The sequence below is a fragment of the Phaseolus vulgaris genome, chromosome 8 (assembly GCF_000499845.2).
Source record: "Phaseolus vulgaris cultivar G19833 chromosome 8, P. vulgaris v2.0, whole genome shotgun sequence".
Taxonomy (NCBI): domain Eukaryota; kingdom Viridiplantae; phylum Streptophyta; class Magnoliopsida; order Fabales; family Fabaceae; genus Phaseolus; species Phaseolus vulgaris.
Window position 1 is genome coordinate 54116098 of NC_023752.2, and position 144179 is coordinate 54260276.

Here is a 144179-nt window from a genome sequence, read left to right on the forward strand (position 1 = left end):
CATTACCTCTATAATTTTCTTAGGGTTGTTAAACCGTGTAAAAGTGTATGTTAGTTCTTTTGTGTAGTTTTGTCATTATCTACTAACTCAAAAATAAAAGGTGGAGTATTCATCTTAATTTGAACTAACATCTTTTTTTCATTTTATTTATTCATTTATTTTAGTTACCTCATTTTTTAAAACATCATTTATCTCTTTTAATTCTAATGAAATAAAGTATATATTGACAATCATAATCTTTATTCCCTTTGAATATGACGTTTTAGAAATTAATTTTTTAATTGAAATATTTAATGATAAAATATGGTTTTTATTGAGAATTTTAAAAATAATAGAAATTTATAAAAGCAATTTAATAATTTTAAATTTCACTTAAAAATTTTAAACTTTCTATATTTTTTTTCTCTCTCTTAAATTATCTTTCTATTCGTTTTCTTTCTTTAGTCCTCCTTCGCAAATTACCTTTAAATTCCCTAAGAAAATAATCATAACCAACATGTTACTAATGATTCCATTAAGGACACATTTTGAATATAATTAAAGTTTGTGTTAACACTCATTCAATGAAAGGGGTAACCTCAGGGCAATTAAATAACACATATCGATGTGCTTGAGTTCTTTGCATGTGTTATTGTCCTTCAACAACGCATCAAAGTTTGTATTTCCTTCACCATGCAACATATCATCTTGAGTACCCTCATCAATGTCATCATCGTAATGCCCCACAAACCCAAATGCATCGTTCGACATGTCTTTCATTGGATTACGAGATTCTATGAAATCTTCAATGACATGCGCATTTGTAACAACCACAAACTCATTTTCACTTAGTCCTTCACCGTGCATATACCAAGTTTGGTAGTTTTGAGGAAAAGTGCTACATGTTAAGTGTTCTTGAACTACATCCTGTTTGCCACTTATTGAAACCACACTTTGAACATGAACACTTTATGACAACACCATTAGCATGTCCAAAAGCAAATTCCAAAAATTCATTCAAATCATTTGCATATTCAATGGTGTTTCGTGGTTTAGAAATCCAACTTTTATCAACTGGCATGACTACAAAACAAAACACCATAACAAAAAATTACTTATATAAATGCGTTAACTATATGAAATAGTTAATCGGAACCTACATTTACCAAACTGACTTTTGGTAAATTTTATGAATCATACAAACAAAAATTTAATTTTGCAAGTACTTGAATCATACAAGCAATTAGTACCCTTGAAAATAGATCTGGATGTTTGAACATAAAATTAGATCAAAACCAATTTGCAAATTTCATAATTTCTGAATCATTCTATAAATAATCATTATCAAATAGAGAACATGTTGATCATGCAAACAGTTTTTCAAGATTTCAGCAACACTAACCACTGTAGCAATAGTTGGACAAAAAAAAACAAATAAAAAAAATTAGAGTAGAAAGTTAAACAAAGAGCAAACATTACAATAATAAAAGAACCATTACACCAATCAAGTTTTGTTGTCATGTTATGATTATTATCATACTTAATAATATGATTATTAATATTAATATAATTAATAATATAAAAATTATTAACATTATTCATATATTTAATATCATTAATATTATTATTCAAATTAATAACATTTTTAATTCTTATAATAATGTTATTAAATATTAATATTATTAAATATTATTAATATTAGTAATATCATTAATATTATTATTATTATTCAAATTAATAACATTATTAATTATTACAATAATTTATTAAATAACATTAAATATTAATATTATTAAATATTATTAAATATTAATATTATTAAATATTAATATTACTAAATATTATTAATATTATTAAATATTATTAATATTATTAATGTTATTAAATATTATTAATATTATTAAATATTATTAATATTATTAAATATTATTAATATTATTAATATTATTAAATATTATTAATATTATTAAATATGATTAATATTATTAAATATTATTAATATTATTAATATTCAAATTATTATTGTTATAATTATTATTAAATTTCATTAAGATTATTATTATTCAAATTAATAACATTATTAATTATTACAATAATTTTATTAAATATTATTAAATGTTCTTAATATTATTAATTTCATTAATATTATTAATTTCATTATTATTATTGTTATTATTATTATTATTATTATTATTATTATTATTATTATTATTATTATGATAATAGTTGGTAGGTAATAGAGATCTGTGGGTACTAGTATTAGTTCGTATGTAATAAAGATTCGTGGGTAATAGTTGGTAGATAATAAATATCTATGGGTAATAATTCGTAGGTAATAGAGATTTGTGGCTAATAGGTTGAAGGTAATAGAGATGTGTGGGTAATAACTGGTAGGTAATAAGATATGTGGGTAAAAGTTGGTAGGTAATAAAATCTGTGGGTAATAGTTGGTAAGTAATGCTGAATTTACCTACATATTCAGATATGTGGGTAATATTCGTAGGTAATGTTGCTCGTGGGTAATATTCGTAAGTAATGCTGAATTTACCTACAGATTTAGATCCGTGGGTAAAAATCCATAGGTAATACTGATTTTTTTTTTAATGGATTACAATGAGAGTGAAGGTGAGGGTTTACGAAATGGGGTTGAGAAGGGAACGATTACGGTGAGAGTGAGGGTTTAGAGGTTCAATGAATGAGGAATGTGAAGACTGAAAAAGGATGAGGGTGAGAGTGAGGGTTCAGAGGTTTAGTGAATGAGTAATGTGAAGACTGAAAGAGGTATATTTTCGAAGACTGAAAGATGGGAATATGAAAAAAAAATTGGAAAAAGATGAAGGTTACGGAGAGAATGAAATGCGGGAGAAATTTTATTTCGAAGGATAATTATGGCGATTCTTCATGTCACATTTCGAATGAACATTATGGTACCTACAAAGTTGTCGTATTATACAGTTAATTGTGGCGATTTTTAATATAAATTGAATATTGACCCTAAATGTACGGACAAAAAAGTAATTATACATTTTTTAAATATTTTAAGAGATTTTATTTTAAATTGAGTACTTAAATTAAGCATTTTAGTTTAAGTTTTCTTCTGAACTACACCAGTTCTATAAAACGTGTTTCTTAATTTTTTTTTTATATATCACCAAATTTTAAATATTGAACAATCTTCATTTCATTAATTATATTGATACTATATGAATCCAAAAGATAAAGATTCTCATAATAAAAAAACACAGAAAAATGAAAAATATAAAAAATTTCACAAAAAAAGTTCAATTATAGAAATGTGGTTCTCTTTGTATTGTTGTAAGAGACTCATTTATATAGAAAATTATATTTCAGGTTGGGTGATAGAGCTATAGATGAGTCCATATGGGTGTGAGATATATGTTCATAAAACATTGCAAAATAAAAATAAAAAAATCAACTATTAGTTTAGTCTACATGGATAAAAGAAACATATTTATGTAAAAAATTACACCAAATGTTATACAAAATGCTTGCATTTCTATCTACACGAGTGGGGAAAGAAGTTAATATAAAGAAATTAGACTAGACTACAAGAGTATGACAAAATTCACGTTGGTGTGAGAATTTCACTTATGAAAAAAATATTTTATATAAGATTCAACTATACAGTGTGCATTTTCATGGGTGTGATTCATATAAAAAAATTGCTCTTCTAATTAATAAAACTTCAATTTTTACCTTAATAAATGATTTACAAGAGTGTAGATGTTTTTTTTAGTGTTGTTGGGAGATATTTTGGGATGGATGCTAAATTCTTTGATTGTGTTTGGTGAAATACTTAAATGAAGTTATATTTTAGCTTTGTAAGTCTTAAGTGTGATTCCATTGAGGTGAGAAGATTTCTAATGAGTTAGGAGTGAGAAAAATAAAAGTACATTTATAGTTGGATCCAAACATAAATTAATATTAAAAAAATAATTACTATACATAAATTAATATTAAAAAAATAATGTTGGATATCTTATTATATAATTTTAAAAGTTCTCCTTTTTTATAATAAAAGATATAAATAATTAAACGTTTCTTCCTAGTTTTCGAAATAAAATATATTTAGGATCCTTAGTTTTAGACATAAAATATATTTAGGATTATTGCATGAAGGAATCAATAGTAAAAATATGTATAATTAAATATCCAGTGAGTGAAGTATACATAATGAAAATGTTATAAGATAAAAATAATTATGTGTATTAATTATTGCAGTTTTAATATGAATATAGAAGCTTAAGAATATTGAGATGTCAAGGTAAAAAGAGGGACACAAGCCATTTTAGTTACCAGAATATTGAAGCTAGTGAATGTGAAATGATACCATTCACCTAACTAATGGACGTGGGAGACCAAACAAGTTTTCTCCAAATGACATGAGTCAATTTGTAGAGTTACATAGTATTTGTAGAGTTATAAAAGCAAAATTTTATGTATGATACAAACAATGAAATCACAACAACAAAAGAATAATAAAGGTATAATTACTTTTTTTCCCCTTACATTTAGGATCAATATTCAATATACTACCGTGGTCATTAAAAAATTCAATTTGATCTTAATATTTTTAAAAATGTCTTTAAGTTGACCCCTTTTGTTAACTTTGGACTAACAACATTAGGTATTTTTGACATGGCATAGATAAATGCAAACATAGATTGTGATTTGTTGTACATGTAAGGCTTTCTCCTCCTCAACTATTCCTTCACCCCACCGTCTCCCATATGTGCTTCCTTTTTCAACTCGCCTCCATGCTTCGCTTCCTCACTTCCGTCGAGGCCGCACTGGTTGTTTATGGGGGCATTACAAAAAAAATGTGTATGTGGTAGCGATTATAATATGAAAGTTATTAAAAAATGCCACAATTATCTGTATAATACGACAGTTTCATAAATATCATAATTATTTTCTGAAATGTGACATTTAGAACCACCATAATTATTGTTCGAAATAAACACTCTACTGCAATTCATTCCTTCCATATAATTCCACATAATTCTCAAAATTTATTTCCTAAAACCTTTGAAATCTATCTTATCTTCGAAACCCTCTCTTCTTCTCTCTGCCACTCACTGTCTTTTCCCTGCCACTCTCTACTTTCTATCTGCCACATCCACCATCTTCTCTCCGCAATTCACTGTCGTCTCTCCGCCACTCACCATTTTCTCTCTGCCACATCCCTAACGTGGAACCCGTTTTCTCGCTCTTGTTTCACTCTCCACTCTCCATCATCTCTGCAAGTCCCCCATTCGCTTCCTACATTTCCCACACTTCCTCAAATTTTTAATTTCCTAAAACCCTATTCTCATATTCATTCCTTGATTCCCTAAAATTTCCGAAAATCCTTTGAAAACCTATTCCTAAAATCATTTGTTTCTTTGTCTTTCCCAATCTCCAATTCTTCGTCGTTTAACCTAGCCATCACTTGCACCTTCACCGCAACCCATTTTTCGTCAACCTCATCCGTACCATTCCTTTTTTTGCCAAAAATAAATATTTTTTAAAGAGGGACTAGCTTGGGCCTTAAAAGAGTAAACCCTAAATCTCATTTTCTTTTCTTATACACTCTCTCCATTGGCGTCACAGAAAGAAAAGAGAAGATAATGAAGTTCAAACCTAGGGTTTCCACTAATCGGCGCAAGAGTGGCAAGGCACATTTCACGACACCGTCAAAGACCCTGACACCCCCGATGACCTCAAATTGGTGCATTTGCATTTTCAATTTGTTTGATATTTTGGTGAAATCTCATTTTTGCGTTGAGATTTTTATGGAATTTCCTTCCCTCTCTATGAAGACTGAAGAAAAGTTTGTTTTCAAGCCCAATGATCTTACCTCCAACAACAAGCTCGATGTGGAGTTCAGATTTATAAAGAGTATTTTTTAACTTTTTGTTTTCATATTTTCTTTCCTTAAACCGGTTGTTTATATGAACTTTTTTTAAAATTTCTGGAAGTTATTGACCTCTGAAAGTTATTGAATTCACAATATCTCAGTAGTTTCATTGATACATCATATACATTACTTTTGATTGTCATTTTTTTGTTATGCTAGAAAAATATTTAGGTTATAAACACACTAAAGAGGGATCAGGCTTACCCTCAGGAGTAGGAAACATTTCATCACAAGAACAAGATGCATTTGTGCAACTTCTCATAACTCATGTGCCTGCATCATCTAGGATCAATTCCACGTATTCATTTACTTATTTCTATTTAAACTTCTTTTGTATTTTCACATTTTGTCCAATGACTTAACTCAACTGATTTTGAAAACAATTGTCTATATGTAACAAAATTTCAATGTATAGAATAATTGTACGTGGATAGTAATGATTAACCGCGCAAACCAAAGGTTCATATTATTATATTATAATCATGACTTGATGTTTAGTTAATTACCTAACTATGAGGACCACACTTATTTATGACTCTCACATGACTGGTTGGTTGTAGTTAGTTATGATTTTTTCCTTATATTAGAATGTATTGTTTAGATAATTCAAATGAATTATGCATAAGTTAGTACTTATAACTAATATGTCAATTCTTGCTTCCTATTATTTAAATATCTCAAAGTTTCATGAATTCTTAAAGTTAGAAAATGAAATTGGAAATATTATGACACAAGAAGCTGCAAGCATTGCGGACCAGTTTACATTTTGTCTATCATTATTCATGATCGTAAAAAAAGGACCAACTTTTGTTCTAAATAGCTGGATGTCTTAGTGCATGTATTTTACTTTATGAGCTTATCTTTCAAGAATTTGAGGAGAATTTAACTTGTGCATGTATTTCATATTTTATCCTTAGGGCTTCTTTAACTTTTTTTTGTTATTCTTGAGTTGCCACATCATGTAGCTTATCATGAAGGTGTGCCGAAACATTTTTCTAATTACTAGACGTGCCACAACGTTTTGCTTCATTTATTTTTAAAAAATTGGAAATTCATTTTGAACATATTTTTATTTATTCAGGCACCGAATGTTGGAAGTTGTGTTCTATCACCAAACCTGGATATTATGGGATCAAGTGGAGGCACCAAGATAAATTAGGACTATAGGACTTCACTTGTAATATGTTCACATATGAAACAATTGATACTTTGACAATTTAATTTACTTGTAGTTTGGATGAGTAGTTTAACATTATCAACTTTGTTCTTTCCATGAATGAATGAAGTCATCTTTTGATTATTATATTTATCAATTTTAATTATATTACTAAATTTAATTATATTATGTTTATGCTATGATTTAATTATATTATGAAATTTAATTGTGTATTAAAAGTTAATTATAATATGAAATTAAATTATATTATGAATTTAAATTATAAAAAATAATTGAATAAATGATTAAAAATTATAAAAATAAAAATAAATATTTAATACTTGAATTACGACAGTTGTAATAGTTATTATAAACATCATACTATACCGTATTAAGTGGGTTTTAAAACTGTTGTTATTTACACTGAAATTGATTTACCCAGTTTCAAAATTATGACATTTATAACTGACAAAAATTCCACGCTTAAATCGTCACTTTTTACAATGTACTATATGACGTCTGCTACTGTGGTTCGCAATTGACCGCCACATTATACTTTGTGGTGTTCAGATCGGTGGCGATTTGCGGTACCACCACACACGTATATTGTGACGGTTATAAACACCACTTTATACGAAAATAACCGCCACCACATATAAGTTTTTTTTGTAGTGGTGGAACACTATTGTTGGGCCTATCGTGGCAGCACCTTCGTTGTCATTATTTTTGGAGAAATTGTTTCTAGTCCTTTCCTAGATCCTTTTATCAAGGCACACATTTCAAAATTTATCTTCACAGAACCATGATTGTTTACTATTAACATTGCCTTTGATGCATTAACTACTAGCTATGCCTATATAGTAAGTATGCATTTTACTTAAAGTATATGTTTTCTAATTCTGGGCACAGGATATAACTTCCCTTCATCACCTAAGAATCTTGTTCTTGTTGTGGGGACACATGTGCAGATAGATAAATGGTCTTTTGATGGCAAACTAAGTAATCTTAGTTGTCGACAAAAAAATGGTCTTTTGTTGTTATCTGCACCATTTTTTCTCTCAACCCTTTTTCACCAATTATTTTACTTAATAAGAAATCAAGAAATGGGTTGCAAGATCTGAACATAAGAAAAAACAACTTTAACCATAAAAAAGGAGCAACTTTGTCCATTCGAAAAAGATAAATTTTGTCATAATTGAGGGAAAAAAATACTTACAAACTAAATTGATAGGATAAAATTCAATGAAATTTAAATTTATAGAACTTTATCCTAGACAAAAATATATTGTTGTAACTTTAAAATCTATTTTCAGACATCTGCATGAAGAATATAAGAAAAAAAATTAAGTCAGAATTGATGATACAAGAGTATGCTACTGGTTTTGGTTTAGTTTGTTTGAAACATTGATCATAATGAAAGAAATTATGTTTGTGTCAATTAACAAGAAAGAGAGTTGGAATTGTAGGCTTGAAAAAAAAAGGTTAGAAGTGACACATAAGCTTGAGGCCTTTGATTGTATGGTATCATACAACTCAAGGAAGTAGAAACCCTTTGTTCCATACCCTTTCTATTCTAGTGTTGTTGACCTTTCCACTAACAACAACATGCATGTTTTGCGTTGTGCCCTGAATGGCCAAACGAGGCACATGATCAACAGAGAAGTGATGGAGGCACTGGGAAAAGGAGGGGTTATTGTGAATGTGGCAAGATGGGCTGTGATAGATGAAAAACAATTGTTAAGGTGTTTGATGGAAGGGGAAATTGGAGGTGTTGGTTTGGATGTGTTTGAGAATGAGTCTCTTCTTTCTCAACTCTTCTTCATAAGAAATCAAGAAATGGGTTGCAAGATCTAACAAAAAGTTTATGAGATGGGAAAGGTAGAATGTAGGGAGCAGAGGCTTTGATGGTGAGGTGGGTGAGGTTCCTAAGGTGGGGGTAGACGACGGAGATGTTGCAGAGGCTCTTAACGAAGGTGAGGAAGCTAAGCATGGAGGTGAGTTGGGGAGGGAAGCACGCAGGGGAGATAGTGAGGTGAAGGAGGAGGAGACCTACATGTACAACAAATCACAATCCACGTTTGCACTTATTTGTGCTATATCAAAAACACTTAACGGTATTAGTCCAAAGTTAACATAATGGACTAACTTAAATACATTTTAAAAAATGTTAGGACCAAATTGAATTTTTGAATAACCATGGTAGTAAATTGAATATTGCCCTAAATGTAGGGACCAAAAAGGTAATTATATGAAGAATAAATATTGAAATAATTGTGTGGAAGCTTCATCTAAACAACTTTTTTTTTATGGTTCATTATCAATGTTACTTATTATTTAGACTTCTCAGTGTTGGTACAAAATATTCTTCAATACTCAAATCAGTATCCGATATTCGATGGTTAAGGACAATAAATGTTATTAATTGCTTACCTTGATTTGACATTGATAAGTTTATTTATGAAGATGTATTGAGTCCTCGTATCGGTGAGTTGAACCTTGATTATCACGAATATCTCAATTAATCCCTATATTAATTTGACATAAAAAACAATATATTATATATATTGTTGAAGAATATTTTCGAGTACCGCCACACACATATATTGCGATGGTTATAAACGCCACTTTATACGAAAATAACCGCCACCACATATAAGTTTTTTTGTAGTGGGGTGGAACACTGTTGTTGGCAGTGCACGTTATTCAAATTAATGTTATTATTGTGTGGGCTAATGCCACCATGGGGATCTCTTCTAGGGTGCATAGAAGAAGGAAAGTTCAAGCAAGCAAATTGTGTCGGCCGAAGGAGCGAATGGTTATGGGAGCGTAGATGCAGATGGGTATCATGGGTTGGTAGAAGAGAAACAATTTGTGTGATCCTCTCGTAAGGCCTAACCTTACTTGTGGGCCTATCGTATCCTAAGGTGGGAGAGGTAGACGACGAAGATGTTGCAGAGGCTCTTGACAGAGGTGAGGAAGCAAAGCATGGAGGCGAGTTGGGGAGGGAAACACGTGGGGGAGACAGTGGGGTGAAGGGGCAGTTGAGGAGGAGGAGACCTATGTGTACAAAAAGTCACAATCCATGTTTGCACTTATTTGTGCCATGTCAGAAGCACTTAACGCTGTCCAAAGTTAACAGAAGGGACCAACTTAAATACATTTAAAAAAACGTTAGGACCAAATTGAATTTTTTAATAACCATGGTGGTAAATTGAATATTGGCCCTAAATGTAGGGACCAAAAATATTATTATACGAATAATAAATATTGAAATAATTGTGTGGAAGCTTCATCTAAACAACTTTTTTTTGTGGTTCGTTATCAATGTTACTTGTTATTTAGACTTCTTGGTGTTGGTACAAAATATTCTTCAAGACTCAAATTAGTATCCGATATTCGATGGCTAAGGACAATAAATGTTATTAATTGCTTACCTTGATTTGACATTGATAAGTTTATTTATGGAGATGTATTGAGTCCTCGTATTGGTGAGTCGAGCCTGGATTATCAGAAATATATCAGTTAATCCCTATATTAATTTGACATCTCCTGTTAAATCCATGTTTAAGCGACCTCTCTCTTGCATGTATGAGATATTGTTGGTCATACCTAAACTATCTCCATTATATCCAAAAAAACAATATATTATATATATATATATATATATATATATTCTTGAAGAATATTTTCTAGTACCCTTATTAGAAAAGACAAATTATAATTAGAATAAAGAAAGAATATATAATTATCCTTTTGTCCCTATATTAAGGGTTAATAGTCAATTTACTATAGTTTGATCCTAAGGTTTTTTAAAAAAAGTATATAATTTGGTCCCTTGTGTTAAATTTTAATCAAGGATGCTAACTGGTGATTACGTGACATGCAGAATCACAATTTTATGCATAATGTCTCCACATCTAATTTTTATGCATAATGTCTCCACATCTAATCCATAGTATATTCTAACATCCTTCTCCTTTCTCACTCCATTCTCCCCATTAGAACCCTAACCCTTCTCAATCTTCTTCCTCATACTTCTCTGTAGTGCTTCTTTTCCAACTGGTTCTCGTGCAAGACCACCTCCAAGTTCATATATGGTTTTCGAAATTGAACCACACAAAACATTTATTTACATTAAATATAATAAAAATAACAATAATAATCATGGCACTGTGATTTGACATTTGAACCAAATCCTATGTTAGCGAGGAAGAAGATATGGAAGTAGAAGAGTCACAAATGTTTGTTGCTCATGAGGTTGACTCTGATTATGAGTTTGAAGCAGTTCTTCTTCAATTTCAGTGTACAATAAATTCCTGCTCAAGCTTGCCAAGCCCAATTATGGTTTCAATCCACCGTCAACTACCCTCCATCCTGTCTGTTTAACCTTCTCTTTCTTTCTTTCTTTCATTCCTCTTCTTAGATGTCCGTTGTTCGCTAATAACTATTTTTTATTTATTTCAGCTTTTGTGGCAAAGCTAGTGGTGAGAGAGGACGAATCAGAGTGTTTGGAACGTGCAACCGTTTATGGTGCCAAGCCTAATAATGTTTCGTTGGAGATTGAATTTTTCCACACCTTTTTTAGGTTTATTCTCAACCAATGTGAGAGGTTTTAAGATGTTGAGGTCGATTATTTAGGATTTGGAGTCAAATTCAAAAATGGAGAATTGAATTTCAAGTTCGAAATTGTGAAATAAGAAAAGACAAATGTGTTCAAATACATTCTAACATGTGTGCATTAACGTCGTTCATGTCAATCTTAAAAAAAATATCAAATTACATATTTTTTTAACAAATTTAAGACAATTTTTTTTTTTAAATCACATAAATTGTGGCTATTAATCCCTAATTGTGATTGGGTAGTTACAGCAGCAAGAGCCGTTGGAATTTTATATAAGGACAAAAAGGTTTAACCGTAAAAAAAAGAAAAAAGAAGGATGCACAAATGGCATATTGAGATTTGTTCTAAACTTGTTTTTCAAAACTTTGACACCAAGTTTGTGAGCAAGTTTTCCATGATAATTTTTTACTTAAAATGGAAAAAATCGACCGTTATATCATGATAAATGGTACGTTTGTAAATGACCTTCCAACTTAAATTGTAGAAATTCAGTGCCAATAAAAGATAAAGAGAGAGAAAATGGGTGGAAAAGGTAATTTTTGTGTGGAATTAATGAAATAGGAAAATTCATAATGTACCTATGTGAAAAAAAAGGAGTAGCGAGACACGTGGCATGGGCATGATGGTCATTAAATGAAATTATTATGATATAAACTTTCTTTTCCTTTTCTTTTTCTTTCTCTCCATTTTCTTCCAAACCAAACCCTCACGGTTCCTCTCCTCCTCCTTCTTCCTCCTGGCGATCCGATCCGGCTGAGAACGCTCCTTTGGCCTCTGCAAAATTAGCTGCATGAGCTGGTTTGGGAAGCTCCGTTTATTCGCCAATTTCAATTCCTTTCACTTCATCACTTCTCTTTTAATTTTTACCCTCCATTTTTCACCCCAATCCCCTTTTTCTCTGTTCAATTCCAACGCTAAAACCAATTTCCATCGTAATTTCCTCATACCGTCTCACTATGGACTCCCCATTCAAGAGTAATCATCAATTACGCAGAGGTTTCTTAATTCTTCATCATCATGCTGTTTTTTCAATTTTTTTAAATATATTTTTTGTGCTTTTGTTTGTTTATCGTGTCTGCAGTTCCAGTTTAATTTGATTTCGTTTTGTAGATATAACTGCATTTGCATGGAATTTGCTTTACAATACAGTAATAATGTGTTTTAACCAAATTCATGTTATAGAATGAAAGGGTAAATGTTAACGCGTGCATGCGGAGTTTGAACTTTCTAGTAGATCTAGGTTTAGGCTGGTATGGTTGGGTCTAGCAATTGAACATTCAAAATTTATCTTGTATTTTTTGGCGGAATAAGATTGAAATCTTAGGGTTGTAGATGACTAATATTTTTGGTGGGTTTTACTCTCAATTGCAAGGTTTTAGATTGTGGTTGTAGGCACGGTTTCGTCGCGTTCCTTGATGTTGTGGGAAGTTGCAGATAATACAGAAAACCGCTATTGTGCGGTGGAAATCTTGGTTGTGCACTGTTTTTCAGACAAAACCTGGCTTAAGTGCTTACAAATAAAGATTATGATCCTGATGGTGTTTTTAGTGCTGAATATTGAGTGCGATTGGGAAAGGGAAACAATGGGTTGGGTCTTCCCACCGAATTATAAACGCAGAAAGTCAAACTGAGCATTGCTTGTGTCAACCTTGTGCATCTGAGAATTATCTTTTTTTTTTCTTTCTGAAGTTTGCATCTATTTCTTTGTATATGCTAAAATGGACTTAGATCTCCCCTCCTTCCTTGTAGGCCTTTGCTGTGCAAATGTTGAAAAACAGCAGGGGAGGTCCCCTTCTGTTATTGTCATAGGAGGTGGCATGGCTGGGATTGCTGCTGCACGTGCACTTCATGATGCTTCATTTCAGGTATTCAGGCAAATAAAATATTTCACTATCTGGCATAAAAGTTTTAGTATGTTGGACTTGCTTGCTACTCTAATACTCAATTATTGATATGTTATCCAAGTCGTGCTTGTGGCTACCTGCATGATCCGTGTCTCTGATTTGCTGCATGGATTGCAACTAATAAAAATTAATTCTTCTGTGTGAACCTCGTTCTGCATCCCTCAGAAGTTTAAAGTTAATTGCAATCTATTTCATTGGAAAAATGTTAAACTGGTCTATCACTGTGTTATGTTGTGGCTCATTTTTGAGACGACATCTAGGTAAGGTTGCTTACATGAAAACTTTTTGTAATTCCTTGGAAACTATCCTGGTTACCAGGATACCGGGATAAATTCACTTGGATACGAATTGGATTTTTTTGTACATTGGTAAAAAAAAACCTGCAGAATTGTAGAAAATTAAAAATTCCAGAAAGTGACAAGAACAAGCAAGCATATATTTAGCAAATGAAGGGAGGCAACCTGTCCTTTTTTTTTTTTTTTAATTTTTCCCTCTTGATCATACACACTTTTTTACTTGTTATACCTTTCTGTCAGGTTGTTCTTTTAGAATCTAGGGAAAGACTTGGTGGCCGAATTCACACTGATTACTCATTTGGCTTTCCTGTTGACCTGGGTGCATCATGGTAATGCTCACACTCATTGCTCTCCTTTTTCTTTTTGCACATTGACAAGAATGTGGCATTTCTCCCTTTACCAGTATTAAAAGTGGCAGACAATGATTCAGGTTGCATGGAGTTTGCAAGGAGAATCCACTTGCTCCATTGATTGGGAAGCTGGGACTACCTCTTTACCGTACAAGTGAGGATAATTCTGTCCTTTATGACCATGATTTGGAAAGGTAAAATTTTATCTTTTATATTTAAATGATAAACTATCCATTTCTGCTTTATTTCCATGATTAATTGACAACTGTAGAGTATGTTTCGATTTATCCTCTGCTTATACCGAATAGTAGACATTACGGAATACAATCAACTTCTTGCAGCTATGCACTTTTTGATATGGATGGCAATCAAGTTCCCCAGGAGTTGGTAGCAAAAATTGGTGAAACATTTGAAGTGATTTTAGAAGAGGCAAGTCAGTTTATCTGATATATTGAATTTTCATTATTGGAAAAACAAATTTTCTGGAATACATTGCTTTTCTGATTCATTCTATCAATGATTCCACTTATTAAGAGCATCAACTCTAAAGATTGACCCTGTTTAATGCAGACAAACAAAGTAAGAGATGAATTCAGTGAAGACATGTCCATACTTCGTGCACTTAAAATTGTTTTTGAAAGAAAACCGGAATTGAGGTCATTGTTGGCATATGCCATTCTTTAATTGCCATTTTTTTTATTTTCTTGAAGCACAAGTAATGTATAATTTAACTTTCTCTGTTTGATGCAGGTTGGAAGGGCTTTCCCACAAAGTGCTGCAGTGGTATTTGTGCAGATTGGAGGGCTGGTTTGCTGCAGATGCTGATGCCATATCACTGAAATGTTGGGATCAGGTAATTTGACAAAACCCAGTTCGAGATGTTTGGGTTCCGTTATCTATATGTTCATTTCATGGCTGATGCTATTGAAATTTGAATTGCACGACAAATCATTGATTGGTGGGGGGCTGAAGTGAAATGAGAAACTTTTTCCTTTTCAGCCGTCTATTGTAGTTATATATATATATATATATGCTTGTAGTTCTAGAATAAAATGTTGGTTGTAAAATTTAAAACCCAGAATTATGCCCTAAAGGTTTGAGTTTGAGGTTAAATTACAAGGTGTGCCATTTACACTTGTTTTGTAAAGTATATTAGATTAAAGGATGCATTACGAGATGGATAAGTGGCTTCATATGGTGATCCTAGTCACATGTTGCCAGTTAACTGTTAATTATCACACGCATCAAACTTTTTGGTCTGTAACTTGTTCTTCCCTTTTTATCTGCATACAGGAAGTATTGCTACCTGGTGGTCATGGTCTTATGGTCAGGGGTTACCAGCCTGTTATAAATACCCTAGCTAAGGGTCTTGACATTCGCCTTGGACACAGGTATATAATATTAGTTTGAAGTTAGGTTTTGGAAATCTGTGACCCCAGTTATGTTCCTTAACTAAATTTAATGCATTGATAATACATCTTCTCAGGGTAACAAAAATAGTTAGGCAACATAATGAAGTAAAGGTGACAGTGGAAAATGGGAAAACACTTGTTGCAGACGCCGCTATTGTTGCTGTGCCGCTTGGGGTGCTGAAGTCAAAGAGCATACATTTTGAGCCAAAGCTACCAGACTGGAAAGAAGCTGCCATTTCTGATATTGGAGTTGGGATTGAAAATAAAATAATTTTACACTTTAAAAATGTTTTTTGGCCAAATGTGGAATTTTTAGGAGTAGTTGCAGAGACATCATATGGATGCAGCTACTTTCTTAATCTGCACAAGGCCACGGGTCGTCCTGTCCTTGTTTACATGCCTGCTGGGCAGCTGGCCAAAGACATTGAGAAAATGTCTGATGAAGCAGCTGCTAACTTCGCTTTCATGCAGCTCAAAAAGATCCTTCCAGATGCTTCTTCACCGGTAACCTTGATAATTCTAATGTTTTATATTACGTTTTTACTGTGCAAGAAAAATAAAAGCTACATACAATCCATATTTATTTAGGTGGCGGACTCTTGAGTTTTATTCATTGTAGTTCCTAAACTAATATTCTGACAATTTTCAAATACGGTTAAATTGAATTCTTGACTACCGGTTGGTGTTTCTGAGATGTAATTTGTTTGAATTATGCAGATTCAGTATCTTGTGTCTCGATGGGGTACTGATATTAATACGTTAGGTTCCTATAGCTACGATGCAGTTGGAAAACCACATGATCTGTATGAGAGGCTACGGGTCCCTGTAGATAATTTATTCTTTGCGGGGGAAGCAACAAGTATGCTGTATACGGGGTCTGTGCATGGTGCATTCTCTACTGGAATGATGGCTGCTGAGGACTGCAGAATGCGTGTCCTGGAGCGATATGGGGAGCTAGATTTGTTCCAGCCGGTATTGGGAGAGGACGCTTCAGTCATACCACTCCAGATCTCGCGTTTGTAATCTCAGAAGGCATTATACACCCCCCTTCTGCGTGCCATCTGTTGTCAAATGCTGTGTTCAACTCTTGATGTATACCTGGGAGGTGCCGTGACTCCTAGAGTTTGATAAATCTCATGAATGCGCAGAAATGAATTATTAATTTGGAAAGACATGCGCCAACATATAGTTGTAGTCGTATGTATTGCTGACACATTGCAGCTTGCTTTGCTGTCTTAAAGCTCTATTCTTTTTAGGACTTATTTTATCGTAGTAGAATCTCACACAATCATTGAGTAGACCAGTAGGATATCCCATGATTATCAAACTTGCAAGTTAATTCGATAACTCTTCTGAGTTTAGGTTTTCACTCACCCTTTCCATGTTAACTTGGAAGCAAACTCGAGTTTGGAGCAAATTCGGTAGAATCAAAAGCAAACTCAGGTTTATAGAATCGGAAGCTAACTTGATGAACTTGCAAGTCTGCAGCTAAGTTGGCGAGTTCATAGGGTATTTTTTATAACCCAAAACGATTGATCTTATTGCTTGCGTAAGGGTTCACATTAAGGTTACGTTCATGGTTGCCAATCTCTGTTCGTTGTTGTCGTCTCTCTCTGTTCGTTGTCGTCAGTTTGTGTTTGTGGTTTCGTTCGTCTTTGTTCGTGGTTGTGTTAGTGGTCGTCAGTCTCAATCGTTTGCATTGCTGTCACCACTGAGTGGTCGTCTGTGTTTTGCGTGGTTAGAAAACACCACCAAGAAGGATACAAACGTTTCAAGCAAATAACCAATTAATATGGTTTTTTGATAGGGACTTTGTTCTTTCCTTCTGCAGATTTTCTTTTAATTGAAAATGGTTGGGGGAGGTCCGATTAACGCAGACAATTGCATACATATTTTGCATAGTAGGCAGAGATTTAGATTTTTTTTTTTAGTTTTATAATATTTCGTTTTTTAAATTCATGTCTTTTTTAAGGTATGTGTGGATCAAATTTAACTTTAAAAAACTTATGTTTTATAATATTTGTGTGAAATTATTTATTTGGGATAATTTTGAAGTTATATGATTCTCATTTATTATTAAATATAGTTATTTTAATATTATTGACTTATTTATTTTAATTAATTGTATTATTAAAATATTATTTATTAGAAGTAAACTTTTACGAGTTGAATTTATAGAGTTTCCACGGATTTACTTAAATTCTTGAGTTTAAGTTTAAGTTTTATTAGGTTCTCGTACTAGATTATGTATTGAAGTTTATTACTTATATAAATGTTATTTTTTTTTATTTAGATGTATTTGATCAAAGAATCTAAACATTAATTGTTTGTATATATATAATCATTTTTTTTTCAAACACTATGCCATCTAATATATTTTTATTATGACTGATCTACTTTTTTTTATCTCAATATTTTAATTAAATTATGACAAGTATTACTAAGTTATTGATTTACTTAAAAAAAAAATATTTTTTACTTAAAAAAAATATTTTTTGAATTAAGACGATGTAGCATCTTTACACATAATAATTTTAATCAATGCATTTATTTATTAAATGACGCGAGATGTTTTTTTGTGTTAAAAAATATAATAATAATAGTAATTTATCCACATTTTCATGACTAGTAACTCTCCCAGTCTGATAAATTATAAAGTAAATGGTTGGTCTAAGGATATTTTTAATCGTCAGCTTTAAATTATACAAAAAAAGGTATCTCACATATTGGTAACGTTCAGGTGGTGGTCGCCTTTATAGCTCAATATAGGTCCCAGTAAAAGTAAAAATGATAAAATCAATTATTTTTACATTATATAAAAACAATTTATGCACATAATTAAATTTAGTAATCTATTTAGGAGCTTAACAAAACATCCTTCTAACCATAAGAAGTTGACAAAATTAATAACCAAGTTATATACGCAAGCAATTTTTCATACAGTAAAATACCACAAAGCGTTATTTTGGACAAAATATGCTGTATTTGCTAACTAAATATTCCCTTGCTCTTTAATTGATATATATGTTCAATATAAAGTTATATGTGCTACCATCAATTAATGAATTTTGGCTGAATTTAAACAAATATTTTCATAAGTATTTGCACGTGAATAAAAAATTAGTTAAATGTCTTCTATAATTTAAAGTCAATTTATACACTTTTTTATAAAGCTCTTTCATAAAAAAATTCCAAAATTTTAAATTGATATGCGTAAATTGATTTTAATTTATTAAAAACTTAAATTATATTATTTTTATCTTACATGTACTTATAAAAAAGAAGAAGGTAGTTAACTATAAGTGTGCATATTTTAGAGACACAAGCTGTAGTTTTTAATGTTCTAAACCTTTCGAAGACTAATTGAACGCACTAAACATGAAGGTGACGAAAAGCAAGAAAATAATTGAAAGAAATGGACAAAATAACATAGGCCTATGCTTTATTAATTCTTCAGTGGCATTATCAATTATTAGGATAGAGATGAAAAAAAAATTGGAATCTGAGAATGTGAAGCAATGGTTGGTACTCTACAATCATGCCCCACATGGCGTGTACACAAATATAAATAACTTTTGGTAACTAAAATTCCAAATTTTCCATTAACCAACCAAATTTTTTATCCAAACAAAAGTCAGGTTACTGCAAACTCATGTTTATTTAACATTGCTTTTATAAAATCTTGTTGATTCAAGATCAATTCTACAAACACATCTAAACACAAACTGTATCACATACTTGTGCTGACAGTGAAATTTGGGTTTCATTATTACATATTAGATTCTCAAAATTAGGAGAAGATTGATAGAGAGAACAAAGTCATCAACAACATCCTTTTGGTACCCCTACACCAGATTCCCATTCAAATGAGATGCATTCCTACCAAGCCATGAAGAAAAAAGATGAATGCCTATGAGTCAGTAACCAGTTCATCTAAGGTGTCATTTTCTGCTGCTCTCTTGATGCGAACAACAGCCTTTTCAACCTGAAAAGAATTAAGATTTGGTTCACATCTTTTCTCATGTGACAAGCAATAATGTAGTGTAACACATAAGATGTTACTAGTGTGAAGTTTTGATTACCTCTGCTTGCCAATTTGTTCTGGCAGTCAGAACTATTAGAGTTGCTGTCTGTATAAGAACTCCAAGGATCATTCCCCACCAAATACCCTATAAAAATTACAAATACATTGCATGAAATTTATTCTTCACAAACTTAAGAAGTGAGAGTTGGATGAATCAGTGACAGAAGTGTTCCAAACTTACATCAACTCCTAAAGAAGTTTTAAAGCCAAGAACACATCCAACAGTAAGACCAACAAAATAGTAAGAACCCAAGTTTACATAAGCCACTACTGCTTGCCATCCACTTCCAATTGCCACCCCTGAAATTTTCCAAGAAAAATTAACCATAGGAGGAATAAACCTAAGTTGGTGTCTATGCTTGTGTACCTTTTATGGCTTTATTACCTGAAAGTATTGGTTGAATGCCATTGAGGAAAACAGAAATGGCAAGCAAGGGAGTCAAGTGAGACACAGCCTCAATGACTTCAGAGTCAGAAGTGAAAAGTTTGCTCAAAACAACCCGGAATATCAAAATAATCGAACAGAAAATCACACTAATGAGTATGCTGGTTCCACTCACTACGAAGACAGAAAATTTTGCTATCCTTGGATGGGATGCTCCTAATTCATTGCTCACTCGGATACTGCAATCATGGATCATACCATTAGCAAACTTTTGACAGTTTTTGGAATGAAAAACACATTGTTTTGTTGCTAACCTGGCTGCTGTACTGAGGCCCAACATAAATTGCATGTCCCAGTTCAAGTAGTTCATACTGAAAGCACATTAAGATAGAGGTTATGGTTAGGCACAAAACCAGAAAAGATATTCCATGACTATCTATTAACATACCAAATTGAAATTGAGTCCAGTGAGATTGTGGGATTGGAGAGGAGTCCTGATATAAGCACCAGTCCCTGGCTGTACCATATCTCCAAACTACATTAAGATACCTTTTTTAGATTAGATTAGTAGAACAAATTTATGTAAATAATCATGTATCTATGCAGAGTAACACTATGTTGGGATAGAAGTTGAAAGGTATTTGGAGAATTTTAGTTATGTATAAAATAAAGAATGAAGATTTTAATGCTGAGAGTAAAAATACTTTAGTTTCTTTAACTGAAATCTACACATGTACTAGATAGTTCATACACTAACTTCTAAAGTGATTTTACTTATTTTAAAGCTACTTTCTCAATTTCTGTTAAAGTGTCCTTTAAGATTATTTTAGACAAACTAAAACATAATAAGTTTTCTTGAGTTTAATAAAATATTTATAAGATTTTTTTAATCTTTTTCATTTTTATATCACGATAAATATATAAATGAAAGTTAATTGAAAAGTAAGAGCATAAATGATAAAAAAAAGTAATCAGTATTGTTTTCAACTTTAAAAACCAGAGATATAGAGTTAAAAGTAATAGAAGGAGTACTTTAGAAGTTATGGCCACCTTAATTTTCATTTGGTCAACAATTGTAAATGGTGTATAGAAATTAAAACTCATTTATGTATAAAAGAATGTATGTAAAAGTTAAAACTAGGGAGAGATTGACATACAGTCATAGAATCATACCATAGCATGACAGCAGAAGAAACTGTGAGCTTGAAATAAGGCCACATTCCACTGAAGGCTTTTAAACTGAAGCCAGTCCAGGTTTCCTTGCATGTTGGGCTAAATATGATGTAGAGGCCAATCAAAAAGGCAAGAAGCCACCAAGAAAAACTGAGACTAAGGGCTGCCCCTAGAAGACCATAGTCCAAAACATAGACAACTATCCATGTGAGAAGAATGTGAAAAAGGAACACCCCAACTGACATATATGCAAGAGGATTCACAATGTTCTGCGCTTGGAGGAACCTCTGCATTGGACAGCTTATAGTAAATGCATAGAGTTGGGGAATAAGTCCCCGGGAAAACACTTGGCCTTTGTCTGCTATGCTATCTGACTGTCCTATGGCTTTCAGAAAATCCCCAGAAAACCAATACAGAAATGAAAGAATCACTGCTGCTCCAATGTGTAAGATCACTGCTCTTTGCAATATGATGCTCATTGCTCCAAGCTTTTTTGCCCCATATGCTTGCCCACACACAGTTTGCACTGCACTTGCCATCCCCAACTGTTTAAGCAAAATATATGCAATCATAAAAAATATGCATATAATTGAAAAGGCAATTAATAATAGTATCATACATACTCTTACTCTGCAATACACTTTATATAGTTTAAAACTACACAAACATGAGTGAAGTTTGTTAAATAAAAAGTAAGAAGAAAAAATGATGTTGTTCTATTGTTACGTCCAACTTCAATTCTGATCAGAGAATAATGTCAATAACAGTTATGAAATTGCATCTAATTTTGTACCAGTAAAAAAAATATGTTCACAAAAGTGTGTCAAGTAGTGCTCATACCATAATACCATAAGCAAGACCCTGAATACCAACACTGGCTAGAGATGCCCCAGCAAGCTCTAGAGACCCCAAATGCCCAGTGAACATCAAGGTCACAAAACTTAGCATATAATTGAAAATGGACACAACAATAGAAGACCCAGAGAGGAGCCAGAGGAGCCTTGACTCCCACAGAACAAGCTTTGACCACCATTTCAACGCAATAGGCCTATCTCCTAAGAATTCTTCAATGGCCTCAGATGACAAATTTTGAATCTGTGTGTTTGAGTCAAGCCTCACTAGTAACGGTTGGTGCTCCAAAGTGTCATTAAAGTCCACGGAGCCCATGGTTATTATGTGCACTACTGTACAAATCACAACTAGTTGGAGTGCATGGAGTGAGGCATTGCAAATAAGAAGTTATATATGCATGTGGAAAAGTGGAATATTTGTTCCACCAAAGATTATGCAGCTAACCTTCCACAGTGTTTTGTGTTGCAGTTGTATCCACGTGCTCTTTTACATGGACAAGTAGATAATGCTAGCATATGGTATCTCTATATTTGTACTTAAAAAGATGAATCTTTATATTGTCACCTTTGATAAATAATTAGATGGCTCTCTCGAGTGTACCAATAAAAAACAAATTTCTACCCTTTTGAAAGATAGGTAAGCTGGCACTTTATTAATATGTACACAATACAAAAAATGTGATCTTTTCAAAATGAGAAGAACTGACCTTCCGCCATGAAGCAGCTGAAAGTCTTCAATGGACTGTTAGAGTAAAAAGAAGTGAAAGGAAAGAGAGAGTGAAAAAGAAAAAAATGGTTAACAAAGTCATTCCATTTTCATCCATTTTTCTCTTCAAAATGGTATGAATTAAAGATACTTTTTTTACTTCCTTTTCACCTCATAATTAGATGGGATGCTATAAAGTTTTTGCTTACAGCATCATTGCATTATAAATATTATATATATATATATATATATTAAAGTTACTAACTTTTACAAGAAATATCTTAAGAAATTATATTTAATATTTTTTAATTTATTAATAGTATACAAACTTTCACTTTAATAATGTATATTTAATGTGGGTTGTTTTTGGAGGGGGGTTTTAAGGTCCTGTCTTTTTCCTTTAAAAGGAAAATTTGAGTGTATTGCAATAATGTTTGTATTGCCAACATGTAGATGCATGAATCATACATTATCTGAGTAATTGTTTGTGCATTTGTTGCCATTGTTATCAATAAAAATAAATATTGTGTTAACATTGGTGTAAGACATTTACAGAATTTATTATTTTAATTCATTAACTTACTTCCATCATTATGACACAGTAACAAAAAATATTTTAAAATTTTAATGTTTTTCTCAAGTATAAGAATTTTCCCTCATTCATTTTGGATAGAGAATTAAAATATATTTTTAGGGGTTTAATTTTTCATGTGTTGTTATTTGTAAGTGCTAAAAGTTTGTGCTATTAATGTCAATAAAACTTTTATACTATTAATCAATAACAATATTTTATACAAATTTGAAAATAATTGTTATAAAATTTCTAATATTTTTTTTATATAACAACACTTGATTAAATGATAATATATAAACTTTCATATTAGCAATATATCTTCATTATTTTTCTATTTAAGTTATTCGCAAAAAAAATTAAGAAATATTTTCTTACATAATTTGAAAGTAGTTTTAGCAGTAAAATTTATTAAATGTGAAATATAGTTTTCAAACATAATTATTAACAATACAATAATATATATTCTCTATATCCCAAAATTTATTTCTTCTCATTTTTAATAATATAAAAAACTTGTATTAAGGAAAAGGTAATTGTTATACGGATTAAATGTGCTTTTAATTTTATAAAAATGAGTAAATTTTAATTATGGTTCGTTTAATTTGTTTTAATAGTTTTCGTTCCTTCATAAATTATTATTTTTTATCCCTACTATTTTATAAGATTAGTTAACGTGTTAAATAAAAGGTTAAATGATTATTTCAAGTTATATGTACTAATTTTATGATATAATGTCAGCGTATAACACTTAAAAAAATTCTTAAAATCTGAAAAAATAAATATTAAGTATTAAAAATAGCTATTTGAAATTTTAGAGGAATGATAATCAACGACAAATATTTAAAATTCACATATTTTATAATAATTAAAAACATTAATTTTAAAATTTCTCGGAATGTAAAACAAAGAGAAAAATTTATAAAATCTAAAATTAAAACTTGTTAATTTTAAAGAAATTAAAAACATATTTCAACCTTGATATTATTGCAGCAATATTTTATAATAATTTTATTACTCAAATCTCTTGATCCATAAAAGTAGTAATTTTCTTGTTATATAATTATATTAACGTAAATCCAGCCAGAAATATTTTTTCAAAATCAAGTAAACTTGTTCCAATATGTTAAACTTGTCTGCAGACATCTAAAAATTTCTCGTGAGTGATTAATTTTTCTTTAACCATTTGTACATGTAAGATTACTTTACTTAATGATGGTCAATACTATATTTATAAACTAATTATTGTCCAACATATAAAATTGATTTTACTATTAAATATACAATTAGTTTTTTTATATTATCACATGATTCAACAATTGAATCTACAAATTGCACATTTCATATTCCAGGTAAATATAGAAAACTTATTCATGTAGTAAATATAGAAAATTTAATGATGTTTTTATACCAGCTTGAAGTTTTTTAAAACATTTCTAATATATGATTATGATTTATAATTATATAAATATTAACAATATAAGATTCAAAATATCTTAAAGTCATTAAGAACATCTGACACTTACATGATTATCTGCTCATGTATATAGTACAATCATCGTAATTCAAACACAACAAGAAAAGAAGGGTAAGCTAATGAAAATAAAATTTTATAGTATACACAATTAAATCAAAAGAGAAAACCAAATTAAATGGATCAATTTCTTAATTATTCAATTTTCTTCAAATTCCAACATAAAACAATCACATAGACCTCACATGGATCTACACATTCAGGATATTCTTAGTCTATGTGACTTAGATCACCAGTAAGCTCGGAGATCTGTGTTGCCACATATGCACCAATACTTAATACATAAACAAACACCAGTCCATACATTATCCCAAATATATGAATTTAATTTCATATCACTTTCATCATACAATATCATTCAAAATGCAATCCATAACATTCAAAAGTCCTATTTTAACAACATAAAGAAGCAACACTTAAATACTAAATTATCAAAATCTAAGATTTCTACAAGTTTAAACGGTATGTAAACAAAAACATCTCTGCAAAATAAATTGAATAATGGACCATGTCCTCTCCACATCCAAATCTTCTAGCTTAGGATACTATAAAAAAAGTAAAGTTAGTTTCTCTTACCTTAATTGTTTGTTTTCCAAGCAATCTCTAGAATTTTAGCCTCTCAGTCTCGATAAGCTTTAAAATATAAGGGTATAATGCAAGTTACCAAAACATAACAGAAATTCAGTATATAATAGAATAAGTTGAGATAATTACTTTTTTCAGCTGATCCCACTAAGATTGATGATTAAATCATAGAAAAAAAATAGAGAATAAAGAATCTTTAGGATAAAGAAAATAAAAAATCTTTAAAGACATTTTAGAGTAAAATAAACTTACTCTGTTTAAAAATCTGATTGGATAGAGATGTTGCTTAACTCGTGAAATCTTTATTTGGGATAAGAAAGTTTAAACATATCTTCCAATTCATAAAAAAATTTGGTATGTATCTTAAATTTTAGTATTAAACTTACTTATCGTTCTTAATTAAGTAAAACAACGGTTAAATCTATATATTACAAAAAAAGAACCTTAATTTTAAACCAAAATTTCAACATAAATCTATTTCAGCCATTAAAATAACATATGAAATAAGGATGGATTAAAATCAAACTAACTATAGCATATTTAGATAAAAAAAAATATAAAAGGCAATTAATTTTTAAAAAATAATTTATTGTACAATATGTTTTGAATAAAAAATTTCAAAAGAAAATGAAATTCTAACATTCCAGAAAAGTAAACATAATTACTTAAAATTGAAAATTGAAAATATATTCTAAAATAAAAAAATGATATTTTTATATTCATAAATTTTTTTATTAATGTTAATAAAGTTATTTTTATATTTAAATTATTAAAATTATTTTACTATTGTTATTACTGTTAATTATTATTATTTTCATTCAATATAAATAAAGTATTAGAAATATTTATTTTTCATAAATGTTAATTAGATTATTTTTATTAAAATTGTTTTAATAATGTCTTTAGTGACGTAAAACTCTTTTTTTTTTTCTTAATTATAAAGTTCAGTTCTTCTTTAATATAATCTTACACTTTCCCACACCTCAGAAAGGTAATAAAATGTATAATAAATTTCAATCAGTTTTAATATTTAAAAAATGACTTATTCTTAATTATACGAGCCACGAATACTTTATTAAAAAAATAAAATTTAATAAATTTATATTGTCTTGACTAAATAAAATATTTAAAATAAAATCATGTAAAATTTAAATATCTAACAAAATGTGAAATTTCCTATAAGATAAGAGAAATCCCTTCAGTTATATGTTCTATATGTTTAACATAAACATTCATGGTTGCTGCAAGAGGTCAACCAGCTTCACTATAAATATAATGACAAGAAATTTACAAGTTTACAGCTAAAAAAAGAAATTATGTACAAAATTTCGGAAACAAGAACATGGGCATACAAGCCAAGTTGAAGGCTCTCAAAAATATTGAATCAACGCCATATCTAATCTTCCATAACCGGTCCATCTACAAAACTTCTCCAAGAGCGTTGTCAATTACATCAATTGGCTCGGAAATCCTATTTTCAATCATGTTAAAACTACTGATAAATTTTTTACTTGTTATATACATCAGATAGCAATTTCTGTTGATCTTTACGCAGCCCAGAGAACCACTTCCTCAAAGTTTCAGCGTTGTCAGAAATAGATTTAGAATAAGCTGAAAGATTGATGTTGGTGTGAAAAAGGGATTCAAAATCAAGAGGTAGAAGGCCAAACAGAGCACTGGCAGTGGCAAATTGAAGAGAAAGGTCTGCTTTCACGGAAGAGGTGCGACAAAAATAAGTACACAAATAACATCTCAAGTTCCCAACACCTTGATCTTCAAATCCACCAACATCAACTCCAGTCCTGAAATTTACATTTATCACTGTTAGAACACAAACAATAATTATGTGAAAGAATCCTTCTTTGTTGAAACAAATACCATCAAATCATATCATATTTTAATGTCGAATATCAAGAGAAATCACTTATTTGTGTATCTTACGCCTAAGGGTGCTACCCCGAAATTGGGATTTAGTGTTCAGAAATAAAAAAAAATCATTATTTCCTTTAAGACAACTCTAAATGATCTTAATTGTAAGTAATAAGCCATGCATATATCCTCTCAATTTCTCACTCTCATGAAACATAAATATATCCTCTATTCGTACAAACATACGTTTCACATTATGCATGAGTGATTGGTAACAATAACAATATCAACGTGACCAATTTACCTTCCAAGCTGACCTAGAAGAACAATTATACGAATAGCAAAGTTCTCCTCTACACATGAGTCGAGTATATTCAGCAGCTGAGGAACAAGTTTCATACCAACCCAGTGCCAGCTCTGTATTAGGAAAAGAAAACATGAAATCAGGATTGATTATGATGAAATCACCTAAACAATGAGAAGTCGAGAACAGTATAGCTCTCAACCACGCAAAAACTCAGGCCTTGGCAAGAAGCCACTTATTTCAGCAAATGATAGTGAATAACACGAGTGACATCACATTCAAGAAACATTTTCATGGTCAATTTCACATTGTATAATTCTATTAATTTCAGTATGAGATCAATTCTAAAGAAAAGACTGTCACTAATTTTTGGAAGGTGAATTACTCCATAAATTTAGAACTTGATAAAAAAGAAATTATAGATCACGGTCAATAATGAGAATAATACCATTTTGTTTGCTACCAGTTCCACCAGAGACAGGACATTACTCAGGCAACAACAGTCGACAGTTTTAAGGGTGTCAGGTTGAGTTGCAGAAATCAGGCATTTTTTTGAACAGGGCACATCATAGTTCTTGTCAATTGCACATTGAACTTCCATGAACCCAGATTCTGACAAATCCACTCGTTTTATCTCTTCCAAGAGCAAGCATGCAACTGCATCAATGGATTCAGCACCTTCCAAGAATGGGCATTTAGCATTCATACACAATTCAGCATGCAGTTGATTTATTGAAGGAAGACAGACAGTAGCAACAGATAGTCTCCCATTCTCAAGAAACATAATTATAGACTTCAAAACAGTCACCGTTAAACCAAAATTATCCTTGTTAAAAAACTTCTCTCCACCCAGATAAGAAAAAATATGGAGAATAGTCAACACCATCAAAGAATCCAACTTGCATGATCGAAGAATATGATAAGAAGCATCACAGATAAATCCAACATAATCAGTTGCAGCACATACTGATGCTAATATAATACTTGCTGCCACCAATTGTTCACTTGAAGCTGCATCAGATGATATCTCATTAACACAATTCACAAAATCAGTGGCTCTCAAATCAGAAGACAGAGTTTCAGCATCTACTCTATTGTTTACTATAATTTTTCCCTGTATAAGAAAATCTTCAATGAGGCCAAGCAGCTCATGCAAAGAATAATTCTCTACAAACAGGATTCTTGTCTCTGCATCAGTCATAACTGAGGAAAAAGATGTGAACTTTCGTCAAATTAAATTCAAGTTCAATGAAGTGCAAATAACATAATATTATATAGAATCAAAAACATTATTTTAATGTTGAGCAAATGGAAGTTGATCATGAAATAGATTAGAAAACCTGTGCAGATATGTTCAGAATAAGATCGCACGCAGTGGAATGATTTCCCATCCCAGAGTCTCCCAAATGTCTCTGTTGTCGTCATGGAAAAATTGAACAGCATAAGTGTTAACAGCACTGAAACCCTCTCCCTGAGAAATTAAAAAAGTAATAATAATAAAATTAATATCAACACCACCATTAGTCTACCTGATTAGTTTGTTTCAACAAGGAAAGCAAAATACTGAAACAAAATGTATGGAAGGTGTTCAACAGCATTGACCTCATACTATCAAAAAGAGCATGAGACACTTACTTCTGTGTGAGCTTTTCTTCCATTTTAAGTGCAGTTAATATGTTATTAACCGCCCAGCCTCTTTGAGTAGCCAAATTGCACTGAGCTATACAACTTTTTGTAGCAGTAAATATCCTTGATATGATATTACTATCCTCAACATTTGAAAAGAGAACACAAAATTCAGGAAGTTTGTTGTTTAAAGATCTTATTCCATCCTCCACCGGAAAAGCACTCCTTGAATTTTCTGTAGTGTGCACAAGTGAATTACAAGAAACTCCACAATCATCATATTTTTGTGCACTAGAAATGAATTCAACATTAATTACATCAGAGGGAGGTGAAATGAACAGGTCTGCTCTTGAACTCAACACGTTGTCTGGGAGTGATTTATGTAGAGAGGGAATCGTCAAATTATCCTCTTCAAATATTTCATGAAACTCAATGTCAGGAAGAGATGGAGACAAGGGAAGATCCATTGCTTTTCTATAGCATTCCTCACTGAAAGCATTTTCTAATTCTAATAATTTCATATAACTTTCATCAGGCACTTTATCAAAATTAATTATGGAATCGAAACTATTTGCAACATCACATATTCTCTCCCCACATGCTTGAGTGGTTTCTAAAGTACGTGGAGCAGGGCAGGAAGTCTGTCTACAGACATTTGCATCATCATAGACCTCACTGTTGGTCTCTGTCGTTGCTTTCTTCTCATCCCTGTTAATCCAAGATATCATGTCCACTTTTTCCCTTCGAGATTTCTTTCTCTTCTTGTGGGCCCTTTTATTCTCTTCCTGTAAATTATTAGGATTATGAAGTGCCACTTTCCCTCCTAAGCATTTGCCAAGTTTTCTATACAACAAACCATGAAAATCAGAGAGTTTCTCAGAAGACAAATTTGCAATATATTCAACTGTATCATGCATTCTTTTCCTCTTCCTGTGCTGCACATCAACAGATTTATCAGATGGGTTGCACATGTTTTGTTTAGCATTAAAGATCTCCTGAGTCAATTGTGCTGAAGCAGTAACTGGAAAAATGCTTGCATCCTGTGAGCCCATCAACTGTCCATCAGAAAAAGATTCTGTACTGGAATTTATAGCAGAACTCTGTAACTTTGTTTGGTTGGATCCTCTAACCAGAGGCTCCAATTTAGAACCAATACCTGTGATAGATTCAGAGCAATTTCCACCAGGAGTGAGGTGTGGAGTGCTATTCTGCATGTTCTTCCTCAATGGATCACTTGCATCCATCATTGTGCAGCAAGGCTTCAGAACCTCATTGTCAAATTGGCTAAGAATCTCAGACAAATTTAGCTTGCCAATTTGTCTAATGACATTTAAATTCTGCATGTCTAGTATATTCTCATACTGCAAAAGATGAAAATAGTTACGTCGTGCGTATACAACAAAAACATGAAGTAAAAAGAGAGCCAACAAAAGAAATTTAAAACAAATCCCTAATTATATGAATTCAGACATGTAACCAAGTACCATCTAACTACTAAACAATTATTTCGTTCTGATATATAATATAACAACCCAAATAATTATGTATTGCTTTCAGGGATACTGAAAATTTCCCAAAGTTAACTAATCTTTTGGTGCTACTGTTATATGATCATAAAACCAAAGATTGCAATAATTCAGGGGACAACAACCAATAAGTTCATAACCAATTGTCCATAACATAAGTAGTCTCACTTTAATCTGCATATGAGAGTAATCCAGGACGAAATCATTGGCTTCAAAAGTGTGCATGATTTCAACCAGGAGATGAGATAAAAAATGGCAAAATAGAAAAAATACTCAAATATTATACATAACCGTAAACAATCTGTCCGTGAAACCAACCTTTGTTTGGTCATGCTTACTTCCAGCAACAGGTGAAAAGGATGCATCAAGCATATCAACGCGGTGTAGAAATTGAATGAAATCAACCTTTAGACGGCCTAATTCGTTCCGCAAAATGTCATACCGACTTGCTTCTAACTTATATTTTTGCCTTGTATGCTTTGCTCGTAGCTTTTCCAGCTTAAGTTTATTTTTCAAAAGCTTCATTTTTGTACTTTCAGCTTTAACCTTGTTGTCAGCAGCCATTTCAACAGGCTTTGTCAAGGATGAGAGTTCATGGATCTTCTGTTTGAAATCCTCAATTGTCTGCTTATCCTCTTCTAACTGCTGAGACATCTGAACAGCAAGGCATTTCTCTTTCATGAACTTGTTCCAGTTATCCTCAGCAAGTGCCTTCTGCTCCTCTAGTTTAACCATCTCAGCATCTGCACACCTTTTTTCCTTGTCAACCTTTTGTTTTTCTACCTCTAACTTTTCATTTGCTCTTGCCATTGCTGAATCAGCCTTTCTTTTTTCTGCTAATAGTTTGTTCTTATCAGCTTCAAACTTTTTGGTTGCCTCTTTAAACATAGATATCTCCGACACCAACTTTGTTTTTGCTTCATTAACCTGTTTCTCCAATTGACCAATTTGAATCCTATACTTCTCCCCCTCAACTCTGGCAATCTCCCCCTTTTCAGCAGCCTTCTTCTTCTCCTCTTCTAGTAACTTGCAAGCAGCAGAAGCTTTCTTCCTCTCAGAATCGGCCATTCTCTTCTTCTCCTCTAGAAGCTCCTTCAATCTACAGGTTTCTTTTTCCTTTTCAGCAACCTTATTTTTCTCTTCTCCAAGTAGCTTGCAAACTTCATTGTCTTTCTTCCTCTCAGAATCAGTCCTTCTTTTCTTCTCCTCTAGAAGCTCCCTCAATCTACCTATTTCCTTTTCCTTTTCAGCAACCTTATTCTTCTCTTCTACAAGTAACTTGCAAACTTCATTGTCTTTCTTCCTCTCAGAATCATCCCTTCTCTTCTCTGACTCTATAAGCTCCTTCAATCTGCTAATCTCCTTTTCCTTTTCAGCAACCTTCTTCTCCTCTTCTCCAAGTAACTTGCAAACTTCATTGTCTTTCTTCCTCTCAAAATCATCCCTTCTCTTCTCTGCCTCCATAAGCTCCTTCAATCTACTAATCTCCTTTTCCTTTTCAAAAACTTTATTCTTCTCTTCTTCAAGTAACTTGCAAACTTCATTGTCTTTCTTCCTCTCAGAATCATCCCTTCTCTTCTCTGCCTCAATAAACTCATTCAATCTACTAATTTCCTTTTCCTTTTCAGCAACCTTATTCTTCTCTTCTCCAAGTAACTTCCAAACTTCATTGTCTTTCTTCCTCTCAGAATCATCCCTTCTCTTCTCTGACTCTATAAGCTCCTTCAATCTACTAATCTCCTTTTCCTTTTCAGCAACCTTCTTCTTCTCTTCTCCAAGTAACTTGCAAACATCATTGTCTTTCTTCCTCTCAGAATCATCCCTTCTCTTCTCTGCCTCGATAAGCTCCTTCAATCTACTAATCTCCTTTTCCTTTTCAAAAACCTTATTCTTCTCTTCTCCAAGTAACTTCCGTACTTCAGCATCTTTATTCCTCTCAGAATCAGCGCTCCTCTTTTCTGTCTCTATAAGCTCCTTCAGTCTACTGATTTCATTTTCCTTTTCAGCAGCTTTCTTCTTCTCTTCTCCTACCAACTTGCACGCTTCAGCAGCTTTCTTACTCTCTGAATTAACCCTCCTCTTCTCCACATCTAAAAGCCCTTTCAACCTACCGATTTCCTTTTCCTTTTCAGCAGCCTTAGTCTTCTCATCTTCTAGCAATTTGCAAGCTTCGGCAGCTTTCTTCATCTCAGAATCAGCCCTTCCATTTTCCACCTCAAGCAGCTCCTTCAATCTACTAATTTCCTTTTCCCTATCAGCTTGTAAGGTCCCATTCTCATCCCCACGGCCGCTGCACCCCTGCTGTGTTTTGGGAGTATCAATCTGAGGCTCAAAGCTGGAACTTTCACTCCCTAAGGATACCCTAGCAGCAGTAAATTCCCCCAATTTATCCCCTCTTTCCACTTTGACCCCACATGCTGCAGAGAATAACATCACATACATTACTAGCATATTCAACATTCCCTCAAATAAACTAAACTGATAGCATATGCATACTCCGAACATAACCAGATAATGCCTTATACCCCAAATCTTAGAAATTTAACATATTACTTACCGTTGGTACTGCGGGACTGGATTTCGTTGATTTTGATTTCAAGAACCTTGACGGCTTGTCGCAGAGCATTGCGCGATTCCTGCACCTTCGAGTATTTCTTCTTCCACTGCGTATAAAGAGAAAAAAAAGATACATGGTTAAAATCGAAAGCGTAGCAAAATAAATGGAGGTGTGAAGGGAAGAGGTACTACGTGGTCACAACAGGGATTTTTGGAATCGGATTTCAGTGTCTGATCTCGATTCATAGACAATGTCATCTTCGCAATGCAGTAAAATGAAACGAACGACACTAAGAGCCGGTGACGGTGGTGACGGTGGTTGTGGCGGTGAAGTAAACCCTAAACCCCATAGCCGAGAGTTTGCACAGCTTCAATATTGAATCTGGAGAGTTTAATTCACCCTTATTAATGTGAATTCTTCGGTTGCAATTAAAAATACAAGAAAAAACAAATAATACAGAAATTCACATTTAAATCTTAATAAACAAGAAACAAAAATATTCATTCATTTTGGCCATTGGACAAAAAAGGAATAAAAAAATATTCTAGAAAATAAATTACAAAATCGAATCATTTTTATTCTTCTTTTCTATTAAAATAGGTCATACTATTTTGTAAGTCTAATAAAATATGCTTAATATGTCAATTTTAATTTATTTTGTAAAAATATTATCATAAGATGAATTTTTTTCATCCATAGAAACCAGCACACGTCTGATTATAAATGTATTTATAATAATAACTCACATTTTTTTTTCAATTAACTGAACTATTATCTAATTACTATATTAGCCATATTTTTTAAAATTTATTTGGTGAAATGGTTGTGACTAGATAAATATCATATATTAATTAATAATATAATGAGGAAATTGGATTGTTTGTTTGATATATGTATTGATTATAATGATTAAAATTTGTAAAAGTTGTACCAAATAAGATGCATTTGAATAAATGCTATTTGTGAAATAAAATGCATTCAGAAGAGTTTATATAATTAATTTACTAGGAGGGTGAAGCAATTCCAAAAAATATCTCCAAAAGTATTTATTCTTGGTTAAGTAAGTATTAATTGATCCATGATTAGCTAGTTTATGAATTATGTTTTTGGTAAAATTAAGTATTAGATAAGTTATTTCATGTAAATTGTAATTGAAATTGGTAAATGAAATTTTGATAATTTAATTTTATATTAATAAGTGAGTTTAAAAATAATTTATCCAAAAAAAAAGTTGAATGTTGAATCATAGAATACAGAGAGAAGGTTGAGAATGTGGAGACAACGTTGGCATTAGCATGCTTCTACGCTGTTGCTGTTGCTGCTTTCCATTGAAGACGAAGGTGTTGCTGTCACTGTCACTGTCACTGTCACCACTCTCCAACAACACTCGCCTCTTCTCTTCTGCGGCTTCTTCAACTGCAGCCATCACAATCACACCTTCAATCTTGAAACAATGCAACTCTCTAACCCAGGTAAAAGTGTGGCATCAGCAGAGCATCGTGCAGGGCCTTCTGCATTTGGTCACGGACCTAATCGGCGCATACATGGCCTGCAATTCAACTGCCACCGCCATTCTGCTTCTAGAGCGCCTCCCTCCATCGCCGTCTTCCGTTTTCTGGTGGAACCAACTCATAAGACGCGCCCTTCACCTCGGAACTCCTCGCAAAGTTTTCGCTCTCTTCCGGCGGATGAAGTCACTGGGGTGGACCCCTGACCACTATACCTACCCTTTTCTCTTCAAAGGTTGTTCCTTTCTTTCCCTCGGTGCTTCCCTCCATGCTACCGTCGCACGATCTGGCTTTGCTTCCAATGTGTTCGTTTGCAATGCGCTGGTCTCCATGTATGGGAAGTGTGGAGCCCTCAGCCACGCACACCAGGTGTTCGATGATTTGTGTCAGTGGGGTATTCAGGACTTGGTGTCGTGGAATTCTATTGTGTCTGCTTATATGGGGGCCTCCGATGCAAAGACTTCACTTTTATTGTTTCGTAAAATGACTAGACTGAATTTGATGTCCCCGGACGTGATCAGCCTCGTTAACATACTTCCTGCTTGTGCTTCCCTGGCTGCCTTGCTGCATGGCAGAGAGGTTCATGGGTTTGCTATCAGAAGTGGGTTGGTGGATGATGTTTTTGTGGGAAATGCTGTGGTTGATATGTATGCTAAGTGTGGGGAGGTGGAGGAGGCCAATAAGGTTTTCCAGAGGATGGTGTTTAAAGATGTTGTTTCTTGGAACGCCATGGTGACTGGCTATTCTCAAGCTGGCAGATTGGAACATGCTCTTTCTTTGTTTGAGAGGATGCGGGAGGAAGACATTGAGCTAGATGTTGTGACTTGGACAGCTGTTATCACAGGGTATGCGCAGCGAGGACAGGGTTGTGAAGCTTTGGATGTGTTTAGGCAGATGTGCAGTTGTGGTTCTCGTCCGAATGTGGTCACTCTCGTCTCGTTACTTTCAGCTTGTGCCTCTGTTGGGGCATTGCTCCATGGGAAAGAAACTCATTGCTATGCCATCAAATCTATTCTCAGCTTAGATGGACCTGATCCTGGGGATGATGATTTGAAGGTGATTAATGGTCTAATTGACATGTATGCTAAATGCCAAAGCACAGAGGTGGCTAGAAAAATGTTTGATTCAGTATCTTCAAAAGATAGAGACGTGGTTACCTGGACTGTGATGATTGGTGGGTATGCCCAACATGGTGATGCCAATCATGCTCTACAGCTTTTCTCCGAAATGTTTTATAAGTATATAAAGCCTAATGATTTCACTTTATCATGTGCCCTTGTGGCCTGTGCTCGTTTGTCAGCATTGAGGTTTGGAAGGCAAATCCATGCTTATGTGTTGCGCAATTGCTATGGGTCTGTTGTGCTGTTTGTGGCAAATTGTCTTATAGACATGTATTCCAAATGTGGAGATGTGGATACCGCTCAGATTGTTTTTGACAACATGCCACACAGAAATGCTGTCTCTTGGACGTCTTTAATGACTGGATACGGCATGCATGGACGTGGTGAAGATGCTGTCCAGGTTTTTGATGAGATGAGGAAAGTGTCTCTAGTGCCTGATGGCATAACCTTTCTTGTTTTGCTTTATGCTTGTAGTCATTCGGGAATGGTGGATCAGGGTACTGATTTCTTTAATAGAATGAGGAAGGAATTTGGGGTAGATCCTGGACCGGAGCATTATGCTTGCATGGTTGATCTCTGGGGTCGCGCTGGTCGGTTAGGAGAAGCTATGAAGCTCATTGATGAAATGCCTGTGGAACCAACCCCAGTAGTGTGGGTGGCCTTGCTCAGTGCTTGTCGGTTACATTCGAATGTGGAAGTTGGGGAACTTGCGGCAAAGCGTTTGTTAGAATTGGAATCAGGGAATGATGGGTCATACACTTTGCTTTCAAACATATACGCCAATGCCAGTCGCTGGAAAGACGTAGCTAGGATCAGATATATGATGAAACGTAGTGGAATCAAGAAAAGACCTGGTTGCAGCTGGGTGGAAGGAAGGAAAGGCGTTGCAACCTTTTTTGTTGGAGACAGATCTCACTCACAGTCTCAACAGATATATGAAACACTTGCAGACTTGATTCACCGCATTAAAGCCATTGGTTATGTTCCTCAGACAAGTTTTGCTCTCCATGATGTTGATGATGAAGAAAAGGGTGACCTGCTTTCTGAACATAGTGAGAAGTTGGCTCTTGCCTATGGCATTCTAACATTACCACCAGCTGCACCCATTCGAATCACCAAGAATTTACGCATCTGTGGTGATTGCCACTCTGCCATAACCTACATATCCAAGATTATTGAACATGAGATCATCCTGAGAGATTCAAGTCGCTTCCATCATTTCAGAAATGGATCCTGCTCATGTAAAGGCTACTGGTGACAAAGAAATCAACCCATTCCATTTAATTTATGACATTTTTGCTACGAGAGAGGTAATTTTATTATTTTACTATACTAATGAGAAATGTACAATGGTCCTTTATGTAATTAGAAGGAAACTATTAGAATCAACCTAACAGTAGAAAAATTTAGTAATTTATATGAATTCTTACATCCTAATTTTATGATTACACAGAAAAATCTTTGTATATATATATATATATATCTTTTTTCTAAGATAATAACCGTAGCCTTTGTGATTGGGATTTATTGTTTAATAGAATATATCAGGGTTGTGTATTGCGATGGAAAATTTGATGTGAAGTGAAATATAAAAATATAAAAAAATCAAAGAAACTAATTTTGCTATAAGGAATATGAAATTCTAGAAAAATTCATATAAAGAGTTAAACTAAAATATATAAGAATAAATGGAGAAACACGAAATCATAACTGATTTCTGTAGTGTAAATGCAATGTGTAAGATTATTTTCATTCCAATAAACATTGGAACTCATTGTCTGGAATTGATAGTGCGTATATTAACGTGAAAATTATGGATTTTATAGGTTTTTAAGGGGACATTGCCTCTTAAAAGTGACCAGTCTATCATTGTAATATGTGTTGAAACAAATAAAGAACATTGAAGCACATGAAAAAGGGGAAAATATAAATACTCGAACTAAAAACTATGCGTGTAGTCTTTTTAAAGGAGAAACTATAATTACGTTAAAATCAACATTTTTAGAGAAGTATAGTAAATTATTGATTAACCTATGCCTGAAATGCAAAAATACTGCAATTTAAATTTGACAACTCCAAAAAAAATCATTTGAAATGTCCTTTAATACAATAAGAAATATTACTTAATAAATTATTTGTTCATAAGAAATATTCTATTAAAAGTTTGTTATTTTTACCTTTTAGAACTCAAGTTGACGAAAACTTGTTTGCCATACTCTCAAGAAAATGGAACAAGAACTAAACTCCCAAATTTCGATTGCAAGAACTAAATAACAGATAATAAATAATAATTTATATAAGCAACTTTTAGAATTTATTGAAATGCAGCCATGTGTTTAGTGGTGTATCTAGTTTCTAGATATGTTTTTTCCTATTCTCTTCCCTTTTAAAACATTGCACCACATATTTTAGTTTATCAACCCAGGAATCAAATTACTAGTGGTGAGTCCTCTTGAGCACGTTCTTCTCATTTATCACTAATACTACAACTATTGATCATGATGACTTGAGTGGACTCATCTACATTCACAAAAGTACTCACTTTACCGTAATCTTCATCTTATTTACCATTTTCTTAGCTACCACTAAGTTGTTTCCTTATTTTCCTTTATTTTTTTGTTTGTTTTTTATTATTCTTAAATGTGTGACAAAAGCACTTAATCATCTTTGGATAATGACAAACCATGATTACTAAAATGCAGTTTCTTGAGCATAACAAAATATATGAATTAGTTCCTCTTTCGCCCAGGAAGAAAACATTTGGTTATCTGTCATTAAAGTTGGACCTACAATGAAGTTGATAATCTCAAAACTCAATTGGTGGCTAAAAGATATACTTAAATATGTGTTTAACTACAGTTATACTCTTTTTTCGATGGCCAAAATGACTATTAACAGGCTTTTCCTTGCCATGGTTAACCATTGGCCCCTTCATCAGTAAGATATTAAAATGTTTTTCTTCGTGGAGATCTAAAAAAGGAAGTCTTCATAACCCAGGAGGAGTCTGGTTTAATTTGTAAGTTATACTATTTTTTAATGTTCTCAAGCAATCTCCACATTGTTCAATCTTTTAGTAAGGCAGATAATTTGTTTTCTATTGTCACATCTGTGTACTTAATAATGTATATTGATGATATAATCATTACAGAAAATGATGCTGCTAAAATATCTCAAGTTAAAAGAACACATACAATCATTTTCAGGCCAAGTATCATCAAAGTCTTACATATTTTTTTGGGAATAGAAATAGTTTTTTCAAAAGAAGGAGTTGTAATCTCTCAAATGAAGTATATGCTCTTAACATTCTAAAAGATATGGGTACAATTAATTGTAAACCAGTGGATTGTCCTATGAATTAGTATCAGAAATTAATGGCAAGAACAAGGAGAAACTTTCTTTGATCCAAAAAGTTATGGAAGATTAGTTGAAAAACTTATTTATCTTACCACTAGACAAGATGTGTCTTTTGTACTTTTTGTGGTGAGTAGACAAGATGTGTCTTTTGTACTTTTTGTGGTGAGTTAGTTTATGCATAATCCTTGTATTGATCATTGAAATGTTGTCATCATATTCTAAGATATCTCAAAAAGACTCCAAGATAATAATTATATTATGAAAATAAAGGAAATACCCAAATCTCTAAATATTATAATGTTGATTGGGTTGATTCTCCTATTCGCAAATGTTCTACTACAAGATATTGTATTTTCTTTGGAAAAAATATTATCTAGTGAAGTTAAGTATAGGATAATTTCTCTAGTCAGCTTATATGGGTAAAACATTTCCTTCAAAGAATTATTTTTTTTCTAAAATTCACCCGATGAAGATGTATTGTAACAAAAAAGTTCTTGTCCAAAGAAATCTGCAGAGATTGTCTGATCAAATGATAAACGTACATATATTCACAAAATTCTTGAGAGGACCTCGGATTGAATTTATTTGTTCTAAGTTTGGCATATATAATTTGTATGCTCTAGCTTGAAGGGGAATGTTCGAATAAGTTGTCTCAAGTAGAATTCATTGAAAAGTTGTTGTGTACTTTGTGCATATATACCTTTTCCTATTCTCTTCTCTTCTCTTCCTTTTCATATATTGTTTCTGATATCCCCAAAGTTATTGTAAAAGCTAATATAAATATGAGAATATAAGAGAGGGAAAATGACTCAATTCCTTATTCTTTTGTATTTTTCTCAAGTGCAACTAACCATTACATAAACAAGGTCACCTATCATAATTTACAGTCATTTGCTGTTGATCTGTATCAAGACTTAGCAAAATCACTACATCTCAACCATTAATGTGAAGTATAATAATGCTGGACCAATGTATACATAAGAAACTTGTAACAAAAAATGGTGCCACCACAAATTTTCAACTAACATTCCTTACATAGGAGAATGTCCTAGTGTAGTGAAAAGACCTCATTGATGCCATGCCATTTCTGGAACTTCTCGACTCTTGTTGACTAGCATAATTATCACAAGAGTTGCTAGAGGTAGAAAGTGTGTGACCTGGGCATAAGTAGAAGGACTAACACCGTTCCCAATTTGCTGCTCTTCTAGTGGAGAGTATTTTTATGTACCACACATTGTTCACAAGCCCCCTGCAAAATTATCAAATGTAAATGATTTTCGGTGCAGAATCAGGAATCAGCTAAATCTAAATTGAAGTACAAAACTTTTAGGCAGGAACCAGCTCATTAATTGATTAAATGTTGATCGAAGTGAAAACATAAAGTAACAATTTAAGCAATTTTCGTGAGCCAAATCATTCCTTGGTTTTGCTATAAACAACTGTCAAACGTGATATGGATAAGGATCTTCAGAAGTAGTGGAAGAGCTAGAGAGGATAATTTGTATATGATTAACAGCTATATACTCAACCTTTGTAATGATTCTTAACACAGTTTTCATATTATTCATGCAAAACAAAAAATTAGACCGACTAAGGTTGACTAAAATTTAAAAATTACAACAGTAATGCTACGTTGAAGACTTGAAACAAATTTGACCAAACAAGCAAAGAAGCCAAGCCAACCAAATAAGGATGTGACGGTATGCAACAAGACAGAAGTAGAAATAGCACAGCCAACTTATTCATGTTATAATGTAATTAAATTACTGCTTAGAAACCTATGCCCTGCTTCCAATGCTATTCCAACTAATGTTTTGCCTGATAAAATGAAAGATCACTGATTTGAGTATATCAAATATGCAAAGACCATCAGAGCTGTTATTCTTTACCAGTAATTATGTGCAGCAGCATAAAGTGGACAAAAAAATGTAGACACAGGGACCACAAATAAATTATATAAAAAAAATTCACTCAAACAAACCTTGAAATGTGAGCAAATTTCCATTCATTATCATGAACATCTCTGGCTATTAGTTCTCTAGGCAGGAGGCTGCCGTGTGTAATCCTGAGAAACAAATTAAAGAAACATATAACAGACAATATCACTATGTGAATATGACTTACAAGAGGAAGGGAAGACTTTTTTCAGCTGCTCTTCGAGGAAAAGAAAATCCTCCATGAGTACTGGTATTGCTTGCTGGGATTGCTCAATTCAGCAGGCAGAAGATACACCACCTTTTGCTCTTGCAGCAAAATAAATAATGTCAAGATGTGATACAAAAATTAAAAATAAAATAGAACAAGGTGGCAAATAATAGAAAAGTACAGGACTTAGTGGTTGCAGTCATTTGCACATGTGCTTCTCTTGCTTCAGCATCAAGATGCATGCTTTAAAGGTTCAAAATGCAAGCCCATAAATATGTTCCAGATGCAGATCTAAACTTAAGTTCTGAACTATTTTTTTATCCTTACGTGCATGGTCACATTGTGAAGCTAACAGATAAGTTGCCGTGGCAAGTTAGGGTAAATAGGAATATGTGCATCTACTTCCCTGTTGGTTGAAGTGGCAACCTGTAAAATCAATATCTACATTTGTCAAATTACTAAAAAAACAAATGTAAATGAAATACACAAGAAACAATCAATTATTTGGAAATTCTGATTGCAATAATAGTTTAGATAAAAATAACCATTAGGCTGGAATCCCCTTGGAAAAAAATATAAACTAAAATTAATCATGATGATACACCAAAGAGTTCTCTATTTGTCTGTCACTCTAACTTTTAGCATAGCAATTATTATTAGGCTCAGACACGCCTTTTAAATGGCGTGTCCGTGTCGGACACACGTATCGTATTGGTGAAGTGTCCAATTCAAAAAATATTTGTTAAATTTCTGACAATTTTAGCACGATTCTAACATAATTTTAAAAAGTAGAAATACATTAGTTTTCTAAAATATCAAACTTATTGTATAAATTTTTAATATGATTATAAAAATAATAAACAAATCTTTTTGAATCAGCCATGGAAAACATCTTTCCGTTAAAAAAAAAAAATCTGAAACATACTTGTACACATAAATCTTTATTGTCAATTTATATAATTCATAATTATATAATATATAGATTCGACAAGTCCGTATCCATGTCGTATCAGTGTCCGTGTCAATGTTTATGCTACATAGATTATACAAGAGATTCATACCATGATTATCAGGCTGACCAAGGTTCAGACTTTCTAGAGTTGAAACCATAATGTCAAATTCTATTTAAAATTCAAGAAAATGCTCCTCACTTCAAATCAAGCAATACCACATCCATTACAAGGGACTTCACTTATGTTTAGAGTGGTAGCAACAACAACATAAAGCATAAATCAAAGGATTAATGGAGCATATTTTATTTTTTCTTTACTTAATTAGCCCATCCTCTCTCCTTCCAGGCTCAACGACTTAAACATTAATCCATGAAGTCTGCTAACATGGAACTTACAGCTTACAGCCTCGCACACTCAGATTATAAGCATATACTAAATGAGGTACTAATTTTCTGTACTTGTGCTTTTCGTGAGCATAGCATCTGCCCCAAAATATCCTCAAAATGCTACAAAATTAAGGATAGTTCAATAAAATCCAACTTACAGATACAAGCAGCATTACTGACCTGCTCATTGTGACCTTGGGGAAGGTAGACTACTACACGACTTCTAACAGGAGGCAGAAAAAACCAGAGGGCCAGCACATACATGCCAAGGTTTCAGAATTCAAACAATTTTTTCTCTCCTAAAAATCATCTAATACACATGAAGTAAATTTCACACAAGTCAAGAGGGCCTATAGTCCAGTCTACAGGTGGCACATCAGTAATCAGCACATTAAATCCACAGTATATTTACCAATCAAAATAACATATCCTGATCCAAACTCCAACCACACAAACAAGCAGGCAAACAGAATAACCACAAATAAATAGAAAAACAACTCAACCTTAGTCACCTCAAACTTAAAATCATAAACAGGTAAACAGAATAACCACCCATAAATAGTTTTGACAAATGCTGGTTTACCATAATAAATGCATGTTTGCTTGTATATTGACTCATGTACTACTACATCATGAAATTAAAAGTTAGCCTGCAACATGAAAATGAAAAGTGAACATAAGGACATTAAATGTTATGCTTCCATATATAAAATTCTACACTACACACGGTACATCTCAATCAAAAGTTGAAAGGAGCTTACCTTTAGATATACAAGCATGACTTGTACTTTAATTTCCACGTTACAAATCAAAAGACAATGCTGTGAAAGTTGGCAGCTGTCTCTCTTGTTTGTCGAGGACTTGAGTATGTAGATGAGCATCATCACTTCTCATTATTCAAATGTACTTCTGAATGAAAAATTTGGCTTGAAGACTCAAGTGTGGTAGGTTAGCATTGTGAAATTCAGTATCATAACAATAGGTATCTACTGGAAGCTCAAATATCTTTGCAAGTTAGAACTAAGCAGAGGGTCATGAATGATCACTTTCCAAAGATATTATCTTCTAATCAACAGCTGGTAACCTGGTCCCTCGATGAAGAGAAGTCACAGTTGGGAGCCTTTTCTTGAGTATCTTTTTATCTCTAATACCATCATATAGTAGTTCGTAAGTGTGATAAGTTATGTGACCCTTTTTCAACAAAACTTCTACAAGTATCTTAGGCGCTGCTACCACCTTTTTATCAGCTTCAAAAATTGTATTTACAGTGTTTGGAACGATGCCCTTTCGTATCATACAGTGGATGATACTAACTGCTTCTGGAACCTTGTCCTTTGCACACAGACAATTTAAAACCCGTCCAAATGTTGTCAATGATGGTATAAACCCCTTTTCTATATTTTCCAAAAGAAACTTGAATCCTTGAGAAATATTTCCTATTTTGCAAAAGCCATCTATGAAAACCCGATAAGTGTAGTTGTCTGGGTCACAGCCATTGCCCTTCATCTTAGAAAAGAGTTTCATGGCCATATTCATATTGAGTTGTTCAGAAAATGCACTGATTATGATGTTATATGTTGCTGTTGTATGACAAACATCATATTGTTTTTCCATCCTTCTAAATAACCGGTAAGCACCATCAAGATCCCCAATCTTACAGAACCCAGTGATCAATGTGCCAAAACTAACAACATCAGATTTCAAACCCTTGCTTTTTATTTCCCCAAGCAAATCTACAGCTTCAATAACTTTCTTAGTTTTACAAAGGCTCTCTATAATAATGTTGTACGTAACTATATTTGGAGCACATCCCTTCTCCTCCATTGCCTTGAAAATCTCCATTACTTCTTCAGATTTTCCAGCCTTGCAAAGCCCATTCAGCAAAGTGTTGTATGTGATAACATCGGGAGTCATACCCAGACTCCACATTCTATTTACTACCACAGTTGCACTTTCTAACTTCATCTGTTTACAATAGCCATCAATCAAAGTATTATACGTAAACATGTCCGGTACGCACCCTTTGGCAATAGCATCATCTACAAGATGATTAGCATCAGACACACAACCCATTTTGCACAAGCCATTTATAACTAAATTATAAGTCCATATATTGGGTTGACAACCATTTTCAGCCATCTCATTCATCAATTGCAAAGCTGGCAAAATAAGACCCTGCTGAGACAACCCTTTAATCAAGGTATTGTATACAACAATGCTCGGCCTCAAACCTTTTCTGAGTCCATCCTTAAAGACCGCCATAGCTTGATCAGGGTCACCATCCCGGCAAAACCCATTAATTAAGGAACAATAAGTAAACTCATCAGGTTTAAAACCCTTAAAAATTGCATCCTTCAGTACCCTATTCGCACATTGCACCATCCCCTTCTTGCAGTATCCATCAATAATACTATTATAGGTAAAACCATCAGGCTCCAATCCATCATTCACCATTTTCCGCAAGTAATCCTCAGCCTCAACAACCCACGAATTCCTACACAGACCACATATCAATATATTATAAGTGACGACATCAAGACTCAATCCCTCCCGCAACACACTATCCAACAACCTAACAGCACCGTCAAGAGCACCTTCCCTACAAAGCCCTTGAACAAAAATATTAAAGGTGAACAAATTGGGACAAACCCCCCTCTTCAAAACCTTGCCGAGAAGCTTCTCACTTTCAGAAACAATACCCTTTTTGCACAGCACATGCACAAGCTTATTAAACGTGACAACATCGGGACACAAACACCGCGCAAGCATTTCATCAAACAGAACACGCGCATCTTCATGGTCACCAAAATCATACAGCCCAGCAACGACAGTGCAATAGGCGACAGGATTGGAATCACACCCAAGTTCAGGCATGTTACGAAGGAGTCTAAGAGCAGCATGAGGCCTGGAAGTTCTGCAGAAGGACTTGATCCTTACGGTATAGGTGTACACATCAGATTCCACCCTTCTGTCTCTCATCCTCATGTACACTTTGTGGGCTTGGTCATGGTAGCCGTACTCGACCAGAATGTTCATGATGGAGTTGTAGGAGTGAACGGAGGGGTCACAGCTGTAGAAGTCCATGCGTTCGAAGGTGTCAACAGCTTCCTGAACCTTCCCCTTCCTACCGTAGTGTTTCATGGCCTCGATGTACGCGCCTTCCAGAAGCGCATTGTTGACGTACTCTCTCATCTCCGAAAGCACCTTCTCCATCTCCTCGAACTCGCCGTGATGGCCCAGCTTCTGGACCATGCACTTGTATGTTAGCAGCGTGTGCTTGAAGCCCGACTCCTTTTTCGCCGATTTGAACATTTCCAGCGCTTTCAGAGGATCCTTTTGTGCTTTCACCACCGCAGCAACGTGCTTCGGAAGCAGTGCACGATTCATCTCAAAATCAACAACAACCAGAAGAAGAAGCGTGTCTCTGCTCACATGGGTTCGGGATTTCAATGTTTTCAATATCAATTGAGAGGGTTTGGTTTTACACCGTTACAATTAGCGGAAGTATTCACTTTTTCTATAACTAATAAGAGAATTATGCAGTTAGAAAAATTTATTTTTATTAAAGTATTGTTAATATATACATAAAATAGGTATGTTTATTAATTTGTATGATGTGAATCATTTTTTTACTGATTATTAAATCAATAAAATTAATTATATATATAAAGGTATAAAGGGGAAAAAAATTATACATAAGTAACAGCTCCAAAACCCAATCTGTTTATATGTCATTAGAGATTATAGATATAGATGATAAACATTGCTTAATGAAATTATTTGTTAATCATAATTTTTTAATCATTTAGAACTCTATGCGAGGCTTCAAAATTTCGATTTAAAAAACTAAATAAGAAATAAGAAGAAGAAAAAATAATGAAAAGTAAGATTATTTACACACAAAAAAGTGAAAATTAAAAGAAAATAAAAAAAAATATAATTGATTTGATCTGTGGCAAAATAAAAAAATCAATTAATTGAAAAATATAAAAGTTATCAAAATACTTTTATTAAATTTAGCATATATAAGTATGAATTAAAACTAAACCACGATTAATTATAAAGTAATCATTTTATAAAATTAAAAATAATATTAAAAAATTAAAATTTAATTTATTTAAATAATTAACCATAACCATATAAAACAAATTCACATACCAATTTTTAAAAAGTTAAAGTATAATAACAAATTTACAAAGATGGAAACTACATAGACCAATTTTAAAAACAATAATCCTTTTAATTAATTTTATTAAAAAATCATTAAATAATAATTAAATTTAGAGACAAAAATAATTAATTAATATATTAATTAAATTAGATTTTTTATAAACTAAAAAAATTTCGTATCTAAAATAACTTCTATTAATAAAAATTTATAAAATAATTTTTAAATTAGTATTTAATTATTAACTATCAAAAATTTAACTACTAATATTTTAAATTTTAAATTAATTTCTAAAAAATTTAATAAAAAATAATTTAAAATATAAAGTAGTAAGTAACTAAAATTTCAGTAACTAATTATTAGATGTTAATTTAAAAACTATTTTATAAATTTTTATTAATAATAAAAATTACTTTAGATATTAATAATTTTTTAATTTATAAAATGACTTTTAATTTAGTTAAATAATAACTAATTATTTTAGTTTTTAAAATTAATTTCTATTTAGTAATTCTTTTTAATATAAGTCAAATTATAGGTAATATTTAAAATTAATTTTAATTTTATCAAAAATAACTAAAATTAAATTGAATGACTATAATAAACATACTTAATTTTTTTGAATTGTAGATAATGTTTAAAATCAAGTAATTATATGTGCAATGTCACATGTTATTCCTATTTTTATCTACTCTTCTTACTTGAATGACTTTAATAAACATACTTTATTATTTTATAGATTGTTAAAATTGTTACATGTACATTAATTCTTTACTTATATTTAATTAAATATTATGTAGATTTATGCTTTTATTTCTAATAAAATTCAAGTTATTTTTAAATATATTCTTGAATTGACTTAAATGTATTCTTGTTTGAGTGTAAATTAATTAAAAAAATCTTTTATTTATTATGTCCATCTATTTAAGGTGTAGTTTCCATTTCCCGTTCGCAAATCTTTTCTATACTTAATTTTTTTTAACATTGGTAAGTGGAAAACAACGTGTACATGATTTGTAATTAATTATTTAAGTAAATTAAATTTTAATTTTTAAATATTTTTAAATATTATTTTTAATTTTATAAAACAATTACTTCATAGTTAATCATCTCTCAATTTTAAATCATTCTTATTCTTATTAAATTTTAACGAGTAATTTAATCGTATTATCCAGTTAATATAATTTTTTTATTCCATCACATTAATCAAATCTAACTACAATTTTTTTTCCTTTCACTTTTTATTCTCTTTCTTTTAAACTAATATCTTAATTTCTACTTTTTTTTTTCTTTGTTTTCTTTCCATTTTCAATTCAATATCTTTCCAATCTAAACAATACAGTAGTAGTATGTATAAAATGTTGGGTGAATTCATACATAAGAAATTCTGTCATCATAACTTTTCATGAAACATTCCTTACATAGGAGAATCTCCTACTGTTGAAAAAACATCGTTGATGACATGCCATTTCTGGAACTTCCCAACTCTTGTTGGCTCACAAAATTATCGCAAGAGTTGCCAGAACTACAAAGTTTGTGACCTTTGCCTATTTTCTGTACTTCTAGAGGAGATAGTATTTCTGTGTACCACATATTGCTCTTAAACTCCCTGTAAAATTGACAAATGTAAATGTTTCTGTGCAGAATCAGGAATCAGGAGTTCTAAAATGAAGTGCTTATATATTCAAATTTTAGTGAGCATCTTTGTTCTAGCCTTCTGCTATTTGGGAAGAGATGCATGTAATTAAATACTTTTGCATTGACTTCTGTTTCTGTAGTCTCAAAGCAATGAACATGTACTCAAAGTTAATGAGCAATACTGATTGAATCATGTGCGGTTAAATTTAAAGGGGTCCAACTAATACTTTCACTCTTAAATTTGGATGAAATTATATGCAGTTACCAACAATGCTGATTGGGAACTGCATGTGAATAGCAGCATATACGTTTCTTTACTCATACAACACAGAACACAGTACAACCCACAGTACTATGTAACATCACCACATTCATCTACAAATCACATAAGAAAAAGAACAAGAATGAAAATGGAAAAGTAAAATTAGAAGTCTACTTACTTTATTGGACTCTTTATACTGTTGAAAGAAGTCAGATATCCCCTAGAGTTTGAATTAGCAACTGGGTTGGGTCCTATAGTTTCAAAAAAAGAGTCCCTTAATCCAGCACTCTACCATAAGAGGGTTGTAGGGAACATTTAAAAATGAAACTAAAAAATTTCAAACTATCGGAGACCAGTTTGATTTGTTTTTTACCAAAAAGTACGAGGACCAAGAAGTAATTTAACCAACCCAACTATCACTCTAAGGCATAGGACAAAAGGTAAACAGTTTTTCACATGGGAGAAGGGAAATTTTAAGACAAGAAATACCTAGCGACGAACACTTGATTCTTATGTCTCAAACAGCATCCTAAATTGCATGCCAACAAAAACTGGTATAGATACACAGTTTTAACATACTTGGCCAAAGGAATGACAAATTCAGATGCCTCTTATTAAAATAAAAGGCAACACATGTTTTTTTATTGGTTACATGATCAATAAAAAAATTTAGCAACCAACTCTTATTTGTTGGTTGAATTGAATTTATTAGAAATTACAAAAATTGGAGGGACTCACTTCTTATTTAATGATTATCCCATGATTTTGTAATTTGAAATAACTTTCAACTAACAGTAGAGTGTGTGTTCGAAGGAATGTATTAGAAGCACATCTATATAAGTTGTCTTCTCCAGCATGGTGAACTTTAGCCCCCTAAGTCAACTTCTTGCATTACAAGAAAGAAAAGCCAAGAACAAGGAAAAAATGAGATATGAAAAGAATCAAGATATCAAGAAAGCTATCAATATTGATAATCCCGCGAACATGACATGCTTGTTAGGATAAAATTTATTTGTTAAACATGGCGTACTTGTTTATCAAGATAAAAAGCAATGAGTTTGTTTCAAAGAGAAACTGAGACACTGAAAGACAAAAGATAAGGAGATACAGAGGAACTCACAGAGTGGTCCTTCTGCCAAGCCCTCGTCGTGACTGGGTTCATAGCAACTTTTACTTCCTTAATGCCACGGTACCAACCTTCAACAGTATAAAATCAAACTAATTATTGATATAATGGTGTGATGTGTTGCATGGCACTCCGTGTACTGCATTGTGGGTTCTTGTCTTTGTTTCAATCAAAACACCTCACCTAACATCTGTTGGTGCTTCATTTCTCTAGAAAATCAAATCTCCCAATCTCAAACTTTTGGTGACAGATTACAAGATTTTTCAGCACTCTGGCCAAGATTACAAGATTACAAGTCAGTTGATTTCTTAAATGAAAGCTTAGTTGAAAATTTCATTTCTTTCAAACGTCCAAATTAGAAAAACTACTAGACACACTCACTGCCACTGTTTTCCCCTCAAATCCAAGCCCGCCTACACCAGTCATCACAGTCCCTTGCACCAACTAAGCACCTGTGACAGTTCCTTCTACCACGCCCGTTCCCTTATCCCTATAATTCAAGGTATTCCAGGGGAACAACCAACTACAAACCCTGTGAGTTCTTATCCACCCCCACCAGGAAGTGTTCCTACAACAAAAAACACCAATGCAAATGCTCAAACCAATTCACCACAACAACACCGACTAGCAATCCGAGAACAAAGCTAGAAACACAAAAAAAACAAAAGTAAACCCAAAACCACTGTTAAACCTAAAGCTAAGCTTCACAAATGTATCAATCCAACCAAGTAATCAGAGAAGGGATAAATAATTAAATTAGAATAATCGAAGGACAGACAACAAACACGTCTAGTTTTTTAAGCAAGAAAAATCATATCAATCAATTTAAGGGGAGACAGTTCAACATATGACAGGGAAACAATTAGATACTATTGAAAGGGTTGCTTGTAATTGTCTGTAGTGTGTACACAAGTGTATTTCTATTTACAATGAAAAATAAATACAATAATAAGAAATAAAATCAATAATTAATATTGAGAAATATTTGGCAAGATATTTTTTTATTAGATGTGATCAAATCATATCTTTAACATATACCTCTTAACCAGCAGTGGAACCAGCCAACTATCTTTCCTTCAAATGATACTACATAAAAGCGAATGTTTATGCTTCAGCTACAGAAAACTTCGATCAGCTTGATGAGATAACTCAAAGTAGTCTTTCCCCATTCTGCACTTGTGCAAACTCCAAAATTCAACCAGCAATACGACTCACAAATATTGAAGACATGTCACAGTAAAATGCTGGATGGACTCCCAATTTCCCATGAGCAGAAAATGGACCAAAATCCAGAGACATTAGCCCATAACCAGAATGCCAAAAGACAAAACAAATGAGATCAAGACTGGATAAAATATGCTGGCTTCAAGGAGAAGAAGCTCCGAATTCCACCATGTAATTCTTAGAAAATCTTTCTCCCCTTGGTATTTTTTTTACAAAATAGTTTATCAGTATTGACCAAGTGATTTCATTGGGAATGAACCCATTATCTACGCCCCTATATAAAAGCAGACAGGCATCATTAAACATCTCCTCATGACAGTGTCTACTGATCAGTGTGTTATATGTAATATCATCAGGACAAATTCCTTCACCTTGTAACCTGTTAAAAATGTTCAGTGCCTCTTGAATATGACCCATCTTGCAAAGACCATTGATCAGGCAGTTATAACTGACTATATTTGGTGTCAAACCACGATGAATCATATCCCGAAGAAATTTTAGAGCGTCATTTACTTTTCCAGTTCTACACAAGGCACTGATCAGAATATTGCAAGTTATAATGGTTGGAAAAATCCCTCTCCCAAGCATTTCTTCAAACAATCCCAATCCCTTTTCAACTGACCCAGTTTTACAGAGAACTTTAATAAGGCCATTATACGTAATACTGTCTAGAGGACACCCTCTAAATAACATTTCATCGACAAGCTTAAATGCTTGTTGAACTGAATCTCTCATAAGAAATGCACTAATCAGCGTATTGTACGTTACAGTGTTAGCAATGACACCCTCCAAGAACATGTCATGATACAAACTCAAGGCATGTTCCATCTTATCATTCCTGCACAGTCCATGTATTAAAGAATTAAATGTATAAATATCAGGTTTACATCCTTTGCTTGACATTTCGTGAAACAGTTGTAAAGCTTCTTCAATCTTCCCATCCTTGGACAGTGCACAGATCAAGCAATTGTACCCCACTGTAGTCAGACTCAGACCCTTGGCTGACATGCTATTTACAATTCCAGTCACTTCCTCTAATCTGCCTTGCTTGCAGAAACCATTTATCAATATGGTGTACGTGATCACATTGGGCTCAAAGCCTTTTGCTACCACATCAGATAAAAATCCAAGGGCAGAAACCAAATACCCTTGCTTGCAAAGTCCATCGATCATTATGTTAAACGTGTAGGCATCAGGTTCATAACCCGCAGTTACCATGCTATTGTATAGAAGACCCTTGGCTTCTTCGAACCTTCCACTAGAAACATATCCATTGATTAACGTATTATAGAGCACAGTATTGGGACTGGGAATTTTATTCAGTAAGCTCCTTGCTTCATCAACTTGCCCCATTCTGCACAACCCATGCATTAAATATCCATAAGTCCGAGCATCGGCACTGAAACCTCGAAGGAGCATTCGATCAAGCAACTTCGCTGCCTCATGAATCCGACCGGCCCTGCAGAGGCCATGGATGACATCATTGAAGGTCTGAACATCAGGCTCACAGCACATCAGAAACATGTCCTCCAAAAGCCGCATCGCCTCACTCACTCTATTGTTTTCACAAAGAGCATGAATCAGGGTCTGGTAAATGACCGAATTTGGAACACACCCGTGCTTGGCCATGTCCCTGAGAAGGGAGCAAGCCGAATCAACTTCATTAACCATACACAAGGCTTTCATGACCACAGCAAAGGTATGCACGGTAGGAGAAACACCTCTACTCAACATGTCATAGAAAACATTAGGTGCCACCCTGGGACAATTCCCATCAACCAGAATCTGCAACACAACATTGTAGGACTTAAAAGTGGGGTCACATGAATAAACACCCCACATGTCCAACAAAAGCCTAGTTGCCTGGCCAGGCAACCCTGCCTTCCCATAATACTTCATAATCAAAATAAAGAGTGATTCCTTAAACACTACTCCTTCATCTTTCATTTGCTTCAACAAGTTTTCAACAACTTTGAAGTCCCCAACAGCCCCAAGCTTATCAATTAAGAGATAGTAGGCATCAAAGGTGTGGCAATACCCCTTTTGGGCACCAGCCCTTTGAAACAGTTCCATTGAAGTGGGAATGTCAAGAGGAAGCACCAGCAATTTACAAAGCTGAAAAGGGCTAATTGGGGTCAGTGACCTTCTAAGCTGTTTGAGGTCAAAAGGTTTGAGCAATCTCTCCCACTCTGTCTCACTGTCACTACTCTCACATTCATTATCATTCAAATTGCTGCCCGGGGCAGCTGTGCAAAGTGGAAAAAAAGGGATTTTTAAGCGAAGTAACGTGACCCTACTCACATTGGAAGAGAATTTGAATGTTTCCAACATGAAGGTGAGAGATTGAAGGGGAGAGACTAACCCCAATGGAGCCACCGCGATGAATAACGATTCTGATGATGCAGCGTTTGTTACGAATCACGATGAGAGAGATACACTTCAACGTTTACACGCAGAAAACGTAACCCTCGCCATTTCAAAACTTTATTTTTATAAATTGTGTTTTAAATTTACAATCAACAATTTATATTATATTTTTAAGAAAAATTAAGATTAAATTTAGACATAAATTATAAAGTGTAAACTAAAAATATAAGTGATTAAGAAAATCAATTGCGTAGATAAAGATAAAAATATATTGATTTGGGATAGTTGACAAATAAATTTGTTGGACGAATTGTTAAATAAAATAATTCTAGAACTAAAATTTAAGTTACTTTATAAGAATAAAATTAAAATTAAATGATTATTTTATAAGATTGAGACAAAACATGTGATTAGATTAAAATATAAATATTCTAAATATGCATTTGTTCAATAATTATTCCAAAAAGCATTTTTATTTTTTAAATAATTGTTGAAAATATTTTTTTAAAATAAAAATTCACATTTTTACATAAAAATACTTCTTACCTATTTCATTCTTTTTAAGGGTTAATTTTTTTTTATCTCTAATGTAAACTTTACAGAAAATTATTAAAATAAATTCGTAGTGTTTTACACAATAAACGAATTGTCTATAAAATATTTAACATCTGAAAATTCGTTTGTGAAAAAAAAACTAAGAAGAACCTAGTCTACCCTGAAAGTTTATTTATCATGTAAAAGAAAATCTAACAAAAACTTAGTTTACACCAAAAATTTGCCATGTAAAAATAATCTGACAAAAAACTATTTCAATAATTCTCTTATTATAAGTATGCAGAATGTTAAAATATGGATTATCTAAAATATGGATTATGATCCAAAATAAATTCCGCATTTACATGGATAAATGGATAATAAAGAGTATATTTAACCCTTATTCCAAATATATCTTATTTATTTGTGGATAAGAATGAGAAGCTCAATTTTTTACTTGACTTTCTTTTGACCGTGATCCTCAAAAATCATATGCATAAAATCGAGTATCAGCCATTCACTGAAATAAATAGTATTGAATTTAAAATCTAGCTGAGTTAAAAAAATTATATTTTATGCCAAAAATAATCATAGGCAAAAGTTAGAATCTATTTTACTTTAAAAAAAAACAGTGAATAAATAGAGGGTATTAATACAATTGAACCATATTTAATTTTTTTTAAAGTACTTGTTGAAAGAAAATTAAAAAAATAAAACCTTACAAACTTAAAACTAAGCATAAGTTTTTTTTTCAAATAAAAAACATACTACAGTTAAAATCAACGAAGCTTGGCAAATTATTAATTACCCTAAGCTTCAAAATATATTGGACAACTCCAAAAAAATCATTTTAAATGTTCTTGATTGCAATAATAAATATTGCTTCAATGAAACTATTTGTTCATAAAAAATGCATCAGAAATTGTGCTCCGTTTTGTCGTATAGAAACTCACTTCACAAAAAGTTGTCAGAATGTAAAATATGAGGGGAAATGACACTGGAGCGGGGTGCATAAACAAGAGACAACGAAGCTCCCAAATTTGGATTGCAAGAACTGAATAAGAGATAATAATTAATACATGCTATAAGCAACTAACCATTACAGAAACAAGGTCCAACCTATTATAATTTACAGTCATTTGCTGTTTATCTATATAAAGACCTTGCAAAATCACTACATCTCAACCATTAATGTGAAGTATAAGAATGCTGGACCAATCCATACATAAGAAACTCTGTAACATAAAATTTTGCCACCACAATTTTTCAACTAACTCCTTACACGGGAGAATGTCCTAGTAGTGAAAAGACCCCATTGATGCCATACCATTTCTGGAACTTCTCAACTCTTGTTGATTCACATAATTATCACAAGAGTTGCCAGAGGTAGAAAGTTTGTGACCTGGGGCAGAAGTAGAAGGACTAACACCTTTGCCCATTTGCTGCACTTCCAGTGGAGATAGTATTTTTATGTACCACACATTGTTCACAAACTCCCTGCAAAATTATCAAATGTAAATGTTTCTGTGCAGAATCTGGAATCATATAAGTCTAAAAATGAAGTGCTTATACATTCAACTTTTAATCAACACACTTTTTTCTATCGTTCTGCTACTAGGGATTACATGCAATGCAAGTAATTAAACACTTCTGCATTGACCACGATTGCAGTAGTCTCAGAGCAGCGAACATGTCCTCAAAGTTAATGATAATAAAAAAATTACTAGAAGGAACAAGAAAAATTGTAGAAAAATATTATTCAGATCCACAAAAATTAGTTTTGCAAAACCTAAGCATGTTGAAGTGTGTTGACAAGAAACGTCACTAACTATACCTGTACCACCTACGGCATTAGCATCAATGAAGCACGTAGCAATTCATAAGATAATATACTATAACTTGAACATAAATAACTCGCATAAAGCAACTTACTGCCAAGGATCATCACCAAGAAGAAGAACATCATTCTCCCGGTCTACAAATACAAGCTGCCAGCCTGATCTCTGAGTCTTAGGGTCCTCTAGTTGGCCTTCAAGGCCAAACATGCGAGCAAGCTCACTACGCAGCTCATCATAGCTGCTGAACTTAGAAATGTCCAGTGACCTGCCAAAGGACCCTGACTTGTGAACCTGTACAAATTACACCGCATCCACAATAAATAAATTTAGAGTAATAGTAGTCCTAGACAGTTGACCACATCCCCGTACTAATTGTAGAAAATAGTAGTCTTAAAAAATCTTAAAAAACAAGAGGAAACAAAAAAAAAGAAAAAAAGAGCTGCTATATTTCCAGCAAAACCAATTTACTGTTTGCATAAATAGGGTCCCAATATCCCTGTACAGTAGATCCAATTCAACATTGAACATAAATACATTATATAAATATATTTAACTTGTATCTTGAACCAATCTTTAACTGATAAAGTGTTGCTTAATTTTGGTAAATTATATTAAGTGGCTGCACATAAAATCTATAATCGTAGGCATACCACCTTTAAACAAAAATACATTAGCTATTACCTTAACAAAGGTTCCAGTTGGTGTGTTTGCTTGGTCTACATTTTCAGAAGACTGCAAGAAGCCTGATTCATCCATACAACTCGATGTTGTCATGTTTGAACTTAAGGGGAAATCGGTGCCTGTAGCACCTCCACAATTTGAAGCAGAAAATGGCAATGATAATGAATCATTCACATTGCCCATATTTCTCAGGTTTGACATGCCATTTTGCAGCATAAGAGAAGAGGGATCAATGTTAATTCCAAATAACAGATTGCTCTGAGGATCAGCAGCACCATGATATGCAGAATGTTCTCTTCCAGGAAATGGAGGCAAAGCAGCAAGTTCAGACACATTTGATTGTGATGTTCCCAAGTTCTCCACCTGAGGCAACACGCATTGAGGAGCAGCAGACGGAAGCTGAGATTCAACTGTCATTTGCTTGGGTAGGATGGATGCAGAAGATATAATGGAATTGGATCCATTCAAGTTAAGTAACTGGGATGTTCCATCCTGGGAGAACGAACCTAGTAGACTCTGGATAGGGGAAACATCAGAACCAGAAATATGATTCCTGATAGGTTCAGGAAAACTCTGCTGCTGGCAATGTGTAGCAAGAGCTTGCATGGGAGGAGATTGAGACTGGGTACCTGATGCAAAATTAGACAAAGGAGAGATGATGTTTGGTAACTGCTGCTGAACAGGCAAATTTTTAAGTTGCTGCTGTTGCCGCTGATCACTATATGGGTGGTAACGATGCAACTGCTGTTGCAGAAGTTGTGACTGAGGAGGCACTTGGTTTTCTTGAAAATTTTGTAGAAGGGTGCTTTGAGGCTGAGACTGTGGTAATACTTGCCTATGTACCTCAGAGGTATGAGCACTGGGAACATTTGAAGTCTGCTGAAACTGCAACAGAGATTGGGAAGATTTTGAAGGATCCATTGTCCTCATTTCCTGGAATGCAGCAGAAGTCATTGCTTGGTATAACTCTGGTTGGAGACCTGGTATAGAAGAGTCAAGTTTAGGTTGCATCCACGGTGCAACACCCAGCCCCTGGAAGTTTAAAGATTGCATTCCTTGATCCCCAAGTCCACCTTGGAGCCACATGAATGGAGAACCAAGTCCCATGTCTCCATCCTTAAGACCTGACTTACACAAATGGAAGACAGAAATAAATTAAAATGAAGATGATGTGTACATCAGAAGACAATAAAATAAAGCATACTGTCAACAGATCCCAGAGAATGCCACGAGACATTTTATTAACAGAACCACCACATACCATACAAAGAAGGTAGGCCCGTTGGCCAAGGACGCCTCAGCCTTAAGGGGAATGGAGATGGATACATTGGGAATGTTGTCAAAGGTTCAATCTCCCACAAGGAAACTCTTGGCTGCCTCTCCCCTGCAGTGGACTCATCCCAGCCAACCTACACAAGTAAACAGTTAAGAAAACAAATTATACATCATCTGATTCATCTGTAAACACAATCTTAGATGTTTCTATAATAGTGCTAAATTATATCACGACAACAACATATAGTTGCTAGATAAATCAAACAATCATGACAAACCTTCACAGAACGCCAGTGTGAATTTGACCAGCGGACCGGATCTAAATCACTAATACCAGTTATGGTACCCATGTATCTGGACAAGAACATGTTACAGTAAGTATAGGTTCAAATGTTTAAGAAAAAACAAACTTAGAAAAGACTATTGTTCTGAAGAAAACCAAATATTGTTGTGGCTAATCAGTCAAAACTTTTATCTTTTGGAAGCATACATGCATATATTGGCATGGCTAATCCACTCAACAAAAACCTTGGCCTTGAAAAATATGGAAGCACATAATAAGGCGTCAACAGTCAGGAACAGGAGTGCAGCCCAGAGAGCAGCAAGCATCAAATGGCATACAGAAAACCATTAATGCAAGAATAATGTTCACAAATCAGTAGCATAAAAAGGCAAGATCCAAAACCAAAGAAAGTTACGGGGAAAAGAGGGCAGTGTTTAATAGGATCAAAAGTCCACAGCACATTTGCTACTGACACAATTGTTTAAGTCACAGTCCCACATAGATCTAAATTTAACGGGGGTCCAGCTAATAATTTCCTGTTAAAAAATAGGGTGGAATCATGTGCAGTTACCAGCAATGCTGATTGGGAAACTGCAGTGTTCTGTGAATAACAGTATATTTGCTTCTTTATTAATTACACAGGAGACTGCACACGTTCATTGATGAACCACAAAAAAAGAATATGTATAAATTGGGAAAGTAAAATTAAAGGTTAAATTACATGGAAGGTTAAAATAAATTATAGTTTCAAAAAAATAGTCCCATAATCCACCACCCTACCATTAGAGGGTTATAGAGACCATTTTAAAAATGAAACTTTAATTTTAAACTATCGAGAACATTTTGAATTTTCCTGAAAGTATGGGGACCTAAGAACTAATTTAACCAAATGAACTGTCTCTCTTATGTGGCAGAACAAAAACATAAAGTAAACACAATGTTTCGCATGGGAGAAGGGAAAATTTAAGACAAGAAAGACCTACCGACGAACACTTGATTCTTCTGTCTCAAACAGCATCCTAAATCGCATGCCAACAGAAACTCGTGTATGATACACTGCTTTAACATACTTGGCCAAAGGAATGACAAATTCAGATGGGCTTGCCCTATTCACCAAAAAAAGAAGCAAGTTTGGTATGATTTGTAGGGTAATAATTTTCATCATTTGCATTAAAGATACAAACCTTGGATTATAGAATATAGTAAAGCGACTGTTTGTAGCAGCTGCATGAGCTGCAGCAGCAAGAAGACCAATGTGCATGCTATCACTTGACAGAACTGATGATGGCATTATAGTCTGTGGACGATTTGCCCGCCTTATGCCCAAAAGTAATTGATTTTTTTCATTCCTGATAAAAAGAACAGGAAGAATGGTTACAACCATTTCTTAAAAGTTCCTTGTAATAGATTTTGGTCATGCACCCATGGTCTATATAGAAGCAACTACTGGTGATATATTGTTCTACAAGCAGGCTAACAAGATAAACTTATTTATCAGATCATAAAGCTCCCAAAGACGGATATTATTTTAAAATAATGAAGAAATAATACAAATAAGCATGACTTCTATATCTCTCTAATAATTGCCTTTCAGTTTACAATACATCTATAACTAAAACTGTGTACACAGATGGAGGGAGAGAAAACAAGTTGAATCTCCAATTGTATCAGTCATTTGAAATATCAGAATTATATGTACCAGATGAAAAGGACTGAATCACCGGCAACAAGCCTCTTGGCACTGACAAAGACACTCCAACCAGTAGTGAGAAGATGCCTTTTGGGCTGACCTGAAAGTGAAGATATAATGTAGTTAGACGTGAAAACATTTAAGAAACAATTTAAGTAATTTTTATGAGCTAATCATTCCTTGGTCCCAAATAAACAATTGTCAAATTTGATACGGAAAAGGTTCTTCAGGAGAAGAGGAAGAGCCAGAGAAGATAAGTTGAATATGATTAAGGACTATACACTCAACATTTATAATGATCCTTAACAAAGCTTTCATATTTTTCTTGCTAACCAAAAAATTAGACTGATCAAGGTTGAGTAAAATTTCAAAATTACAAAAGCAATGCTATTTTACAAGTAGTAATGCTAAGTTTAAGACAAGAAACAAATTGGACCAAACAAGCCAAGCACCCAACCAAATAAGGATGGAATGAGTATGCAATAAGACAGAAATAGAAATAGTACAGCTAATTTAGTCATATCATATGCAAATAAATTATTCCTTAGAAACCTATGTCCTACTTCCAATGCTACTCAATTTATGTTTTGCTTAATAAAAAGGAAGATCACAGATTTGAGTTGAATATGCAAGTACATCAGACTGTTTTTTACCAGTAATGGAACAGCATAAAGTGGACAAAAAAAAGTAGATGTGGAGACGACAAATAATTTTATACCAAAAGCTTAAAAAAAATAAACCTCGAAATATGTGTCTAAACTTCCATTCATTATCATGAAGATCTCTGGCAATTAGTTCTTGAGCAGGAGGTTGCTGTGAGTAATCCTGAGAAACAAATTAAAGAAAAATAGTGGTCAGATCAAGAACTGAGAAACTAACTACTGAGAATCAAATATATCACAAAGTCAATATGACTTACAAGAGGAGGGAAGACTTTTTCAGCTGCTCTTCGAGGAACAGAAAATCCTCCATGAGTGCTGGTATCACTTGCAGTTAATGTTTTGCAGAAGTAGTTGGTTGGTTGCTTGTTGGGAGAGCCCAATTCAGCAGGCATAAGATACACCTCCTTTTGCTCTTGCTACAAAGTAAATAATGTCAAGATATGCTATCAAAATAAAATAAAGTAAAACAAAACAAGGTAGCAAATAAGAGAAAAGTACTGGATTTAGAGGTTGCAGAGTGATTTGTGCATATACTTCATCTGTTTCAGCATCCGCCTGCAAGATGCATGCTTAAAAGGTTCAGAGTGCAAGCCCATAAAAGTGCATTCTGAATTATATTTAACCTGAAGTTCAGAACTATTAATTTTATCCTCACATGCATTGTTACATTGTGAAGCTGACAGATAAGTTGCGGTGGCAAGTTAGGGTAATTAGGAATATGTGCATCTACTTCCCTGTTGGTTGAAGCAGCAACCTGTAAAATGAACATCTATATTTATCAAATGACTATAAAGAAACATATATAAATGAAATACATGAACGGCAATCAGTTTTTTAGAAATTTTAAATGCAACAATAGTTTAGAAAAGACAACCTTTTGGCTGGAACCCCTTCCGCTCAGGAAAAAATATAAACTAATATTAATCATGATGATACACCAAAGAGTTTTCTATCTGTCAGTCACTCATTTTTAGCATAGCAATTATACAAGAGATTCATACCATAATATTCAGGATAACCAACGTTCAGACTAATCTAGAAATGAAACCATAAATTCAACAAAACGGTGCCCATTTAAAGCATAAAGAAATATCACATCTGTTACGAGGGACTTCACTTATGAGCTAGAGCGGTAGAAACAACAGAAAGCATAAAATCAAAAGTTTAATGGAGCATCTTTTATTTTCTCATCACTTAATTAGCCCATCCTCCCTCCTTCCAGGCACAATGACTTAAACACTAATTCGTGAAGTCAGCTAACATGTAACTCACAGCTTACAGCACTTCATATCATACTTTTACAGTCTTGCTGAAAAATTGTGAGTCTCCAGTGCTATCAGATCAAATACCAATTTTATCTTGTCTTCAAATTACAAGCTTGAACCGGCACAAGCATAACTGATTTCACTGCAGTCTACTCCACTGACTTTAGAAGATAGATCAAATATTAGAACTGCCCTGGGCACTGAGATCGTAAGGATATACTAAGTGAGGTTCTAATTTTCTATACAACCTTATGTGCTTTTCATGAGCTTAGCAGATTCACCAAATACTCACAAAACGTAAAAAAAAAATTAAGGATAGTTCAATAAATCCAACTTATAGATCAAGTAGCATTACTGACCTGCTCACTGTGACCTTGGGGAAAGTAGACTACACGACTTCCAACAGGAGGCAGAGAAACCAGAGGACCAGCACATGCATGCCAAAGCTCAGAATTCAAACATTTTTTCTCCCCTGCAAAATCAGGCTAACATGAGTACACATGAAGTAAATCATTTCACATGAGCCCAAAGGAGCTATAGTCCAGTCTACAAGTGGCATATCAGTAATCAGCACATTAAGTCCACTGCATATTTACCAATCAAAACAACATACCACAATCCAAACTCCAACCACACAAACAAACAGGCAAACAGAATAACCACACATAAATAGTAACACAACACAACCTTGTCACCTCAAACTTAAAATCATAAACTGCACACACCAGCAGACTAAGCACCACCGACACTTGAGAGTTGAAACAAATCAACACAAATCAAATCGACATGACACTAAAAAGTTGACCCTGACCTGTACATAAATATTAAAAACAAAAAACAGACCACTGCAACTTGCTCAACCTCACTCCATGCCATATAATAATGACAAACAAAACCTACAGCTACTGTACTTCTAGTGTATCCCTGTCCTCTCCTTCCAAACCCATGCAAAGACAAAAAGAACCACCAACACAAAAAACACATAATAAAGGTCAAGACAAGACACGAGAAAAAAGTGGGGGACAGGGCAGAACATCATACAAAGCAATTTGCACAAAACGAAAGAATCAAAGAAGCTACCACTACCTTCTTCCTCCCCCGGTTGATTAAATCCAGAAGAAGAAAGCTTCATTCTTGGAGCTATAACAACAGGTGAGGTTCCAAACTAGTAAAAACCGAAGCACCCCAAGTTGAACAAAAGCATCATTACAGTTGTTATTATTACGCACGCAAATTTTGCATGTCCCTTCGAATCAGAAATGGTCCTGAGTCATAGTCCACCCCCCCACCAAAAACTAACGGCACCCACAGAACCCCATCATCCAAAGCCACTTCCAATGCAACACCCGAACCTCCTGGTTATCATAACACTCCCAAATCCAACCCTAATTTGGAAGCTGAAGCTGAAACCCTAGCTTGGCAGATCTCACCGAAACGGAGGTGAACAGTGGAATTAGGTAGTGGAGGAGAGAGGCAAGTGAAGTGAGAGTAACATTCATGTGGATTTGAGTAGAAGAAGGAGAGAATGCGATGTGTGTGTTTCAGAGAGAGAGAGAAAATGGCTATGTTCTTACTCAACAACAATAATGCACAGTGACTGTAATAATTGATCCATGGCATGGTATGTGTTGTGCTACTATACGAAATGGTAACGACGACGGAAAATACGAAAAGTTTCTACGATACGTAGATAGATACTCATTGGATACTAACAACCCAGAACTTCCCAAATTTGGTTTTACTTCTATGTTTTACTACCAAAGTATGTTTGTTAATTTTTATATTGTTGAGTATTTTTATTTACTTTTTAAATTAATTAAAAGAAAAGAAAAAATATAGTAAATGTTGTTTTTATTGAAATATACGTCTGAAAGTATTTTTAATAACATTATAACAAACATAAGAATGATTTTTTTTTCTTTTAATATTCTAAAAAAAATGTAAGAGGGTTATTTGAAACATATGTTTCTTTATGTATATTTAAAATTTAGACTCGATATCATTTATTAAATTTAAAACAAAGCTCTTTAAAAAAACTATTGTTATCGAATAGTTGGAGTCTAGAAAATTATTGAGATCACTCTTCTTTTTTCTATATCAGTCAGTTGTATTGTACTTTAACTTTCCTTCTTGCTGGCTCCTTCTTTTCTACTCGTTTCACCTCTCAATCTTCTCGTAACCCAGACTCGGATGGTACCTGCAGAAGACACTTTGACGTTCAAGTCAATAATGATATTCGACACTAGGTAGTCAGAGCATTGTGTATGATAACGTACTTGGATCTTGGAATTTGTGTTATTTATATTATTTTAATGGCCTTTCTTATTGGGTCAAATTAGGGAGTTTGACCATGTTTAGGAATACATTGTCTAGCTCTTAATTACAGATTAGCTTGACTGACTCTGCTTAAGTGTAATTGGGTTCGTGTTGTCGGTCGGCTAATTTAAATGGACCATGGTATCGGTCGGCCCATTGATAAGGACCGAGACATGTGATCAGTCGTACGGCTCTCACCGGTACACTTGCCTCCCAAGCTCGAGGATGATTAATCTGAAGTGTCTTAGAGAGCGATGTGACGGTTGGATTTCTCGAGGTCTGACATAACGTTTGGCGGCGATTCAACTTGTGACGTGACGCACATTTGTAAGGGGTTTTTGGCACTAGACAACGAGGACCGTTGAATCGAGGGAGATCTAACGGTTGAGATGGTTGTGACGCTTCGTCTCCCGAGACTCCCAAGGGCTATAAATAGTGGTCCCAACAGTGCCGAGACAATGTGCTACTATTCTGATTTTCACTCCAACACCCGAACACTCCTCGTCTTTCTAAGCTGCTCTCTTTGTCCTCCAAAAGGTTAGTGATGTCTTCGTTGTCTTGTCCTACCTCTTCTTCTTCGGCTCCCCCTTCTCCCCTTCCTTTGCATCCTTCGTCTTTTTCCTCGTCTTCTTCGTCTCCTTCATCTTCTTCGTCCAATTCCTCCGTGACCGAGCCTTTGTTGGTCAGTGCAGTCCAAGTGTTGCACCTTGCGGAGGATGTGGCCAAGGGGAACGACTCGGAAGGTGCCACCGACCGGTCGGATTCCCTTGAGCAGTCATCTTCCTTTCTGGGACTTGACTGGATTGATCCTAAGGTGATCAAGATCACCTCTGCCTTTACGACCGAGTTGTTTCTAGTTTTTTGGGTAAGGTCCCGATTTTGAAGGCAGATGCTTGTTTTGACCTTCCCACCGTTGAGCCTTGCTTGCCAGGCGACACCATATGTTTGGGTCGGTCTCCTGCCAAGCATCCTTTTTTCTGTATGTATTCTCGTTTGTTCTCGGACTTACATGTCTCCCTACCTTTTGACAACTTCACGATGGGCGTCCTTCAGGCGCTCAACATAGCTTCTTCCCAGCTTCACCCAAACACTTGGGCGTCCCTTCAAGCCTTCCGCTTGATATGCGACGTTTTTTGTTTGTCTCCAACTCCTTCATCTTTTCTAAGTTATTATACCTCCTACCCGTCCGAGCTTGTTAGCTGTCATTCGCTTATCAGCTGGGTGGGTAATGTTTTGTTTAATTCTTTCACCACCTCTTACAAAAACTTCAAAGAGAAATTTTTCAAAGTTTTCATACAGGCGTATTTTTTTTATGAAGCTGGTCAGTCGAGGTTTCCTGTGTTTTGGACTTGGAATCCTTTAAAGTTTAAGGAGTGGCCTCGACCGACCCCGAGTCCTGAGGAGCGAGAGATTTTCTCTCTTTTTGAAAGCTCTTGAGAAAACTCCCTACACGGAGACTACTGACCATGTACGTGTCGTCTCACTATTATTGACAATATGATCAATGCCTTCAAGGAGAGGGTTGCGCAAAGGAAAGGTTGTCCGAGCATCGAGGCCTTGGTTACCAGCAAGCAGTCGACCGCTCGTGTCAGTCCCTCCGGTAAGAGCAAGAAGAGGCCGAGAAAAAGGGTAACATAGCCACAGCTACCCGCTCCCCCGGCACAATGCCAACACCACCTCCTCCACGCCACTCCCCCATCAACGTCGACCGATGATTTTAACCTGTTCATCCCCCCTGTCGTCGTCGAGCCTGTTCTCGAGGTCTCGAGATCACCCCTATCGATGTTGGGGGGTGACTTACAATTTTCTAGGGGGGGTGAAGGTCAACCTGACCCCTTCCACCGAGGAGCTGATCTGAGCCGTCCCCAAGGATGACTTGCTCCAAGGCAGCATCGAGATGATCTACCGAGGGCTTGTCCTGGCCCGCCTAGGTGCTGACGTCCGAGGTCAGAGCGGGACCTCTCGAGGTGAACATTGCCTATGAGGAGAGGCTCGCTCGGGAGGTGGCCGAGCGGGAGATCGCTGAGACTCGAGTGGCTCGAGCGGAGGGACATGGAGAGGGTGGCTTAGAACGCCCAACTGAAGAAAGTTCTAGAGGAGGCTGGCCACATGATCTCGGTATTGGAGAACGAGAGGTATGAGTTGCAGGCCGAGAAGGAGTCGGTCGAGGCTGACCTAGACAAGAACATTGATGACACTTTGGCTATGCTGAGTTAAAGTTTCTTCCAGGCTGTCCGCCAAGCCCCCGTCCTCTACAACCGTCCACCCCTATCCGGCGACTTCGACCCCGACATGGACGTGTTTGAGGGTCAGATTCTACTAAGCCATGAGGTACAAGCCTTTTAGAGTGCAACTCAACCTGCTCTGACCAAGGGTGCTGAAGACAAAGACTAGTAAGTCTTAGGTTTTTAGCTTTTTGTTTCCTTCGGCCGGGATATGACCCTTTCTTCTTGTCCTTCAAGGTCGGGGTGTGGCCTCCTCCTTGCTTTCTTTAATGAATAAGTTGTTCCTTCATTTTTGTCTTCATAATTGAACAAAATAACTACTAGTTAAGAAATTGGTCGGACTAACTTAGTTGAACAAATTTCCCAAGTCAAGTAATCAATCGAAATAACTTAATTGAAAAATTGACAAGTTAAATAATCGGTCTGATTGCGTTTGTTGTGAATGATTTAAGGTTTCAGCAGGGTATGCCGGTTAGGGCTACATCATTAACTCAGCTGAGTCCTATAGGTGTCGGTAGGGTATGTCAGTTAAGGTTACATCCTTGATCGCACCAAGTCTTTAGGGTATCGACAGGGTATGTCGGTTAGGCTACGTCCTTGACCGAACCGAGTCTTCTAGGTGTCGGTAGGGGATGTCAATTAAGGCTATGTCCTTGACCTTACCAAGTCTTTAAGATATCGGCAGTGTATGCCGATTAAGGTTGCGTCCTTGACCAAACTAGGTCTTTTAGGTGTTGCTAGGGTATGTCGGTTAGGGTTACGTCCTTGACCGTACCAAGTGTTGAGAGATGCGTGGATTTGACTTTTTTAATTACAAAGAATTAAAGAGAAATACCTCGTTAAAATCTATCCGACCGAAAACCCTCCTTAGGAAAAAAAATGGTCGAGTAAGGAAAGAGTGTGTAAGTTTTATTGCTTGTTTAACTGTAATAGAACTTAAGGTGTCTGACATTCCACGTCCTCGGTACAACTTTTCCTTATAGCCATTCTAGGTACAACTTTTCCTGATAGCAACTCTCGGTACAATAGTCATGAGTGTGCACCTTTACTACTATATCAAGATTCTTTTCATTTTTAATACTTTCATCTTTATTCATAACAAGTGATTTGACTCAAGCACAAACAAAATTTCAAAAAAACAACTTTGTTAAACATCCTATAAGAAACTTTTAGCTAAGTCTTGAAGTTAAAATTAAACAAAAATCTACACGCAGGAGAAACACAATAAACCCACTACCCTTAGATTATCCTAAGGATGAACTGCTCTGATACCATTTAATGTAACACCTCAAAAAATAACATCTAACTATTACAATACAAGTTCTACAAATTTCTATACAAGCTTAGAGTTTTTCAAAACATTCCTAATACATGATTAGGACATATAGAAATACAAATACTTACAATATAGGTTTCAAAATTAACACCCTAAAGCTCTTTAGACCCTCTGACACATGTAAGATCATCTGCTCGTGTACGTAGTACAGTCATCGCAGTTCAAACACAACAAGAAAAGCAAGGGCAAGCTAGTGAAAATAGAATTTTATAATATACACAATTAAATTATTACATGATCAATTTCTCAAATTATTCAATCTTTTTCAAATCTCTACAATAAAACAATCACATAGATCTCACATGGATATACACATCCAGATAATTCAATAAACAACGTCATCAGAAAGACCCGTATTAAGTAAAATAAGAACATCTATGATAAGACTTTATATACCATGTTCTTGTTAGTATAGCAGGACACAACTATACACACAGGCAACAGAGATGGAGGGGGAGAGGGAGTGGCACACCGTGAGGAAGAGAGGGGTTGGGTCGAAGAAAGTTAAGTTCTTCTTCACAAATTTCCCTTTGGAATTTGAAGAGAAGGACATGTGGAGAGTGTTTCAGAGATGGGGAAGAGTTGCTGATGTGTTTATTTCTAGAAGACTGAATAACAAAAATCAGAGATTTGGATTTGTTCAGTTTCAAGATGTGATAGATGTGGTAGAGCTGGAAAGGAAATTGGATTATGTTTGGATCGATTACTGGAAAGTAAGGGTAAACAAACCGAAATACAATAGAGAGAAAGAGCCAAGACAGGGGAGGAATGTAGAACTCAAACCATTTTTTAACAAAGCTAGAGAACCAAGGAAGGAGTGGAACATCAAATCCAACACAGTTCGGAATGAAAATGTGTCGTATGCTTCTGTTGTGGGGAAAGGAGGTAAGGAGGAAAAGAAGAATGTTTTTCCAATAGCGTTCAAGGCAGAGGTGCAACATTTGGAGTGGCTAGATAACTGCTTCATAGGTAGCACTAAGGAACCAAGTAAGGCTAAGGATATGAAGAAAAGTTTTATATTGGGTGGATTTAAATTCATTCGTGTGCGTTTCTTGGGAGGTAACCACGTTCTACTGTCCGGAGAAGATGCAAGTTTTATCAAAAAGACGATAGATGAAAATAAAGAGTGGTTTGAAGCAATCTTTGATATTATCCCTTGGGAGAAGGATTTTATGGTGTCAGAAAAATATGTCTGGGCCCATATTAGAGGGTTGCCCCTGAATCTGTGGAGTAGGAAAAACTGGGAAAGCATAGTATCCATGGTCGGAAAGCTTGTAGAGATTGATAAATATACTTTGGAGATGGAAGAACTAGAATATGCCAGAGTCTTAATTAAACTGCCTATAACAATAGAGGTTCGGTGGACAAACTGTATGAAGATTAACGAGACTATGTGTCAAATAACTATTGAAGAAGAATCTGTAGTTAATTTTAAAAAGGATTATATTGGTGATTGGGAAAATCTTTCGGAGGATGATGATATTGGAAGTTTCGTAGGGAGGGAGTATGGTGCATCGGAAGATTCAGATTTTGGGAGGATTTTAACTCTTCATGGCGGCGTTGGGGAGGAGACGACGGTGGAAGAAGTCTGTAGGGAGCCACGAAGGCATTTCACGGAGAGAGAAGACAAGGTTGCTGACGTGGAGGAACAATTGATTAGTGGGCTACAGTATACCAAGCGCATTAATGAGGTAATTGATGATTTAGGTGACCAAGATAATGAGGCCGTTGTCGATTTAGAGGAGGCGTCTGGGCAATGTAACGCTGCACTTAATGAGGTAGGTGATCAGAGGCAAACCCTAATAGAGATAAAAAAAAGTCTATATGTTGATATTGGGCCTCTTGGTGACTGGGCCCAATTTCAAACATTAGAGAAAGGGGTGTGCTTAGCTGGAACAGGCCCAATTATTAGTGAATCTGAATTTTCTGGAGTTGGTAGTAGGGCTGACGTGGCCCTAGGACACACTTACTGCAGCCCCCCTACCCAACCGTTAGTGTCTGTCGGAGGTGGTGGCGCAACCGTGGCGACGTCTTTTGCGCAAAGCGGAACCAGGTCCAAGACACGAAAGGAGGTGGCCACGGTCGCACAAGGTACAACGTCGTCATCGTCCTCCGCCTGCGGGACTAGTTCGGTGGCTCTCGCAGTCGCACGTGACGTCGTCGTTGTCGTTCGATCGGAGGTCCCTCCTACGTCTTCACCTTCTCGCCGTCGAGACGCTGCGACGGCGTCGCCAACTCATCATCGCAATGCAGGTTCGTCATCTCCAACCTGTTGTCGCGATGCTACATCACCGTCTGCAGCTCGCCACCGCGCCGCGCTCAGTACGTACGTTGGAGATGATGGATTGGTGGTGGCGGAAACTCCTTCGGAACATGGAAGCGATTCATCATATTCTTTGGTGGTTCATAGGCCCTTGAGTGTCGCTGCAGTATATTCTGGGGACTTCTCCGCGAGCCATGTGCGCTCTCTTCGCCGTGCTGCGTCTCTATTCAGTGCTGAACAGAAGTTGCTGGAAGTTGGGGAGTGTAGCAGCAACAACTATTCACAAGAGGTGACATGTCTTGACGGGAGTAAAGAACTTGCTCACAAAACAGGTGTAAGGTTAGCCGATAATTCTACTGATATTACTAATAATGGTACTAATAATTGCATGGTCTGGTTAAATAATGAGAGTATAAAAGCAGGTAGAATTTGGAATACAGGGATGGAAGTGGGGTTCTCTCGTTATGGAAGTGAGGAAGATGTATTAAACGGTTTAAGAAGTCAGGAAGAAAAGGAATATAGGAAGGAAGGTTTAGGAAGGGGTGGTTTAAAGGTTGTTCATGATAAAACTGATTAGTATGAATATTAGGGGTATGGGAGGAAGGATAAAAAGGAAGTATATTAGTGATCTCATTAGAAAACAACAAGTTGGAGTTGTTTGTCTTCAGGAAACAAAATGTGAACAAATTGGTAAGGAAAGGTGCTATCAAATTTGGGGGTCAAATGAAATTGACTGGATTGAGATTGGGGCAATTAATAACGGTGGAGGGTTAATAACTATGTGGAAGAAAGATTGCTTTGAAATGAAAAGGTTTAGAAATGGCAATAACTTCTCAATTATTGAAGGAGTATGGAAGATAGGAACGCCAGTAGAAATAACGATAACAAATGTTTACTGTGGCGGTACCTTAAGAGAAAAGAGAATTATTTGGGATGAAATAAGGGAGGTAAGGAAGAATCACCCAATTAAAATATGGTGTGTAGTTGGTGATTTTAATTCTATTAGAAGTGTTGGAGAGAGAAGAGGCCAAAGTTTTAATGTTAATTATAGTAGTGAGATACGGAGTTTTAATAATTTTATTGAAGAATCTTGTTTGGTTGACATTCCATTGGTGGGTAGAAAGTTTACTTGGTATAAACCTAATGGGACCGTTAAAAGCAGAATAGATAGAGTTTTGGTTTCTCTTGAATGGTTGGAGAAGTGGCCGGGAAGTAAATTGTATGCGGAAGGAAGAACGGTTTCGGATCACTGTGCTTTAATTTTAAAGGATGTAAATATTGATTGGGGTCCAAAACCGTTTAGATGTCTTGATGTATGACAAAAAGATATTCGGTTTAAGGAGCTCGTAAGGACTAAGTGGCAAAGCTATGATATTAGGGGAAATGGTTTGTACGTTTTGAAAGAGAAATTGAAAAGGTTAAAATTCGACATAAGGAATTGGAAAAAATTTGTTTTTGGAGATGTTAATAAACAAAGAGTGGAGTTGGAAAAGAGGATCCAAGTCCTTGATGGAAAAGATGATGAAGGGGAGTTGAGTGTGGATGACAGGGAGGAAAGGAGACAACTTTTAGCTGATTTGGGGCAAGTCAGAGTTAAACAAGAAGCGATTCTACAACAAAAAGCAAGGGTGAGATGGGTAAGTCAGGGGGATTTGAATACAAAGTTTTATCACTCAAGTATTAAGTGGAGGAGGATACATAATGGGATTAATGGTCTCAAGGTCGGTGATCAATGGTGTGATGATCCGATTGAAGTAAAAGCTAGAGTGAAGGAATTCTTTGAGGGCAGATTCAGTGGGGGGGAAGACAACTAGTTAGATTGGATAATGTTCGGTTTAATGGTATCTCTAGGGAGGACAATGAAATGTTGGTTGGAGTCATCTATGAAGCTGAAGTTAAGGAGGCAGTGTGGAATTGTGACAGCTCCAAAAGTCCTGGACCGGATGGGTTTAATTTTGGCTTTATAAAATTTTGTTGGGATATTATAAAAGGGGACGTTATGAGTGCAGTAAAAAGCTTTGCAAAGGGTGGAAGTTGGCCAAAAGGTACGAATGCTTCCTTTATTACTCTTGTCCCAAAGGTGGTAAACCCACAACATCTGAATGACTTTAGACCGATTTCTTTGGTGGGATGCGTGTATAAAATTGTATCAAAAATCCTTTCTTCAAGGATGAAAAGGGTGTTGAATAAAGTCATTGATCTTAGGCAATCTGCTTTTTTGGAAGGAAGGAGTTTGTTGGATAGTGTGTTGGTAGCTAATGAGACCATTGAGGAGGTAAAAAGGAAAAAGAAAGAATGTGTGGTGTTTAAGGTTGATTATGAAAAGGCATATGACTCAGTGAGTTGGGAATTTATTTACTACATGCTAGGAAGATTGGGATTCTGTGGTAAATGGATCGAATGGATAAAAAACTGCTTAGAATCATCCTCGATTTCTGTGCTGGTAAATGGAAGTCCAACAACTAAGTTTAAACCATTGAAGGGCTTAAGACAAGGAGACCCTTTAACACCTTTCCTTTTTCTCATTGTGGCTGAAGGACTTGCAGGGGTAGTTAGACAATCGGAAGAAAAAATGTTAGTAGAAAGTATTGAGGTTGGGGAGAGACGAGTAAAGGTGAGTATGTTGCAATATGCAGATGACACCTTATTTTTGTGTAAAGCCTCAATTCAAAGTGTTTTGACATTAAAGGTTATTCTGAAGTGCTTTGAACTTGCCTCTGGTCTTAAGGTAAATTATTCTAAGAGTAAGGTTGGCGGGGTGGGCATGAACATTAATCAGACGTTGGTTTTTGCCTCTATTCTTAAGTGTGATATTATGAAGACGCCCTTCAGTTACTTGGGGATGACGGTAGGTGGGAATCATAAGAGGTGTGTCTTTTGGGAAGGGGTGCTCAATAAGATACGAAGTAGGTTGAGCTCTTGGAAAGGGAAGTCCCTCTCTTTGGCGGGCAGGGTATGTCTTATCAAATTGGTTCTTACATCCTTACCGCTTTTCTATGTATCCTTATTTTGTATGCCGACAACAGTGGTGAAGGAAGTAAAAAGGCTACAAAAGAATTTTCTGTGGGATTGGGGCTCAGAGAATAGAAAAATTGCTTGGGTGGCGTGGGATAAGGTTTGTGAGTCGAAGGACAAAGGAGGTTTAGGGGTTATCGATATAAGAAAATTTAATTTGGCCCTCCTGGGGAAATGGATTTGGAGACTTAAGTCTGAAAGAAGTGGTTTATGGAAAGATATTATAGACTCTAAGTATGGTGGGTGGAGAGAGTTAAGGTCCCAAGGGGAGAATTGTAAGGAATCGATTTGGTGGAAGGACATTAGGAAGGTTTGGAACTTAGAGGAGTGGGGTAATGACTTTGAAGACAGAGGTTGGTGGGAAGTAGGGGATGGAAAAGAAATTAGATTATGGGAAGATAAGTGGGTGGACAATGTGTCGTTATCACATAAATTCAAGAGACTGTTTTCGATATCTTTAGATACTGGTCGCACTCTTTCACAAGTTGGGGTTTGGATTAATAATAGTTGGTCATGGCAGTTGAGGTGGAGAAGGAATCTCTTTATGTGGGAATCTAGTTTGGCTGACAGTTTATTGCAGGTGTTGGATAACAAGAGGTTAACAAGAGAGGTTGAAAATAAGACCGACAAATGGCTCTGGAGGGATGCTGATTCTACGGACTTCTTTGTGAAGGCAGCCTATAGTTTTCTCATGGGGGGGAGCCTGCAATGGTTGAGAATTCCTTCGCGGAACTCTGGACATTAAAGACTATACCTTCGGCACAATTTACGGCTTGGAGGGTGTTATGTAATGCTATTGCCACTAAGGACAATCTTTTGAGACGTGGTATACCTTTGGCGTGCGTTCGGTGTCCCTTGTGTGATCTGGAAGAAGAATCCGTAAGACATTTATTCTTTGAGTGTAGGGTCTCTTGGAGAATTTGGGGTTTGTGTATTAAGTGGCTAGGGGCCTCTTTGGTGTTACATTGTGATGCTCAAAGGCATTTTAAGATGTTTAAACCAATAGGTTTGAAACATACCATTATTAGGTGTTGGGGGGCATTTGGGTAGGCATTGTAAGTGAAATCTGGAATCATAGGAATAAGGTTGTTTTTGAGAATGGACGGGTAGATGCAGTGGAGGTTTTCACTGTGGTACAAAGAAAGACTTGGTCTTGGATCACGGTAAAAAAAAAGCTTACTACTTTCTCTTACTCAGACTGGTGCTTGGAACCCCATTGTTGTATGAGGTATTTGAAAGATTGATTTGTTGTTCCTATCTAATGTTTATACCCAGGTTTGGAAGTTGTGGTATGTTTTGTGCAGGTTTTCTTGGCATGGATGGATTGATGTGAGTGTCTTAGGTTGCGATTGGAAGTTGCTTGTGTTTTGTGCAGGATTTTCTGGTTATGCTCTCTTTTGCAGGTTCGATTGTTGTATTTGACATTGAGTTTGATGTAGGTCAGAATGCTAGTAAAGATCTTCTTTAGCTGTTGGATTTTGTGCCTGTTTTGAGGGCGTGTTTCAACATAGGGTGGAGGGTTGGGGGATCTCTGTATCTGGTATTTTATACGTGTTTTGGGGTATTGTCATGTAAGGTCTGGTGGATACTTGCTGGTGCAAGGAAACTTGTTTTTGGTTTTTGTATAAGGGTTGGGGTACCCCTGAAGTACCTCATTTTATTTATTCTTTGCTGATAAAAAAAAAAGAAGTAAGTTCTACCAGAGACTAACACCTAATCCAAAGATTACCAATGAATCCAACAGAAAGGATCAGGGTAAGTTCAATACAACCCAAGCCGTGCATCTCGTATGTCACGGTGTGCATGAACTCCCTCATCAGCTTCTCACCACCCGATATTTTAGTCTATGTGACTTAGATCATCAGTGAAGATCGAAGATCTCTGTTATCACATAAGCATCAATACTTAATACACATACAAACATAAGTCCATACATTATCCCAAATGTATGAATTCAATTCCACACATTTCATCATACAATATAATTCAAAACGTGATCCACAACATTCAAAAGTTTGTTTAACATAAAAAAAAACAACACTTAAATACTAAATCATCAAAACCTAATATTTTTACAAGTTTAAATAATATATAAACAAATAACACAATATATAAACACACAACATCCCTGCAAGAGAAATCGAATATTGGGACCACGTCCCTTCCGCATTCAGATCTTCTATCCTAGGGTGCTATTAAAAATTAAATTTAGCTTCCCTTACCTTAATTGCTTGCTTTCCAAGCAACTTTTGGAATTTTATTCCCCACAGTCTGTGTAAGCTTCAAGATTTACGGGTCTAATGCAAGTTATCCAAACAGAACAAAAATTCAGTATACAGTAGAATAAGTTGAGAGGATTAAACTTCTCAAATAACCCTACCAAGATTGATGACTAAATCCTAAGGAAAAATAGATAACAGAGGATCTTTAGAGCAAAAATGAACTTACTCTATTTGAAAATCTGATCGAGTAGAAATGTTCCTTAACTCGCCAGCTACAACGTGGTCCGATCAGATTCTAAAATAGATGAAGATTGAGAGAGAAAATTAGAAGGGAGAAAAGAGAATATCGAGAGAGAGAGAGAGAGAGAGAAAGAAAGAAGAAAATGGGAGGGGGTCTGTAGCTTTTTAAAAAAACGCGGTTACAAAATTAGATACTATATTTTAGAGAATAACAACAATATCGGTATATAAAGTAGTTCCTATTATTTATAAATAGTTTTGATTAATAGAAACTATTTATTAATAATAGAAATTACTTTAGATACCAATAATTTTTTTATTTTCTAAAATAGTATCTAACTTAGTTAATATAATGGCTAATTATTTTTTATCTCTAAAATTAGTCTTTATTTAATTATTTTCTTGTAGAGAATTTGTTGTTTTATATATATACTTGTAACACCACATCAACTATAAACTATATAATATAAACTATATAATCTCATCAATAAAAATATATCAACAAATATAAACTATAGTTGTGTATATATAAAAGAATATTCAATAAATGAAATATTGACTTATGTAAGCATCCAGAAAATAGTTTTAGAGTAGAAGTCATATATTTTAAATGACACCTAAATATTTTATTATTAAAGTGAAAAAGTATGTGGTGCAGATTAAATTATCCTTGAACTTTTGTAGGATTGAGGCTCTTAGTTGGCAACTGCTCAATTCAAGTAGGGGAAATGAGTTTTATTTTCAATAAAACCCTAGGTTAGAGGATCTACGTGTGGAGGTGGCGTGGTCACTAGTCTCAAATTTTCTTGCAGGGTTGTTTTTTTTAGTAAAGTAGTGTTTTAATTCAACTTAAACTATGAAATAGTTGATTTTGTATATGTTATTGTATGAGGGGCTGACCAATTGAATAATTGATTCCTTCTCTTTGGTCGTACTTCGCTTCTTCCTTCTTTTGCTCCTAACTCTTAAGTCTCGGCTTTCGGTTGTGAGTGCACTTGCAAAAGGTACTCCGACACTCAAGTAAGTGTTTGATATTCGAGTGCAATAATTGCTATAATAATAATATATCTTTGCCTTGGTTGTTGTGCCTAATAATAGTATATTAATGAGTCCTTTTACTGTTGGGCCTATATTAAAGTGTGTGTCATAATTGCCCTCATATTACCTGATTATTAAGGTGTATTAACTAATCATGATACCTTGAGTGATTTGATCTGTACTAGCTACTAACACATCTGGGGCCCCCTAGCGGTACAATATAGTTTGTATAGTATATGTTGTTTTTTTATGAGAATAAGTATCTGATGTGTTTTGTTTGGTATTAAAATTGTTGAATGTTAGTATGAGTGAATTGAATTGTATTATGATATAATTGATTTGCAAGAAATCCTAATTTTTAGTTGTTTGCTTGTGAATGATTTTGATTTAGAATGTTATATATAAGGTATTATGGATTTAAATAGTAACTATCCAATTCTAGAAAGGAATTGCTTCTTTGGTTTGATATGCTTGAATATATACTAGTTTGAATTACTTTTTTTAGATGAAAATGCATAATATATCAAAATTTGGAAACTGGTTTCTGCATATCTCGCTCAAGTGAGAATACAGTTAGAAATATGGTGCTCTCGGGTTCAATCTCACTCAAGTGAGAGGATATTTGCTTGGGAGAGACCCATTTTTGCTCAAGCGAGATAATTTTCGGTTAACCTAGAGTAAAAAAAAAAGTTTTTATTGTTGCTTTTGAGAGCCTAGATTATTATTGTTTATTATTTTTAAGTGAAAATTTTAAATTTTATTTAAAAATATGATTAAAAGTAATTATTTATGTATCTAAGTGAATTTTGTGATATATTTGAATTGTTTTAGAAAGTTCAAATGTGATGTGATTGAATGGTGTATTAATGTGTTATATGAAGCATGGAATGATGTGAAAGTGTGATCAGGACGTAGGATTTTTAGGAAGAAAAATACCATGTCAAGATTGTTATGAGGGTGTATTGATTATTGTGTGTCTTGTGAATGAGACTTGATATAATAGAATCACATAGATAAAGTTATTTAGTTGGTGAGAGTTGAAGGAGGTTCATATGATTGAGTCTGATGTTTGAAAGAACTGATTAGTGCATATCATATTTACCCTGCCATATGAGATGATGAGATATTGAAATGATTATGTGCATGACTGTGTGGATTATGTTGTATATGGCTTGAAACAAGAGAGGGGGTGAATTATTTTCTCAAAGTTTCCGCAAAGACTGGTGTTAATTAGATTGAAAAGATCAATTAAATCAATCAATTGATTTACCTCTTCAATTATTGGCTATTAAAAGATTAACAGTTTTATGAAAAAAAATTTAAGTTTGTTGTTTTTAGAAATCAACTTATTGTTTTATGCGCAGAACACACAAAACATAATATATCACACAAAGAAATTATATTGGTTCACTTTTAACTAAGAGCTACATTTAGTTCTCAATACACCACTGAGAATCCACTAATGCAATCAAAACCATATTACAAAAATACCCAAAAGTATTGATCTTGAACTCTTCAAGAACACACATTACTCTCAACAAAAACACAAATTTCAAAAACACTATCTGAAACTGTTTACAACACAATATAGTATAAAATAATGAATTTAGAATACACCTGAGTTTTACACAATTAAAGAATGGTAGAAGAAATAACCCAAAATCATATTTCACATAGTCGCAATAATGAATTTAGAATACACCTGGATTTTTCAAGTCTATTTTAAAGCTTCTATAGGAAAACTTTTTGTTGGGTTTCGGGTTTAGGAAAGTCTATTCCATTTTCTTTGTTTTTCTACATAGATTTTTGTTAGATGTGTGCTGGGAAGGTAAGATTTTTCTTTTTTTTTTTACTTAAAAGTCTCATTCTTTTAGGGTTGGAGTATTCTTAAAATACTCATTTTTATGTTATTTATTATTTTGCTGATAAAAAAAATATAATTTAATATATACTCGCATAATCGTTAAAATAAATATATTTTAATAAGATAACATAAAGAACTATATTAAATCATTTAAAAAATAAATAAAACTATATTAAACTTTTAAAATATGTCGAAACTAAATTATTTTTTTGACCTTAATACAGAAATAAAAAGAATAACCTAAAATAATATCACATATAAAAATAATAATAAAATTAATTTATCAAATTAAAAACATTAATTAATCAATTAAAAAGTATTTACAGAATGAAGTGTGTTTTCAAAATAATAAATTGAAAATAAATATATTAAAAAAAGTATTTTAATATATATATATATATATATATATATATATTAAAATAAAAACAAGTCTTTTTAAAAATAAAAATTGACAATTATATGTAGCACAGATACGGATACAAACACTGACACGACACAGATAAGGACACGGAGATACGTATAATCTATAGAATGTAAGATACGGGGACACAAATCTATATATTATATAATTTTGAATTATATAAATTGAAAATAAATATTGATGTGCAAAAATATGTTTCAGATTCTTTTGGAAGCAGGAAGATATTTTTTTCATGACTGGTTCAAAAAAAATTGTTCCTTATTTTTATAATCATAATAAAAATTTATAAAATAAATTTGAGTTTTTAAAAAATTATTGTATTTATACCTTTTAAAATTGTGTTAGAACTGTGTTAGAATTTTTAAAAATCCAACAATTATTTTTTGAATTGAACACTTCATCGATAAGTGTGCTACGAGTGTCGTACGCCATTTAAGAGAAATGTCTGAGCTTCATCTACTTTCCATATCCTTGTTTTGCTTTTGTGATTATGAAACAGTTAGATTTTACGTTTGTTTTAAGCTTTTTCTGTAACAGCATACGTTAGTTTTAAACGTTGTGACATTAATTATTTTTTTTTCCAGTTTTCATCACATTAAATATATATACATACATTAAATTAATACATTAAATTATATAGCATAATTTTCTCAAAATTTTGAATATGTCTTATTACTGTACTCATCTATTCGTTTTAATATAATTAAGAATTGACTTCGCTTCGCTTGTACTTTTACTAATTAGTTTGCCCTAAGAAAATTAGAACTTTAATTAATTTTTTTAATAAATTATGTAATAAACAAAACCAGGTTTCATAAAATCATAGCTTATTTCGATTAAATTTATTTAGGATTAAGCTCAAGAACATTAATTAAACACAAATGATTCATCGTAATTCAATGTAAAATAAACTCTATGAAAAAAAGATGAATTGAAGATACGAAAGGCACATGAAAAACTATTCATTAATTATCGGTTTTAACATAACCTTTTCTTTCACGCAAGCTCAAAAACAATCTTATTTTCGACAAAAAAGATAACAACTTCGAAACATAATCCACCATTAATTAATGTCTCATCTCCTCCTCAGGGCTTGTCTTTTATAATTCTGAAAAAGAAGAAGAAGAAGAAAAAGAAAAGAAAGAAAAAATAATGTCAGAAAAATAAATGAATGAGTAGTATTAACATGGAGAATATACATAGAAAAAAAGAAATCTCACTTCTCGCAATCGAAATCCTTGGAGATGGGATAATCGACATTAATATTACAAACTTTAGGAAGTTTATTGGCTCTGTCAACATCTAGGTTAGGAATGTGAGAGGCTTCTTTCTTAAGGCACTTACATGCAGCACATTTTTCTTTTTTTGTAGGTGTTGAAGCTATCAATTTATTCAACCCTTGGCAGCAAGGAGTTGAAGGGGTACTTGTTTTCTTGGTGAGATAATCTAAGCATGGCGTCACTAAGGATTTTGTCTGCTCACAAGTCAGGGCCTTTGGTGGCTTTGTGGCTGCAACTGTGAGAGCTAACACAACTACCAAACTCAAAAATGGTACAAACACACTCTTCATTTTTGCTACAATGGTTTATCTCAATCACTCACTGGTGCTTTTGATTTTGGATGGATGAAACACTGTGAAAGTCTTACATTTATAGCCAATAGCCACATGCATGGTACATTATGAGCTTTCATCATGTGACTATTAATTATGACTATTAATCACCTTTTGTTTTTTTTTTCTTTTTCTTGGAACATGGTCCATAAAATATGAAAAAAATTAATTTTTTTCAACGGTTTTGATGTGTTATTGCGAATATATAGTGACTTTTTTTTATCTCTTTCTTCACTACAAGAAAATCATTGAATAAAAACTAATCTTAGAGATTAAAATAATTAGTTTCTATTTCATTAAATTAGAAATTATTTTATAAACTAAAAATTAGTGGTATCTAAACTAGTCTATATTATTAATACAAATTTATAAAATACTTATAAATTGGTATCTAACCATTAATCATTAGCTACCAATGTTTTGACTACTTACTACTTTATATTTTAAATTAGTCTCTATTAATCTTTTAAGACTTATTTGTTTATATAGATGTATTGTTCACAACCAAAGATATGAGGGAGTATAAGTCATTTGGATCTAGGATTTTCTGGGGGGAAGAAAAGGAAAAAGTATAAGTGTGAATAATAAATATCCTATCCCTTCAAAATGAAGAGAAATAAAGGGAAAGTCACGTCAATATGAGGTTATTTTCGAATTTATCCTTATTAAATAAATTTAACTAAGATAAATATTTTAATTAAATGAAATAATAATTAATAATAAAATAACTTTTAAATACAAAAATATATACTTATTTATAATAAATAAATTATATAATTATTATTATAAATATAATAATACTATTTACATTTAATACAAAAGGATTTTCTAATTAATATTTTTAAATTTATGAATATTTAAATTATTTGTTTCTATATAACAATTAACAATTTTTAAATTATTTTTAATCAACCGACTCGTATTTTTTTTTCTGAAATTAATTATTGAACTATATCAAATTATACTACTAATAATTAATTCATCCAAATTTACACAAAAATACCTAATATTTAATTATTTTATTTTTTAAAGACAATGGTAAATTTGTAATCTTATATTTTACACCTTTAAAAAAAGATAGAAATACTCTTACAATCATCACATTACTTACAAACTTCAATAAACTTTCCTTACAAATCCACTCTAACATATTCCAATCCAAACACACTAACTTTTTTCACACTTTCCTCTCAAATCTTTAGACATTCATTTTCTCAAATCCTCACACTTCTACACCTCAATCCAAACACAACCTTAGAGACTAATTTAGAATCTAAAATATTAGTAGCTAATTTAGATACCAATTTAGAAATTATTTTATAATTTTTTATTAATAATGAAAACCACTCTAGAAACCAATAATTTTTTAGTCTTTAAAATAGATCTAATTAGTCAATATAGTAACTAATTATTTTGTCTCTAAACTTGATTGCTACTTAATGATTTTCTTGTAGTGGTTGGAATATGCTCTACACATTCCCACAAAACAAGATACAATATCATTGTATTTTGTTTGTATCTCATTTTTCTTTGTTGATTTTAAAATTTATGGTTGTTTTACAATACATCATTTTTTAATTTAAACAACATTGATTTATATTTTATATATATATATATATATATATATAAATTGTTATCTAAACATAGAAAATACAATGATTTTACAAGTGTGCTTTAAGGACTTTCAAAGATCACATCTATAAAACATTGATTATTTATACCATATATTTTTAAGTTTTGTCTTTAAAATGTTTGAACTAATCAATAAAACCATAATCTAGAAGTGGTCACATATGTATAACTCTGATATACCACACTTTTTGGGTCATAGAGGTTTAAATCACAATTTTGTTACAACGACCTTTAAAAATAGAATTAACCACATTAATAAAGTGTGTCATAAAATAATAAAAATGTGGCTTTTAATTATAAAAAATAAATATAATTATATTATTATTTAAATTTAATATAAATATCTCTTTTAATTAATTTTTTTAAAATATAAATATATACTTTTTTTATCTAATAATTTTTATTATTCCGAAAATTTTATATAATTCATAATTTTTTATGTTATGATATATTTTATTGAGCTTATTTATTTTTATCTAATAATTTTAAACTTTTACATGTATTAATAATTTTGCATATAATTTTTTTTAATTATGAATATTAAAATATTTTTTTAATGCAAACACAATTATTTTTTTATAATTTTTTATTTTTTTGACAAATTTACATCTGTATTTTTTTCAAAATCAGTTTTTACATAGTTTTGAAAATAATTTACAAAATTTTAAACTCATATGTACCAAAAAATACCTCATATTATCATTGTTCAAAAAGTTTTAAACATAAGAGTAAATTTGAAAACTTACATTTTACACATTTTAGACAAATAAAAAAAACCACTCATAATCATCACATCACTCACAAACTTCAATAAATTTTTCTCACAAGTTCAGTTTAACATACTCCAATCAAAACATATTTTTTTCACATTTTTTTCTAAAATCTTTTCACATTCACCCCCTCAAATCCCCACACACTCACTGTCCAATCCAAACACAAGCTAAGTCTGTTTTTAAAATAATATATATACATATACATATATTAAAATAAATAAAAAATAGAAAAAAATTGACAACCAACCCCACCATACTTTTGTCCGACCACATGTGGGTCAAGAGGAACCCCACCCTTATTTCTTTCCATATCTTTGTTTTGCTTTTCTGAATCTGAAACCGTTAGAATTTACGTTTGTTTTAAGTGTTGAATGATAGTTTGATAATTAGTAATTAAAAATATATAGATTTAATTTACACTATCTTTTACTTTAGACAAATTTGTTTGTTGTTTTACAACTATTTTTTACTTTAGACAACATTTAATTAGGTGACAAATATATAATTGTTTTTTAAGCATAAAAAGACAATGATTTTACAAATGTGGTTTAAGGATTATCATATCACATGTCACATTTATAAAACCAATCGTTGATAATTTATATCATATTTATTAAGTGTTGTCTTTAGAATGTATGAGTTAAACAACAATATTGTGCTCCAAAAATATCACAGATATATAAATATGATAGACCACACTTATCGAGTCATAGATGTTTAAATCAATATTTTGTGACAATGATCTATAACAAAAATAATAAACCATATTAAAAAAGTGTGTCATAGAATAATAAAAATGTAATTTTTAATTATAGGCATTTTTAAATTATATTTAATTAAAATTACCTGTAATATAAGGAACGATTATTAAAATGTGGTTCTCACTGGACCCATGCTTATTAAATTGTGAATATTTTAAAATATATTTAATTAAACACTTGATAAAATTAAAAATAAATAAATAAAAATTTATGCTTTTACATTCTAAATGTACAGTATATTTTGCGTCCTTTTTCATGAACCGAAATCTAAATTACAAGTTTTCATTAATTTATAAATCGAAATTCAAATTAGACATTAATTTTAAAAGTGAAATCAAAATTAATAATAATAATTATTATTATTATAATATAACAACAAAATTTTATGCGCAAAACACACATAATATAATATATCACACATTATCAGAGTAAGGAAAAGAGAATTCACACAAAACATAATATATCACTCTTAACCAAGAGTTGCATCTAGTTCTGAGTACATCATTGAGAATTCACTAATGCAATCAAAACCACATTAAAAAATACCAAAAGAATTGATCTTGAACTCTTCAAGAACACACATTACTCTCAACAAAAACAAAAATTTCAAAAACATTATCTGAAACTATTTACAACACAATATAGTATAAAATAATGAATTTAGAATACACCTGAGCTTTACACAATTGAAGAATGGTAGAAGAAATAACCCAAAATCCTATTTCATATATTAGAAATAATGAATTTAGAAAACGCTTGAAGTCTATTTTAAAGCTTCTATACGAAAGTTTTTGGTTGGGGTGTGTCCCTTAGTTTATTTTTCTACATACATTTTTGTTATATGTGTGTTGGAAAGGTAAGATTTTTTTTTTTTACTTAAAATTCTCATTTTTTTTATAAGGGTTGGAATATTCATAAAATACTATTTTTATGTTATTTATTATTTTACTGATAAAAAAATATAATTTAATATATACTTGCATAATCGCTAAAATAAGTATATTTTAATCAGATAATCTAACATAAAAAAACTATATTAAATCATTTAAAAATATAAAACTATATTAAACTTTCAAAATATGTCGATACTAAATTAATTTTTTACCCTTAATACAGAAAAAAAAAGAATAACCTAAAATAATATCACATATAAAAATAATAATAAAATTAATTTATCAAATTAAAAACATTAATTAATCAATTAAAAAGTATTTACAGAATTAAGTATGTTTTCAAAATAATATATATATATATATTAAAATAAAAACAATTATTTTTAAAAATAAAAAATGACAATTAGCCTCACCTCTACTTGTTTCCATATCCTTATTTTGCCTTTGTGATTATGAAACAATTAGATTTTACGTTTGTTTTAAGCTTTTTTTTTAACAGCATACGTTTGTTTTAAACGTTTGTTTTAAGTATTTAATGATAGTTTGATAATATAGTAATTAACAATATTTATTAAAAAATTATATTTTTAAAGTAGACATGCAATTAAGAAATATATAATAAAACGGTTGTGACATTAATTATTTTTTTAATTTTCAGTTTTCATCACATTAAATATATATACATACATTAAACTAATACATTAAATTATATATCATGATTTTCTTAATTTTTTTAATAAGTCTTATTACTACTGTACTCATCTATTCGTTTAAATATAATTGAGAATTGATTTCGTAATTAGTTTGTCCTAAGAAAATTAGAGCTTTAATTAAATTTTTCCTTAATAAATTATATAATAAACCAAACCAGCTTTCTTAATTAAACACAAACCATTCATTTTAATTAAATGTAAAAATAAACTCTATGATAAAAAAGGATGGGAGATACCAAAGACACATGAAAAACTATTCATTAATTATCGGTTTTAACATAATCTTTTTTTTGACGCAAGCTCAACAAACAATCTTATTTTCGACAAAAAAAATAACAACTTCGGAGCATAATCCACCATTTTTAATGACTCATCTCCTCCTCAGGGCTTGTTTTTTATAATTCTGAAAAAGAAAAGAAAGAAAAAATAATGTCAGAAAAGTAAATGAATGAGTAGTATTAACATGAATAATATACAAAGAAAAAAAGAAATCTCACTTCTCGCAATCGAAGTCCTTGGAAATGGGATAATCGACACTAATATTACAAACTTTAGGAAGTTTATTGGCTCTGTCAACATCTAGGTTAGGAATGTGAGAGGCTTCTTTCTTAAGGCACTTACATGCAGCACATTTTTCTTTTTTTGTAGGTGTTGAAGCTATAAATTTATTCAACCCTTGGCAGCAAGGAGTTGAAGGGGTACTTGTTTTCTTGGTGAGATAATCTAAGCATGGCGTCACTAAGGATTTTGTCTGCTCACAAGTCAGGGCCTTTGGTGGCTTTGTGGCTGCAACTGTGAGGCCTAACACAACTACCAAACTCAAAAATGGTACAAACACACTCTTCATTTTTGCTACAATGATTTATCTCAATCACTCACTGGTGCTTTTGATTTTGGATGGATGAAACACTGTGAAAGTCTTACATTTATAGCCAATAGCCACATGCATGGTGCATTCTGAGCTTTCATCATGTGACCATTAATTATGACTATTAATCACCTTTTGTTTTCTTTTTCTTTTTCTTGGAACATGGTCCAGAAAATATGAAAAAAATTAATTTTTTTCAACGGTTTTGATGTGTTATTGCGAATATATAGTGGATTTTTTTATCTCTTTTTTCACTACAAGAAAATCATTGAATAAAAACTAATCTTAGAGACTAAAAAAATTAGTTTCTATTTGATTAAATTATAAATTATTTTATAAACTAAAAATTAGTGGTAACTAAACTAGTCTATATTATTAATAAAAATTTATAAAATACTTATAAATTAGTATCCAACCATTAATCATTAGCTACCAATGTTTTAACTACTTACTACTTTATATTCTAAATTAGTCTCTATTAGTCTTTTAAGGATTTTTTTTGTTTATATAGATGTATTGTTCACAACCAAAGATATGAGGGAATATAAGTCATTTGGATCCAGGATTTTGTGGGAGAAGAAAATGAGAAGATATAAGTGTGAACGATAAGTATCCTATCCCCTTAAAATAAAGAGAAACAAAAGGAAAGTCATGTTAACATGAGGTTATTTTCGAATTTACCCTTATTAAATAAATTTAACTAACACCAATATTTTAATAAAATGAAATAATAATAATTAATAATAAAATTATATTTTAATAAAAAATATATACTTATTTATAATAAACAAATTATATAATAATAATAATTACAAATAGAATAATACTATTTACATTTAAAACAAAAGGTTTTTCTAATTAATACTTTTAAATTTAAGAATATTTAAATTATTTATTTCTATATAATAATTGACAATTTTTAAATTATTTTCATCAAGCAACTCATATTTTTTTTTTCAGAAATTAATTATTATACTATATCGAATTATACACCAATAATTTTAATTCATCCAAATTTACACAAAAATTCCTAATATTTAATTATTCAATTTTTTTTAAAGACAAAGTTAAATTTGTAATCGTATATTTTACGCCTTTAAAAAATGATAAAAATACTCTCACAGCCATCATATAACTCACAAACTTTAACAAACTTTCCTCACAAATCCACTAACATACCCCAATCCAAACACACTAATTTTTTCACCATTTCCTCTCAAATCTTAACACATTCACCCCTCAAATCCTCACACTTCCACTCCTCAATCCAAACACAACCTTAGAGACTAATTTAGAATCTAAAATATTAGTAGCTAATTTAGATACCAATTTAGAAATCATTTTATAAATTTTTATTAATATTGAAAACCACTTTAGATACCAATAATTTTTTAGTCTCTAAAATAGACCTAATTTAGTCAATATAGTGACCAATTATTATTTTTTATGTAAATTTGATTGTTATTTAATGATTTTCTTGTAGTGCTTGGAGTATGCTCTACACATTCCCACAAAAAAACAAGATAAAGTATCATTGTATTTTGTTTGTATCTCATTTTGTTTTTTTGTTTTTAAAATTTATTTTTGTTTTACTATACACCATATTTTACTTTAAAATACATTGATTTATGTTTTTTTTATATATATATATATAATTGTTTTCTAAACATAAAAAATACAATGATTGTACAAGTTCGGTTTAAGGACTATCAAAGATCACATCTATAAAACTTGATTATTTATACCACATTTTTTAAGTTGTCTTTAAAATGTATGGACTAAACAATAAAACCATGATCTAAAAGTTGTCACATATGTATAACTCTGATAGAGCACACATTTTGGGTCATAGAGGTTTAAATCACAATTTTGTTACAACGAACTTTAAAAAACATAATAAATCACATTAAAAAAGTATGTCAGAAAATAATAAAAATTTGGTTTTTAATTATAAAAAATAAATATAATTATATTATTATTTAAATTTAATATAAATATGATTTTTAATTAATTTTTGAATATAAATATTAAATTTTGTTTTTTTATCTAATAATTTTTATTATTCCGAAACTTGTATATAAGTCATAATTTTTTATGTTATAATATTTTTTTTATTGAATTTATTTATTTTTATCTAATAATTTTAAATTTTAACACGTATTAATAGTTTTTTATATAATTTTTTTAAATTATAAATATTAAAATTTTATTTTGAATGCAAACAAAATTATTTTTTGATATTTTTTTTATTTTTTTGACAAATTTACATAATCTGTATTTTTTTCATGATTAGTTTTTACACAGTTCTGAAAATAATTTATAAAATTTTAATTAACTCATATCTACCAAAAAATACCTCATATATCATTGCTCAAAAAGTTTTAAAGATAAGAGTAAATTTGAATACTTACATTTTACAGATGTTGGAAAATAAAAAATCACTCATAACCATCACATCACTCACAAAATTCAATAAACTTTTCTCACAAATCCATTTTAACATACTCAAATCCAAACATTTTTTTTTTCACATTTTTCTCTAAAATTCTCGCACATCCTATTACGAAAGAGTGGACTTTAAGCCTAACTCAACCCCATAAAACCGGCTCATAGGGTTGAGGTCTGCACCCATTTATATATTATGAAATGTCCTTATCTCTAGTCGATGTGGGATCTCCAACACATCCACCCCTTTAAATCCTCACACACCCACTACCAAATCCAAACACAACCTAAGTCACTTTTTAAAATAATATATATATATATATATACACGTATATTAATATAAATAAAAAATAGAAAACAAATTTGCAACCTACCCCACCATAGTTTAGTCAAGAGGAACTCCACCCCTATTTCTTTCCATATCTTTGTTATGCTTTTCTTAATTTAAAATCGTTAGAATTTACGTTTGTTTTAAGTGTTTAATGATAGTTTGATAATTTCTAACTAAAAATATACATATAATTTACACTATCTTTTACTTTAGGCAAAATTTCTTGTTGTTTTATGTACACTATTTTTTTATTTATTTTAGATAACATTTAATTAGGTCACATATACATAATTGTTTCCTAAGTATAAAAAAGACAACGTTTTTACAAACGTGGTTTAAGGACTATCACATATCACATCTATAAAACCAATCGTTGATAATTTATATCATATTTATTAAGTGTTGTCTTTAGAATGTATGATAAACAATAAAATTGTGGTCCAAAAGTGACCACAAATATATAAATGTGATAGACCACACTAATCGGGTCATAGATGTTTAAATCACTATTTTGTGATAATGACCACTAACAAAAATAACACTACAAAAAAAAGTAATTTTAGCGATCACTAAAAGCACTATAGTTGGTCGCTAAACATATATGCGGTTGAAATAGTCACAAAATAAAGATGGAAGCAAAAATCCTAGTCGCAAAGCCTTTAACGACTGAATTATTAAGTGGTCGCTAATTTGCAACCAAAATTTAAATGGCTAAATCGGTCGTAGAAAATTTGGTCACAAAAATTCAGAAACCAAATTAGAAACCGAAATTTCAGTTGCTACGAAAATTTGGTAACCAAAATTGTTGTGGCTAAAGCGGTCGTAGAAAATTTGGTCACCAAAATTCAGAAACCAAATTAGCGACCAAACTTTTATAAAAAAATTGATGGCTGAAATAGAAGGTGATAGCAACCACCATTTTCGGTCGCTAATGGATTAAAATAATTAATTAAAAAAAAATTTGTGGCTAATTCGATGGCTAAATGAAGATCCCTATACCAACATATTTGATTTTAGTGGCTAAATAATTTTTTTTTAATTACAACGACCGATTCTATTTCGGTTTCTAAACAACAACTTTGTAGATATAACCATCAAATCAGTTTCGGTGGCTATTTTTATATGTATTATTAATACCTATTTAAAATGATATTTTGACCTTTCATAAAAAAATTCAAACCTGCTTATAAATACTCAAAGTTCAATCAAGCTAAATAGGAATAAACTTCAAATACATAGTTTAAGAAGGAGTTGAACTCAAATTAAAAGTAAATCGTTTTACACAATGAAAACTATTGAAAACTAGTTAAAAGAGACAAATCTATTATATAATTCAACATACTATTAATCTTCTTCTAAACAATCTTTTCTAATGTGGTCTCCTTTATGATGTCCACTGGTTGTAGGATTTTAAGAACCCTGATATGGGATTATTCATTTGAACGTGTTGTGTGATGAGTTGCATCTGTTCATTTTGTTTGCGCATCAGCTCCTCTTGTTTACGCATGTGTTCATTTTTGTCTTCATGAGTTTTCATCAATAACTTCATCTTTTCTTCAAGTGTCCGCTCCTTGACATGTTTTGTCATAAGTTCATCATTTAGCTTTTGAATAATCTCACACATTTCTTCTATTTGATGGACTACTGGAGCTTGACTTGTAGCATAGTGAACACTTGTTGAACTATTAAACCTTTTGCTCAATACACCAAGACCATAGATATTCCCTTTTTTATTTCAATCTCCAACTTGATTATATTAAGTAAACTCTGCTTTAATTTTTCATCTTCAATTTGATTTATCTTCTTTACCACTTTATAATTATTTGCATAATGTCTTGTCTTTCTGTACTTCCAGCACGTATTTTCTTTTTTTCTTGGATTTTTTATATTCAATTTTTCTTGTTGGCCTATCCTCTTGAAATTTGGTAGCCTGCCTATGCTGGTTATAAGGCTTTCTACAATTTTTCTTCCTATTTTATTTTTTTCTAAATTATTCTCTTTTTCTTAGAACTAGGCGCCCTAATTGGTTCCATCCCATATTGTTGGCAGAAAGTGCCAATTTCTCTTTTATTTATCATACTTTCTTTTTTAAGTTTATTCTATAATTAAAAATCTGTACAAATTCGAATTCCTGTCTCTATCATATATTGTGTATTTGTCCATAAGTTAATGAATCATAAGCTATTGGTTTACAGTAATGTCTTTCTAGATTCATTCTAACTTTTTTCGAAAAGAGTTGGTAATCCGGCTAGAAATTTTTCTTTTCAGAATCCCACAAATTTATCTTCTTAAGGTTATCTTAGATAAAAAGTTATCTTTGTACCATCTATAATCAAACATTGTTGGACAGTAAAGATTGGCTAATTGACTAGTTGATATTTCTTTAAATATATTTGGGTCTCCTACAAAATTTTAAATTATTGAATAAATTAAAGTGGACATTGCATCCTCTTGATTAGTTTCAGTTTTGACACTGTTGAGTATAACCATTTTATCATGTTTTGTACATAGATTATCCCACCAACCTTTCAATTGGCCAGTAAACCCTTGTAACTTAATTTCTTAGGATAATTTCCAGTAAACCCTAGGATAGAAATTTCTAAGTTTTGGATAATTTATTATTTTGTTAAGTTCTAATGTATTTATGGAAGTTTTATTTAGGTCTTCGAACTTCTTTTTAAGTTCCTCAATCTTTACGTCAGTATCACTTTTTAATCTTAATGAGTCAAATTCTTTTTGTGGGACATTAAATAATTTATATATAGGCTTTTCAGGTAACTTTGAACTACTTGGAATATGTGAACGTATCGTTTTATTTTCTATTCTTGTTAACTGTTTGGTCATTACCTCTAATACAGTATTTGAATAATTTAACTGAGAGTGTAATTTCTTAATATCTTTTAATTCTACATTTTTATTTTCGGGTTTGATATCTTTATATGGACTAGCTTCTATTTCTAAATCTTTGTTGGCTGTATAATAATACTTTGGTGTGGCAAATATTCTGACTCTATTAATTCATTATTTATTTTCATGTATTACTTGTTTTTTTCCAACAGACATATAGTTTTATTAAAGGATACTTTAAATTGTGGATATTACTATAATATGGGAGACAGTCAAAGAAGTAAAGATTTATCTCATGTTGGGTTAGATAGTTGTAAAATTCTATTCTTATTCTCTCTACTTGTTCTTTAGAATAGTGCTTAAAATATCGGCTTACTTTTTCTTTATTATGTTCAGCATTAAAATCTTCCCTAATCTATTTCTTATCTATATTAAAAGGTTCTTCTTTTATTAAAGTATTTAATACTTGTGAAGTTGTCGGAGAGTATCGTGGGAATTCTGATTTTCTCGATTCTTCATATATTGGTTTACTTACTTTTGGAGTAATTTTATTTAATCCTCACAGATCTAGGTTTATGGTAGATCCATCCACTGAATGTCTAGATGATTGACTTATCATTTGTGGTTCTCTTATTTTAAGCAATGATGACCTATTCATTCTTAACCTAATACATCTACTATCTTGAATTATTTCTCTTATTTGAGCATTGTAAATTTTTGGTTCTTCTATTATATCTTCTAGTACTCATTCTTCAGGAATATTCTTCTTTATGAGTTAATCTTTTAGGAATTTGAATTGGCAATTTTCTAAGGTTTGCCTCTACTAATATAGTTTCGTATCTTTCGTATCTTGGAGAGGATCTGAAAGCCTTATAATTATAATCTATCTTTGTAACATTATAATAAATTCTGTAAATTATTTGTATGGGGCTAGGTGTTTCATCTACTATCTCACTTGGAGTTTTAATATACAATTTTATCGCATTACTTGTTTTTTTTTCATTTTTATGTTCATAGAAAAGTTTAAATAGCAGTTAAAGAAGGTCGGGCCATCATGTAAATTACTTTCTAATATCGCAATTACCGAATCATTAAATTTTTTGAGTTTGATATCTCTTAACATTATTAATATTGGACTGTTTATTCATATTCTACAGTTGGGTTTTCCAACAACTTGAATAAGTCCTAAATGAATAAAATTATATTCATCCTTTATATGTTGATCTAAAAGAGATTCTTCTAAAACATTTAAAATCTTATTACTTTTTATTCCCGTGTAGCTGTATTCGACTATATGTATTTTGTAACAGCGTCTTCTTTTAAAACAACAAAACCCCCTCCCTTCTCACACATTTTTTTTCGTTGTTTCTTCCTTATCTCCATTTCTCTCTCTTAATTTCCCTCCCAATCTTCATCTATTTTAGAATCTGATCAGACCACGTTGTAGCTGTCGAGTTAAGGAACATTTCTACCCGATCAGATTTTCAAACAGAGTAAGTTCATTTTTGCTCTAAATATCATTTGTTCTCTGTTTTTCCTTAGGATTTAGTCATCAATCTTGGTAGGGTTAGTTGAGAAGATTAAGCCTCTCAACTTACTCTACTATATACTGGATTTTTGTTCTGTTTGGACAACTTGCATTAGGCACGTAAATCTTGAAGCTTATCTAGATTGTGGGGAATAAAATTCTAGAAGTTGCTTGGAAAGCATGAAATTAAGGTAAGGGAAGCTAAATTTAATTTTTAATAGCACCTTAAGCTAGAAGATCTGGATGTGGAGGGGACATGGTCCCAGAATTCAATTTCTCTTGCTGGGATGTTGTGTGTTTATATATTGTGTTGTTTGTTTATACGTTATTAAACTTGTAGAAATATTAGATTTTGATAGTTTAATATTTAAGTGTTGTTGTTCTTTTATGTTAAACAGACTTTTGAATGTTGTGGATCACGTTTTAAATGATATTGTATGATGAAATGTATGGAATTGAATTCATACATTTGGGATAATGTATGGACTGATGTTTGTATGTGTATTAAGTATTAATGCCTATGTGGTAACAAAGATCTTTGAGCTTCACTGATGATCTAAGTCACATAGACTAAGATATCAGGTGGTAAGAAGCTGATGGGGGAGTTCATGCACACCGTGACATATGAGATGCACGACTTGGGTTGTATTCAACTTACCCTGATCCTTTTTGTTGGATTCACTGGTAATCTTTGGATCAGGTGTTAGTCTCTGGTAGGACTTACTTAATACGGGACTTTCGGAAGGGGTTAAATGTTATTTTTTTTGTTGAATATCCTGGATGTGTAGATCCATGTGAGATCTATGTGATTGTTTTATTGTTGAGATTTTGAAGAAGATTGAATAATTTGAGAAATTGATAATGTAATTTAGTTTTCTCTTTTGATTTAATTGTATATATTATAAAATTCTATTTTCACCAGCTTACCCTTATTTTTCTTGTTGTGTTTGAACTGCGATAACTATACTATGTACACGAGTAGATGATCTTACAGGTGTCGGAGGGTCTGAAGAGCTTTAGGGTTTTGATTTTGAAATTTATATTGTAAATATTTGTATTTCTATATGTCCTAATCATGTATTAGGAATGTTTTGAAAAACTTTAAGCTTGTATAGAAATATGTAGAACCTGTATTGTAATAGTTAAATGTTATTTTCCGGGGTGTTATATTTAATGGTATCAGAGTGGTTCATCTTAGGATGACCTGAGGGTAGTGGGTTTATTATGTTTCTCTTGCATGTAGATTTTTGTTTAAGTTTAGCTTCAAGACTTAGTTAAAAATTTCTAATAGGATGTTTAACAAAGTTGTTTTCTTGAAATTTTGTTTGTGCTTGAGTCAAATTAGTTGTTATGAATAAAGATGAAAGTATTAAGAATGAAAAGAATATTGATAGAGTGGTGGTGGTGCACACTCACGATTGGACCAAGATTATTTTCTATCTTAATTTTAAGTAGCTAGAGTACATTTTAGAGATAAGTTTTGATTGGTTTTTACCTATTTCGTATGTTTATTCCTTTGAAGTTAATTTGTCTTAAAGATGTAATTGGAGATTTTTAGTAATTTCTAGTCCAATTCTTTATGTGCTTAGAAGATGACATGTAGACCACCTACTCCTCCTCCATCAGTAGATATGCCCAACTTAGCTTGGGCAATAGTGATGATGGCAACAACCTTGCAACAACAGAGTGCTACTATGGCACAACAGCGTCAAGTCGCCCTTCATCCATTAGAAACAACTAGATTAGAAGCAGAAGCATCTCATCTTCCTCAACAAGCCCATACCTTTAGTCTGGAGATTTTTCTGAGACACAATCCACCCAAATTTAATGGAAAGGTAAATCCAGATGAAGTAGATCAACGGGTGAGAGACATAAAAAGAATCTTTGAAGCTACTTAATGCCCTGAAGAGAGAAAGTTATCTTATGCCATCTATATGCTTATTGAAGAAGCTGAGTTTTGGTGGATAAGCATGAAACAAATGATGGAAGACAGAGGAGAAGATGCCACTTTGGAGAACTTCAAAGTAAGATTCCGGGAGGAGTATTTTCCTCATAGTGTCAGATATGCAAAAGAAATTGAATTCATGCAGCTGGAACAAGGAAATGTTTTAGTCACTGAATATGCTACTAGGGTCAAACACCTAGCTAGATTCTACACCCAGACCATGATTGAGGCGTGGAGATGTAGAAAATTTGAGTTTGGGTTGAAGCAAGAACTTAAAGAAGTGGTGATTCATATGTCCATTAGAGATTTCCCTGCTCTAGTGGAGAAAGCAAAAGTAGTGGAGATTTTGAAAAGTAGTAGCAGACTTGCTAAGCCTCAAGTGGGAGGACCTTCTAAAAGCATGCCTAAATATGAAGATAGAAAGAAACCTTATTTCGGACCTCAATCTTATACCAGTGGAAGATCCAGTTCTCAATCACCGCCTAGTTTGAAATGTGACATGTGATAGATGTCACAGGTATGGTCATACAACAAAAGACTGTTGTGTCCAATTGAGAGCTCCAAATTCTGGCAGAGTGCAGCAAGTACAACAAAATAGTAATCAAAAGCCCAAAGTAGCAGGCATAGTTTTTGCCATTAGTGGAATTGAGGCTTTACAATCTGATAACATTGTTAGAGATATTTGTTCTATCCTTGGAACACAGTTATATGTATTGTTTGATTTTGGGGTAACCCATTCTTTTATATCTTTTGATTGTGCTAAGAAACTTAGTAATGAATTTTCTATTTCTGCTATTTACAATTATTTTTCTTTATTATTTTGTTGATTAGAAGATGAAGCTTCTTGTTGTAGAGTTCTTATTACAATCTATTTATCTTTATTTTTTAACCCTAAATCACTGAAGGACCTAGAAAATTTGGTATTCTACTTCTTTCTCTAGTTTCCATGTTACGAGACCACCTCTGACCAACGGGTTTACTATCTTGCTAGGCTTTACTACCGAGACCAAGGTTGACCAACATATGGCTCTAATACCAAATACAATTCAGGATCATAGAGATCACAATAAAAGAAGTAATAGAAGAAGTAATCACGAAGCATGAAATAGAAGAACTTAAATTAATAAATGAATAAGAGACATTATGCAAACAATTGTAAAGTGCGGAAGGGCAGGAAATTTAATATTTAATAATATCAATAATAATTAATAATATATTTAATTATCCTTTTGGTCTCTACTTTTGGGTCAATATTCAATTCAATATAGTGGTTTCTTAGAAAATCAATTTGGTCCCAAAGATTTTAAAAAATGTTCAATTTGGTCCCTTACGTTAAGTTTTCACCAACACCGTTAACAATTGATGATGTGGCGCACACACTACACACGTGGAATGTCTCTTTCATCCTCTTTTTGCTTTTCTCTCTAATCAATGACTTTTCACTTCAATATTAATATAATAATTGAATTTATGTTACATTATTCACAATTCAATTCATAAATTAAAAATATTTATTAATAAGAATCCATTTTAATGAGTTTTAATATTGTTAATTAAAATCTAATTTTAATATTAAAAATATCGATATGATTTGTTTATTCATAAAAACTGAAGTTACACATTAATTTAAATTAAAATAATTTATATATATATATTTTTAATGAGAATCCATTTTAATATTAAAATAATAAAGTTTTAAAATTCGAAATATTTATATAAATTTTTTTAATCAGTACTGAAGTCATACATACATTAATTTAAATTACAAAAAATTAATATAATTATTTTTTTATTAATAAGAATTTATTTTAATATTAAAATTTTAAAATTATAAATATTTTTATGCTTTTTTTTATTAATCATAATTAAGTCATAAATACATTAATTTAAATTATAACATTTTTCGTGAAATAATATTATAATAATTGAACCTTTTGAATTTATTTTTTTACCAAATTGATTTTTTTTAAAATCATTATATTGAATTGAATATTAATTCCAAAAATAAGAAACAAAAAATAATTAAATCTTAATAATATTTAATAATATTAATAATTTTTAATGATATTTAATAATATTTATAAATATCTAATAATATTTAATAGTATTAATAATATTTGATAATATTTAATAGTATAAATACTATTTAGTAGTATTTAATAGTATTAATAATGTTTAATAGTATTAATAATATTTAATAATATTAATAATATTTAATAATATTTGATATGTATTCACATAGGTGAGGTTTATCAATTTTAATGAGAATCACTAATAAAATGAATTACATTAAATTATTTAAAAAAAATTAAAATATATTAATTTAAAAAAATTTAAAATTAAATTAAATTTGTATCCATAGTATAGAAAACATAACTAAAATAATTTAACATATTAAAATAATAAATTTAATTTATTAAATTTAAAACATTAATTAGTGAATTGAAAATTATCTACGTAATTAAATGTATTTTTAGAATAATATATATTAAAATAAAAACAATTTTGTTTTAAAAAAACCTAGCCACCCTATTTTTGTCTGACCACATTCGGGTCCAGAGGAAACTCACCCCCTACTTGCTTCAGTATTTAGTGAAAGTTTGAGAATATAGTAATTAAAAATATATATAGAAGAGTAATATTTCTTTAAAATAGATGTAATTAAGAAATATATAATAAAATGATTGTGACATTAATTATTTTTTTTTATTTTCAGTTTTCATCACATTAAATATATATATATATATATATTAAATTATTAAAATAATAGTATGATTTTCTAAAAGTTTTGAATATGTTTATTACTTTAAGACTTTATTCGTTTTTAACTAAACACAAACTATTCATCTTAATTAAATGTAAATGAACGGAGGATACCAACTAACACATGAAAAACTATTAATTAATTATCAGTTTTAACATAACTCTTTCTTTCATGCAAGCTAAACAAACAATCTTATTTTCAACAAAAAAAATGACAACTTTGAAGTATAATCCACCATCTCTATTGTCTCATCTCCTCCTCAGGACTAGTTTTTTATAAACTGAAAAGGAAGACGAAGAAAAGAAAGCAATGTCAGAAAAGTAAATGAAGGAGTAGTATTAACATGAATATATATATATATATATATATATATATATATATATATATATATATATATATAAAGAAAGAAATCTCACCTATCACAATCCAAGGTCTTAGAGAGATTACAAAGTTTAGGAAGACTTTTGGTCCTGCCAAGATCTAGGTTAGGAATTTGAGAGCGTTCTTCCTTAAGACACTTACATACAAAAAGTCTTTCTTCTTTTGTAGGTGAGAAAACTATCACTTCATTCAACCCTTGGCAGCAAGAAATTGAAGGGGCACTAGTTTTATCGGTGACAAAATCTAAGCATGCCTTCACTAAGAATTGTGTTTGCTCACAAGTCAGGGGCTTTGATGGCCCTATGGCTGAAACTGTGACGACTAACACAGCTACCAAACACAAAAATGATACAAACACACTCTTCATTCTTGTCACAATGGTTTATCTCAATCACTCACTGATGCTTTTGATCTTGGATGGATGGAACACTGTGAGAGTCTTATATTTATAGCCACATGCAAGTAAAGAGGAATCTCACCCCTATTTATTTCCATATCTTTGGGTTGTTTTTGTGCTATCATTTGTTTTAAGTATTTAATGATAGTTTGATAATATAGTAAATCAAAATATACATTTAATTTACACTAATTTTAACTTAAGACAATTTATTGTTATTTTACACATATCATTTTTTACTTATAGGCAATATTTAAGTAGGTTAGATATATATAATTGTTGGCTAATCATAAAAACAAGAACGATCTTATAAACGTGGTTTAAAGACTATCAAAGATCAGATTTATAAAACCAATAGTTGATTATTTATATCATCTTTATTTAGTGTTGTCTTTAGAATATATGAGCTAAACAATAAAATTGTGGACTAAAAGTGATCACAAATATATAAATGTCATAGACCATGCTTATCGGGTCATAGATGTTTAAATCACTATTTTGTGACAATGACCTCTAATAAAAAGAATAGAATATCCCACATTAAAAAAGTTGTGTCCTAGAATAATAAAAATATGATTTTTAATTGTAGGTATTTTAAACTATTAAAGGGATACGGATACCAGAGTTATAGTAGGAGGATTCTAATATTAACGGTGTATTTTTTAATTCTTTGTTGTTTTTTTTTCTTTATAGAGGTAAAAATAACCTTTATTTTGTCTTTGTCTGTTATGATTATAGTATTTATTGATTGATTTTCTCTCTCTCTTTAGTTAGACCAATTTGTTTTGATGTCAATGAAATAATTCTAGAGATATTTATTCTCATATCCTTTGTCTTCCCTCTTACTCTTATGTTTATCTCTGTCCTCCTTTGTTCATCTATATTCTATTTCATAATATAAACCATATTTAATTAAAAAAAGGTATGCTTTCAAATTCTAAATGTACAATCATTTTGAATTATTTTTAATATTCCCAAATCTAAATCTCATGCTTTCATTGGTTTATAAATCAAAATTCAAACCAAACATTCATTTTAAAATTAAAATCTAAATTAATAATAATAAAAATAATAATCAAAATATGACAAAAAAACTTTGTTTATTATAGTGGTTATATGTTTAGGGTTTAGTCATGAAACTTTTATTCAAATGCAATTGCCCTAATTAAATAACTGTGACATAAATGTAAATGACAATACTAAAAAAACTATATTTCTAAAAGTGTTAACTATTATTATATTTTAAACAATAATTGTATAGCCCACATAATTATGTAAAATCATGATTTTTGGTAGTGTTAATTACTTAACTTGACAAAATTTGCAAACAATAAGCATTTAAATTATTTTTTTTTATTTCTAAACGAATAAATTAACACGGTTTTTTTATAATCATGTTCTTAATATAAAAAAAAAGTGCAAAATACTATTTTTAAGTTTATTAGTTAGATCAAATTACATTATTTTTACAATCCTTTACAATCCAACATTGATAATGTAAAAAGTGATTAATTTTTATGTAGATTCAAGATATGACATAAACACAACCCTTTTACATCGTCAATGTGCTTAATTGATGGAAACAAATTCAAAGTATAATGGTTTTCTTTGGAGAGAAAATTATTTGCATTTTATTAAAAACAAATTATACAACAAATAATCATTAAATTAGAATGTAAAATTTATATTGAAAGTAAATTTTATTTTCTAATATTTAAAATATATGAGTATTATTACACAAATATATCAATATATATATATATATATATATATATATATATATATATATATATATATCAACGGATATTCAACAAGTGAAGTATTTACTTATGTTTTTCAAAAAAACTCCAAAGATTAATTTATGATACAAACAAGTACTTATATTTATAAGCAAACATATGAATAATGGATCAATGTAATTCATTATAACCCAAGTCGCATATATATGCTGAGTGTGTAAGAATTTCCCCTTAAGTGTCTTACCACCTGACATCTTGATCTACATGACTTAAACCATGAGTGAAGCAAGAGAATCTTTATTGTAACACAAATACTTTTACTTAATACACAACTCAAAGAATGGTTCACATATAATTCCAGATTTATGACCTCATATATATTCACACAACTTTTAATATTTGAAAAACCTTTTTTCATATAATATAAATCACGTAAATAAAATCCAATTCAATCAAATAAACAAATAAATACTTTATTTACTTTTATATTTAACATTCACATTCAATCAATTAAAGAGACAAAAAAAAGAAGTTAAAAAAAACTAGTTTCGGCAAAAATCTAGCCAAAAGAAAGTTGAATTTATGTTCTATTTTTATTTTTCACTTAAGTGAAAATATGGCCGAGGACAAGGTTTATTTTCTACTCTATTTTCACTCAAACGAAAATAGAACCAAGAGCAACTGTTGATATCATGCTATATTTGCTTATGCTTGAGTGAAAAATTATTGATTTTTAAAAATTCACCAAAAATCAATATAATAATTTACAACTTTTAGATAATTAAAAAGGCCTACAGAACTATAATTGACTCAAATATAACTTGCATTTTCATAAAGCTTACAAATCAATCCATGATAACTATAAGAAATTAACTTATTACAATAATAAATAATATTAAAAAACTCAATTTAAAATCTTCAAAATTTAACATGCAAATATATATTTAGCGTAACAATATCGCAATGATATTGAATTGAAAGTACTTAAACAATTCTCACTCAATTTCAAATATTTACATATTTTCAAACAAAACACAAATGTCTACATAGAAATAAATATATTGTGATCAAGACCAATTAGGTTGGGCAGACTAGACACCATGTTTAGTGAGTGGGCTTAATCATTGTACATAGTTGAAACGTAGGTGAACATTGTTCTGTGGCTTCAAGTGGGAGATTGTTGGGTATGAAGCCAGAACCAATTGGGTTGGGTTGACTAGACACATGTTTAGTGAATGAGCTTAATCATTGTGTCCCTTTTATAATCTTAATTTAAAGAGATCATTGTACTTGTAATTGGTGTGCAACAGGATAAAATGAAAACCTAATAGTTAACCGTGTGGATGTAGGTTGCAGATGGCGACCGAACCACGTTAAATCTTGTGTCGTTTATTTTTATGCAATTGATTCGTGATTGTTTGTGTTGCTTCCGCGTGCGTTTTTTCCCATCAAGTGGTATCAAGAGCCTTGGTCCGTTTACACACTAGAGATCCGATCAGCAGAAATTAATCAACTAGACGTGAAAATTGCGGCTGCAGCAGCGTCCCAAAGCTAGGGTTTCCCAGGGCTTGCAGTAGCGTCCCAAAGTTAGGGTTTCGCAGAGGCGACATAATCATCCTAAAGCTAGGGTTTCGCAGGGGCGACAACGACATCCCAAAGTTAGTGTTGCATGTGTGTTCTGCAGGTGTGCTGGTTTGAGACGGCACGGAGTGTAGTGCGACGGCGGTGACCAAAGACGGTGGTGGTGCAGAGCGCGAACAACGGCGGTGCTCGTCTTGGCAGCTGCAGTCCAGTGCGGCGGAGCGCCAATGCATTGGGGACTGCGACCAGGTCTGTTGGTGACTGATTTTGGGTGGTGCAATTTTTGTGATCTTGATTTAAAAAAAAAAAGGAATGCCAAGATTTGAAATTAGTTGTACCGAGTATCTCGTCTAGTCATTTGAGATGGCAGAAGAAGGGAGGTTCCGAATTGAAAATGCAAATTGAGGATTTGCTAGTTCAGTTACTGAGCACATCAATAAAACGAATTCGATCATAGCCAGACTTATGTCAGTGGGCATTAAGTTCGATGATGAAATTCAAGCTTTACTACTGCTATTATCTTTGCCTGACAGTTGGTCTGGAATGGTTACAATAGTTACCAGTTTAGCGGGATTCGATGGATTCACTTTTGAGAAGATTCGTGATCTCATTCTCAGCGAGGATGTCCGAAAAAGGAGTTTTGGGAATTATCTAGTGAATCACTATATGTCATCAGAGGTAAGAAAAATATCAGAGATAGTGGGAGCAAGAACAAAAGAAGGAGTCAGTCAAAGACTCGGGATTGCTCAAGTGTAACATGTTGGAACTGGAAGGAGGTGGAACATTTCAGGAATCAATGCCCAAATGATAAATAAGTTAACATTGCAGAAGACTTCGTGGACGAGGACCCTTTTAGTCTGTTGCGCGGATAGCAGTGTGGATTCCTGGGTCATGGATTCTGAAGCATTGCAGAATCTAGTTATTGGAGACTTTGGAAAGGTAAGACTAGCGGACAACAGAACTCTTGATGTTATGGGCATGGGTCACATAATGTTGAAGACACCAGTTGGTTTCTGAATTTTGATGGATGTCAGAGTTGTTCCAAGCTTGAGGAAAAGTTTGATTTCTGTTAGGCAGTTGGTCGGATAGGGACATGAAGTGAAGTTCGGAAATTAGTAGTGGAAGGTCGTCAAGGGAAATCTTGTCATGGCCTGTGGAAGAAAGAGAGGTTCGTTGTATATGGTCGGATTACCGTGTTTGAGGGAGTGACCATCCCAATTCAGAAGATAAACAAAGTCCGGTTCAAAGAATCTCGTGGACAGAAGAGGGTTGTCTTTACAAGAGAGAAGCCCAGAGCCACAGGTCAGATTCAGGATGAATGAGCATGGAAAGATTCAGGTAGACTAGTCCGAGGTACTTATGGCAATGGGAGCACGGGTTGTGCTTCAGCTGAGGTTCCTAGACGACAGAGGGTTAGGAGAACCTGTATTCCAGTGGTTGAAACTTCTTCAGAAAATTTCTTGCTGAGTATAGAGTATGTTTGTTCTCAGGTTATTCCAGGATCCGGTAGTTCCTGTAAGTGGGAGCTGATAGGAACAGAGAACGGATTAGTGACTGACGTGTTGAAAATCATGGGAGTTTTAACGAAGTCTTCAAAATGATTAAGAAGGCTGGTGGCAACTAGAGGTGGAACATTGAGTTCCGTCGACATATTACAGATGTACATGTACACAGTTGAAGCGCAGGTGAACATTGTTTCGTGACTTCAAGAGGGAGATTGTCGGGTATGAAGTCAAGACCAATTAGATTGGGCTGACTAGACACCATGTTTAGTGAGTGGGTTTAATCATTGTACATCGTTGAAGCGCAGGTGAACATTGTTCCGTGGCTTCAAGTGGGAGATTGTTGGGTATGAAGCCAGAACCAATTGGCTTGGGCTTTCTAGACACATTTTTAGTGAATGGGCTTAATCATTGTGTCCCTTTTATAATCTCTATTTAAAGAGATCATTGTACTTGTAATTGGTGTGCAATAGGATAAAATGAAAACCTAATAGTTGTCCGTGTGGATGTAGGTTGCAGTTGGCGACCGAACCACGTTAAATCTTGTGTCGCTTATTTTTCTGCAGTTGATTCGTGATTGTGTGTGTTGCTTCCGCGTGCGTTTTTTCCCATCATATATATATATATATATATTGATTATGATCAAGTCACCTTTACTTTCAGATAATCTAACCAAGATACTACCAAAATATAAATAGTTTCCTTTACTTCCTAAAGCTTTTTTTACTCTAAAACCAAACTTCTAACTTCTCTATAACATAAGAAAGATAAACTTGTACATAAAAGACACTATAAGAAAAAAAAAGGATTTCAACGGAGATTATTTAGCAGAGGTTAATATAACCCGAGTAATGAATTTAATTAACCAAGGTTTTTTTAACCTTCATTAAGTTCCAAAAGTTTATTCTAAAACCTCAGTAAAATAACATAGATTTTTTTAACCTTTGTTAAGTTCTAAATGTTTATTCTAAAACCTCAACAAAATGACGGAGGTCTTTTAACATTCGTTAAGTTTCAAACATTTGTTATAAAACATTAACAAAATAGTGGAGGTTTTTTTAGCATTCATTAAGTTTCAAATATTTATTTTAAAACATCAGCAAAATAACGAAAGGTTTTTTAACCTTCTTTAAGTTCCAAAGGTTTATTCTAAAACCACAGGAAAATAATGGAGGCTTTTAAAATTCGTTAAGTTTCAAATATTTATTGCAAAGCCTTAGCAAAATAACAGAAGTTTTTTTCACCTTCCTTAAGTTTCAAAGATTTATTCTAAAATCTCAGCAGAAGGATGAAAGTTTTTTAACATTCGTTAAGTTTCAAATATTTATTGTAAAACTTGAATAAAATGTTTTAGAATTTTTCAAATCTTAATAAATAAATAAAATAAATTTTTAATAAATAAATAATAAAAAATATATAATTTCAATATATTTTATTTTATTTTTAGTTTTCCATTTTTCTGTCATTTTTTCTTTTTCTCTAAACTCCTAGCCCTCACTGTAAATAGTATGTACATAATATTGTGACATTTAACAAATAAATGTTATTTTAAATAACATTAAGTAAATATAAAGTATTATTTTTTAAGTGTTATTAAAAGATTTTTTTCTTTTAATTAAAAATATAAATAAATTAGAAAAAAGAAAATACAATTTGTTTGTATTTTTTAAGATTATTATTACAGAATGAGGGCCATTTAGTCCATACAAAAAGTGATATCTAACTTGCAATTGAAGACTTTTGTGTTTAGGTACCAAACCAAATAGTGGGGAGAGAGAGAAATGAAACAATTGTAGTAGTTCATCTTTTCTTTGTTCTTCTTCTATGCTTTGCGGACTAGTTTTCTCCAAGGATTGACTCAACAATTAGTGACGGTTGTACCTATTGAGGAAGCCATTGCTCCTCTATCCACATTCTTGCTCTGTTGACCATATTACCTAAGTTGGTTATTATTCACATTCTAACTGTGCCTTTATATTTTACATTTTTGTATTAGATTGTATTACTTTTGAATAGATTAGTTTTACTCTTTTCTCTCCATGTTTTCCACTCAATTTTTCTCCTTATTAACATGGTATCATGAGCCAGACTTTTTTTGACTCATGTCTTCATCTCCATCCTCTTCTTCCTCCTTTGTTGTAATTCTTTCCTCTTCTTTCACATTGACCTCTGTTCAACAATTTACAACTCTTACAAGCCTCAAACTTGATGAAGATAATTTCATTCCTTAGCGTCATTAGGTTCTTGCCACTATCCGTGGCCTTAAACTCTTGAAGTTTCTCAAAGGAAATCAAGTTCCTTGTCAGTCTCCTTCATCTTCTTCTTCGTATTCTACTTCTCAACCTTTAGATGCTTTTCTTCAATATCAACAACACAATCAACTTATCATAACTTGACTTCTTGCTTCAATGACTACACATATTCTTACAAAAGTTGTGGGGTTAGAAACTTCAGCGGAAATTTGGAAATTTCTTCAAGATCAATATGCATCTCATACTCGTGCTCAAATTCATAAGATGAAGTTGCTGCTAAAGACTCCCAAGAATGAAAAAACGGTTTGTTTTTATCTTCGTGATATTAAAAAGGTTTTCAACATGCTCGCTGCAATCAATGCCTCAGTGAGTATTGAAGATCACATTGAGAGTATTCTTGAAGGGTGACTAGAAGATTACAATGCCTTTATCATTGTTGTTACGTCCTGAACTGATCCTTACTCTATTAATGAATTTGAATCTCTTGTACTCGCTCAAGAAGAACGATTTTAGGCGTATAAACTTTCCCACTTGACCTTTTTTCAAGCAAATGCTACATTTGTTCACTGTTAGTATCATCAAACCCTACTTTTTTGTCCCTCTTTCAATCAATACTCTCATGGTGGTCATTTTCAACATGAATACTGAAGTTGATATTCTCGATCTAATGAACCACGTCCCTTTCAACATGATTCTTGGAACTCCCTACTTCTGCGTCATAGAAACCTAACCAAGTTCATTTTAACCTATGTTGCAAACCTGGTTATAATGCGCTTCAATGTTGGCACTAGACTAGTAGGCAACCTTCTCCGACGGTCACTGGCAACACATCTTAGTTTTCAACTCTCTCTCTTGATGATGGTGAACCATCAATTCTTGGCACACCCTCAATTATCGAATACCCTCTTTGCTATCCGGACAATGAGTCCTATCACCATATGACACATGACCAAACTCTTTTTACTGATAACCAAGCATATTAGGGTTTTGCAAATGTCAGACTTGAGTGCAGGTATGACTATCTCTCACATTAGCTATGCATCTTATGTTTCTCCTATCATTAACATTGTTCTTTCTTTACAAAATCTTTTGCATGTTCCTTTGATAAATAAATTTTTTTTAAGCCTTTCTAAATTTGCCCATGATAACAACTTTTTCTTTGAGTTTTACCATGATTCTTGTTCTGTTAAACATCATACAACTAAGCAGGTTCTGTTTCAATGCACCTTTTAAAATGGTCTATATGTTTTTCCTGCTGTAAGATCATCTCCTTACTTTGCTAATTACACTTCTTTTAAATTTGAAAAACTTGCTCTGCATTTGTGGCACAATAGACTTAGACATTGCAGTTTTCATGCAGTGAGAAACATCTTAAATCAATGTAGTATTACTTGTACTTCTAAACCTGGTTTCTGTGATGCGTGTGTTCAAAAGAAAGCTGTTAAACGTCCTTTTTCATCTTCTACACTTGTCTATACTTTTCCTTAAGAATTAATATACATTAATATATAGGGTCTTACATCTATGAATGCTACGAACGGTGGAAAATATTATATTTCGTTTTTAGATGCGTATTCCAAATTCCTTTGATTGTATTTGCTACACTCTAAATCAATAGTGCTTGTTGCCTTCAAAACCTTCAAACTATTAGCTGAGAATCAAATTGGTCTTAAAATTAAAACTATTTAAACATATAAAGCAAAGGAGTTTCACTATTTTAAATCTCTTATCAATGAATATGGTATGCAACACCATTTGACTTGCCCACACACACGAGCAGAATGGTGACATTGAATGAAAGCATCAACATATAGCTGATATGGGGTTGTCTATGCACTCTATAACTTTGCTCCCTATTAATGTTTGGGGTAACGCTTTTCTCACAGCTAGTCAAATTATCAATCTTCTTCTTTCTTCTATCATACAAGGTAAGGCTCCTCATGAACTTCTTTTTAACAAGAAACCTGATTATACTAAATTTAGAAGTTTTGGTTGTGCTTGTTATCCTCTCCTTCGTTCTTATAATCTTAACAAGTTAAATTTAAGGTCTTTTTGTTGTTTATTCTTTGGCTATAGTCTATGTAATAAAGGCTACATCTGTCGTTATTCTATTGGTAGAATATATGTCTCGACATGTAGTTTTAATGAAGATATTTTTCCATTCTTTTCGAAAATATTGGTTTTATCCAAATCTGATGATGCTCCTGTGTCTCAAATCGCTACTCCTATTTTTAATGTGCTCTCTCCTTCTACTCCTTCTATTATTATTTCTGATCATATTACTCTGCATACCTCATCTTTACACAATCACCCATCTTCACCTTCTGTCACCGCCACAAATTCTACGATTTCTTTATCTAGTCAAAACATTCATCCCATGACTACTCACGGTAAGTCGGTTATTTTAAAGCGAAAAATATATAATGCATCTATAGTCTCTGTTCCCTCTGAACATGTTAATCTAAAAAATGCTCTATAATCTTCTCAATGGAATCAAGCCATCCAAGATGAATATCGTGCTCTAATCAACAATAGAACTTGGACTTTGACTCCTTTATTGCCAAGAGCAAACATTGTTGGCTGCAAATGGATTTTTAAGAACAAGTATAGTGCAAATGGAACGTTTTAGTGTCACAAGGCATGTCTTGTGGCCACGGGGTATAGTCAAACTGAAGGGCTTGACTATTCAGAGATGTTTAATCCTGTAATAAAACATACTACCATAAGAGTGGTGCTTGCTCATGCAGTGTCTGCATAATGGAACATTCATCAAAACAATGTCAATAATGCATTTTTAAATGGTGAGTTGCATGAGGATGTATACACGAAACAACCACTAGGTTTTATTGATGGGAAAAAACGCACGCGAAAGCAACACACACAATCACGAATCAACTGAAGAAAAATAAACAACACAAGATTTAATGTGGTTCGGTCGCCAACTGCAACCTACATCCACACGGGCAACTATTAGGTTTTCATTATGTCTTGTTGCACCCCAATTACAAGTACAATAATATCTTTAAATAGAGATTATAAAAGGGGCATAATGATTAACACCACTCACTAAACATGTGTCTAGTCAGCCCAACCCAATTAATCTTGGTTTCATACCCAACAATCTCCCACTTAAAGCCACGAAACATTGTTCACCTGCGCTTCAACTGTGTACAATGATTAAGCCCACTCACTTAACATGGTGTATAGTCAGCCCAACCCAATTGGTTTTGACTTCATACCCAACAATCTCCCACTTGAAGTCACGGAACAATGTTCACCTGAGCTTCAACTGTGTACATGTACTTCAGTAATTTGTTGACGGAACTGAATGTTCCACCTCTAGTTGCCACCAGCCTTCTTAATCATTTTGAAGACTTCGTTAAAACTCCCATGAGTTTCAACATGTCAGTCACTAACCCGTTCTCTGTTCCTACCGGCTCCCACTTACAGGAACTGTTGGATCTTGGAATAACCTGAGAACAAACATAATCCATACTCAACAAGAATTTTTTTTGGAGATGTTTCAACAGCTGTAATACTGGTTCTCCTAACCCACTGTTGTCTAGGAACCTCAGCTGAAGCAGAACTCGTGCTCCCACTGCCACAAGTACCTATGACTGGTCTACCTGAACCTTTCCATGCTCGTTCATCCTGAATCTGACTTGTGGCTCTGGGTTTCTCTCTTGTAAAGACAACCCTCTTCTGCCCACGAGATTCTGTGAACCAGACTTTTTTTATCTTCTGAACTGGGATGGTCACTCCCTCAGACGCGGTAATCCGACCTTATACAACGAACCTCTCTTTCTTCCGCAGGCCATGACAAGATTTCCCTTGAGGACCTTCCACTGCTAATTTCCGAACTTCACTTCATGTCTCTGTTTCATCCAACTGCCTAACAGAAATCAAACTTTTCCTCAAGCTTGGAACAACTCTGACATCCTTCAAAGTCCACAAACCAACTGGTGTCTTCAACACTATGTCACCCATGCCCGTAATATCAAGAGTTCTGTTGTCCGCTAGTCTTACCTTTCCAAAGTCTCCAATAACTAGATTCTGCAATGCTTCAGAATCCATGACACTGGAATCCACACTACTATCCGTGCAACAGACTAAAAGGTCCTCGTCCGCGAAGTCTTCTACAATGTTGACTTATTTATCATTTGGGCATTGATTCTTGAAATGCCCACCTCCTTGCAGTTCCAACATGTTACACTTGAGCAATCATGAGTCTTTGATTGACTCCTTCTTTTTTCTTGCTCCCACTATCTCTGATATTTCTCTTACCTCTGATGACATATAGCGATTCACTAAATATTTCCCCAGAACTCCTTCTTCGGACATCCTTGCCAAGAATGAGATCATGGATCTTCTCAAAAGTGAATCCATCGGATCCTGCTGAACTGGTAACTGCGTAACCGTTCCGGACCAACTGTTAGGCAAAGACGATAACAGTAGTAAAGCTTGAACTTCAGCATCGAACTTAATGCCCACTGACATAAGTCTGGCTAAGATTGAATTCGTTTTATTGATGTGCTCAGTAACTGAACTCACAAATCCTCAATTTGCATTTTCCACGAACTGAAATTTGTACCATCAAATTTTTAATTTGAAACTTCCCGTCTTTAGCCATCTCAAACGACTAGTCGAGATACTCGGTACAACTAATTTCAGATCTTGGCAATCTATTTTTTTTTTTAAATCAAGACCACAAAAATTGCACCACCCTAAATCACTCACCAACAGACCTGGTCGCAGTCCCCACTGCATTGGCGCTGGTCACCGCTGTTGTGAAGCAGATCTGGGAGCCTCCTCCTTGCACTGCTGTGAAACCGTAAGCTTTGGGATGCTGCTGCAGCCCTTGCGAAACCCTAGCTTTAGGATGCTACTACCGCCTCTGTGAAACCCTAACTTTGGGACACTGTTGCGGCCTATGCGAAACCCTAAGTTTAGGACGCCGCTGAAGCCTCTGCAAAACCCTAGCTTTGGGTCGCTGTTGCAGCCTCTGCGAAACCCTTACTTTGGTACACTACTGCAACCGCAATTTTCACGTCTCGTCGATTAATTTCTGCTGATCAGATCTTCAGTGTGTAAACGAACCAATGCTCTGATGCCACTTGATGGGAAAAACGCACGCGAAAGCAACACACAAAATCACAAATCAACTGCAGAAAAATAAACAACAGAAGATTTAACGTGGTTCGGTCGCCAACTGCAACCTACATCCACACGGGAAACTATTAGGTTTTCATTATATCCTGTTGCACCCCAATTACAACTACAATGATCTCTTTAAATAGAGATTATAAAAGAGACACAATAATTAAGCTCAGTCACTAAACATGTGTCTAGTCAGCCCAGCCCAATTAGTCCTGGCTTCATACCCAACAATCTCCCACTTGAAGTCACGGAACAATGTTCACCTACACTTCAACTGTGTACAATGATTAAGCCCACTCACTAAACATGGTGTCTAGTCAGCCCAACCCAATTGGTCTTAACTTCATACCCAACAATTATCTATACCTATCCTCAACTATTGTGTACGCTTAACAAAGTTATTTACAGCCTCAAACAAACACATCATTCCTCGTAATAAAATGTTTGTCTTTAAGATTTCTAAACATTTTTTTTTATAACTATAACTATATAGGTGTTACTTTCACCAAAGAAAACTAAATATAAAAAGTTAATAGCTAATAAAAAAAGAAATTATGAAACATGAAATGAAAGAAATTAACTTAATAACTTAATAAATGAAGAAGAGATATTATACAAATAATTGTAAAGTGCGGAAGGGCAGGATATTTAATATTTAATATTTAATAATATAATATAAATAATATTAATAATATTTAATAATATTAATAATATTTAATAATATTAATAATATTTAATAATATTAATAATATTTAATAATATTAATAATATTTAATAATATTAATAATATTTAATAATATTAATAATATTTAATAATATTAATAATATTAATAATATTTAACTATATTAATAATATTTAATAATATAAATAATATTTAATGATGTTTGATAATATTTAATTTTTTTAATAACATTTAATAATAATAATAATAATATTTATAATATTAATAATATTTAAAAATATTAATATTATTTAATAATATTTAAAATATTAATAATATTTAATATTATTAATAATGTGTAACAATATTTAACAATATAATAATATATGTATTGACATAATCGGTGAGGTTTATCTGTTTTAATGAGAATCACTAATAAAATTAATTACATTAAATTCTTTAAAAAAAATTTAAAATATACTAAATTAAAAAAAAAATGAAATGAAATTAACTTTGTATCCGTAGTATAGAAACCATAACTAAAATAATTTAACATATTAAAATAATAATACATTTAATTTATCAAATTAAAAACATTAGTTATAAATTAAAAAATATCTACATAATTAAATTTAGAATAATATATATTAAAATAAAAACAACTTTTTCTTAAAAAAAACCTACAACACAGTCCCACCTTATTTTTGTTAGAACCCACCCCTACTTGGTTTCTTTTAGTATTTAGTGATAATTTGATTATAAAGTAATTAAAAATATATATGAAAAAATTATATTTCTTTAAAGTAGACATGTAATTAAGATATATATAATAAAATGATTGTGATATTAATTTTTTTTTCAGTTTTCATCACATTATATATATATATATTTAATATTTAAATTAATAAATTATATAGTATGATCTTTTTTATTTTCAGTCTTCATCACATTAAATATATATATATATATATATATTAAATTATTAAATTATATATAGTATGACTTTCTTATATATATATATATATATATTAAATTATTAAATTGTATTTCTTTAAAGTAGACATGTAAATAAGAAATATATAATGAAATGATTGTGACATTAATTATTTTTTTATTTTCAGTTTTCATCACATTAAAAATGTATATTTATATATATATATATATATATATATTAAATTATATAGATTGATTATCAATAATATTTAATAATATTAATAATATGAATAATGATAAATAGTAATAATAATAATTAATAATATTTAATAATATTTAATAGCATTAATAATATTTAATAATATTTATTTTATAACTATAACTATCTAGGTGTTATTTCCACCAAAGAAAACTAAATATAAAAAGTTCATAATTAATAGAAGAAGTAATTATGATGCATGAAAGGAAAGAACTTAAATTAATAACTTAATAAATGAATAAGAGACATTATATAAATAATTGTAAAGTGCGAAAGGATAGGATATATGAATAATATTAATAATAATTAATAATATTTAATAATATTTAACGATGTTTAATAATATTTAATTTTTTTGAATCACATTTAATAATATTTAATAATATTAATAATATTTAATAATATTAATTAAAATTTAATAATATTTAATAATATTAATAATATTAATAATATTTAATAATATTAATAATATTTAATAATATTTAATAACATTAATAATATTTAATAACATTAATAATATTTAATAACATTAATAATATTTAATAACATTAATAATATTTAATAATATTAATAACATTTAATAATATTAATAATATTTAATTATATTAATATTATTTAATAATATTTAAAATATTAATAATATTTAATAGTATTAATAATATTTAATATTATAATAATGTTTAATATTATAATAATGTTTAATATTATAATAATGTTTAATATTATAATAATGTTTATTATTATAATAATATTTAATATTAGAATAATATTTAATAATATTTATCAATTTTAATAATATTTAATAATATATGTATTCACATAATCGGTGAGGTTTATTCGTTTTGATGAGAATCACTAATAAAATGAATTACATTAAATTCTTTTAAAAAAATTTAAAATATATTAAATTTATAAAAAATTGAAATAAAATTAAATTTTTTATCCTTAGTATTGAAACCATACCTAAAATAAGTTAACATAGTAAAATAATAATAAATTTAATTTATCAAAATTAAAAACATTAATTATGAATTAAAAATTATCTACATAATTAAATTTAGAATAATATATATTAAAATAAAAACAATTTTTCCTTAAAAAAAACCTACAACACAGTCCCACCTTATTTTTGTCAGACCCCACCCCTACTTGGTTTCTTTTAGTATTTAGTGATAGTATTTAGAGATAGTCTTTAGTGTTAGTTTGATAATATAGTAATTAAAAATATATATTAAAAAATTATATTTCTTTAAAGTAGACATGTAATTAAGATATATATAATAAAAATGATTGTGATATTAATTAATTTTTTTTCAGTTTTCATCACATTTTATATATATATATATATACATTTAATATTTAAATGAATAAATTATATAGTATGATTTTTTTTTATTCTCAGTCTTCATCACACTAAATATATATATATATATTAAATTATATATATATAGTATGACTTTCTAATATATATATATATATATATATATATATTTATTAAATTATATTTCTTTAAAGTAGACATGTAATTAAGAAATATATAATGAAATGATTGTGACATTAATTGTTTTTTTTTTATTTTCAGTTTTCATCACATTAAATATATATATATATATAAACATTAAATTATTAAATTATATAGCTTGATTTTTAATAATATTAATAATATGAATAATTATAAATTGTATTAATAATAATTAATAATATTTAGTAGTATTAAAAATATTTAATAGAATTAAAAATATTTAATAATATTTTATATGTATTGACAGGGTGAGATTTATCTGTTTTAATGAGAATAACTAATAACATGAATTACATTAAATTATTTAAAAAAAATTAAAATATATTAAATTTTTAAAAAATATATCCTTATAATGGAAAACACAACTAAAATAATTTAACATATTAAAATAATAATTAACAATTCATCTTGATTAAATGTAAAAATAAACTCTATGCAAAAAAAATGAATGAAGGATACTAACTAACACATAAAAAATTATTCATTAATTATCAGTTTTAACATAACTCTTTCTTTCAAGCAAGCTAAACACACAATCTTATTTTCAACAAAAAATAATGACAACTTTGAAGTATAATCCACCATTTCTAATGTCTCATCTCCTCCTAACTGAAAAGGAAGAAGAAGAAAAGAAAGGAAAAACAATGTCAGAAAAGTAAATGAAGGAGTAGTATTAACATGAATAATATATATATATATATAAAAAAGAAATAAATCTCACCTATCGCAATCCAAGGTCTTAGAGAGATTACAAAGTTTAGGAAGGCTTTTGGTCCTACCAAGATCTAGGTTAGGAATTTGAGAGCCTTCTTCCTTAAGACACTTACATACAAAAAGTCTTTCTTCTTTTGTAGGTGAGAAAACTATCACTTCATTCAACCCTTGGCAACAAGAAATTGAAGGGGCAGTAGTTTTATCGGTGACAAAATCTAAGCATGCCTTCACTAAGAATTGTGTCTGCTCACAAGTCAGGGGCTTTGATGGCCCTATAGCTGAAACTGTGACGACTAACACAGCTACCAAACACAAAAATGGTACAAACACACTCTTCATTCTTGTCACAATGGTTTATCTCAATCACTCACTACTGCTTTTAATCTTGGATGGATGGAACATTGTGAGATTCTTATATTTATAGCTACATGGAGGTAAAGAGGAACCTCACCCCTATTTATTTCCATATCTTTGGGTTGCTTTTGTACTAACATTTGTTTTAAGTAATTAATGATTGTTTGATAATATAGTAAGTCAAAATATACATTTAATTAACACTAATTTTTACTTTAGACAATTTATTGTTGTTTTATACATACCATTTTTTACTTTAGGCAATATTTAATTAGGTTAGATATATATAATTGTTGACTAATCATAAAAAAACAACAATTTTATAAACGTGATTTAAAGATTATCAAAGATCAGATTTATAAAACCAATCCTTGATTATTTATATCATATTTATTTAGTGTTGTCTTTAGAATATATGAGCTAAACATTAAAATTGTGGACTAAAAGTGATCACAAATATATAAATGTCATAAACCATGCTTATCGAGTCATAGATGTTTAAATCACTATTTTGTGACAATGACCTCTAATAAAAAGAATAACCCACATTAAAATTTTTTTGTCCTAGAATAATAAAAATATGATTTTTAATTGTAGGTATTTTAAACTATTAAAGGGATACGGATACCAGATTTAATGGTGTATTTTTTAATTTCTTTGTTGTTTTTGTCTTTATAGAGGTAAATAATCTTTATTTTGTCTTTGTCTGTTATGATTATAGTATTTATTGATTGATTTTCTCTCTCTTTAGGTAGACCTATTTGTTTTGATGTCAATGAAATAATATTAGACATATTCATTCTCATATCCTTTGTCTTCCCTTTTACTCTTATGTTTATCTTTGTCCTCTTTTGTTCATCTCTATTCTATTTCTTAATATAAACCATATATTTAATTAAAAAAAGGTATGCTTTCAAATTCTAAATGTACATTCATTTTTCGTTATTTTTAATATTCCCAAATTTAAATCACAAGCTTTCACTGGTTTATAAATCAAAATTCAAATCAAACATTCATTTTAAAATCGAAATCTAAATTAATTAATTAATAATAATAATAATAATAATAATAATAATAATAATAATAATAATAATAATAATAATAATAATAATAATAATAATCAAAATATGACAATAAAATTATTATTTTATTATAGTGGTTATATGTTTAGGGTTTAATCATGAAACTTTTATTCAAATGCAATTCCCCTAATTAAATAACTGTGACATAAATGTAAATGACAATAGTTTAAAAAAAAGCTATATTCCTAAAAGTGTTAAGTATTATTATATTTTAAACAATAATTTTTAAAATCGTTTCTTATTGTATAGCCTACATAATTGTGTAAAATCATGATTTTTGGTAGTGTTAATTATTTAACTTGAGAAATTTGCAAACAATAATTATTTAAATTATTTGTTTTTATTTCTAAAAGAATAAATAAACACGTGTTTTTTAGAATCATGTTCTTAATATAAAAACAAGTGCAAAATACTATTTTTAAGTTTATTAGTTAGATCAAATTACATTATTTTTACAATCCACCATTGATAGAGAAATGTAAAAAGTGATTAATTTTTATGTAGATTCAAGATGTGACATAAAACAACTCTTTTTCGTGGTCAAGGTGCTTAATGGATGGAAACAAATTTATAGTATAATGATTTTCTTTGGGGAGAAAATTATTGTTTGCAATTTTTTAAAAACAAATTATATAACCAATAATCATTAAATTAGAATGTAAAATTTATATCGAAAGTAAATTTTATTTTCTAATATTTAAAATATATGTTTATTATTACACAAATATTTATAAAAGAAAAACAGAAACATCTCATCAATACAAATATATCAATAAATATAAATAATATATATATATATATATATATATATATTCAACAAGTGAAGTATTTAATTATGTTTTTCAAAAAACTTATATTAAGTATGTCTACCAAAGATTAATTTATGATACAAACAAGTACTTATATTTATAAGCAAACATATGAATAGTGAATCAATGTAATTCATTATAATCCAAGTCGCATATATATGTTGAGTTTGTAAAAATTTCCCCTTAAGTGTCTTACCACCTGACATCTTGATCTACATGACATAAACCATGAGTGAAGTAAGGAAATATTTTATTGTAACACAAATACTTTTACTTAATACACAACTCAAAGAATGATTCACATATAATTCCAGATTTATGACCTCATATAAATTCACACAATTTTTAATATTTGAAAAACCTTTTTTCATATAATATAAATCACGTAAATAAAATCCAATTCAATCAAATAAACAAATCAATACTTTATTTACTTTTATATTTAACATTCACATTCAATCAATTGAAGAAAAAAAAAGTTAAAAAAAAACTAGTTTGGGCAAAAATCTAGTCAAAAGAAAGTTGAATTTATGTTCTATTTTTATTTTTCACTTAAGTGAAAATATGGCCGAGGACAAGGTTTATTTTTTACTCTATTTTCACTCAAACGAAAATAGAGCCAAAAGCAACTGTTAATATCATGCTATATTTGCTTATGCTTGAGTAAAAAATTATCACTTTTTAAAATTTCACCAAAAATCAATATAATAATTTACATCTTTTAGATAACTAAAAAGGCCAACATAATTATAATTGACTCAAATGTAACTTGCATTTTCATAAAGCTTATAAATCAATCCATGATAACTATAAGAAATTAACTTATTACAATAATAAATAATATTAAAAAACTAAATTTAAAATCTTCATCATTTAACATGCAAAGATATATTTAGCGTAACAATATCGCAATGATATTAAATTGAAAGTACTCAAACAATTCTCACTCAATTTCAAATATTTACATATTTTCAAATAAAACACAAATCTCTACATAGAAATAAATATATTGTGATCAAGTTCCAAAAGTTTATTCTAAAACCTCAATAAAATAACATAGATATTTTTAAACTTCATTAATTTCTAAAGGTTTATTCTAAAACCTCAAATGACAGAGGCCTTTTAACCCTTGTTAAGTTCCAAAAATTTGTTATAAAACCTTAATAAAGTAATGAAGGGTTTTTTTACCATTCATTAAGTTTCAAATATTTATTTTAAAACCTCAACAAAATAACGAAAGTTTTTTTAACCTTCATTGAGTTTCAAAGGTTTATTCTAAAAGCTCAGGAAAATAATGGAGGTTTCTAAAATTCGTTAAGTTTCAAATATTTATTGTAAAATCTCACCAAATAAAATAAGTTTTTTTTCACCTTCGTTAAGTTTCACAGATTTATTCTAAAAACTCAGTAAAATGATGGAATTTTTTTAACATTCGTTAAGTTTCAAATATTTATTGTAAAACTTAAGTAAAATATTTTAGAATTTTTCAAATCTAATAAATAAATAAAATTAATTTTTAATAAATAAATATTAAAAAAATATATAATTTCAATATATTTTATTTTATTTTTAGTTTTCATTTTTTCTGTCATTTTTCCTCCTTTTCTTTCTCTAAACTCCTAACCCTCATATGTACATAATATTGTGACATTTAATAAATAAATGTTATTGTAAATAAAACTAAGTAAATATAAAGTATTATTTTTTAAGTGTTATTAAAAGATTTTTTTTCTTTTAATTAATAAAAAATAAATAAATTAGAAAAGAGAAAATACAATTTGTTTGTAATTTTTAAAACTATTATTATAGAATGAGGGCCTTTTAGTCCATACAAAAAGTGATATCTAACTTGCTATTGAAGACTCTTGTGGTTATGTACCAAAGTGAATAGTGGGGAGAGAGAGAAAGGAAACAATTCTAGTGGTTCATCTTTTCTATGTTCTTCTTCTATGCTTTGTGCACTAGTTTTCTCCAAGGATTGACTTAGCAATTAATGAAGGTTGTACCTATTAAGGAAGCCATTGCTTCTCAATCCACATTCTTGCTCTGTTAACCGTATTACCTAAGTTGATTATTATTCACATTCTAACTCTGCCTTTATATTTTACGTTTCTATATTAGAATGTATTACTTTTGAATAGATTAGTTTTACTCTTTTCTCTCCATGATTTCCACTCATTCTCTCCTTATTAACATGGTATCATGAGCCAGACTTTTTTTACTCATGTCTTCGTCTCCATCCTCTTCTTCCTCCTTTGTTGTAATTCTTTCTTCTTCTTTCACATTGACCTCTGTTCAACAATTTACAACTCTTACAAGCCTCAAACTTGATGAAGATAATTTCATTCCTTAGCGTCATTAGGTTCTTGCCACTATCCGTGGCCTTAAACTCTTGAATACAATATATTTTTAGAATAATATATATTAAAATAGAAACAATTTTTTCTTAAAAAAAATCTACAATACAGTCCCACCTTATTTTTGTTAGACCCCACCCCTACTTGGTTTGTTTTAGTATTTAGTGATAGTTTGAGAATATAATAATAAAAAATATATATTTAAAAATTATATTTCTTTAGAGTAGACATTTAATTAAGAAATATATAATAAAATGCTTGTGACATTAATTATTTTTTTAATTTTTAGTTTTCATCACATTAAATAAATATATATAGTTATTAAATGCTATAGTATGATTTTCTAAAACTTTTGAATATGTCTTAATATTGTACTTGTCTATTCGTTTTTAACTAAACATAAACAATTCATCTTAATTAAATGTAAAATAAACTATATGGAAAAAATTAATGGAAATACCAACTAACACATGAAAAAACAATTCATTAATTATGAGTTTTAACATAACTCTTTCTTTCAAGCAATTTAAACAAACAATTTTATTTTCAACAAAAAAAATACAACTTTGAAGTATAATCCACCATTTCTAATATTTCATCTCCTCCTCAGAGCTAGGTTTTTATAAACTGAAAAGGAGAAGGAAGAAAAAAAAAAGGAAAAACAATGTCAGAAAAGTAGATGAAGGAGTATTAACATTTATAATACATATATATATAAAAGAAAGAAATCTCACCTATCGCAATCCAAGGTCTTAGAAAGATTACAAAGTTTAGGAAGACTTTTGGTTGATCTAGGTTAGGAATTTGAGAGCCTTCTTCCTTAAGGCACTTACATACAAAAAGTCTTTCTTCTTTTGTAGGTGATAAAACTATCACTTCATTCAACCCTTGGCAGCAAGAAATTGAAGGGGCAGTAGTTTTATCGGTGACAAAATCTAAGCATGCCTTCACTAAGAATTGTGTCTGCTCACAAGTCAGGGGCTTAGGTGGCCCTATGGCTGAAACTGTGACGAATAACACAGCTACCAAACACAAAAATGGTACAAACACACTCTTCATTCTTGTCACAATTGTTTATCTCAATCACTCACTAGTGCTTTTGATCTTGGATGGATGGAACAATGTGAGAGTCTTATATTTATAGCCATATGTAGGTCAAAAGGAACCCTACCCCTATTTCTTTCCATATCTTTGTGTTATTTTTGTGCTAACATTTGTTTGAAGTATTTAATGATAGTTTCATAATATAGTAAGTCAAAATATACATTTAATTTACAGTAATTTTTACTTTAGACCAAATTTATTGTTGTTTTACACGTACCATTTTTTACTTTAGGAAATATTTAATTAGGTTAGATATATATAATTGTTGGCTAATCATAAAAAAAAAACGATTTTATAAACGTGGTTTAAAGACTATCAAACATCGCATTTATAAAATCAATAATTGATTATTTTTATCATATTTATTTAGTGTTGTCTTTAGAATATATGAGCTAAATAATAAAACTGTGGGCTAAAAGTGATCACAAATATATAAATGTCATAGAACATGCTTATCGGGTCATAGATGTTTAAATCACTGTTTTGTGACAATGACCTTGAACAAAAAGAATAACCCACATTAAAAAAGTTGTATCCTAGAATAATAAAAATATTATTTTTAATTGTAAGTATTTTAAACTATTAAAAGATATGGATATCAAGAGTTATAGAAAGAGAATCCTAATATTAATTGTGTATTTTCTAATTCTTAGTAGTTGTTCCTCTTTATAGAGGTGAATAACATTTATTTTGTCTTTGTATGTTATGATTCTAGTATTTATTGATTATTTCTCTTTTTAGCTAGACCTAGTGTACGGTTTGTATATATCCAGAGTATTTGTTTTGATCTCAATGGAATAATATTATTAGAGATATTCATTCTCATATCCTTTGTCTCCCCCTTTTACTCTTTATCCTTTTTCTTCCCTTTTACTCTTTTGTTTATCTCTATCCTCTTTTTGTTCATCTTTTGTTCTATTTCATAATATAAACCATATTTAATTAAAAAAGGTATGCTTTCGAATTCTAAATGTACAATACATCTTGTGTTATTTTTTATATTCCCAAATCTAAATCACAAGCTTTCACTGGTTTATAAATCAAAATTCAAACCAGCCATTCATTTTAAAATGAAAATATAAATTAATAATAATAATAACAACAACAATAATCGTAATATGACAACAAAATTTGTTTATTGTAATGGTTATATGTTTAGGGTTTAGTCATGAAACTTTTCTCCAAATGTAATTGCCCTAATTAAATAATTGTGACATAAATGTATAAAGGTAAATGACAACACTTAAAAAGCTATAGTCCTAAAAGTGTTAACATTATATTTTAAAAAATAATTTTTAAAATCGTTTCTTATTGTATAACCTACATAGTTGTCTAAAATCATGATTTTTGGTAGTGTTAATTATTTAACTTGAGAAATTTGCAAACAATAAGCCTTTAAATTATTTGTTTTTATTTCTAAAAGAATAAATTAACACGGTTTCTTTTTTATAATCATGTTCTTAATATAAAAACAAGTGCAAAATAGTATTTTAAGTTTATTAGTTAGATCAAGTTACATTATTTTTACAATCCAATATTGATAGAGTAATGTAAAAAGTGATTAATTTTTATGTAGATTCAAGATGTAACATAAAACAACCGTTTTACATGGTCAAGGTGCTTAATTGATGGAATTTTTTTTTTAAAGTGTAATGATTTTCTTTGGAGAGAAAATTATTGTTTGCAATTTATTAAAAAGAAAATTATACCACAAGTAATCATTAAATTAGAATGCAAAATTTATATCCAAAGTAAATTTTATTTTCTTATATTTAAAATATATGTTTATTATTACACAAATTTTTATAAAAGAAAAACATAAACCAATTCAATAAAAAAAATCTCATTGATACAAATATATCAATAAATATAAATATAAACTATAGATCCATATATATATATGAACAGATATTCAACAAGTGAAGTATTTACTTATGCTTTTTAAAAACTCATACTAAGTATATCCACCAAAGATTAATTTATGATACAAACAAGTACTTATATTTTTTATAAGCAAACCTATGAATAATGGATCAATGTAAATTCATTATAACCCAAGTCGCTGAGTGTGTAAGTGTTTCCCCTTAGATTTCTTACCACCTGACATCTTGATTTACATGACTTCAACCATGAGTGAAACAAAAGAATCTTTATTGTAACACAAATATTTGTACTTAATACACAACTCAAAGAATGGTTTCATATATAATTCCAGATTTGTGACCTCATATATGTTCACACAACTTTTAACATTTGAAAAACCTTTTTTCATATAATATAAATCACATAAATAAAACCCAATTCAATCAAATAAACAAATCAATACTTTATTTACTTTTATATTAAACATTCACATTCAATCAATTAAAGAGAAAAAAAAAGAAATTAAAAAAAACTAGTTTGAGCAAAAATCTAGCCAAAAGAAGGTTGAATTTATGTTCTATTTTTATTTTTCACTTAAGTGAAAATATGGCCAAGGACAAGGTTTATTTTTTACTCTATTTTCACTCAAACGAAAATGGAACCAAGAGGAATTGTTGATATCATGCTTTAATTACTTATGCTTGAGTGAACATTTGTTGCTTTTTAAAATTTCACCAAAAATCAATATAATAATTTACAACTTTTAGATAACTAAAAGGCACACATAACTATAAATGACTCAAATATAACTTGCATTGTCATAAAACTTACAAATAAATCCATGATAATTATAAGAAATTAACTTATTCTCATAAAAAACAATATTCAAAAACACAATTTAAAATCTTCATAATTTAACTGGCAAAGATGTATTTAGGGTAAAAAATATCGTAATGATATTGAATTCAAAGTACTTAAACAATTCTCACTCAATTTCAAATATTTACTTATTTTCAAACAAAACATAAACCCCTACATAAAAATCAATATATTGTGATAAGCTTATCATCATATATATATATATGATAAAGTCATCTTTACTTTTAGATAATCTAATCAAGGTACTACCAAAATATAAATAGTTTCCTTTACTTCCTAAAGTTTTTTTACTCTAAAACCAAACTTCTAACTTCTCTATAACACAAGAAAGTTAAACTTGTACATAAAAGACACTACAAGAATTTAATTAACCAAGGTTTTTTTAACCTTCATTAAGTTCCAAAGGTTTATTCTAAAACCTCAATAAAATAATAGAGATTTTTTTAACCTTCGTTAAGTTCTAAAGGTTTATTCTAAAACCTCAGTAAAATGACGGAGGTCTTTTAACCATCGTTAAGTTCCAAAGATTTGTTATAAAACCTTAACAAAATAATGAAAGTTTTTTTTAGCATTCATTAAGTTTATAATATTTATTGTAAAACCTTAGAAAAATAACAATATTTTTTTTAACCTTCGTTAATTTCCAAAAGTTTATTATAAAACCTCAGCAAAATAATGGAGGTTTTTAACATTCGTTAAGTTTCAAATATTTATTGTAAAACCTCAGCAAAATAACAGAGGTTTTTTTTGTTCACCTTCGTTAAGTTTCAAAGATTTATTCTAAAAGCTTAGCAAAATAATGGAAGTTTTATAGCATTCGTTAAGTTTCAAATATTTATTGTAAAATTTGAATAAAATATTATAGATTTTTTCAAATCTTAATAAATAAATAAAATTATTTTTTAATAAATAAATATTAAAAATATATAATTTCAATATATATTATTTATTTTTAGTTTTCCTTTTTTTCGTTATTTTTCCTCTTTCTCTTTCTCTAAACTCCTAACCCTCACGGTAAATAGTATTATTTTTTAATAAATAAATATTAAAAATATATAATTTCAATATATATTATTTATTTTTAGTTTTCCTTTTTTCCGTTATTTTTCCTCTTTCTCATTCTCTAAACTCCTAACCCTCACTGTAAATAGTATGTACATAATATTGTGACATTTAATAAATAAATGTTATTGTAAATAACACTAAGTAAATATATAGTATTATTTTTTAAGTGTTATTAAATATTTTTTTCTTTTAATTAAAAAATAAATAAATTAGAAAAGAGAAAATACAATTTGTTTGTAGAGCCTTTTAGTCCACACAAAAAGTGATATCTAACTTGCAATTCAAGACTCTTGTGTTTATGTACCAAACCGAATAGTTGGAAGAGAAAGGAAACAATTGTAGTGGTTCATCTTTCCTTTGTTCTTCTTCTATGCTTTGTATACTAGTTTTCTTCAAGGATTGACTTAGCAATTACTGACGGTCGTACTTATTGAGGAAACCATTGCTCCTTTATCCACATTCTTGCTCTGTTAACCATATTACCTAAGTTGGTTATTATTCACATTCTAACTCTTCCTTAATATTTTACGTTTCTGTATTAGAATGTATTACTTTAGAATAAATTAGTTTTACTCTTTTCTCTCCATGCTTTCCACTCATTCTCTATCCATGCCTTCCACCCATTCTCTCCTTATTAACATGGTATCATGAGCCAGAATTTTTTGACTCATGTCTTCGTCTCCATCTTCTTCTTCCTCCTTTGCTGTAATTCTTTCCTCTTCTTTCACATTAACCTCTGTTTAGAAATTTACAAATCCCATAAGCCTCAAACTTTGACGTCATTAGGTTCTTGCCACTATCCGTGGCCTTAAACTCTTGAAGTTTCTTGAAGGAAATTAAGTTCCTTCTTAGTCTCTTCTCTTCTTCTTCTTCTACTTCTCAACCTTCATATGCTTTTCTTCAATATCAACAACAAAATCAACTTATCATAGCCTGAATTTTTACTTTAATGACTACACAGATTCTTACAAAAGTTGTGGGTTTAGAAACTTCAATGCATATTTGGAAGTTTCTTCAAGATCAATATGCATCTCATACTCGTGCTCAAATTCAGAAGATGAAGTTGCTGCAAAAGACTCCCAAGAATGACAAAACAGTCTCTGTTTATCTTCATGATATTATAAAGGTTGTCAACATGCTCGCTGCAATCGATGCCTTAGTGACTACTTAAGATCACATTGAGAGTATTCTTGAAGGGTGACCAGAAGAATACAATGCGTTTATTATTGTCGTCACGTCTTGAATTGATCCTTACTCTATCAATGAAATTGAATCTCTCTTACTCGCCCAAGAACAACGGTTTCAAACGTATAAGCTTTCTCACTCAAACTTGTTTCAAGCTAATGCTACATTTGTTCACTATTAGTATCATCAAACCCCAACTTTTTGTCCCTCTTTCAATCAATACTCTTGTGGTGATCATTTTCAACATGAACACTCAAGTTGATATTCTCGATCTAATGAACCACATCCCTTTCAACATCATTCTTGGAACTCCCTACTTTTGTGTCCTAGAAACCTAACCGGGTTCATTTTCAACTATGTTCCAAACCTGGTTAAAATGCGCTTCAATGTTAGCACTAGACTGGTAGGCAACCTTCTCCTACGGTCACTGCCAACACATCTCAGTTTTCTACTCTCTCTCTTGATGACGGTGAACCATCGATTCTTGGCACACCCTCAACTATCGAAGACCCTCTTTGGTATCCGGACAATGGGTCCTCTTACCATATGACACATGACCAAACTCTTTTTACTAATAACCAAGCATATTAAGGTTATGCAAATGTCAGGCTTGAGTGCAGGTATGACTATCTCTCACATTGGCTTTGCATCTTGTGTTTCTCCTATCATTAACATTGTTCTTTCCTTACAAAATCTTTTGCATGTTCCTATGATAAATAAAAATTTGTTAAGCGTTTCCTAATTTTCCCATGATAACAACTTTTTCTTTGAGTTTTACCCTGATTCTTGTTCTGTTTCAATGCACCTTTAAAAATAGTCTATATGTTTTTCCTGCTCTAAGATCATTTCCTTACTTTGCTAATTACACTTCTTTTAAGTTTGAAAAACCTGCTCTGTATTCGTGGCACAACAGACTTAGACATTGCAGTTTTCATGTAGTGAAAAACATCTTAAATCAATGTAGTATTATTTGTACTGCTAAACCTATTTTCTGTGATGCGTGTGTTTAAGAGAAAGCTCTTAAACTTCCTTTTTCGTCTTCTACAATTGTATATACTTTGCCTTTAGAATTAATATACATTAATATATAGGGTCTTACTTCTACAAATGCTACGAATGGTGGAAACTATTATATTTCGTTTTTATATGCTTATTCCAAATTCACTTGGTTGTAATTGCTACTCTATATCTCAAGTGAGTGTTGCCTTCAAAACCTTCAAAATTATTAGCTGAGAATCAAACTTGTCTTAAAATTAAAACTATTCAAACATATAATGCAAAGGAGTTTCACTATTTTAAATCTCTCATCAATGAATATGGTATGCAACACCATTTCACTTGCCTACACACACGAGCAAAATGGTGCCATTGAAAGAAAGCATCGACATATAGCTGATATGGGGTTGTCTGTGCACTCTATGTTCGCTCCCTATGAATGTTTGGGGTAACGCTTTTCTCACAGTTAGTCAAATTATCAATCTTCTTCCTTCTTTTATCATACAAGGTAAGACTCCTCATGAGCTTCTTTTTCATAAGAAACGTGATTATACTAAATTTAGATGTTTTGGTTGCGCTTGTTATCCTCTCCGTCGTTCTTATAATCTTAACAGGTTAAATTTCAGGATTCTTGTTTTATTATTTGGATATAGTCTATGTAATAAAGGTTACATCTGTCGTTCTTCTACTGGTAAAATATATATATCTCGACATGTAGTTTTAATGAAGATATTTTTTTGTATTCTTTTCGAAAATTTTGGTTTGTATCCAAATCTGATGATGTTCTTGTGTCTCCAATTGCTACTCCTATTTTAAATGTGCTCTCTCCTTCTACCCCTTCTATTCCTTCTATTACTATATATGATCATATTACTCTGCCTACCTCATCTTTACACAATCACACATCTTCACCACCACGGATTCTCCGGTTTCTTTATCTAGTCAAACATTCATCCCATGACTACTGCACTAAGTCTGTTATTTTCAAGCCAAAAGTATATACTGCATCTATAGTCTTTGTTCCCTCTGAACATGTTAATCTTAAAAATGCTCTTTAATCTTCTCAATGGAATCAAGCCATGCAGGATGATTATTGTGTTGTGATCAACAATATAACTTGGACTTTGACTCCTTTATTGCCAGGAGCAAACATTGTTGGCTGCAAATGGATTTTTAAGAACAAGTATAGTGCAAATGGAACGTTTTAGTGTCATAAGGCACGTCTTGTGGCCAAGGGGTATAGTCAAACTGAAGGGTTTGACTATTCAGTGATGTTTAATCCTGTAATCAAACATACTACCATCAGAGTGGTGCTTGCTCATGTAGTGTCTGCATAATAGAACATTCATCAAATCAATGTCAATAATGCATTTTTAAATGGTGATCTGCATGAGGATGTATACATGCAACCACCAGGTTTTATCTATGCCTATCCTCAACTAGTGTGTAAGCTTAACAAAGTTATTTACAGCCTCAAACAAGCACATCGTTCATGGTACCAAAAGCTAGGTATCACTCTTCACGTCTTGTAATTCCACAACTAGGGAATTGAAGGCAGTCAAATGGATCTTACGACATCTCAAAGGCACATTAGATCACAGTCTCATTATCAAACATAACAACAATACCACAATCCAGGGCTTCAAATTGGGCTTGTGATATAGATGAAAGAAAATCTACAACAAGCTATTATATGGATTTTGGCTCCAATGTTGTCTCACTGTCCTCTCATAAACAAAAGGCAGTCTCCAAAAGCAGCACTGAAGCGGAGTATCGTGGGATTGTTGTTGTCTTGGTTGATATTAGATGACTTTGAGCTACGTATCTCATATACAGTGCTAACAAATTTCTCCGATAACCTTGAAGTTGTTCTGCTTCCGGCTAATCCTCACTCCAAGTCCAAGCACTTTGAGATAGATATTCACTTTGTTAGTGATCACATACAACAAAAGCATGTTTCTCTGACTCATATTGCTGTTTTCAACTTGTCGATGTGTTTACAAAATCTATTTCTTGTCCGTGTTTTACTTCTATTCACAATAAACTTGTGGTTTTGGAAAAACCTATCATAAGTTTAAGTGCGATGTTAACCTTAGCTAAGTTGGTTATTATTTACGTTCTAACTTGGTCTTTATATCTGTATCAAAATGTATTAGTTTTACTCTTTTCTCTTTCCACTCATTCTCTCTCTTATCAACAGGCTCGAGGTACTCTCTTCACCTACAACTCTCGCACCACAATTTCTTTCTCTATTTCAATCCAAACGCTGCGTGACAGCATGATTATAACTGTTCATGATTATAACTATCTCCACCTCCTTCATTCTCGCCAAACTCTGAATTGCATGACTTGCAGTAATTGCCCGCAATCTAGTGGGCTAGGGGTGCGAATTTGATGCTTTTAGTTGTTGTCATTTAATTTAACATTTATTTTTGTGGATGAAAATGTAATGATTTGATCCTTTTGTTGGTGTTTTTGTATGTACTCTACAGATTGTGCTGGATTTCTTTAACACTGCCGACTCATCCATTGTTGCGTTTATTTCCTGCACTGATCCAATATGTTCTTATGCGCTTCAAAAACTGCGATAACTAATCTTTGCAGCTACACTTTGGAAATTTTCATAAACTTAGGACCCTACAAGGCCTTGTGATAGTTGATTGACTATTTATTTGCCAGCTGCTTCACGCTTTCTTGAGAAATTTGGTCAAATGATTTAGTAGCTAGCTGCATCATGTTTCCTGCAGATATTTGATCTGCTGATTCAGTTGCCAATTGCTTCATGCTTTCAGCGGAAACTTGGTCGATAGGGACCTTGCTTTGGACATTCTTTGAGGTTTCTGGCATCGACAATGCACCCTCAAATGGTAAACCGGGAAAAAGACCAGTAATCTTTGTCATTGATTCTTGGCAAATTCAAGATTTTATCATGAGATATATGAAAGGTAGAAAATAGAAGACAAAACTTAGGACAAGCTCACAAAGCATCCACTTAGGGTTGATTAAGTAGGGTGTTTTTGAGGTATCTGTTCATTCTATCAATATTGGTCCTGCTTTAAAATTTCACAAATTTTGAAAAAATTTAGATAATTTCTAATGATTTTTTCTTAAAACTATCACTTAGGACCTGGAATTTTCCCTCATTACTTGATTTCCAAATTTTAATGGCAGTAGCATTATATATTTATGCATTGTGTTGATTTATTGTTTGTATTTATCTGAATTTATTGTTGTTATTGGGAACACTATCTAGAAAAAAAATATTAGTATAGTCAAAACCCACGCTAAATGTAATAAAATATTAACTTTCACTTTGTGTCCCTATTCCCGACACACTACCATTCTGCAACTTATTTATTTTTTCATTACATCTACTTTGTATTCTCATTGTAAACGATAACTTATTATTATTATTTTAATAATTTTTAATATAAACAACAATTATTTAAGTTACCGTAAACCATGCTTATTAAATTGTGAATATTTTAAAACATATTTAATTAATCCATTGATAAAATTAAAAAAAATAAAAAGATAAAATAGTATGCTTTTGAATTCTAAATGTACAATACATTTTACGTTATTTTGTTCCCAAATTTAAATCATAAGCTTTCACTGATTTATAAATCACAATTTAAACCAGACATTCATTCTAAAATTGAAATAGACAATTTCATCGCATTTCTAGTTTTTTCATTCTTGATTTTTATAGAAAAGTTTGGATAGCAATTAAAGAAGGTTGGGTCATCATCTAAATATACTTTCTAATATTGCAATTACGTAATCATTAAATTTTTTGAGTCTCATATCTCTTAACATTATTAATATTGGACATTTTGTTACTATTCTATAGTTGGGTTTTGCAGCTTGAATAAGTCCTAAATGAATAAAATTATATCCATCCATTCAAGTCCTAAATGAATAAAATTATATCCATCCTTTATATGTTGATCTAAAAGAGTTTGTTCTAAAATATTTAAAATCTTATTATTTTTTTTTCGTGGGTAGCTATTTTCGACTATATGTATTTTATCTTGATTTGCGGATAAAAATTTATGTTGTTTATATACTTCACATTTTTTAACTATCGATATTGACCAATTATGTAATCAATTTTCTATTTCTGTTATTTTGAATTCTTTTTTATTTTATTTTCTTGATTAGAAGATGAAGCTTCTTGTTGTCGAGTTCTTATTACAATCTGTTTATCTTTATTTTTTAACCCTAAATCACCTAAAGATTTAAGAAAATTTGGTATTTTACTTCTTTCTCTAGTCTCCATAATACGGGACCACCCATGACCAACGAATTTACTACCTTGCTGTGTTTTACTACCAGGATCAAGGCCAACCAGATATACCCTAAAACTTTAGAAAGAATGAAGAATAACAAAATGTTTATGTCCTCAAGATTTTTAAACACTTTTTTTTATAACTATAACTATCTGGGTGTTACTTCCTCCAAAGAAAACTAAATATAAATTTTTTTTAAACTCTTATGCCTCTCATACAAAATACAATTCACAATTCATATGAAAGAGATCATAATAAAGAAATAATAGAAGAAATAAACATGAAACATGAAATTGAAGAAATTAACTTAATAAATGAATAAGAGACATTATGTAAATAATTGTAAAATGCGGGAAGGATATTTAATAATATTAATAATCTTTAAAACTATTAATAATCTTTAATAATATTTATTAGTGTTAATAATATTAATAATAATTAATGATATTTAATAATGTTTAATATTTTTAAACAATATTTAATAATATTTAATAATAATTAATAATATTTAATAATAATTAATAATAATAATAATAATAATTAATAATATTAATAATATTCAATAACATATAATAATATTAATAATATTCAATAACATCTAATAATATTTAATAATATTTAAAAATATTCATAATATTAAAAAATATTCATAATATTTAAAAATATTCATAATATTAAAAAATATTCATAATATTAAAAAATATTCATAATATTAAAAAATATTCATAATATTAAAAAATATTCATAATATTTAAAAATATTAATAATATTTAAAAATATTAATAATATTAATAATATTTAAAAATATTAATAATATTAATAATATTTAAAAATATTAATAATATTTAATAATATTAATGATGTTTAAAAATATTTAAAAATATTAATGAATATTTAAAAATATTAATGATATTTAAAAGTATTAATGATATTTAAAAATATTAATGATATTTAAAAGTATTAATGATATTTAAAAATATTAATGATATTTAAAAGTATTAATGATATTTAAAAATATTAATGATATTTAAAAATATTAATGATATTTAAAAGTATTAATGATATTTAAAAGTATTAATGATATTTAAAAGTATTAATGATATTTAAAAGTATTAATGATATTTAAAAGTATTAATGATATTTAAAAATATTAATGATATTTAAAAGTATTAATGATATTTAAAAATATTAATGATATTTAAAAATATTAATGATATTTAAAAATATTAATGATATTTAAAAATATTAATGATATTTAAAAATATTAATGATATTTAAAAATATTAATGATATTTAAAAATATTAATGATATTTAAAAATATTAATGATATTTAAAAATATTAATGATATTTAAAAATATTAATGATATTTAAAAATATTAATAAATATGAATAATATTTAAAATATGAATAATATTAAAAAATATGAATAATATTAAAAAATATTAATAATATTAAATAATATTAATAATATTTAAAATATTAATAATATTAAATAATATTAATAATATTAAATAATATTAATAATATTTAATAATATTAAATAATATTAATAATATTTAATAATATTAATAATATTAAAAAAATTAATAATATTAATAATATTTAATAATATTAATAATATTTAATAATATTAAAAATACTTAATAATATTTAATAATATTAAAAATATTTAAGAATATTTATATGTATTGACATAATCGGTGAGGTTTATCTGTTTTAATGAGAAAAACTAATAAAATGAATTACATTAAATTATTTTAAAAAGTTTAAAATATATTAAATTTTAAAAAATTTGAAATTAAATTGACTTTGATCCTTAGTATAAAAACCATAACTAAAATAATTTAACATATTAAAGTAATAATAAATTTAATTTATCAAATTAAAAACATTAATTAATGAATTTAAAATTATCTACATAATTAAATGTATTTTTAGAATAATATATATTAGAATAAAAACAATTTTTTCTTAAAAACAATCTATAACCAGTACACCCTATTTTTGTGTGACCACAATCTACTTAGTTTGTTTTAGTATTTAGTGATTGTTTAATAATATAGTAATTAAAAATATATATTTAACTATTATATTTCTTTAGAGTAGACATCTAATTAAGAAATATATAATAAAATGCTTGTGACATTAATTATTTTTTTTATTTTCAGTTTTCCTCACATTAAATATATATATATATATATATAATTATTAAATTATATAGTATGATTTTCTAAAAGTTTTGAATATGTCTGAATACTATAATCGCTTATTCGTTTTTAACTAAACACAAACGATTCATCTTAATTAAATGTAAAAATAAACTCTAAGAAAAAAAGATGAATGGAGGATACCAACTAACACATGAAAAACTATTAATTAATTATTAGTTTTAATATAACTCTTTCTTTCACGCAAGCTAAACAAACAATCTTATTTTCAGCAAAAAATAAGACAACTGTGAAGTATAATCCACCATTTCTAATGTCTCATCTCCTCCTCAGGGCTAGTTTTTTATAAACTGAAAAGGAAGAGGAGAAAAGAAAGAAAAAACAATGCCAGAAAAGTAAATGAAGAAGGAGTAGTATTAACATGAAAAATACATATATAAAAAAGAAAGAAATATCACCTATCACAATCCAAGGTCTTAGAGAGATTACAAAGTTTAGGAAGACTTTTGGTCCTGACAAGATCTAGGTTAGGAATTTGAGAGCCTTCTTCCTTAAGGCACTTACATACAAAAAGTCATTCTTCTTTTGTAGGTGATAAAACTATCACTTCATTCAACCCTTGGTAGCAAGAAATTGAAGGGGCAATAGTTTTATCGGTGACAAAATCTAAGCATGACTTCACTAAGAATTTTTTCTACTCACAAGTCAGGGGCTTTGGTGACCCTATGGCTGAAACTGTGACGACTATAACACAGCTACCAAACACAAAAATGGTACAAACACACTCTTCATTCTTTTTCTTTTTTTATCAGCCAAGAATAAAGTAGATTAAAGAGGGACACTTTAGGGGTGTCCCAACCCTTATACAAAACCACCAAACATCTAGCCTAAAGAGCATGAAACCAAAAATAGATCAGCTGCGTGGGAAGCCCCTACAAGCAACTAACAAAGCCTAAGAGACTAGACGTATCAAAGATAAACCAGGTGCAATACCATACTCCAAAAGAGGAACCCAAGCACACTTTCTCATCACAACAGCTTAAAAACACCCCTTACAAACATTATGTTTATATTCACTGTTATGAGCACGAACCTAACATCCCACTTACCCTTGTTTGTTCCAACAGAATGTGCTCACCAAGTGCTCACCAGAATTACCCTTAGCTAAAACCAGAAATTTGTCAAACCAGTAGTTGTTTACAGTTCTTCAGAGACATCATCAAAACTATGCATCTTGGCTTTTCTAACACCAGTAGAGCTTCGTTATCCTCCATCTAGCCCACCAAACTTGCTGGAATTTTGCAATATAGAGCTCCACTCTCCTACGGGGTAGCATCTGTGGTCCACCACAATTATCGGACATAACAACTTCAAAACAAAGCACCTGCACACCACGAAATCTCCACCTCTGCTTCACCTCTGCTACTTTATAAAGCTTCATACATTCCTGCTACACTTTCTCTATCCTACTTCTATGCAGGCCTATGAAAGGAGGCAGTTTCACCCTGCCTAGCTCTTCCCTGCATTGAACCATCAGCCCATATGCTATTGCAACTCCATAGGACCACCCATCAGCCAACTCCCATTTAACAATATATTCCTTCAGCATAGCACGAAGAGAACTTGACCACCTACACCCTCTATATCAGCAGTTTTGCAAGCATAGGCCAAGATTGAGAATCCAATTCGAGAAGGCATAACCAAAGGGAGAGGCCCCATGTTTCAACCTTAACCACGCTAATAATTGAGCTGAGTGGAAGATTTCATCAGTATCGGCTACCCCTTGCTTAAAAATAGCCAAGTTTCTTTGATCCCATATACACGGACTATAGCGACCAGATTCCCTTCCAAACCTGGTTTTGTTTAGCTGTGAAGTGAGTTAAGTGAAAGCTCTCAAAGTGGACTATAATGTTCTTATGCTGGACAGGCAAGATGCCTATCCATCTAAGACATAGAAACCAGACACGCTGAGTATAAACACATTTCGTAAAAAGATGTTACGATGATTCTTTTGTTGCTTTACATAACGCACAAAGAGAAGAGGTGACAACCAAACCTCTCCGAATGAGATTATCGAAAGTTGGAAGTCTTCCAAGTAGGATCCTCCATGCAGTAAACATGGCTTTGGGCATCGCTTTAGCTTCCCATAGAAGAGAAAAAAACATCATTCGAGATGCCATTATATTGATTACACATATTCAGATAAGCAGATTTCATAGAAAAAAACACCATTACGATCCCCATGCCATACTAAAGCATCCTTGGTTTCCTTACACAAATTCTTCCTTGTAATGAGATTAAGCAGTTCTCCCTCCATAGTGCTTTCCCAGCTGAATCTAGGCCTTATCCACCTTAACCGCTAGTTCCAACCTAAAGCCTCCCAAGAACCTACCTCAACCACCGTCTTTCCTTGATCCAAAGAAAAGGAAAAAGGCCTGGGAAACAAGGTTTAAAGCTTTTTGTTCTCCACTCAGGCATCTTCCCTGAATTTGACTTTATCCCCGGAATCGACTTTCCAAGCAACATATTTTTGAAACCATCCCTCACCTTTTCCCTCCTTGCATGCCTTGGATAAATCTCCTGACTTCTTACTGCACCAGAACAATACTTGGATACTAAAATCTCTTTCCATTTCCCCTTTTCCTCACCCAACAACCTCCATTTCCACTTTGCCAACAAGGCGCAATTGAACATTCTAATATCCTTGACCCCCAGACCCCCTTCCTCCTTTGGTTTACACACGTTTTCCCATCTAACCCAAGATACATGTTTGTGATCATCACCCCCATGCCCATAGGAACCTCCTCTGAATGCTAGAGATTTTGTGACCAACTGAAATCGATGTTTTAAAGAAAGATAGATAAAACAGGGGTATGAAAGTTAAAACCGACTTAATCATACATACTCTACCTGCTAGGGATAGGCATTTCCCCTTCCAAGCACAAAGTCTAGTTTTAACTTTGTCCACGACTGGTTCCCATAATTGCATCTTGTGGGTTGCCACCAACTTGCAACCCCGGGTATTTAAAAGGAATCTGCATAACGCCACAATTAAGAGTTCTTGCATATATCTCTAAAGAATGCCTTTCTACCTTGATACCTGTCAGCTTTGACTTATGAAAGTTAACTTTGAGGCCTAAAGCCAGCTCAAAAACCCTGAGAATTGCTTTAATTGTGAAGATATTGGAGAAGGAGTCTTCACACATAAATAGGGTGTCATCGGCAAACTGTAACATACAACATTCAATCTCAGGTCTCCCCACCTTCACGCCTCTTAACATGTTCTCCTTTAGAGCATTGCATACTAGACCATTCAGACCTTCGACAACAATAAGGAATAGAAACAAAGCCAAAGGATCGCCTTGCCGCAAACCCTTGGATGGTCTAAACTCCTTTGTTGGACTACCATTAACCAAAACAAACACGGTTGCCGACTCCAAACAGCCTTTCACCCACTTGATCCACTTACTATGAAACTCCATCCTATGCAACATATCCAACAAAAAACTCCACCTAACCGAGTCATACGCCTTCTCAAAGTCCACCTTCAGACATACACCACTCCTACGACTTCTCCGTACCTCCTCAATCACCTCATTGGCCATCACTACACTTTCCAACATACCCCTTTCTTTCAGAAAAGCTAACTGATTTTCATCAATAACCAGAGGTAAAACATCCTTGATACGACACGACATCGCTTTAGTAATGATCTTATACAGGGCTCCCACGAGAGAGATACGTCTGAACTGATCAATCATAACAGAATCCTTCACTTTAGGAACAAGAGCAATATGAACGCATTGCAACCCTTCGGAAAGCTCCTTGATTCTTGAAAAGAGAGTACAACTTCCATAATGTCTTTCTTTAAGATCTTCTAGTTGCTCTTTATAAAGTTAAAATTGAAGCCATCAGGACCAGAACTCTTAGATCCCTCACACAGCCATACTGCCTCCCTTACTTCCACCTCCGAAAACACTTCAACCACACTCAAGCTAACCACCTCGGGAAGAGATTTAAAGTTCATGGCTCCAAGCCTAATACCAAGGTCAGGAGTGGCCATGAACCTTTGCTCAAACACTCGTTTTGCTTCCCTGCGGACAACTTCTGGTTCTTCACATCACTGGTTATCTAATTCGACGCCTTTAACTTCATTCCTAAGTCTTCTCCATCTGATAAGAGAGTGATAAAATTTGGAGTTAGAGTCCCCATGCTTAAACCAGTTTGATCTGGCGTTTTGCCTGTATAGGGATTCCAACTTTTTCTCTAACAAACCTTGTTGACTGAAAAACTCCATTCTTCTTAATTTTTCGTCCTCCAGCAAATCATAGTTAGTATCCTTGACGTCTAGCTTCTCAATCTCCTTCATAATCATCCGCTTGTTCTCCTCAAGATTCCCAAAGACATACTTATTCCACTCTTTAAGGTCACCCTTCAAGAGTTTGAGTTTGTCTTTGACTTTGGAAATGCCATTTCCTTGCACCTCATATGAGTTCCATTTACCCTTCACCAATTCCTTGAAGTCAGGTTCCAAGAGCCAAACATCTATTGATTTGAAAGGTTTTGGACCCCAATCTTTAACCCATGATTTCACCACAATAGAACAATGGTCTGAGACCTCCCTCGGTTGTACATATTGTTTGCTCATTGGCCAGACTTGGAGCCACTCTTCGGATACCGGGATTCTGTATAGTCTACTTTTTGTTAAAATATTTGGCCTTAAACAAGAAGGGGGTGAATTGTTTATAAGAGATTTTCTCAAACTTTGAAGGTATAATGAAATTCAATACTGAATTACATTTTAAAGAATCAAGGAAACAAATGCCCAAAACTGTTTTAAGAGGATATCAGAAAGACAATCGGTTGTTTTGTCAAAACAATCAGTTGTTTTTATCAGCAGTTAATAAAAACAACTTAAAACAAATATATGTGAGATCAGGGAAAGAGATAATCACACAAACAGATTTATACTAGTTCACTCTTACACCAAGAGCTACATCCAACGATTCCAAACTTTCCAAGAAGAGTTTTTGTAAATCATTTCCAAACTTTCAAAATCTGTTTTTGAATGGTTCAACTCTTCTTCCAAAGTCTTGACTCTATTTTCCAACGAGTTGTTTAAAACTTTCAACCGGTTATTTAAAAGGGCCAACCTATTAGCTTCCTTATGAGTTTCATTAAAGGCTTGAAGAAGTTGACTATAATTTTCAACATTTAAAGAAGTACAAGAACTTACACTACTTGCATCATCTTCTTCTTTGGCCATCAAACACAGATTGGCTTCTTTTTTATTTTGCTTTCTTTTCCTTCTTACTTGACTTAATCCAAATTCTTCTTTTGTCATAAGACAAACCTCCTTTCTGGATTCTGAAGAGAAAGATTCAGTAGAAGATTCTTCTTTGTCCATCAAGGCACTCCTTGGATTCTTGTGATACACTTCAAGGGTATTCCACATTTCTTTGGCAGAACTACATTCTGAAACCTTGAGCAATTCATTAGAATCAAGTGCAGATACAATGATGTTCATAGCTACACAATAAAGATGTTCTCTTTCAGAAGAAACATTTCCAGATATAGGCATGAGATAGCTATTTGTAATAACATTCCAGATTTTTCTATCTATAGATTCAACAAAGAATTTCATTCTAACCTTCAACAAAGGGTGACCTGTTAATTGAGGCACCCTCCCCAAAAGGTAGTTTTTCAGCCATAGAAAAAAGATTTAGGCTCGAAAACTTGAGTAACTACAAGAACTTAGCTCTTGATGCTAATTGTTAGAGTATTTGGCCTTAAACAAGAGGGGGTGAACTGTTTATAAGATATTTTCACAAACTTTGAAGGTATAATGAAATTCAATGCTGAATTACAGATAAAAGAATCAAGGAAACAAATACCCAAAACTGTTTTAAGAGGATATCAGAAAAACAATTGGTTGTTTTGTAGAAACAATCAGTTGTTTTTATCACCAGTTAATAAAAACAACTTAAAACAGATATATGTGAGATCAAGGAAAGAGAGAATCACACAAACAGATTTATACTGGTTCACTCTTACACCAAGAGCTACATCCAGTCCCCAGAAACCACTGGGTAATCCACTATGCAATCAAAACCAGATTACAAACATCACACACCAAATTAGTGACCTTAAACCCCTCAAGAAACACACTACCTTTGGCAAACCACACCAAGAGTGTTGATCTTGAACACCTCAAGAACACATAACACTCATTGGCAACACAAATACAAAAATACAGTAATCAAGGAAGAAAGGAATAGAATACACCTGGGTATTACTAAACTTAAAGTTCAAAGTTACAACCCAATCCTATTCCATACACTTAAGAATGATCCAAAGCTCTTTCAAATCTTGGAAAAATTGTTTTGATAAACTCTTTCTCTTACTTCAAGATTAGGAGCGTAAAATCACCTTTATATAGACCAACCAAGTGGTCAAAAGCATTTAATAAAGGAGTCAAATTAGTTAGGATCATTTAAAACATATTAAAACCACTTAACAGAATTCTGTTAAGGTTTACAGGATTGTTTTGTCAAAACAATCGGTTGAATTGACTTGACAGCAAAGTCAAGCTTTTCAAAACTCTTTTCAAAAACTGCGAAGGTAAAACAACCTGTTGTTTCAAAAAACAACCTGTTGAAATTTTAACAGCATTTTAGAAAACTCATCTTTTCAAAAGGTTAAAGATTCAAATGAACTTGGATCATCTTAAGGAGTGAATTAACTAATTCAAAACAACTAGACAACACACACACACACCTAGCAACAAGGTCTTCAAGCTTTCCTATTTGATTTGGAGACATCAAAGCATATTGTTCAACACTTTTTGCAGACCCATCTAATTTGTACCAAGTTTACTCCTTGCCTACAATAGGTAAATCCACCATCGAATTCTTTTCAATGAACTCATTGAAGCCTCTGATCTCCTTCTTTTGGCTAGCATTTCCTCTAACGCCTTTCCTTTCTTCTACACACCTAACAACATTAAAATCACCACAACAACACCATACCTTGTTTTGGTAAGAACTTGTAATAGTTGACAAAGCATCCCACAAAGCAACCTTATCACATAAGAAGCAAGCAGCATAAACATTAATGATGACACATAAACAATTCGATTTAACATTGTGACCCACAACATCTATGAATCATCTTCCTGTAACGTGAGAGATGTATAAGAACGCTTCTTTATGCCACATAGATAACGTACTCCCTGTCCTGTTTACGCCTTCATTAAGCACCCATCCTACGTTATTATCGCCCCAAAGAGCAAAGCACCTACTATTTGAGAACTCCGTAATTTTGGTTTCTTGCAAACATACAAACTTTGCAAACTCCTTAGTGATAATGTGCTTAAGGTATTTGCCTTTAACACCCCCTCCCCCCCAACCCTCTGATGTTTAAGTTGACAATAATCATTAGGCACCACTTCTAGTCCCCTCCTTAAACTTGCTCAACACTTGTCTGTCCCTATCCTTCAAACTCATCATTTCTTTAATCAGCATCCCTACATCCTCTGAGCAGGTCGTCCCCAGCCGTTTTCCTAGGTCCCAAATCCTGGAAGATTCAGTTTGAACAACTTCTCTTCTAAGACGATTATTGCACTCAACAATCTCAGAATCAGAAGTGGCATAACATTTTGAACTTAGCCTGGTCGCGTAGCTATTCCCATAGCGAAGAGATCTCAAACCCCCCTTAGAGCGCCATTGTCGTTGTACTGTGCGGGCACCCTACTCCTAAAGCGATCGGAGGTGACGATATCTTTCTGGTGTTTCACAAACGTCCTCCACTATGACTCTTTTCTTTCCGCTAACACAGTCTACCTGCTCCTTCCCTACATTTCCCCCACTACCTTCCACCGAATTGAAGCTCCGATGACTGTTTAGGTCTATTTGGTGACCCTCTAAACAATGTGGCGAGCTAGCATCAACTTTAGAACCATCAGTCAGAGGTTGCGCCACCCTCACGTTTTCCAGCAACGACGATAACCTGAGTTCAACCGCCGCGCCGTAGACTCCTCCCACTGCCCCTGATACGCGTATGCACCCATTACTCAATTGGGTCTGAGAACAACTTTCATTGAGTTGGGCCTCAATGTATTTGGGCCTGGGCCTAGAAGAACTAAAAGTCTTCACTACTTCTACTAAGTTTACAAAGAATTATGGATAGCATCACAAGCATCGCTGACATGTTGAGTAACAGACGCAGTTGTTCTCTCTGCTGATACACCCAACATTAAAATACCCTTCTAGTGAAAGGGGGTTCTCTTTTTTCCTGATAGATCTCATAACCTTCTAAACATTCCCTTTCTGGTGCCTTTTTTCTTTGGTTCGTTGACCATCCCCTCTCTTCCCCAACGGACTTCTCCGGTCGCCAACAACTTCATCCGTCGTTCCCACCCTTCTCATTACTTAGATTTACAGAAAAGATTGAATCTTCAACGAAGGATTCTATAGTTTATACACTGTCAGAGGAGCCATCATGATTACACGCACTTACATCTAGAATCTTCTTCGCCATAGTTAGCTACCTCCTCAACAATGGTAATATTGTAGATACTCTCATTAATCCGATAGTCCTTGGATAGCTCTGCCTTAGAAGACTTTAACAAACGCACCTGACAACGAGCATACTTTAGGAGGTCCCAGGATAGAGTAGCTTCGTCAATATCCACTAGCGTTGCTACTTCCCCCACGACTTTGGACAAAAACTCCTTACTCCAAAGATGAAAGGGTATCCCAAAACATCTAACCCATACTTGTTTATAACTTGCTACAACAATCTCAGACCATGGTTTGATATCTTCAAAGATGTAGTCAAACCACTCGTTATTAAGCTTAACGAAGTCTTCCATTCTTCCCTCTGCCTTAGGTGTCAATAGAACGAGGTTGTCGCCCATGTATTTCACCTTGAACATAGTCATCCCCCCCTTGAGACATTCTTCTTGCAGCATCTCGAAGTTAAACTCAGCCAGCAAACGACCAACCATACTCTGGGTCATCCATGGTAGAATAAGCGCCTTAGCCGTTACACTGGGACCTCTCCATAGATCTTGTGTTGGTCTTCTTACTACATCTGCATACGACTGCTTAGCGTTACCCTTTCTATTCCCATCCTTCCCTCCTTTTTCCCTCCACACCTCCTCGCTCTTCCTCTAGACATAAGGGTGACCACCACTTCTAGTATTTCTACCCGAAGGAGAAACACCGCCTTTACGTACGTACCCATCTCTCCTATACCTTGGTAGGTTAACGTGAAGCTTCATTTTACCAATATAACAATGATCTAGCTCCCTTTTCAGGCTAACGACATTTTCAACACCAAAGAATTTCACAAACCTGAATCTTCTCCTCGTCTATTTAAGCGCCTTGAGATGAACACTTCTTTGACCCTAGCCCACTTCTGGAACAACTTAAGCATTTCATACTCTCCATGACTATCTGGAAAATTTGAGAAGAAGATTGATGAAGCTTCTTCTCTACCAAGTCTTAGTGTGTGTTTGATGAAGAAAATAGCTAGTTTGCTTTGAAGTTTGTAATATATTTTAGGTAATCTTGTTTTAGGTTAGTGTGTGTCTAAGTACATGACCTATCCTAGATGCCTAATCAAGGTGGTAAGATCAAGCACATGAAGTGATTAAATGTTTTCCAAAAAGATTTTTAAAGTTTTCTCAAGAATCAGATTACTGCACAAAAATAAATCTGTTTGGTTGAAAAACAATAGGTTTATTTTTGTTCTGCTGAAAGGATTTTCAAAATTCTGTTAGGGCACCAAAAGTGCAGTTCAGTCAGTTATTTCAGTTAAGCTGAGCTGGCAGTTTTCCTGAAAAATAATTTGTTAGTTTTAAATTTAATCTGTTGTTTTTATAATAGTTTTTTAACTGTTTTTTGAAAAGTTGTTAAAAACTGGTTTCTATATAATGAAAGGCTTTTCTCACATGAAAGGGTGTTAAGCAATCACGGTTTTTACAGAGATTAAAAGTTTTTTGTGTGAGAAGAAGGATTGGAATGATTTTTTTGAAAGGTTTTTCAAAAAGATCTTCAAGTGTGTTTGTTCCAAGAGAGCCTTGATCTTGGTGAAGGTGTTGGTGCGGTTCTGCTGCAATTGAACTACTGTTTTTGAGTTCTTGAATCTTATTTCAGGTGTTATCCTTCCTTATTCATTCTTGTAAAAGGTGTTAGTGTAAGTCACTCTTTGATAGGGTTTCTTGGAGTGCAAGGTGTGCTGAAATAGGGTTTTCGGTTTTGGTTGTATTGTTCTTGTAGAGTTCAAGAACTACTATGTGTTGTAATTGATTGCTACTGGTTTTTAGTGAATTCCAACTTTGAGTAAGGTGAAACTGGATGTAGCTCTTTATGAGTAAACCAGTATAAAGTGTGCTTGCATTATTCTTCTCATCCTTGCACTCGTTTCTGTCATTTTGGTTAATCTGTTAAGAAAGAATTTTGTTCATTTAAAATTGAACCTGTTATTTCAGGGCTTACTCAAATTGTTCTTCTTGATCTGAAAAAGTTTCTTAATCATAAACAAAGCCTTTTGGATTTGTGTTTTAATTGGTTTAAGGACAAACAATTTCTTCATTAAATTTTGGTTAAAGATTCATTTTCTTTGAAGATTTGTGTTGAAAGAACTTGGTTGATCTTTTGGTATAAATTGTGTTCTTCAAACTGTTTGAAAATTAACCAATTTGGTTCTATTAACTTTCTCTGTTTGATCTTAATCCTAATCTGAACAAGTTCTGATTTTGTTAAAGTGTATTGGAAAAATTAATCTTTTCCCTTTGAAATCAATATGTTCTTTTTCTTTTGATACATTGTAAACCAGTTTATGTTAGCGAAAATTTTATAACTCCAATTCACCCCTCCCCTCTTGAACTTAGACACTAATAGACCCAACAATAGATACCAGAGTTATAGAAGGAGGATCCTAGTATTAATTGTGTATTTTCTAATTCTTAGTTGTTAT

At 31.8% G+C, this 144179-nt stretch overlaps 6 protein-coding genes and 2 long non-coding RNA genes across 10 annotated transcripts; 2 read left to right on the top strand and 6 right to left on the bottom strand.

Moving 5' to 3' along the window:
- The first annotated feature begins 12332 nt into the window (after positions 1–12332).
- On the top strand, positions 12333–17007 carry LOC137823986 (polyamine oxidase 2-like). The gene is made up of 10 exons (XM_068629392.1): positions 12333–12672; positions 13426–13541; positions 14117–14205; positions 14307–14420; positions 14568–14655; positions 14797–14882; positions 14977–15079; positions 15520–15617; positions 15713–16142; positions 16356–17007. Exons 1-10 carry the CDS (start codon positions 12633–12635, stop codon positions 16659–16661), a joined length of 1470 nt encoding a protein of 489 aa, XP_068485493.1. The 5' UTR covers positions 12333–12632; the 3' UTR covers positions 16662–17007.
- A 2270-nt stretch (positions 17008–19277) lies between these two features.
- LOC137826857 (protein DETOXIFICATION 41-like) lies at positions 19278–22549 on the bottom strand. 2 transcript variants are annotated; one of them, XM_068633006.1, is made up of 8 exons: positions 22121–22541; positions 21281–21825; positions 20556–20642; positions 20422–20478; positions 20108–20346; positions 19904–20022; positions 19721–19807; positions 19278–19623 (listed from the first exon to the last, which is right to left on the bottom strand). In XM_068633006.1, the coding sequence occupies exons 1-8, from the start codon at positions 22445–22447 to the stop codon at positions 19549–19551; spliced, it is 1536 nt and encodes a 511-aa protein (XP_068489107.1). In that variant the 5' UTR covers positions 22448–22541; the 3' UTR covers positions 19278–19548. The 2 variants fall into 2 exon arrangements, with proteins under 2 accessions (XP_068489107.1, XP_068489106.1); XM_068633005.1 differs by having other exon boundaries at positions 20108–20478; positions 22121–22549.
- A 4216-nt stretch (positions 22550–26765) lies between these two features.
- On the bottom strand, positions 26766–33887 carry LOC137823918 (uncharacterized). The gene is made up of 8 exons (XM_068629263.1): positions 33601–33887; positions 33410–33515; positions 31171–33269; positions 29336–30687; positions 29041–29171; positions 28149–28903; positions 27701–27813; positions 26766–27329 (listed from the first exon to the last, which is right to left on the bottom strand). The coding sequence occupies exons 1-8, from the start codon at positions 33664–33666 to the stop codon at positions 27035–27037; spliced, it is 4917 nt and encodes a 1638-aa protein (XP_068485364.1). The 5' UTR covers positions 33667–33887; the 3' UTR covers positions 26766–27034.
- Positions 33888–34618: 731 nt separating this feature from the next.
- LOC137826031 (pentatricopeptide repeat-containing protein At5g16860) lies at positions 34619–37475 on the top strand. The gene has a single exon (XM_068631875.1). The coding sequence runs from the start codon at positions 34705–34707 to the stop codon at positions 37294–37296; it is 2592 nt and encodes an 863-aa protein (XP_068487976.1). The 5' UTR covers positions 34619–34704; the 3' UTR covers positions 37297–37475.
- Positions 37476–40197: 2722 nt separating this feature from the next.
- LOC137826032 (uncharacterized) lies at positions 40198–41622 on the bottom strand. Its single transcript, XR_011083394.1, has 2 exons — positions 41374–41622; positions 40198–40641 (listed from the first exon to the last, which is right to left on the bottom strand). It is a non-coding gene; the product is annotated as an uncharacterized lncRNA (long non-coding RNA).
- A 2167-nt stretch (positions 41623–43789) lies between these two features.
- Positions 43790–53760, bottom strand: LOC137825357 (pentatricopeptide repeat-containing protein At5g14770, mitochondrial-like). The gene is made up of 2 exons (XM_068631029.1): positions 51439–53760; positions 43790–46362 (listed from the first exon to the last, which is right to left on the bottom strand). Exons 1-2 carry the CDS (start codon positions 53623–53625, stop codon positions 43942–43944), a joined length of 4608 nt encoding a protein of 1535 aa, XP_068487130.1. The 5' UTR covers positions 53626–53760; the 3' UTR covers positions 43790–43941.
- LOC137826033 (uncharacterized) lies at positions 48375–51337 on the bottom strand. The gene is made up of 5 exons (XR_011083395.1): positions 51109–51337; positions 50452–50638; positions 50254–50341; positions 50065–50141; positions 48375–48653 (listed from the first exon to the last, which is right to left on the bottom strand). It is a non-coding gene; the product is annotated as an uncharacterized lncRNA (long non-coding RNA).
- A 1456-nt stretch (positions 53761–55216) lies between the features above and the next one.
- LOC137826034 (auxin response factor 6-like) lies at positions 55217–63642 on the bottom strand. Of its 2 annotated transcripts, XM_068631878.1 has the most exons (14): positions 62976–63642; positions 62249–62361; positions 61280–61378; positions 61123–61179; positions 60882–61040; positions 60703–60787; positions 59972–60062; positions 59457–59621; positions 59256–59378; positions 58268–58343; positions 57976–58123; positions 56715–57838; positions 56128–56324; positions 55217–55692 (listed from the first exon to the last, which is right to left on the bottom strand). In XM_068631878.1, the coding sequence occupies exons 1-14, from the start codon at positions 63019–63021 to the stop codon at positions 55491–55493; spliced, it is 2685 nt and encodes an 894-aa protein (XP_068487979.1). In that variant the 5' UTR covers positions 63022–63642; the 3' UTR covers positions 55217–55490. The 2 variants fall into 2 exon arrangements, with proteins under 2 accessions (XP_068487979.1, XP_068487977.1); XM_068631876.1 differs by having other exon boundaries at positions 59256–59621; positions 62976–63529.
- Between the last annotated feature and the right edge of the window lie 80537 nt (positions 63643–144179).

Coding starts and splice junctions, on each gene's coding strand:
- LOC137823986 (XM_068629392.1), top strand. CDS start 12,633: ATGGACTCCCCATTCAAGAGTAATCATCAATTACGCAGAG. Junction 13,542..14,116: donor TTCATGATGCTTCATTTCAG/GTATTCAGGCAA, acceptor CCTTTCTGTCAG/GTTGTTCTTTTAGAATCTAG. Junction 14,206..14,306: donor GTTGACCTGGGTGCATCATG/GTAATGCTCACA, acceptor ACAATGATTCAG/GTTGCATGGAGTTTGCAAGG.
- LOC137826857 (XM_068633005.1), bottom strand. CDS start 22,447: ATGGGCTCCGTGGACTTTAATGACACTTTGGAGCACCAACCGTTACTA. Junction 20,023..20,107: donor CATTCAACCAATACTTTCAG/GTAATAAAGCCA, acceptor GGAAAATTTCAG/GGGTGGCAATTGGAAGTGGA. Junction 19,808..19,903: donor AAACTTCTTTAGGAGTTGAT/GTAAGTTTGGAA, acceptor TAATTTTTATAG/GGTATTTGGTGGGGAATGAT.
- LOC137823918 (XM_068629263.1), bottom strand. CDS start 33,666: ATGACATTGTCTATGAATCGAGATCAGACACTGAAATCCGATTCCAAA. Junction 27,814..28,148: donor AACTGGTAGCAAACAAAATG/GTATTATTCTCA, acceptor TTCCTAATACAG/AGCTGGCACTGGGTTGGTAT. Junction 27,330..27,700: donor CTTCTAGGTCAGCTTGGAAG/GTAAATTGGTCA, acceptor TGTAAATTTCAG/GACTGGAGTTGATGTTGGTG.
- LOC137826031 (XM_068631875.1), top strand. CDS start 34,705: ATGCTTCTACGCTGTTGCTGTTGCTGCTTTCCATTGAAGACGAAGGTG.
- LOC137825357 (XM_068631029.1), bottom strand. CDS start 53,625: ATGTTGGAAACATTCAAATTCTCTTCCAATGTGAGTAGGGTCACGTTA. Junction 46,363..51,438: donor AATTCGGAGCTTCTTCTCCT/TGAAGCCAGCAT, acceptor TAATTGTAACGG/TGTAAAACCAAACCCTCTCA.
- LOC137826034 (XM_068631876.1), bottom strand. CDS start 63,021: ATGAAGCTTTCTTCTTCTGGATTTAATCAACCGGGGGAGGAAGAAG. Junction 61,379..62,248: donor CCCAAGGTCACAGTGAGCAG/GTCAGTAATGCT, acceptor TTCATTTTACAG/GTTGCTGCTTCAACCAACAG. Junction 57,839..57,975: donor GGGCCTACCTTCTTTGTATG/GTATGTGGTGGT, acceptor TGTGTAAGTCAG/GTCTTAAGGATGGAGACATG.